Below are 144,179 nucleotides of genomic sequence, written 5' to 3' on the forward strand. Positions count from 1 at the left end.
ATGATTTTAGTATGATTATGGCATATGGGATTTAGAAATGTAAACTAGATGAACTGACAAGAAAGTATGCTACTGAAAATAAATTATTACAAAGAATCCATGTAACTGCTCTGGGTTGCAATTTCCCAGGACAATTATTTCTTTTTGGCCGAAAATTTTTAAAAAAATAAACAGGAAATTTTTTGACCACTCATGTCTTTTCTTTAGTCAAAAGTCTCCTGTGAAAGCAAGGCTTGTCTTGCAAAGTTATTCCTGAAGCAAATTGACTCAGAAGGCAGCATGACTTACGGTACTGTTACTTTGTATAAACAGTTCTGTCTTATGAGTAATGCTGGGCGAGGTCATGATTTTTAAGCACTTATGGTTTTTGTTGAATCCAATGAGTTTGACAAAAAATACTTTAGGAAGAAGTCAAACTAACATGCTACATTCAAAGGGCTTTACACTTCTTACATATTTACTAATGATGATTTTCACACTATGAATTTTCAAGAAACTTAGGGAATCTCTCAGGTAACAGGCATGGTGGCAGCATTCAGTAATATAGATGAGGGTTCAACAATTGTGTGATTTTGGTTTAGTCATTTCCTCCAGAGGTCAGTTTCTTGTATTATAAAATGAGGAAGTTGAGGTAGTTGATACATGAGGTCTCTTACAGGCCTATACATCTGAAATTCAAGTTGTTTTATCTATGAACACAAGTTTTAAGGCAATTTTAATAAACTTTTAATTTTAGAATAAATGTAGATTTACAGAAAAATTGTGAAGATAGTGTATCTTGTTACTCCTGCTGTTCATATCTTACATTTGGTATATTTGTCATAACTAATGAAATAATTAATACATTATTATTAACTGAAATCCATACTTTAATTATATTTCCTTTATTTTTACCTAATGGTCTTTTTATATTCCAGAATTCCATCCAGGATATCATATTATATTTAGTTGTCATATCTCCTTGGGCTCTCTTGGCTGTTACAATTTCTCAGACTTTGTTTTTTATTTTTTTTTAATTTTTAAACTTTTAATGTTTTAAAAAAATTTATGGATACATAGTAGGTGTGTACATTTTGCAGCACTGTTTACAATAGCTAAGATTTGGAAACAACCTAAGTGTCCATCAATAGACAAGTGAATAAATAAAATGTGGTACATTTACACAATGAAGTATTCAGTCATTAAAAAAAAATGAGATCCAGTCATTTGCAACAACATGGATGGAACTGGAGATCATTATGTTAAGTGAAATAACCCAATCACAGAAAGACTTCCTTATTTTTGATGACTGGCAGTTTTGAGAAGTATGGGCTAGGTATTTTGTTGAATTTTTCTCTATTGGAATTTGTCTGAGATATTTCTTATGCCTGGTTTGAGATTATAGGTTTTGGGAAAAAATTTTGCAGAGGTCAGGTGTTATTCTTATCACATCACATCAAAGGTACATACTGTCAACATGATTTATCACTGATGATGTTGGCTTTGATGACCTGGCTGAGATAGTGCTTTTTAGATTTCTCCACTGTAAAGTTACTCTTTTTTCTTCCCCCTTCCTATGTTCTGCTCTTTGGAGGAAATTTTTATGTGTAGCCCATACTTAAGAAGTAGAGAGTTCTGCTCTATCTTCTTGAGGGTTCAGTATCTACAGAAATTCTTTGCAATTCTAGTGATTATGATTAGTTCTCAGTTTTAGCTTGTGCCTCTGAAATGTGAACTTTATAAGTGCGTTTAGTCCTCTACCCCATGATGGAAGCATGAAGGGATTTTTCTGCACTGTGCACTGAGAGAACCACGTTGAACTCCTGGAGGTAAAACTCAAAAAAGTGTGGGGACTCCCTATCACTGCTCGCCATCCTGGAGTTTTGAACTCTCAGACTTATCTACAATGAGCCTCTAGCAATCAATTACAGTTTAGGTTTTTCTACTCTGGTTGTAGTTCCCATGGACGTTTCTGCTTCAATAAGCCATGACTCCTTGTATGCACCTGTCTGTCAATCCAAATTTGGGGTCAGTGATTTGCCCTGACACCTGAATTCTCTGACAGCTCTAGGACAAGTTGTTGATTTTTGAGCTTCTTCAGCTTTTTCCTTGTTAGGATAAAGTAACAACATTCAAGTTCCTTACATGATGGGCCCAAATTGAAAGTCTGAAAAACGTTGAACTTTCTTTTAGGCAAAAATCCCCTCAGTTTCATTCATCTGACAAGGTTTGTATTTCTCCTTAACTTTTGAGAGATAATTTCACTGGGTGTAGACTTATAAGTTGGTGGTTCTTATCTTTCTGTACTAAATATTTTGTCATACTCTCTTCTTCCTTGCATGTTTTTTTCTGAGAAGTGTACTGTTTTTCTTATCCCTGTTCCTCCAGAAATCAAGTACTTTATTTTCTCTTAGGCTTCTCTAAAGATGTATTTTTTGTCTTTGGTTTTCTACAGCTTGAATATGACATGTCTAAGTATATGTATCTGTGTTTTTGTGTGTTTTTTTTTTAATATTTATGCTTCTCTGAGAGTCCAAAATCTGTAATTTTTTGTTTGCTGTTAATTTTGGAAGGTTCTCAACTATTATTTCTTCAAATATTTCTTCTGCTCCATGTTTTGTTTTTCCTCCTTCTGATATTCCAATTATACCTATATTTTAACTTTTGATATTATCTTACAGTTGTTGGATAGTCTGTTCTTTTAAAATTCTTTTTCAGTTTATTTTAGTTTGGAAAGTTTCAGCTTTATTTCCCTGGCTGCGTTGAGTACACTGAAGAGCCCATCAAAGGCAGTATTCATTTATTTTACTATGTTTTTTACTTATAGCATTTCCTTTTGATTCTTTCTTAGGATTTCCATATCTCAACTTATTTTACCTATCTGTTCTTGAATATTATCTACTGTTTCATTAGAGCCCTTACCATAATAATTCCTATTATTTGAAACGCCCAGTCTGATAATTTCAATACCTATCTCAGCCATGAGTCTAATTATGATGATTCTCTGTTTCATCAGAGGGCATTTTTTATTGCCTTTTGACATTCTTTATAATTTTTTGGTGAAAGACAAGCATGTATCAGGTAATACAAATGAAAGTAAATAGGGCCTTCGTGTGAGGATTTATGGTAATCTGGCTAGGAATTGGGCTGTGTTTAGCACATGCTATAGTTATAGTTGCCAGATGCTTCATGTTCTTGTAGTGTCCTTGCATTTGTCTCTTTTTACCTTGAGTTTCTCTGAGTGCTTCTAGTCAGAGGGAGTCTGTGTTGCAGCCCTTTTAGATGTACTCTACTGTTATACTGGAATTGTATTTGTGTGGTGGTAAGGTGTGGGAGAGTAGGAGCATTATATAATTTTGCTATTAAATCTGTCCTTTTGTGGGTTTGTATCCCTGGGGTGTGACCTTCACAGCAGTTTCTCTGGTGGTATGGACTAATTTTCCTTAGATTCCCACTTCTTTCCCAAACTGCAGTGCTCCCAATTCATGTCCTTGAAGCCCTGGTCCTTGTTGACTCTGTATTTCTCCTCTTTGGTGAAATGGAAGGGTTAGCGTGGGCTGGAGCAAGAGGAATTTCCTTCTCCAAGCTGGGATAAGGTTCCGGCATAGCCTTTTCTACTGAAGAGTGTTCCTTTGTTATGGAGAATTCTCTGAGTGTATTTCACAATGATTCATTTTTCCCTCCACTTTACAGAGCCATAAGGGGACTTTTCTCAGGTCTTCACCATCAGAATCTGGTAGAGCTCCTGGAGGTAAAGCCTATTAAAGTGTGGGTCACTTCTAAGACTGTGTTTCTCACTCTTAAGATAGTCTACTCTCATGCAATTAATCAAAAATTACCATTTAAGTGTTTCTTTGCTTTTAGCACTTTAACAGCTTCTGCTTGAGATAAACAGATATTGGTCTCTGGTGCATCTGTTTTCCCAAATTTCAGGATGATAGTTTGCCTTGCAACTTCAGCTCTCTGACGGGTCTGAGAAAAGACATTGATTTTAAGTTTGTCCAATTTTCTTTTATTGTAATGACAACAGTGACAGCCTCTATGCTGTCAGAACTAAAACCAGAAGTCTAGCTTGCCATAATTATTAGACATGGAAGGAAAAGATTCTGTTAGTAATTTATAAAGAAAAACATTGTTTTAAAGTCAATAAAAAGGTACTGTTTAGTACTAAACTTAGAGACATCATGTTAAAATGACTAAACAGTAGTCTCTTATTTTAATCAGTAATGAAAACACATTGTTGAAAGAGAGAGAGAAACAGAGACAGGGACAAAGAAACATAGGGAGAGAGAGAGAGAGAGAGAGAGAGAGAAAGAATTTACCGCAGCAGTATTCCTCTCATCTAAACAAGAACTATTTTGTCTCTAGTCCTCTTTTCCTGTTACCTTTAAAATGACTGTATAATTATGTCACTTTTTGGACTCCTGAGAATAAAAATTTAATAAGCTTGAATACACTTGGCCATTTTGAATAAGAGCATATTCTAAAGTCCTAATTTGGAAGGCATTATATCAAATAGTATGTGAGCTTTAATTGTTAATTAGCTTTGACTACACCAAGCATATCTACTCCATAAAATAAAAGCCCCGGATATTAAAAATTTCAAATACATACTTCAAGGATTTCTGATGATGTAAATGAAGTCATTAGATAATTATATGAGTAAAAATTTTGTTTTTATTATTATGACAAATCATTCCAATTACACTGAATTTAATGAATATATGTTCTAACATTTCGGCAACCTGCATGATGTCACTGCTATAGCACTATGATTTTCTTTTTTTTTTTTTTGCTTATCTTTTCTTTTTTTTTTCCTTTATTATTATTATTATTATACTTTAGACTCTATGGTACATGTGCACAATGGGCAGGTAAGTTACATATGTATACATGTGCCATGCTGGTGCGCTGCACCCACCAACTCGTCATCTAGCATTAGGTATATCTCCCAATGCTATCCCTCCCCCCTCCCCCCACCCCACAACAGTCCCCGAAGTGTGATGTTCCCCTTCCTGTGTCCACGTGTTCTCATTGTTCAATTCCCACCTATGAGTGAGAATATGCGGTGTTTGGTTTTTTGTTCTTGCGATAGTTTACTGAGAATGATGATTTCCAATTTCATCCATGTCCCTACAAAGGACATGAACTCATCATTTTTTATGGCTGCATAGTATTCCATGGTGTATATGTGCCACATTTTCTTAATCCAGTCTATCATTGTTGGACATTTGGGTTGGTTCCAAGTCTTTGCTATTGTGAATAATGCTGCAATAAACATACTCTTGAGACACTTTCCAGAGTATATATGGCCATGTTATAGCATGGTAAGTATTACAATGTGTATGTCTTTGTGCCTATGTAATAATTTTTATGATGCTCTACTGGTCTTCAATGGAGTCTGGATGATTTCAGGTTTGTGAAAGGAGCATTAAAATTTTTCTCTGGATACTATGCTAATATATTTTATATATTTTTTCAACTTTATCATATTCTTTTTCTGAAATAAGAATCAGGAGGTACATGTGCAGATTTGTTACAAAGATATATTGCTTGAAGTTGAGGTTTGGAATAAACATGAATCAGCCAGATAGTGAGCATAGTGCCCAATAGGTAGTTTTTCAATCCTTTCCTCTTTCTTTGCCTCTTCTCTCTTGTATTCCCCAATGTCTATTGTTCCCATCTTTATGTCCATGGGTACCCAATGTTTTGCTCCCACTTATAAGTGAGGATGTGTGGTATTTGGTTTTCTGTTTCTGCATTAGTTCACTTAGGATAATGGCATCTAGCTGCAGCCATGTTGCTGCAAAGAACATAATTTCATTGTTTTATGGCTGCATAGTATTTCATGGTGTATATGTACCACATGTTCTTTATCCAGTCCACCGTTAATGGGCACCTGAGTTGATTCCATGTGTTTGCTATTGTAAATAGCACTGTGATGAACGTATTTTTGCATGTGTCTTTTTGGTAGAACAGTTTATTTTCCTTTGGGTATATCCAGTAATAGGATTGCTGGGTCAAATGATAGTTCAACTCTTAGTTCATCTAGAAATCTCCAAACTGCTCTCTACAGAGGCTGAACTGGTTTGCACTTCTACGAACAGTGTCTAAATGCCCCTTTTTTTCCACAGCCTTTCCAACATCTGTTATTTTTTGATTTTTTAACAAAAGCCATTCTGACTGGTGTGAAATGGTATTTCGTTGTGGTTTTGATTTGCATTTCTCTGATGAATAGTGATGATGAGTATTTCTTCCTATGTTTCTCGGCCACTTGCATAATTTCTTTTGAGATGTAGATACATCTCCTGTCCTTCCTGTCCTTGTCCACTTTTTAATGGGGTTATTTTATTCTGGCTTATGGATTTGTTTAAATGTCTTATATATTCTGGATATTAGAACTTTGTCAGATGTATAGTTTGCTAATATTTTCTCGAATTCTATAGATTGTTTGCTCTGTTGATAGTTTGTTTTTTGCTGCACAGAAGCTCTTTAGTTTAATTAGATCCCACTTGTCAATGTTTTTGTTGCAATTGCTTTTGAGGACTTAGCCATAAATTATTTGTCAAGGCTGATATTGAGAAGGATACTTCCTAGCTTTTCACCTGGAATTTTAATACTTTGTAGTCTTATATTTAAGTCTTTAATGCATATTGAGTTAATATCTGCATATGGTGATAGATTGGGGTCCAGTTTCATTCTTCTGCATATGGATAGGCAGTTATTCCAGCACCATTTATTAAATAGGAAGTCTTTTCCCCATTGTTCGTTTTTATTGGCCTTGTCTAAGATCAGATGGTTGTAGGTGTGTGGCTTTATTTCTGGGTTCTTTATTCTGTTTCATTAATCTATGTGTCTGTTTTTGTACCAGTACCATGCTGTTTTGGTTACTGTAGTCTTCTAGTATAGTTTGAAGTTGGGTGATGTGATGCTTCTGGCTTTGTTGTTTTTGCTTAGGATTGCTTTGGTGATTTGGCTCTTTTTTGGTTCCCTATACATTTAAGACAGTTTTTTCTAGTTCTGTGAAAAATTATGTTGGTAGTTTGATAGGAATACCATTGAATCTATAAATGGTTTTGGACAATATTGCCATTTTAACTATCTTGATTTTTCCAATCTGTGAGCATAAAGTGTTTTTCCACTTATTTTTGTCATCTCTCATTTCTTTCAGCAGTGCTTTGTAGTTCTCTTTGTAGAGCTCTTTCACCTCCTTCATTAGCTTTCTAGATATTTTACTCTTTTTGTGGCTATTGCAAATGATATTGCATTCCTGATTTGACTCTCCGCTTGAATGTTTTGATGTACACACATGCTACTGATTTTTGTATATTGATTTTTTTAGATACTTATTTTAATGGTATAATGATTTCAAATTCCCTCTATTTTATACACATTTTTTCAGCCAGTCTGCATTTTTTACTTTATCAAACCACAATTTAAAGAAAACTTTCATTCTTGCATTAAGAACAATTAAATACTGTTGATGAATAACATAGTTTGTAAGCAGAACAGAAACTGGTTTCATAAGTATTTTCCCTTAAGGTAGAGGTCATTATATAACCCACATCAATGAGTTCTCAAGAGTGTGGTCTCCTGACCAGCCACATCAGCAACACCGGGGAACCTATTAGAAATTCAAATTCTCAGTCCTCACTCTAGACCTGTTGAATCAGAAACTCTGGGAATGGGACCCAGCAGTACGTATTTAAACCGTTCAGGTAATTCTGATTATTTTTAAATTTGAGAACTCTCTTAAATTATAGAGATGCAAAAGGAAACAATTCCTAAGAATTCAAAAGAACAAAGGTGTATTAGTGTTAAGTCGATTGTTTATTAATCTTCTGAATTCTGTTTCTTTCCTTTCCTTTTACAAGTTTCTGTTATTTCAATAATATGGTTCTTTTTCCATTAGAAGTGGCCACTGCTAAAAGTTGAGTGCAACTGATTTAAGCACTCAGCAAATTCTTACTTCAAAAGTTATGTTTAAGAGCAGATTAGTAATTAGTATTCAATTACTTTAAAAAGTCTCAACTCAGCCCTGATTAAATCATTCCAAGTAGTATTTTACGATCAATAGAGGGAAAAGAAAGGATTTATATATATCTGCAGAGTTTAAGGTCCATTAAAATGTAAATGTTACAGCATGATGTTAAATATGGCATCAAATGTGTACTTACTTTAGCTTTTATTGTCCTGATTACTACTAAAAAGAGAAAATAACTAGTGTTGCTTCTTGTATTTCTCCTGTGCTAATTTGTAACATAAAAAGAAAGTAATAAAATTTTTTTAAGAAACAACATAAAAAGAAGCCTAAAGGGGATAAGGGAACATAGAAAGGAAAGCATTGTGAAAGAGGGGTGAAATTGTGTCAGATGACATTGTAGAGACTTTTTCAGGTAGAGCAATAAGAAGGAAATAAGGCCATATTTGTGAAAAGTCACTTGTCACTTGTCAAATAAAGGACATGGGCTAAAGAGATCTGACCTATTCCTATTTCCCCATTCATTAAATGATAGATATACATGTTCAAATCTCTTGCTCCCTCTGTGCTTTCATTTGTCTCCCTGAGGAAGAGGAGTCGCAATACCTGCCTACACCTATTGTGTGGAAAAGTATGAAGGCAAACAATAAGGCTTAAATGTAGATTTCTTTGGGGATGGAATTGGGGGAACTGAATGGGAGATGGAATTGGGATGGTATTGAAGGACTTGTCTAACTTCTTTTCCCTATGTTTTACTGGACTATATCTTAAACAAAATGACATGTGAGAAAATAAAAGATCTTTGGGCTTCAAGAGACATTAGACATTATCTAGACCAGTTTTACCATTTTAAAAATTCAGTGCAATTTAAGTCTCCAGAAGTTAGCCTAATGTCAAACAATAATTAGCAACAAACACTAGGCTCAACCCATGTCCTTGAATATCATTCTGTGTTTAGACATTTTCTAGAGGGCCGGAAGAAAAAGTGGCATTTATTTAGCTATAAACATATTTTTCTATTTGAGGTTATGAATAATATCATGGTAACAAAAGATGAAAAGCAACAACAATATCTCTAAAAATACATTTTGCTTTGCCTAGAATTCAGTAAAAAAATCATATCAAAAATGTTGTGCTCAACTACACTGCTCTGCCTCAGCAAAGTAGGAAGTTGTCCCAAAAGAATTTGTACCATAAAGCTTTGAAAAAGCCATTCAGTTCTGCTCAACTCAATTGAAAAAAAGATTTCTTAAGTGATTACTATTTTCTTCCAAGAAAAATCCTGTATTGTTGGTAAACAAAAGTGCATAAACTATGCCCTTTATCCATAAGGAGCTCAGTCTCATAAGAAAAACACATTTGTACAACTAACTATAATGCAAGTCAAATTATAATAGGTGCTAGAATTAAAATACAAAATTATACATATAAATATGTATACATACATTTTTAATTCCTATTTAAAATTTAACATATTGCCTAGCCCAAAAATATGTTAATCAGCAGTAGTGAGGAAAATTCCAAATCTTAATTCAACAACAATGCAATTTATGTATCATTAATGGCAGAGTATGATCAAGTAATAAAATTCTGGGTCATTTTCACTTGATGTTTTGATAAATGTTTCTTGGAACTGAGCAAAGTCTACATGATAAGTTCCAGACATATTCTACCAGTTCATTGTACAGACTGATAAAATATTTCAGGTAAATAGAAAATCTGGATAAAGACATACATATGGAATGGATACATTTTGCATAGGTTTGGGAGACAGAGAGAGAATCATAAAGTAAATTTCTGGCAGTCTGTCCACTTTCCACAGAAAATGTTAGGTTTTGCTAGTTCAATAAGTCAACCATGACCTCATAGATAAAAGCATAGATGAGAACAGCAGCTGTACCTGGATATGGTGCAAGTCCCTTATTTAATTATTTTTGTATGGTCATGACTGAAGTATAGTCACACATTCTCCCAGCGTGACTGCTGATGGAAAAGTCTTTGAAATTCTCTTGTGTAAGATAATTTTAAATGTCTGCTTCTTTCTCTATCACATGTTGGTGTTGTGTCTAGCTACCACAACAAAACTTATACGTCTGTAAGAAACTGAATTCCTTCCATATATGGTGATAACAGAAAAGGCATTCCATTTTCATTGCTTTGTACATGGAAAATGCCATTTTTAGAATTTTCTCAAAGTATGCCAAGAAGTTATACTATTTGGCCTGAGAAAATGCAATGGCATGCATCTGCCAACTCCTGCTACTGTTGCGAGGTCATTGCTAAGCAATTTATAAAGTAATTGTGTCAGGAGCTTTGCCATGCGAGTAATCAATAGGCTTTTTTTGAGAAGTAAATGTAATGTAGCTACTTCTTTACTTGATCTCAAATAAATTATACCTAGAAACATAAGTCAATATGTTCTTTTAACCAAGTGTGTATACTCTATTTGTTCTAGTTATCACATGAATGTAGGATTCAAACATACCTTGAAAAAATCACTTAGCACATCACCTTACCTTCATTCAATATAGTATTTAAAATTTATAATGAACAGTATCACCACAGTGCCATATGTTAGTCCTATAGTTGCTGGATTAGAGATAGTTCAGGGCCCTAGGTAGAAGCCGGGTGACCAAGGAAGTAGTGAGGCACTAAGGGGGTTAAGGAACCACTTTTTATCAACTTGAATACTTGACATAGTTAAATATAGCGCTATATTGTATCCATTGTTGAATATTGACTGAGCATAAGCCCTGGCAATATTCAGACAAAGCATGAAAAACTTTCCTTTTTCCTATGACCCCAATATATATCTCTAGTTGATCCTGGGACCATGTTCTCTGAGTTCATATGAAGTGTCAGATTCGATCCTAAATCTTCAGGTCCTCACTGTCAATCAAAGCAAGTTGTCCACTTTGAGAAAAAACCTTCTCTTCATCTGTAATCTGAAAGAATCGTAAAGAAATGAGAATTCAAAGCTTTTTAATGCTAATTTTCATAAGTATCCATGGTCAATTCTGTCAATAGTATATTTCTCATATTTTCCATGTGACACTCATATTTCCTTTCTCAAGTCATGGGCTCATGTCGATTTTCAAATACACCTTTCTCTGAAACATATTTTCTCAGAATCACACAAGTTAGCACTTGCATACTCAATAACATGCATTATGTTCTAGTTGCTTCAAGTAAGGAAGCCTTATACCCTTTTGTAAGGTAAACCATTGTTTAAAGTTTATATTTTGTATTTTTTATGGATTCACCATTGCACTGTGCAAGAAATATAGTGAATATTACTTTGCTTCTTTTGCTTATGTTTAGCATATTTATCAACCTATTGATCTATTATTTATTTATCAATCTATTTCATATATTTGCTGTTATTTATATTTCTTTTGCTGCTTTAGGAAATTATCACAAACTTAGTAATTTAAAACAATACAAATTTATTATTTACAGTTATGTAGGTCTGAAGTATAATATGCATCTCACTGGGCTTAAACTAAGGTGTGGGCAGGGCTGATTTCTTTCTGTGCACTCTAGGGAATACATTTCCTGCCATTTCTAGCTTCTAGAGCTACTTCCCTTTCTTGTCTCCTGGCCCCCTTCCTCCAGCTACAAAGTCAGCAACAGTGAATCAAACTCTTTTGATGCTGTATCTCTCTGACTTAGAACTCACATGGAGTTTATCTCCTATACATCTAATAATTATTGTTCATATAGTAGATATGTATTGGATGAACACATAGGCCTTCAAAACACTGCACATACTTGACATCCATATTTCTCATGAGTTTAAGTTATTATGGAGATCTTTAGGGGGCCGTTATTTTGCTTACCACAAAGTCTAATTTATTTAGCCAAGTTCATCTTGTTCTATTCTCAGGAAGAGTGAATAGCTGGTCAATAAATTAGATGTAATAAAAACTATCAAATTACTGTACAGAAGAAGGTAAAAGGCATCATGTCTCCCTACTCAGTAATAGTCTTTATTTTCTTTTTTAAAACATACTCTAGGAAAATTATAAATCAAAGTTAATAATCTAGCTGAACATTGATATCCCTAGATGTTAAAAATACCTCTTTCTTTTCCATACTTGTACTGCCCCTTAAGTGACCAACTCTATAGTAAAATCCTGTAATGACATTTCAACGCAGGTGTTTATCATGGCTTGCCAGTGCTGGGAAAGTTCCCAAAGTTATCTAAAGGTTCTTCATCCTTCTGCTCACCCATAATGTACTACATTATTGGCTGTCACAGTGTACAAAGGCCCCATAAAGAGGATTCAGAAAATTAGTATACAAATAGCCCAGTTTGACAAGGTTGGATATTTGAGAATCATATTCTGGTTCAATTTTATCATTCCAGTATATTAATTTTAATTAATTTTAATTCCTGCTCCATTGATTACTATTATTGTCACTGTGAACAATTATTTGACTTTTTAAATCTTAGTTTTGTAATATACAAAATAATTAAATGAGATAACATAATAATTAACATTCAGTAAATGTTTGCTCTTTTTCTCTCTTCTTTATATTTAAACTATTTTTAGTAGAAATGGCAAATTTTGTCATGCCTTATTATTTTTAATTAACACATGGTTAGTATTAATTTACTGCCTTACATATAAAACCCTTTGAGTTTAAAAATCCAACCTTTTCTTCCTGTCTTCTTATAACCAGTTGTATCAATGAATGGATAGCATATTGTTCATGAGGACAAATTATTTATAAATTTTTAAAAACATATTTTCTTCAAAATTTTCTACATTTTATTAAACAGAGGCCATGTCTAATTTATCATTTTATCTCATATGCAGCTAATAATTATTGTGAATATAGTAGGCATCTGTTGGATAAACACATAGGGATTCAAAGTACTGCACATACTTGATTTCCATATTTCTCATGGGTTCAAGTTATAATAATTTTATTTATAGATAATAAATCTGTCTCATGTATACCTTCCTCAGAAGTAGCTTAAATGACTTAATCTAAAAAGCTTCTTTTCCCACAACCCAATCAATTCAGATTCAATAATTCAGTATTTAAGCTGTCTCTTTTTTTTTTTACTTATAAAAAATGACTTTTTTAGAGATTGTGACTAAAGTACTTCGAAATTGCTTGAGAAAGCCGAAAGTAATTTTAGTAAAAGTGGTTTTGTGGGTAATTTCTGAAGAATCAGTTTCCGAACAATGAAGATAAGATGAAAATACAAGTCAGGCAGAAAGACATACAAAATTCAGGCAAGATATGAAAGTTATTCTGGGAAAATCTTTCAGCTATTAATTTCACTGAGCCTCAATTCACAGAAGTCAATAATAGCTTCATGCTTTACAGAGTAGCTGAATGAATTTCATTTGCAAAAGTGGATGAAAACAAAGATACCAAAGACTTGCAATCCAAGGCATATGGAAGGAATATTATTTGATATGCGACATTAATTAATTTCACATTTTTTAACCTTAAATACTTATTTATTCCTCCTGACCAACTGCAACTTAGTACCCTTTGATCAACATCTCCATATTCCCACATACCCCATACTTTTGGTAACCGCTATTCTACTCCCTGCTTCTAAGAGCTCAATTGTTTTGGATTCCAAATATAAGTGACAACATGCAGTCTTTGTCTTTCTCTGCCTGGCTTATTTCATTAAGCATAATGTCCTCCACGTTCATCCATATTGTTCTTAATGACAGAAAGTTCTTTCTTTTTTTAAGACTGTGTAGTACTCCATTATGCATATATACAGGATGATAATCCATACTCTGAAAATGTGAAAACTGAAATGCTGCAAAATTCAAAACTTTTGGCCGGTGATGTAATGCCACAAGTGGAAAATTCCACACCTGACCTCATGTGACAAATCACAGTCAAATTGCAGGCACACAAAACACAGTTTATTCAGCATCCCCAAGAGAAAAGATTTTCCCTGCCCCCTTCAGGTGTGAAATATCTTTTCCACATATGCACAGATTCCCCCATGCAAGCACACCCACAAAGGGTATTAAAATGGCATGTGTGTAGCCTCAACATGCCAACAACGGGTTCACCACCATGATACCTGACATAGGGCCAAGATCTCTGTGCATTACTCATTGTGATTTTTTTGTTGCTGTTTATTCTGTGCTCTGTGGTGTAAAGATATTGTTGAAAATGTTTACAAGGCCTGCAGAATCCCTTATGGGTAACAGTGGTAAGAAAAAGATAAAACACAAAAAATCAAGCTGCTGTTGAAACCTGATAGTTGCTTTAAGTGTGAAACGTCTTACAGAAGACTATGGTCATCATATATACCTGAAAAAACACAAGGATAAACTGTTAAAGTTCCATGATGAAAAAGATGAACAGAAGTTAATAAAAAAATAGAAAGGCACTGTATAAAGCTAAAAAGGAAGGTCTTATTTTATGATTAAGATCTGGATCATGTATTGAAAACTTAGATCTATCACCATTGTAATGAACACATCCCACTTAATAGTATGCCGATTATGAAACAAACAAGCAGAGATCTATCATGATAAACTGAAAGTTAAAGGGAGCTGTGAATACTCAAGAGTCTAGCTGCAGAATTAAAAACAACCCACAGCATTACTTGTTTGAGATTTGTGATGATAAAGCAGCTGCTGAACACAAAGCAGTGGGAATATCCATTGACAAGTTTGTCAAGATTATTGCTGGTGAAAATCTGATGCTAAGACAAGTCTATAGTGCTAATGAAACATCACCATTTTTGTGTTACTGCCCAAAAAGACACTGACTACTGCTGATGAGACAGCCCTTACAAGAATTAAGGATGCCAAAGAAAGAATAACTGTGCTAGACTGTGCTAATGCAGCAGGCATGCATAAGTAAAATTGTGATAGGCACAAGCGTGCATGCTTGTTGTTTCCAAGGAGCAAATCTCTGACCAGTCAATTATGATGCTAACAAAAAGGCATGAATCACCAGGGACATCTTTCATTATTGTTTTCACATATATTTTGTATCAGCAGCTCATGCTTATTGCAAGAAAACAGGACTGAAAGATGACTGCAAGATTTTGTTATTCTTCTTTTTTGTTTTGATATTTAAAAATTTTTTTATTATTATTATACTTTAAGTTTTAGGGTACATGTGCACAATGTGCAGGTTAGTTACATATGTATACATGTGCCATGCTGGTGTGCCGCACCCATTAATTCGTCATTTAGCATTAGGTATATCTCCCAATGCTATCCCTCCCCCCTCCCCCCACCCCACAACAGTCCCCAGAGTGTGATGTTCTTCAACAACTCTTCTGTTCATCCTACAGCTGAAATAGTCATAAAAAGTAATGTTTATGGCATGTACTTTCCCCAAATTTAACTTCAATTATTCAGCCATAAAAGAGGGTACCCTTAGATCAATAAATAGTAAATATGAAAGGATACCATACATATCGTTGCCAACACTTTGAACACAGTGACACAGTTGGGCATGCCTGGAACAACCTCTGGCCTGTGATTGTGTTCAGTGATGATGATGAACAAGGTGGTGACTTTGAAGGATTCCATATGTTAAGTGAGAAATAAATGATGTCTGACCTTCTTATCTATGCAAAAAAATATACATTCAGAGTCCTTCAGTAAGCCAGAAGAAGTGATACTGAAGTTTGTAACATTGAAAATTAGGCCGGGGGGTTGGGGGCGTTCCAAGATGACCGAATAGGAACAGCTCTGGTCTGCAGCTCCCAGCACGTTTGATGCAGAAGATGGGTGATTTCTGCGTTTCCAACTGAGGTACCTGGTTCATTTTATTGGGACTGGTTGGACAGTGGGTGCAGTCCAAGGAGGCCAAGCTGAAGCAGGCCAGGGTGTTGCCTCACCTGGGAAGTCCAAGGGGTCAGGGGATTTCCCTTTCCTAGTTAAGGGAAGTGGTGACAGACTACCTGGAAAAACAGGACATTCCCCATCCAAATACTGAGATTTTTCCCAAGGTCTTAACATCTGGCAGACAAGGTGATTCTCTCCCGTGCCTGGCTTGGCAGGTCCCATGACTACGAAGCCTTGCTCACTGCTAGTGCAGCAGTTTGAGATCATTCTGTGAGGCTGCAGCCTGGCAGGGGGAAGGGTGTCCGCCATTGCCAAAGCTTGAATAGATAAACGAAGCAGCCAGGAAGTTTGAACTGGGCAGAGCCCACTGCAGCTCAACAAGGCCTACTGCCTCTAGATCCCACCTCTGTGGGCAGGGCATAGCTGAACAAAAGGCAGCAGACAACTTGTGCAGACTTAAACGTCCCTGTCTGACAGCTCTGAAGAGAGCAGTGGTTCTCCCAGCATGGCGTTTGAGTTCTGAGAATGGACAGACTGTCTCCTGAAGTGGGTCCCTGACCCCCTTGTACCTTAACTGGGAGACACCTCCCAGTAGGGGCAGACAGACACCTCATATAGGCATCTGCCCCTCTGGGACGAAGTTCCAGAGGAAGGATCAGGCAGCAATATTTGCTGTCTGTAATATTTGCTGTTCTGCAGCCTCCACTAGTGATACCCAGGCAAACAGGGTCTAGAGTGGAACTCCAGCAAACTCCAACAGACCTGCAGCTGAGAGACCTGTTAGAAGGAAAACTAACAAGCAGAAAGGAATAGCATCAACATCAACAAAAAGGTCATCTACACCAAAACCCCATCTGTAGGTCACCAACATCAAAGACCAAAGGTAGATAAAACCACAAAGATGGGGAGACAACAAAGCAGAAAAGCTGAAAATTCTAAAAATCAGAATGCCTCTTCTCTTCCAAAGGATCACAGCTCCTCACCAGCAATGGAACAAAGCTGGATGGAGAATGACTTTGATGAGTTGACAGAAGTAGGCTTCAGAAGGTTGGTAATAACAAACTTCTCTGAGCTAAAGGAGGATATTCAAACCCATCTCAAGAAAGCTAAAAACCTTGAAAAAAAAATTAGACAAATGGCTAACTAGAATAAACAGTGTAGAGAAGACCTTAAATGATCTGATGGAGCTGAAAACCATGGCGTGAGAACTTCGTGATGCATGCATAAGCTTCAATAATGAATTTGATCAAGTGGAAGAAAGAGTATCAGTGATTGAAGATCAAATTAATGAAATAAAGTGAGAAGACAAGGTTAGAGAAAAAAGTCTAAAAAAAAAAATGAACAAAGCCTCCAAGAAATATGAGACTATGTGAAAAGACCAAATTTACATTTGATTGGTACCTGAAAGTGATGGGGAGAATGGAACCAAGTTGGAAAACACTCTTCAGGGTATTATTGAGGAGAACTTCCCCAACTTAGCAAGGCAGGCCAACATTCAAATTGAGGAAATACAGAGAACACCACAAAGATGCTCCTTGAGAAGAGCAACCCCAAGACACAGAATTGTCAGATTCACCAAGGTTGAAATGAAGGAAAAAGTGTTAAGGGCAGCCAGAGAGAAAGGTTGAGTTACCCACAAAGGGAAGCCCATCAGAGTAACAGTAGATCTCTCGGCAGAAACCCTACAAGCCAGAAGAGAGTGGGGGCCAATATTCAACATTCTTAAAGAAAAGAATTTTCAACCCAGAATTTCATATACAGCCAAACTAAGCTTCATAAGTGAAGGAGAAATAAACTCCTTTACAGACAAGCAAATGCTGAGAAATTTTGTCACCACCAGGCCTGCCTTATAAGAACTCCTGAAGGAAGCATTAAACATGGAAAGAAACAACTGGTACCAGCCACTGCAAAAACAGGCCAAATTGTAAAAACCATTGATGCTATGAAGAAACTACATCAATTAACAGGCAGAATAACTAGCAAACATCATAATGACAGGATCAAATTCACACATAAGAATATTGACCTTAAATGTAAATGGGCTAAATGCCCCAATTAAAAGACACAGACTGGCAAATTGGATAAAGAGTAAAGACCCATCGGTGTGCTGGATTCACGAGACCCATCTCACGTGCAAAGACACACATAGGCTCAAAATAAAGGGATGGAGGAATATTCACCAGGCAAATGGAAAGCAAAAAAAAAGCAAGGGTTGCAATCCTAGTCTCTGATAAAACAGACTTTAAACCAACGAAGATCAAAACAGACAAAGAAGGACATTACATGATGGTAAAGGGATCCATTCAACAAGAAGAGCTAACTATGCTAAATATATATGCACCCAATACTGGAGCACCCATTTTCATAAAGCAAGTCCCTAGAGACCTACAAACAGACTTAGACTCTCACACAATAATAATGGGAGACTTTAACACCCCACTGTCAATATTAGACAGATCAATGAGACAGAAGGTTAACAAGGATATCCAGGACCTGAACTCAGCTCTGCACCAAGCGGACCTAATAGGCATCTACAGAACTCTCCACCCCAAATCAACAGAATATACATTCTTCTCAGCACCATATCACATTTACTCTAAAATTGACCACATAATTGGAAGTAAAGCACTCCTCTGCTAATGTAAAATAACAGAAATCACAACAAACTGTCTCTCAGACCACGACGCAATCAAATTAAACTCAGGATTAAGAAACTCACTCAAAACCACTCAACTACATGGAAACTGAACAACTTGCTCCTGAACAACTACTGGGTAAATAACGAAATGAAGGCAGAATAAAAGATGTTCTTTGAAACCAATGAGAACAAAGACACAAAGTACCAGAATCTCTGGGACACATTTAAAGCAGTGTGTAGAGAGAGATTTATAGCACTAAATGCCCACAACAGAAAGCAGTAAAGATCTAAAATCGAAACCCTAACATCACAATTAGATGAACTAGAGAAGCAAGAGCAAACAGATTCAAAAGCTAGCAGAAGGAAATAAATAACTAAGATCAGAGCAGAACTGCAAGAGATAGAGACACAAAAAACCCTTCAAAAAATCAATGAAGCCAGGAAGTGGTTTTTTAAAAGATCAACAAAATTGATAGACTGCTAGCAAGAATAGTGAAGAAGAAATGAGAGAAAAATCAAATAGATGCAATACAAAATGATAAAGGGAATCTCACCACTAATCCCACAAAAATACAAACTACCATCAGAGAATATTATGAACACCTCTATGTAAATAAACTAGAAAATCTAGAAGAAATGGATACATTCCTGGACACAAACACCCTCCCAAGACTAAACCAGGAAGAAGTTGAATCTCTGAATAGACCAATAACAGGCTATGAAATTGAGGCAATAGTTAATAGGCTACCAACAAAAAAAGTCAAGGACCAGATGGATTCACAGCCGAATTCTACCAGAAGTACAAAGCAGAGCTGGCACCAGTCCTTCTGAAACTATTCCAATCAATAGAAAAAGAGGGAATCCTCCCTAACTGATTTTATGAGGCCAACAACATCCTGATACCAAAGCCTGCAGAGACACAACAAAAATAGAGAATTTTAGACCAATAGCCCTGATGAACATTGATGCAAACATCCTCAATAAAATACTAGCAAACTGAATCCAGTGGCACATCAAAAAGCTTATCCACCAAAATCAAGTGGGCTTCATCCCTGGGATGCAAGCCTGATTCAGCATACGCAAATCAATAAATGTAATCCATCACGTAAGCAGAACCAACGACAAAAACCACCTGACTATCTCAATAGATGCAGAAAAGGCCTTCGATAAAATTCAACAGCCCTTCATGCTAAAAAACTCTCAATGAACTAGATATTGATGGAACATATCTCAAAATAATAAGAGCTATTTATGACAAACCCACAGCCAATATCATACTGAATGGGCAAAAACTGGAAACATTCCCTTTCAAAACTGACACAAGACAAGGATGTCCTCTCTCACCACTCCTATTCAATATAGTGTTGCCAGGGCAATCACACAAGAGAAAGAAATAAAGTGTACTCAATTAGGAAATGAGGAAGTCAAATTGTCCCTATTTGCAGGTGACATGATTGTGTATTTAGAAAGTACCATCGTCCTCAGCCTAAAATCTCCTTAAGCTAATAAGCAACTTCAGCAAAATCTCAGGATCAAAAACAATGTGCAAAAATCACTAGCATTCCTATACAACATTAACAGACAAACAGAGAGCCAAATCATGAGTGAACTCACATTCACAATTGCTACAAATAGAATAAAATACCTAGAAATCCAACCACAAGGGATGTGAAAGACTTCTTCAAGAAGAACTACAAACCACTGCTCAATAAAATAAAAGAGGATGCAAACAAATGGAAGAATATTCCATGCTCATGGATAGGAAGAATCAATATCATAAAAGTGGCCATACTGCCAAGTAATTTATAGATTCAATGCTGTCCCCATCAAGCTGCTAATGACTTTCTTCACAGAATTGGAAAAAACTACTTTAAAGTTCATGTGGAACAACAAAAGAGCCCACATTGCCAAGACAATCCTAAGCAAAAAGAACAAAGGTGGAAGCATCATGCTACCTGACTTCAAACTATATTACAAGGCTACGGTAGTCAAAACAGCATGGTACTAGTACCAAAACAGATATGTAGATGAATGGAACAGAACAGAGGCCTCAGAAATAATGCTACACATCTACAATCATCTGATCTTTGACAAACCTGACAAAACCAAGCAATGGGGAAAGGATTCCCTATTTAATAAATGGTGCTGGGAAAACTGGCTAGCCATATGTAGAAAGCTGAAACTGGATCTCTTCCTTACAACTTATATAAAAATTAATTCAAGATGGATTAAAGACTTAACTGTTAGACCTAAAATGATAAAAACCCTAGAAGAAAACCTTAGCAATACCATTCAGGACATAGGTATGGGCAGGGACTTCATGACTAAAACACCAAAAACAAGGCAACAAAAGCCAAAATGGACAAATGGGATCTAAGTAAACTAAAGAGCTTCTGCACAGCCAAAGAAACCACGATCAGAGTGAACAGGCAACCTACAGAATGGGAGAAAATTTTTGCAATCTACCTGTCTGACAAAGCACTAATATCCAGAATCTACAAGGAACTCAAACAAATGTACAAGAAAAAAACAACCCCATCAAAAAGTGGGCAAATGATATGAGTAGACACTTCTCAAAATAAGACATCTGTGGAGCTAACAGACATATGAAAAAATACTCATAATCACTGGTCATCAGAGAAATGCAAATCGAAACCACAATGAGATACCATCTCACACCAGTTAGAATGGCAATCATTAAAGTCAGGAAACAACAGATGCTGGAGAGGATGTGGAGAAATAGGAACGCTTTTACAATGTTGGTGGGAGTGTAAATTGGTTCAACCATTGTGGCAGACAGTGTGGTAATTCCTCAAGGATGTGGAACTAGAAATACCATTTGACCCAGCAATCCCATTACTGGGTACGTGTCCAAAGGATTATAAATCATGCTACTATAAAGACACGTGCACACATATGTTTATTGTGACACTATTCACAGTAGCAAAGACTTGGAACCAACCCAAATGTCGAACAATGATAGACTGGAAAATGTGACACTTACACACCATGGAATACTATGCAGCCGTAAAAAAAGGATGAGTTCATGTCCTTTGTAGGGACATGGATGAAGCTGGAAACCATCATTCTAAGCAAACTACCACAAGGACAGAAAACCAAACACCACATGTTCTCACTCATAGGTGGGAATTGAACAGTGAGATCACTTGGACACAGAGCGGGGAAAATCACACACTGGGGCCTGTTGGGGGGTGGAGGCCTTGGAGAGGGATAGCATTAGGAGAAATACCTAATGTGAATGATGAGTTGATGGGTGCAGCAAACCAACATGGCACATGTATACCTATGTATCAAACCTGCACATTGTGCACATGTACCCTAGAACTTAAAGTGTAATAAAAATAAAAAGAAAAGAAAATTAGGCTCCACTTGTTCATTCATTGACTGATGGTGAAATAGCCAAAATGATCCTGAGTCAAAGTGATTGCAGTAATAATGATAATGAAGATGACATTTAACAATGATAACCACTGCAGAAGTGCCTGTAGGTTAATTACATGGTCAAATATATAATGAACTTATTGAAGGACTAGGGCAGTATGCATTCATAACAGAACAACAAATCATATTAGTTTATAAAATCAAAGAGAGACTTTGACAACAAATACCATTGTTAATAAGGCAGATGACTTTGGAGGAAACATTGTTAAATGCCTTCCGGCTGAATACCTCCTCAACTCTAGATGATCCACCTCCTTTTCTGTCAACTGCTTCTGATGTTTTTTCTCACCTAAAAAAATACATTGTATAGTATCTTGTTAATAAAAACACAGTATTATAGGTGGAGACTAAAATCCTGTTGTTGTTTGCAGTTGCTGTTATTTAACAGCTAATACAGGTATTCTGGTGATGCAACTGTGTTGCTTAGCTAACCTGAACACATTATTTTTTCACTGTATTAATGGTATGTCAACTTTTTGCTGTTAAGTACTTATGTGCAAATAAGTGTCAGAAAAATGACTGCTTATCAGTACCATATAAATTCAGAGTCAGCAATGATGGTGATGTGAATAACCACAGATTGTTTCCATGGATGGCTGAGATAGGGACGCTTTTGCTTTCTGATGGTTTAATGTACACAAATGTTGTTTTATGTATAGAATTATTTAAAATATTGTGCAAATTACTTTTAGGTATTTATAAAATGTTTATATGTAATATAAGTGAATTTTATGTTTAGACTTGTATCCCCTCCCAATATATCTCATTATGTATATGCAAATATTCCAAAATCCAAAAAAAATTCAAACTTGGAAGCACTTCTGGTCCTAAGCATTTCAGATGAGAGATACTCAACCTGCACCATGTTTTATTTATCCATTTATTTGTTGATGGATATGAAGAATTGTTTTCCTATTTTAACTGTTGTGAATATTGCAATGAACATGGGAGTGCACATATCTCTTTGACGTACTGATTTCAAGTCTTAAGATATAAACCCAGAAATAGGATAGCTGAATCATATTGTAATTGCATTTCTCCTTTTTTGAAGACCTCTATATTAGTCCATTTTCATGCTGCTGCTAAAGACATACCTGAGACTGGGAAGAAAAGGGTTTACTTGGACTTACAGTTCCACATGGCTGGGGAGGCCTCAGAATCATGGTGGGAGGCCAAAGGAACTTCCTCCATGGTGGTGGCAAGAGAAAATGAGACAGATGCAAAAATGGAAAGCCCTGATAAAACCATCAGATCTCGTGAGACTTATTCACTACCATGAGAACAGTATGGTAGAAACTGCCACCATCATTTAAATTATCTCCTACTGGGTCCCTCCCACAACACGTGGGAATTATGGGAGTACAATTCAAGATGAGATTTGGGTGGAGACACAGAGCCAAACCATATCAGCCTCCATACACTTTTCTATAGTGGCTGTTGATATGATTTGGCATTGTGTCTCCACCCAAATCTCAGCTCAAGTTATAATTTCCAGGGGTTGAGGGACAGACCTGGTGGGAGGTGACTGGATCATTAGGGTTGTTTTCCCCATGCTGTTCTTGTGATAGTGAGTGTGTTCTCATGAGACCTGAAGTTGTTATAAGGGGCTCTTGCCCCTCTGCTTCCTCTCATTTGCTGCCATGTAAGAAGTGCCTGCTTCTCCTTTCACCATGATTGTAAGTTTCCTGAGGCCCCCCTAGCCATGCAGAACTGTGAGCCAATTAAACCTCTTTTCTTATATTAATAAATTGCCCAGTCTCTGGTAGTTCTTTATAGCAGTATGATAATGGACTAATACAGCAGTACTGATTTACATTTATACCAAAAGTGTACAAGAGTTCCTTTTCCTTCATATTCTTGCAAACACTTGCTATTGTTTATCTTTTTGATACTAGCCATTCTGAAAAGTGTTATGTGATCCAATTGTAGTTTTAAGTTGTACTTCTCTAATGATTAGTGATATGGAGCATCTTTTTCATTTATCTTTTGAGAATTTATGTGTCTTCTTTTGAGAAATATCTATTCAGGTCCTTTGCTCAATTTTAATTTTTTTTTTTTTTTGCTATTGACATATTGTGTCTGAAATTGGTGGGTTCTTGGTCTCACTGACTTCAAGAATGAAGCCGCGGACCCTTGTGTTGAGTGTTACAGTTCTTAAAGATGGTGTGTCCGGAGTTTTTTCCTTCTGATGTTTGGACATGTTTGGAGTTTCTTCCTTCTGGTGGGTTCCTGGCCTCGCTGGCTTCAGGAGTGAAGCTGCAGACCTTCGTGGTGAGTGTTACAGCTCTTAAGGTGGTGCGTCTAGAGTTCTTCATTACTCCCAGTGGGTTTGTGGTCTCGCTGGCCTCAGGAGTGAAGCTGAAGACCTTTGCGGTGAGTGTTACAACTCATAAAAGGAAGTGTGGACCCAAACTGTGAGCAGCAGCAAGATTCCCTGCAAAGAGTGAAAGAACAAAGCTTCCACAGTGTGGAAGGGGACTGCAGCAGGTTGCCACTGCTGGCTAGGGCAGCCTGCTTTTATTCTCTTATCTGGCCCCACCCACATCCTGCTGATTGGTCCATTTTACAGAGAGCTGATTGGTGTGTTTTACAGAGAGCTGATTGGTCCGTTTTGACTGGGTGCTGATTTGTGCATTTACAATCCATGAGCTAGACACAAAAGTTCTCCAAGTCCTCACTAGATTAGCTAGACACAGAGCACTTACTGGTGCATTTACAAACCTTGAGCTAGACACAAGTTGCTGATTGGTGCATTTACAAACCTTGAGCTAGATACAGGGTGCTGATTGGTGTGTTTACAATCCTTTAGGTAGACATAAAGGTTCTCCAAGTCCCCACTAGATTAGCTAGACACAGAGCACTGATTGGTGCATTTACAAACCTTGAGCTAGACACAGGGTGCTGATTGGTGTATTTACAAAACTTTAGCTAGACATAAAAGTTCTCCAAGTCCCCACCCGACTCAGGAGCCCAGCTGGCTTCACTTAGTGGATCCCATGCCAGGGCCACAGGCGGAACTGCCTGCCAGTCCCACACCACGTGCCTGCACTCCTCAGCCCTTGAGCGGTCAATGGGACTGGGTGCTGCAGAGGTTTGGGCCTCGCGGGAGCCTTCGGCAGGGGGAGGCTTGGGCATGGTGGGCTGCAGGTCCTGACCCTGCCCCAGGGGGAGGCAGCTGAGGCCTGGTAAGAATTCAAGTGTGGCACTGGTGGGCACTGATGGGGGACCTGGTGCACCCTCCGCAGCTGCTGGCCCAGGTGCTAAGCCCCTCACTACCCGGGGCCGGCAGTGCCAGCCAGCCACTCTGAGTGCAGGGCCCACCAAGCCCATGCCCAACCGGAACTCATGCTGGCCCCTGAGCACTGCATGCAGCCCCAGTTCCTGCCCACACCTCTCCCTCCACACATCCCTGCAAACAGCGGGAACTGGCTCCGGCCTCCGCCAGCCCAGAGAGGGGCTCCCACAGTGCAGCAGTGGGCTGAAGGGCTCCTCAAGCGTGGCCAGAGCAGATGCTGAGGCTGAGGAGGTGCTGATAGCGAGTGAGGGCTGCTAGCACGTTGTCACCTCTCAATATAAATTTCTTATATATTTAGGATATTAATGCTTTATCATATATATGGTTTACAAGTATGTTCTCTCAATCTGTAGGTTGTCTTTTCACTCTTAATTATTTTCTTTACTGTATAGAGCCTTTTTAGTTTGATGTAATCTCATTTGTCCATTTTTGCTTTTGTTGCCTGAGCTTTTTGGAGTCAAATTTTTTAAAAAAATTATCACACAGACCAATGTTGTGTAGTTTTCCCTTATGTTTTCTGCTGGTATTATTACAGTTTCAGGTTTTATGTTTACATAGTCATCCCATTTGAGTTAATTTTTGTTATGATGTAGAAGAAGCATCCAATTCCATTTTTTCTCATGTATATATCTAGTTTTCTCAACAACCTTTATTGAAAATACTGTTCTTTTGATTGTGTGGTATTGGTACTTTTGTTGAGAATCTATTGACCATAAAAGCGTGGGTTTATTTCTGGGCTTTCTATTCTGTTCCACTGATCATTGTGTCAATTTTGATGACAGTACCATGCAATTTTAGTTATTATAGCTGTGCAGTATAGCTTGAAGCCAGGTAGTGTGATGTCTCCAGCTTTGTTTTTTTTAATCAAGATTGCTTTATTTGTTGATTTTATGGTTCCATATGAATTTTTGAATTGTTTATTCCTATTTTGGTGAAAAATGACCATTTGAATTTTTTTTTTTTTGAGAAAGAGTCGCCCTCCGTTTTCCAGGCTGGAGTACAGTGGTGTGAACATGACTCACTGCAGCCTCAGTGTCCTGGGCTCAAGGGAACCTCCTGCATAAGCATCTGGAGTAGCTGGGACTGCAGGCATGTGCCTCCATGCCCAGCTAATTTTCTTTTATTTTTTTCTTTTTGTAGAAATCGTGTTTTGCCATGTTGCCCAAGCTGGTCTCAGTCTTCTGGGATCAAGAAATCTTACCACCTTGGCCTCACAAAATACTGGTATTACAGACATGAGCCACTGCACCCATCTGACATTGGAGTTTTGGTAGGGATTGCATTGAATCTGTAGAATACTTTGGTTAGTAGGCACATTGAAACAATGTTAACTGTTCCAGTTCATAAACATGACATATCTTTCCCTTTATTTGTGTCTTCTTACGTTTCTTCCATCAAAGTTTTATGGAGGCCAGTGTGTAAATTTTTCACATCTGTGGCTAAATATATTCCTGAATATATTTCCTTGAGACTTTTTATCATGAAAGAATGCTGAATATGTCAAATGTTTTTCTGCTTCTAATGAGATGACCGTAAGACTTTTATCCTTCCGCCAGGCGTGGTGGCTCATGCCTGTAATCCCAGCACTTTGGGAAGCCAAGGTGGGCGGATCATGAGGTCAGGAGATCGAGGTCATCCTGGCTAACACGGTGAAACCCCGTTTCTACTAAAAATACAAGAAATTAGCCAGGCGTGGTGGTAGGCACCTGTAGTCCCAGCTACTTGGGAGGCTGAGGCAGGAGAATGGCAAGAACCCAGGAGGCAGAGTTTGCAGTGAGCTGAGATCGCGCCACTGCACTCCAGCCTGGGTGATGGAGTGAGACTCTGTCTCAAAAAAAAAAAAAAAAATTGCCCTTCATTCTGTTAATGTGGTGTATTGCAATTATAGATTGCACATGTTGCACCATATTTGCATCACTGGGATAAATTCTCATTGATCTTGGTGAATTATCCTTTTAATGAACTGTTGAATTCACTTTCCTGATTTTTTTAAAGATTTTTGCATCTATATTTATGAGAAATATTGGCCTGTAATTTCTTTTTCTTGAGTCTTTCTCTGGTTTTAGTATCAAGGTAATTCTGGCCTCATAAAAAAGAGCTCAGAAGTATTTCCTCTATTTCAAGTTTTTGGAATAGTTAGAGAAGGATTGGTATTAGTTTTTTTGCTTGTTAGTTTGTTGGTTTTTGAGACAGAGTCTCCCTCTGTCACCCAGGCTGGAGTGCAGTGGCATGATCTCAGCTTATTGCAACCTCCACCTCCTGGGTTCAAGCGATTCTCCTGTCTCAGCCTCACAAGTAGCTGGGATTACAGGCACCCACCGCCATGCCCAGCAAATTTTTGTATTTTTAGTAGAGATGGGGTTTCATCATGTTGGCCAGGCTGGTCTCAAACTCCTGACCTCAAGTGACCCACCTGCCTCAGCCTCCCAAAGTGTTGGAATTGCAGGTGTGAGCCACCACGCCCTGCCTAGTTCTTTAAATATTTGATAGGATTCACCTGTGAAGCCATCAGATGCTGGGCTTTTATTAGATGGAAGAGTTTTTTATTACCGACTCAACTTTACTTGTTAAAGTTCTGTTCAGATTTTTTATTTCTCCTTGATTCACTGTTGGTAGGCTCTATATATGTATATATTTAACTATTTCTTCCAGGTTATTCAGTTTGTTGGCTTATAATGGTTCATATTAATCTCAGTTTTTGTATTTCTGTGGTATCGGTTGTTATATCTTTTTCCTCATTTCTCATTTTATTAATTTGTTTCTCTCTTTTCTCTTAGTCTAGCTAAGTGTTGATTTTGTTTAAATTTTCAAAAGTCAGATCATGGGTTTGTTTTTTTCTATTGTTTACTTAATTTTTTCTTTTTTGATATAGGCATTTATTGCTATAAATTTTCCTTTTAGGTCTGCGTTTACTTTATCTTGTATATTTTGTTATGTTACTTTTTTTCATTTTCATTTGTCTCAATATATTTTTTATTTCCCATTTGGCTTCTTTTTGACCCATTGGTTATTTAGTAACATACTCTTTAATTTCTATGTATTTGTAAATTACGCAAGATTTCTCCTGTTACTGATTTCTAGTTCATATCATTATGAAAAAAATTTTGATATGATTTCAATCCTCTTAAATTTGATAAGACTTGTTTTGTGCCCTAACATATGGTCTATCCTAGAGAAAGTTCCATGTGCCCTTGAGAAAAATGTGTATTTTTTTTGCTATTGGATGGAATTTTTCGTACATGTCTTCTAGGTCCATTTGATCTAAAGTATATTCAAATCCAAAGTTTCCTTTTTAATTTTCTATCTGAATGATCTGTTCACTGTTGAAAGTGGAATATTGCAGTCCACTGCCATTATTTTATTATATAGTCTATCTCTCCCTTCAGTTCTGTTAATATTTGCTTTAAGTACTTAAGTACTCCAATGTTGGGTGCAAATTTATTACAATTGTTATATCCTTTTAATGAACTGACCCCTTTATCCTCACATAGTAACTCTCTTTGTCTTGTTTTATAGTTTTTGGCTTAATATCTATTTTGTCTGATATAAATACATCTCCCCCCACTCTCTGTTGATTTTCATTTGCATGAAATATCCTTTTTCATTCTTTCACTTTCAGTCTATGTGCATCTTTAAAGGTGAGGTAAGTCTCTTGCAGGCAACTTATAGTAGGGTATTTTAAACAAAATCCATTCAGCCACTCTATGCCTTTTAATTGGACAATTTAATCCATTTAACATTCAAAACTATTATTTTCAGGTAAAGACTTACTACTACCATTTCATGATTTGTTTTCTGGTTGTTTGGAATATAGTTTGTTTTTTTTCTTTCATGCTATCTTCCGTTGTGCTTTGATAGTTTTCTGGTTTGATGGTTTGATGGTTTTTGTCAGTATGCTTTGAATTCTTTCTATTTATATTTTGCACATCTATAGATGTACTATCATGAGGCTTACATAAAGTATCTCAGACTTAGGCTATTTCAAGCTAAACACCATTTGATCATATCTAACAACTCTTTCTTTTTATTTTCCCTTAATTTGATTTTTGATGTCAATATTACATAATTTTATTGTTTGTTTTTCATAATTTATTTTGCCATAGTTTTTAGCAGTTTTATCCTTTAACCAGTATATTAGAATTAAAATTCCTTTACATACCACCATTTCAGACATAGAGTATTTGACTATGAATATATGTTACTTGTATCATTGAGTTTTGTACTTTTGTACATTTTATGTTATTAATTAGTGAAATAATTTTTGTTTTTGTTTTTGTTTTTCAGCTTTGAGAACTATATTTAGTAAATCCTGCAAGGCAAACCAAGTAATGATGAGCTCTCTTAGCTTCTTTTTGTCTGATAAACTTTCTATTCTCCCTCATTTCTGAAGGAAAGCTTTGCCAGGTAAACTATTCTTGGTTTACAGATTTATTTTTCCTTTAGTAATTTGAATTATCATCCCAATTTCCCCTGGCCTGCAGTATTTCTGCTGAGAAATCTGCTGATAACTGCATTGGGAGTCCCTTTATATGGTATGTTCCTTATCTTTTGCTGCTTTCAGAATTATTCTTTGTCTCTCATTTTTGATAGTTTGATTACTATGCCTTGATAAACTCTTCCTTTTGTTTAATTTACTGGAGATGTCTATACTTCTTCTACCTGAATGATGGCATTTTCCCCTACATTTGAGAAGTTTTTAGCTATGATTTTGAAAAATATACTTTCTGGCTCTTTTTCTCTCCCTCTTCTCCTTCAGGTAATTCTATTAAGTGAATGTTAAGTCTCTGGGTGGTGTGCCATAAATTCATAGGCTTTCTGTTTTCTTTTTCATTCCTTTTTTTTTTGCTCCTCTGACTGAATAATTTCAAATGTCTCTGTCAAATTTCAGTCTTGAGCTCAATGACTTTTCCTTCTGCTTGATCAAACCTTCTGTTGAAGCTATTATATTTTTTAGTTCAGTCATTGTGTTCATCTCTAGGATTTCTATTTTTTACTGTTTCAATTTTTTTCAAATGCTTCATTTTATTTGTGACTGATTTCCAAGTTTTATTTACCTTTCCATATATTTTTATATCTTTTAAATTCATTGAACTCCCTAAAAGAACTGTTATTGTCATTTATTTTATAGATCTTAAAACTTCTTGTAATTTATTTTATAGATCTTCATTTCTTTAGAGGCCACCATCTTTTGAAGGTGGCATGATTCCATGATTCTTTATAATCTTTATGTTTTTACATTAGTATATGTGCATTTGAGGAGACATCCACCTCTTTCAGTCCTTACAGACATTTTTGGCAAGGCTATACCTTCACTATTAATTCTAGCCTTTGATTCTAGATGGGCCAACTGATAATGGCATCAGGTAGGCAGAGCTTGCTGTTGGGTTCTCTAGCTTGCTGAGCCACTACCTTTGCTCTGAGGTCAGATGTGGCTGCTAGCTGAGCTTTGCTGTCTCATGAGACCATTGACTACATTCTGCAATTAGAGCTACTGGTTAGACACTGAAATTGCCTCTAATAGTGCCAGAATGCATGACATATTTCTTAGTACAGTGGTACCGCCATTTGAGTTCTTAAATTTGAGCAGGAGGCAGATTAGATCCTAAAGTTAAGCAGAATTGCTGCTTGGTATAATTGAGACCAGCTGCTATGCTCAGTAGAAAGGCATGGTTGAGGTTTGCATTTTTGCCTGGGTAAAGCCTTTGAGTAGTATTTGAAAATGAGCTGAGCTGCTATTTGAAGGCCCAGGTGGCACAAGTCTAGCTCCTGTGCTTTACTGAAAAGTACTGTTTCAGGCCGTGGCATCTTGAGGTGGACTTCAATGCTGAACCAAGCCAGCATTTAAATCCCTGGATGGCACAAGTTTATATTCGGTGCTTTAGTGAAATACTCTGTGGCAGGCATCTCCTTCTCTGGGCCAGAACTTGGGATATGGTATGAGGCTAGGCATGGAAGCTAGTAGTCTAGAAATTCAAGCCAGATTGAACTTTTCACTATATTTCTGCAAGTGACCAGCTTGTCCTTGTGCATGGGCTATGTCACCATATTTCTGATTTGACACCTCTGCTAGCAGTAACATGGAGCTACCAGCAAAATGTGCATGCTAGTCACTGTGAGCAGTGCCTCCTTTCTTTGTTTTTATCTGACCACAGGCAGTTTAGCCAGGCTGTTACCCTCTGTGTTTCCTGTAAGGTGAGATTGAAGTGGGATTCCTGAGAGGCCCCTTGGAATGCTAGGGAAGTTGGATATCTGTTTCCAATTTTCTTTTACCCCTGTCTAAACCCTGGGCACTGGAGAATTTCCTTGTGAGGCACTGTGTCAACTTGAGGGAGTGGGAGGGGCAACAAAGTCGAAGTGAAACTGTTTTTCTTACTCTTCTAATGTGGTTTTTATTCAGTTCTGTGATCCATGTGGGCATCTCAGGCGTATTTCCAAGTTTTGGGGTTTTCACCAAAGAGTTCTTGTCTGTGTATGGTTGTTAGTTGAACTTTCTGTGGTGGAGAGAGAAACATGATGTTTCCTATCCCATCACTTTGCTGATGTTATTTCCCAGGTAATCTCTATTTTTAAATATTTATCTTATAATCTTAATTTAAATTGTTACCATCATTTTACAAATAGAAACACACTTCAAAGTATAATTTTAAAAATAATTTTTCTGAGTGTATTGAGGGTGACATGATTTATTTCTTGGAAATAGATTGGTAAGATACTGGCAGAGCAACAGATAAGGTACAGGCTGATAGGATAGGACCCATATGCACAGTCCATAAAGGAGAATTAGATGATTTCCTCAAGGTTTATGAACACGTACATTCTTATCCCAAAACCTATTGCCACCAGCTTCATTGTTAAGGTGTTGAGATAAAGACAGCATCATCTTCACTCTCTCTACCTTCTATTTCTAGTTGCCCTTAATACTTATTTTATATTTCTTAATTGTTTCTATTATGGAAACATACATAATAATAGGAGAAGTAGCCATAGAAATAGAAAAGCCATGTGATTTGTCTTGGTCACTGAACCCTCATTTTAATGATCCTGCCAGGAGCAGTGTCTCACACCTGTAATCCCGGAACTTTGGGAGGAATTCGAGACCAGCCTGGCCAACATGGTGAAACCCTGTCTCTACTAAAGATACAAAGAAATTAGCTGGGCATGATGGCATGCACCTATAGTTCCAGCTAAGGAGGCTGAGGCATGAGAATTGCTTGAACCTGGGAGTTGGAGGTTGCAATGAGCTGAGATTGCGCCACTGCACTGCAGCCTGGGTGACAAAGGGAGACTCTGTCAAAAAATAAGTTTATAAAAAATAAATAAAAGCTGCTTATTTTGATCACATAGAACTCTGTTTTGTGAGATTGTATGAGAATAATAGGGCTTGCTTTAAACACGTTGAGTTTATATTGCTTTAGCCAATGAATAAAAAAGTAGCAAAAGGGTTTAACAAAACCCTTTTTTATACACATTTACCAGCATAATATAAAATCTCTGTGTATTTTCCATGAAAATTAGATATTTGAGATTATTTATAATAATGTTCATAATAATTATTTAACTTGTTAAACTTATTTTGAATTTTTGTTAAACATAAAAGCCATTTACAAAAATATTGTACAATAACGTGTATGTGTCAGAAAGAAGTGACATATAAACAGAAGAACAGACTTTAGAATATTTGCACTTCTTATTCTTTGTCATCTTGGACTTTTGGGTAATGTACTACAGTTCTTGCATTCTCATTTTTATGTGGTATCTTAGAAAAGTATTAATCTGAGTAGTGTATTTCCATTGCTTTGGACCTAGAGGTGATTAGTCAAATGAAAAAGCCATTAGTTAACTATTGCAAAATTCTTTGGGAAAGGTTAACAATATAATATTGCCATTTCCTTAAATATTTGTTAACCATAAACAGAAATAATCCAACCACCTTACTTCAACTGTGAATGTATCCACAGAATGCTTTCATTGGGAGTTTTGGATGTTCTAAATTTTTCATATACCAAAACTTAGGTCTTTGCATGAAAATCAGGAATCTTTGCAGACCTGCGAATACTGGCTGATTGGCCTGATTTCATCCTCACTGTGAAGTATATATCCATAGCCACGAATTAAGCACTGTGAATATGACAAGCTGAGTTTCTATGGTAATTAAAAAGACCAGCATGACATTGTGTTACTATAATGCATGCTGACACCCAACCCATTAATGTTTCCTTTATTCTTCCCCCGTCCCAGGGTTTCATTCATTTTAAAGCTAACAGAAAAACAACAGATTTTTATAATTAAGTTCATGAGAAACCATGATAAATACAGCATTACACATACTGTTGATGATATTTTGGATTTTGTAAGACACCAGAGATCAAAACATGCCAAACTGGACTTCTTGTCATTGTCTATACAAACAAAACTCACAGGCATCAAAGCCACTATGACCATGCTGCTGATGCAAGGACTGGGTGTGTGCAAGAAAGTTTGTATTTGGAACCATCTCTATCTTACACTTTTCAAAGATAACCTAGGTACTTCCTACTTAAAACTCACATGTCAAGATGTTTTTGTGCTTCTCAAAATCTTCCTGGGCTGAGGCACATGGAGCAAATGTTAATTTGCTCAAGCGTATTGTCCTCTGCCTGTTTGTTACCATTATACTATGACATGGGCACCATGGCTTCTCCTAAAGTCATCGTTTATGCTTTCATCATATCATTCTCCCTTGCAAATGCTATTGTTCCTGAGTATAATAAATCACCGGATTTCCTCATCGCAAGCTTGTTTGCCTTTCTTGCTTGCTTTCTCTGTTATCTAATATTTTAGTAATAATAACAACTACTTTCCATTGAGTAGTTCCTTTGTGTCATGCCTTAATCTAAACACTTTATGTTCATAATGATATTGAAGCAACATTACAAACTTATAAATCCTATTAACAACCCTATATTTTAGATAAAGAAAAGAGGCTCAAAGAGGTTAAGTCACTTACTCCAAGTCACACAGCTAGAGAGAAACAGATCAAGCCGTGAGCTTTGAGGTTCTAACCCAATATGTCTAGTTCCCAAGTGTGTCCTCAAAACCATCAAATTTTCTTCTTCCTATTATATTCAGTTGGTCATAGAACTTTATTGCTATTTTTAAAAATATGAATATCTTCATTTCCATTCTTCCTTTCAACTATTTCAGCTTAAATGATTTTATTTATTTATTTCTGAGACAGAATCTCACTCTGTTGCCTAGGCTGGAGTGCAGTGGTGCTACCATAGCTACCTGCAGCCTCAACCTTCTGGGCTCAACTGACCCTCTCACCTCAGACTTCCAAGTAGCTGGGACTACAGCGTGTGCCACATCTGGCACACATCTGGCTAATTTTTGTACTCTTTTTTGGTAGAGATGGGGTTTTACCATGTTGGCCAGGCTGGTCTCAAACTCCTGACCTCAAGTGATTCTCCTTCGGCCTCACAGAGTGCTAGGATTACAGACGTGAGCCACCATCGTGCCTGGCCACAGCTTAAATGATTTTAAAATCTTGCAGTCATATCCTTAAATACTTGTTGTTGTCCTACAATATGACATTTAAACAGATTAGTTACTGTCACTAAATACTTCCAAAATGATAAATAAAATGTCAGATTAACCATGCAAAGTTTAGTTAGCTTAAGTAATTTTTAGTAAAGTGAGAAACGGCAGAATGGTATACCTTAATTCATGGGAAAAAATTAGCATCATGTTTTTAAATATAATGACAAATGTTTTTAAAATATCTATCTTGTTATTTGCAGCTAGTTTATAATATCTAAATATAGATCTCAAAATAGACATTTTAACTATTCAGTGTAACTGGTTCTCTTTGAAATCTGCTTTTCTGTGCATCATTTCACTCAAAGCAGAGAGCTCATTTTCAGTCAGGTATAATTTTATTACTATGCCCCTTTGGGGGGCACCAAAAAGATAATCAAGATAAATGATGTTTTTATCATTTTTAATATTTTTTTTAATCAAGTTGATATACCATAACCTGTGGGCCATCTACCTATTTTTATAAAGAGAGTTTCATTGGAACGAGAGTTTGGAGTAGGGTAAGTTGAGTAAATACATTCTGCAAGTATAGAATCAGATCTTGTCTTTATTTAAATCTGTAATATTTTGTTCATTACATTTCTAAAAATAATTTAGATTTACAATATTGCACTAAAATATTATTTATCTTGATTCCTGAATGTTTTCCTCCCCCAACTTTACCCACTTAAATTTTGTGCCTGAGTCTCAAAAGTGAGTCTCACTCACTTTATCTTAGTTTTAAGCCTGGTATACATGTGTGAAACTGTCAATGCAATCAAGATGTTAAGCATGTCTGTCACCCCAAAAAGTCTCCTCATGTCCCTTTGTAATCTCTTCCTTCTGCCACTCCCCACTTAGACCTCTCCCAGTAACCAGGTAACCACTAATCTGTTTTCTATCACCATATATTAGTTTGAATTCCCTAGAGCTTTATATAAATGACAATATAGAGTATCCTTTCTCTTTTATCTTCTTTCATCCAGCATAATTATTACCATGTTGTGATGTGTTCACTCTTTTTTAAATGCTAAGTAGTATTATGTCCTTCCACCTGTTGATGGACATTTGGGTTGTTTCCAGTTTTAAAGTATTACAAATAAAGCTGCTTGAACATTCATGTGTAAGTCTTTGTAGGTATATATGCTTTCTTTCTCTTATCTAAATATCTAGGAGTAGAATGCCTGGATCAAATGATAAATGTATGTCTAACTTTTTAAGACATTGCCAAACTATTTTCAAAATAAATGAATCATTTTATGTTCTCAGCAGCAATATGTGAGAATCCTAGGTCCACCACATCCTCATTGACATTTAGTTTGGAGAGGTGTGATGAGGAGATCTGACAGAAAATAAAAGTGAGAGAGGACTTGCAAACTGCCTTTACTTTGAATGTGTTCCCCAATCCACACAAAGATCCACTGGTTAAGTGTAGAAGGCTTATGAGTTCAAGTTGTTTATGTATAACCTCTAACAAATCATTAAGTGACCACTAAGATATGTTGACCAAGGTGCAATCCCTAAAAATCCAGCCTTAAAAATTAAATTAGTAATGAAAAAATAATAAATCAGAGCAGAAACATTAGCAACTGCACATTGTGTGCAAGAAAGACTATAGAATTGGCCGGGTGCTCACGCCTGTAATCCCAGCACATTGGGTGGCCACGGGGGGCGGATCACCTGAGGTCAGGAGTTCAAGAGCAGCCTGGCCAACATGGTGAAACCCCGTCTCTACTAAAACACAAAAATTAGCTAGGTGTGGTGGCACATGCCTGTAATCCCAGCTACTCAGGAGGCGAAGGAAAGAGAATCGCTTGAACCCGGGAGGCGGAGGATGCAGGGAGCCAAGATCGTGCCACTGCACACCAGCCTGGGCGACAGAGTGAAACTCAGTCTCAGAAAAAAAAAAAAAAAAAGAAAAAAGAAGACTATTTAATGTAGCAAAATAGTAAATAAAAATCCCCCCCCAAACACACACACACACACACACACACACACACACACACACACACACACAATCAGCGACAATTCTTTGGGGGAAGAAAGTATTAGTTTTCTTTGCTGTAATTGCTACAGCTTAGTGACTTAAAGCAACATAAATTATCATCTCAGTTTCCATGAGTCAGAAATCTGGGCATAGCTTAACTGATTCCTTTGCTCAGGGTCTCGCAAGGCAAGAGTTAAGCAGTCAGCTGGGGCTGAGGTCTCATCTGAGGCTTAGGTCTTCAGAACTTATATGACTGTTAGCAGAATGTATTTATCCTCTTACAGCCATGGAACTCATGGTGGCTTCCTTCCTTAGGATGAACGAGACAGAAAGAGAGAGACATCTGCTACTAGTCCCTATTTCCTAAATGTCTCTAAAGGGCTTCCCAATAGGTCACACTCACCTAAGATAATCTCACTTTTGATTAACTCTAAGTCAGTTGGGTAGAAACCTTTATTTCATTTGGAAAAATCCATTTACCTTTACTATATAATATAAACTAATTGTGGTAGTGACATCCATCAGGTTCATAGGTTCTGCTCAAACTCAAGGAGATTATTCAGGACATGTACACTAGAAAGTAGGAATTCTGAAGTTCATCTTATAATTCTGTAACAACAAAGGCTTGCTATATTCTCTAAAATGTAAATTTTCAACAAAAAATTATAATACTTGAAATGGAGAAGGGTTACCTGTACACAGGAAAAAAAAAAAACAGCCAATATATATTGTACTGAAAAGAGCCACGATGTTGTATTTAGCAAACAAAAATGTCAAAACAGTGGTCACAAGTGTGTTCAAAAACTAAATGAAATAATGTTTAAAGCATTAAAGATAAGTGTGATTACTTACTCATCAAAGAACAAATTGCTCATCAAATAAAGAATAAAAAAAGAGACAGAAATTATTTTTTCAAAAAATTTTTCTGAGCTTCAAAAGCACAGTAACAGAAATAAAACATATCAGAGAGGCTCCAAGCTACTTTAAACTGGTAGAAGAGAGAATCTGTGCATGATAATAGATCAGTAGAAATTGTCTAATTTGAAGAAACAAAGAAGGAGGAGTAAAGAGTGAAGAAAAATGAGCACAGCCTTAAAGACCTGCGGACATCACTGAGTGAACCCATACATATGTATATAATAGAAGTTCCAGAAGAAGAGGTGATAAAAGAGCAAATATATATATATAGGACTCTTCGCCAAAAACTTCCCAAACTTGATTGAGAACATTTAACTACACATCTAAGGGTCTCAAAAACTCCAAGTAGAACACACTCAGAGATATGTACCCAAATGTATTGTGGTCAAACTGTTGAAAGCCCAAAACAGAAAATGTTAAAAAAGAAAAAACTACACACACAAGAGAAATATGACTTAAAATATACAGGCTAACTACAATAAAATTCAAAGTACTTCAGACCCAGTGGAGGTCAGAGGCCAGAGAATGGCATATTTAAATTATTAAAAGAAAGAAATGCCAATCATAAATTCTATATTCAGCAAAACTACCCTTCATAAATGTAAGTGAAATAAAAACATTCCTAGCAGACCTGCTTTATGATAAATACTAAAGGAAGTCCTTAAGGCTGAACAAAATTATACTAAGTAGTAACTCACATATACCTGAAAAGATAATGTTTGTGGTAAAGGTAATATAAAAAAGTATATATATATATATATATTTACATGTATGTGTGTGTATATATATATATCTTTTTAAACAAATTTAAAAGACAACCATATAAAAATAAATGTTATCAAACTGTATCGTTGCTCTTACAATGTATAAACATATAGTATACATGACAACCATAGCACAACATAGGAAGGAGAAAATAGAGCTGTATCAGAAAAAAACTTCTATATTATTGCACAACTCTATAAACTGTACTTTAGAAATTATTGAATTGTACACGTAGGAGAGTGTATTAGTTCATGTTCATGCTGCTGATAAAGACATACCCAAGACCATGTAATTTATAAAGAAAAAGAGGTTTAGTGGACTCACAGTTCGCTGTGGCTTGGGAGGTCTCACAATCATGGTGGAAGGTGAAAGGCAAGTCTTACACAGCAGCAGACAAGAGAGAATGAGAACCAAGTGAAAGGGGCTCCCCCTTATAAAACCATCAGATCTCATGAGACTTATTCACTACCATGAGAACAGTATGGAAGAAACCACCCCCATAATTCAATTATCTCCCACTGGGTCCCTCCCACAGCAAGTGGGAATTAAGGCAGCTACAATTCAAGATGAGATTTGGGTGGGAACACAGCCAAACCATATCAGATAGGAAATTTTATGATATACAAAGTATATCTCAATAAAGTTGGTATAAAAAAATCAGGGCCAAATTTCTGCCAGGTATCGCTTTACACTTTTGAAAAATTAAATATTTTGTCTAGAGTTCCAGTGACTTCCTTACTGGTCTAAAGAGCACTACAAAAATAATGCATGTAAATTATGCTTTTTCATAACTATTTACACTTAAATTTGTTTCAATGAAATGAAGCCAAAACATAAAATTCCAAAGCAAAGTTAGATCATGAATTGGCAGTGGAAGTCTGTACAGTGATGTCTGAATAGAGAGGAAAAAATAAAGCTGGAAAATGGAATCCAAATAGGGATCCTAAAGCTTCTGATATTGCCCCAGGTATTGTGTACAATATAAGGAGGACTTACAATGTAAGGAAGATTTATAATTCAATTGAAGGCTTGCAGTGGGAGTCAGAATGGCTAGCTCTGTGTTCTGACTGACTTAGAGGAAGTTTTCTCCACAACATTGTGCTAAATATTCTCTTGGGATAGCATGCTATTTATCACTAGAAAAAAAAATTGTTTTGTAGCATGATGTGTTAGAATGTTGTTGCACTCTAAAGATGATGCTTTCTAGTGGGAGTTCAGCAGAAAATATAACGAAATTTGTACAAAATCCCACATAACCAAATCATAAGTTAGAACCATATTTTGGAGTTTTATAAAGTATTAATTCTAAAATATGTTCATGTAACGAGCATAAAACTAAGCTAAGTATAGCAAACAATGTAATCAGGAAATACCTGATTTAGGCTGCATTAGTAAATAGACATGAATATATATCAAAACTACACACAGATTTGCAGGAACTTCCTAATTCCAAATCATGGAAAACCATGTTTCTGAAATTCTTGGGTTGTTATTCATTATGAAAATGATGTGTATTGGAAAATAAGGGTTAGTAATTTTGAGTTACAGTTTTATAATATAAATAATGTATTTCAATATAATTATCTTGAGAGTTACACATTGGTTCAAAGAAATTTAGCACAATGGATTCCTCTGTTTCTGGGAAAAACAAGAATGAATCCATTACAAAGAATATAAAGATGAGAATATTCTATTAGTGTATTATTTGTTATTTGACAATGTCTTATTAATTACATAGCATCTTTTATATCTATAACCTCAGCTTTGAGCTCCTCATTCATTCCTTAATTCATTTACTTAATTCATAATTAACTTTTTAAGGAATGAAACTGGATGACAGATGAGTGAATAGTGTATCAATTCCAGGTTCAGACCTTGGTTTGTTCTTTATTTTTCATTCCTTTCTTCTCACTTCCTACCTCTCTACCTTCCCTTTTTGACTGTTTGGTAGAGAAAAGCATTTGAAACTGATAATAGAAAATAAGACAAAAGGACTATGGGAGTCTTGGCATTGGCAGCCATCTCACAATTTTTCCTTTGCTGTTTTCTTTTATCTTTTTCAGCAAGAGTTAATCTGTACAGAGTCATTGAATCTATATTGGTAAGACAACATGTTGCATGGTTCCGAAAGGATATTCTATATTCCTTACTGCCTGCAGAAAAAGGGGACAATAAACAGCAGAAACAAATACTATTTACACTAGACAAAATGACAACACCACTCACTGGCGGATGCGCTGGACTGCTTACCTAATCCTATACATGCTGTGAGGTTAGCCACCCTCCACAAGGGATCATCTTCTCTCAGCTGTTGGTTAGTGACCCAGGGGTCAGAGGGTGGAGAGGTACCTGGAACGGCATAATTGCGTTGGACTTAGATCATTTTCTCCATATCTGTTTCCCCCTCTACTCTAGGCTGGACCTTATACTGAAAGGTAGTGGTGGTAAGGCATCATCCTAGAAGCAGTCCCTTCTCCTGGCTGATTGTTGTTGACTGATTGCTCATCAGAGCAGCTTTGCATATATTACCTTTACTCTTCTCAGGAACATTTGCATTTGTAGGAGGAGACTCTATTCCAACTTTCCTTATCCGTTGGAGATAGAAATGAGTACAATAATTCAGTAGTTACTGCAAGACTCATGGATCTTATTGGGGCACAGAAACTAATATAGTATGGATATTTGTCCCCTTCAAATCTCATGTTGAAATGTGATTTCCAATATATTAGAGGTGGGACTTGGTAAGAGGTGTTTGGGTCATAGGGGCAGATCCCTCATGAATGGCTTTGTGCCCTACCCAGTATAATGAGTGAGTTATTGCTCTGTTAGTTCACTCAAGAGCAGGAGGCTGGCACCTCCCCCACTCTCTTTTTCCCTCCCTCACCACGTGACATGCCTGCGAGCACACCTGCTCTGCCTTTACCTTCTGCCAAGAGTAAAAGCTTTCTCAGGCCTCAATAGAAACCAAGCAGATACTGGTGCAATGCTTGTATAGCCTGCAGAACCATGAGCCAAATACACCTTTTTTCTTTATAAATTACTCGGTCTCAGGTATTCCTTTACAGCACTGCACAACAGACTAATACAGCAGTTGATAGCCCAAAATGTGGCATTTTGACATGCTGAACTGAAGAAGCTTCAAGCTGTCTCTGGCCTTCCCCTTCCCTTTGATTCTCCCAAAGCCTTTATCTACCTAAGATCAGACCCAACAAAAGAAAAAAATGTTTTTCTTCCTCTCCCTATAATAGCAAAAGTGTAACCACACCTGAACAGAACCTTTCACAAGATAATGTACAAGTTAATTTCTGTTTCCTGATCTATTTATCCTTCCTAGTAATCCACTTGACAGAATTTCTCTTCTCCTGAACCATGCTGTGGGATAGGAAATCACTCAGTGATTTTCCTATGTATACACATTCAATAGATTTGTACACTTTTCTCCTGTTAATCTGCTTCATGTCAGTAATTTTTAATGAACCTTCAGAAGCCCACGGGGAACTTTCAAGTTTCAAGTTTTCTATCTCCACAAAGCTTAACAAAGGCAAGAAAATATAGATATATCTAGAAGTTCCTCTCCTTGTAGGCAAAGAATACCTAAAATCACAAAAAGGAGAGGCAGGCTAACTGTCTAACTTATAATTCAGACCACTCTCCTCTCACAGATAATGTCCGAGTTCAGCTTTCATGATTCTAGATTGCCATCTAGTACTGGATTCAGAAGTAGGAGAACTGATGTTCATTCTAATGTCTTCAAACAATATTACTTTGCTTCCTGTGTGTTCCAGCTCCCAAAAAACTCCACCAAGTTATGCCTCTCAATACCCTCCAATGAAACTGATAGAACTGAAATAATAAATGAATTAATTAAAGTAGCAGGAAAAACGTTAACACACAAAATCAATGGTCTACAAGTACATGAACAATAATGAGATGATGTTAAAAAAAACACTTGTAATTGCTACAAAATAAAAGATAAAATATTTATGAATAAATATAACAAATATGCAAAGCCTACATTGAAGAAAACTTTAAAACACTCATGAAATACAGAAAAGTAAGCCTCACTAAATTGGAAGACATCAGTTGCAATACAACATTACAAAAGCATCATGCATAATTATCTCCTTTAGATAATTTATAAACTTAATATGATGTCAGTAAAAATATAACCTTTTTTCCCCTGGAGGTAGAAAAGTTGATTCTAAAGTTCTTATGAAATAAAAAAGATAAAATCATAAAACAGAAGATCAATTGCAGGTGACTAGTTTAACAGTTACTTAAAATACTACAAAGCTCCCATACTTAAACAGTATGTTACTGGTAAGTTAATAAAGAGAAGGCTAATGAAAGGGAATAGTAAAATCAGAAATAGACCATGTTCATATAAAAATTTAGTATATATTAAACTGGCAAAATGATGGAATTTTAATAAAAGATGTTGGAACAAATGATAATCAGTGGAAAAAACCACAAAATGTAAAGCATACTTCACAAAATCCAAATAATAAACTCAAAATAAAAAATCAATTATTCTGTAGATTACCTGTTTACTCTGTTTATTGTTTCTTTTTCTGTGCAGAAGCTCTTTAGTTTAATTTGGTCCCACTTGTCAATTTTTTGTTTTTATTGCAATTGCTTTTGAAGACTTAGTCATAAATTCTTTCCCAAGACTGGTATCCAGAAAGAATGGTGTTTCCTAGGTTTTCTTCTAGGATTCTTATGGTTTGAGGTCTTACATTTAAATATTTACTACATCTTGAGTTAATTTTTATATATGATGATAAGTAGTGGTCCAGTTTTATTCTTCTGTATATGTCTAACCAGCCATCCTAACACCATTTATTGAATAGAGAGTCCTTCTCCCATCACTTATTTTTGTTGACTTTGTTGAAGATGAAATGGTTGTAGGTGTGTGGCTTTATTTATGGGTTCTCTATTCTGTTCCACTGGTTGATGTGTCGGTTTTTGTAGCAGTATCACGCTGTTTTGGTTACTGTAGCCTTATAATACAGTTTAAAGTCTGGTAATGTGGTATCTCCAGCTTTGCTCTTTTTCCTTAGGATTGCTTTGGTAATTGGGGTCTATTTTGGTTCCATATGAATTTTAGAATAGTTTTTTTTAGTTCGGTGAAAAATGACACTTGTAGTTTAATAAGAATTTCATTGAGTCTGTAGATTGCGTTGGGCAGTATGGCCATTTCAACAATATTGATTATTCTGATCCCTGAGCTTGAAATATTTCTCCTTTTATTTATGTCACCTATGATTTATTTTAGCAGTGTTTTGTAGCTCTCCTTGTAGATATCTTTTACCTCCTTGGCTAGATGTATTCCAAGTATTTTATTTTTTATACAGTCAACCTACAGAATGGGAGAGAATATTTACAAACTACATAGCCAGAAAAGGTCTAATATTCAGAATCTATAAGAAACTTAAACAATTCATTATGCAAAAAACAAATAACTTCATTTAAAAGTAGGCAAAAAAATAAACAGACACTTCTCAAAAGAAATCATACAAGCAGCCAACAAGCATATGAAAAAAGGCTCCACATCACTAATCATAAGAAAAATGCAAAGCAAAACTACCGTGAGATGCCCTCTCACACCTGTCAGAATGGCTACTACCAAAAAGTCAAAAAACAACAGATGCTGGTGAAGCTGCAGAGAAAAGGGAATGCTTATAACTGCTGGTGGGAATGTACCTTAGTTCAGTCACTGTGGAAAGCAGTTTGAAGATTTCTCAAAGAACTTGAAATAGAACTACCATTCAAGACAGCAATCCTGCTGTTGGCTGTATACTGAAATGAAAGTAAATCATTTCACCAAAAAGACACACACAGTAACATGTTCATTGCATCACTACTTATAATAACAAAGACATGGAATGCAATCAAGATAGGCACCCAGCAGTGGTGGACTGGATAAAGAACATGTGGTACAGTCCAGGAGCGGTGGCTCACGCCTGTAATCCCAGCACTTTGGAGGCCGAGGCAGGTGGATCACGAGATCAGGAGATCGAGACCATCCTGGCTAACATGGTGAAACCCCGTCTCTACTAAAAATACAAAAAATTAGCTGGGCATGGTGGCGGGCGCCTGTAGTCCCAGCTACTAGAGAGGCTGAGGCAGGAGAATGGCATGAACCTGGGAGGCAGAGCTTGCAGTGAGCTGAGATGGCACCACTGCACTCAAGCCTGGGCGACAGAGCGAGACTCTGTCTCAAAAAAAAAAAAAAAAGAAAAAGAAAGAAAAAGAAAAAGAGCATGTGGTACATATACAGCATGGAATACTATGCAGCCATTAAAAAAATTAAAATAATATCTTTACAGCAGCATGGATGCAGCTGGAGGCCATTATCCAGAACAAACTAACATGTGAACAGAAAACCACTTATAAGTGAAGCATTCAGACAGCTAAACATTTACTACTCAGGAACATAAAGATGATAATAATGGACACTAGAGATTACTAGAGTGAAGAAGTACGTGGGGCGGGGTTTGAAAAGCTAACTATTGGGTACTATGCTTAGTACCTTGGTGACAGTATCAATTTTATCCCTAACCCCAGCATCATGCAATATACCCAGGTAACAAACCTGTACATGAGCCCCCTGAATATAAAATAAATTAAAAAAAAGTAAATAAAATAAATACAAAACTAAGTGCAAAAAAAGAAAATCATAGAAGTACTAGAAGGAAACGTATAAATTCCTTTATATTCTCAAGATGGGAACATCTTTCTAACTATTGTTCAAAATCAGAAACAAAAAAGAAATACAAGTTCAACTACTTTAAAAAATTTCTACATGCCAGAAAACAACTCAGCAACAAAAACAAACTCAAAAGATAAATGATAAACTGGGAGGAAATACAGGCAAAAAGTATCATAAAAGGGCTAATATTGTTAATAAATAGACAACTTTTAAAAACTGGTGCTAAAAAGACTAAATAAAAACCCACTAGAAAAATGATTAAAGGACTCAGTTTACAGAAATGAAAAAGCCTAGCATATGTGTAATCTGATTTCCTAAAGACAGAACCTAAATGTATATGAAACAAAAATGGCAAAATATTTTCTGAACTTAAAACAAATTGTTAGTTCATAGATCAAAGAAACACAACAAAGTCCAAACAGGATAAATACAAAGAAAACCACACCAAAACCCATCATGCAAATTTCTGAAAATTAGTGATAAGGAGAAAATCTAAAAGCAACCAGGAGGTGGGGGTGGAGGAGGGCGCACATCACAGATTCATATTTTGATGTCTTAACCCCAGTACCTCAGAATGTGACTATATTTAGAGATAAGGCTTTTAAATAGGTAATTAAGGGTAACTGAGGTCACGTAAGTGCACCCTAATTCAATCTGATTGCTGTCCTTATCAAAAGGGGAAATTTGGAAGCATAGAGAGCTATCATGGGAATACACATGCAGAGAAAAGGCTGGTGACAAGATGGCCAGCCATCTGCAAGTCCAGGAGAGAGCCCTTCAAAGAAATTACTTGCTGATACCTTAATATTGGAATTCTATTCTACAGAACTGTGAGAAAATAAATTTCTGTTGTTTGAGCCATCCAGTCTGAGGTATTTTGTTATGGTAGCTGTAGCAAACTAATGTACACATTAAGAACAGAGAAATAAAGAGTGACCCCAGAATGAGCTTTTTGTATCTATAATGTATAGAAAGGGATAATTCCAGGGCTGTGTTGCTATTAATAGCATAGGGCATTAGGAGAGTACAGAAGGAAATGGATATAAATTATTAGTGGACTTTTCATGCCATATAGAAGAATATCGATAGTAACCTTGTAGCTATAACTTACCCAGCATTTTTTAACATTTGATCCTAAGAATTAGTTCTATAGAATGTTAATAAGTTTTCTTTGGAAAATAAGAGGGGCTTTAGAAAATTTTGTAATTTGCTATAAACCAAATAATTTTCTTGATTCAGGAAAATGCATCTACCAAACAGCATAAGGTAATACGTGATGGCTTTTTCTAAATACTTTAAAAACAAAAATTTAATTCATTTATTTGGACCCTGATAAATGTTCACTGATTATATCTGAAAGCTGAAGAAAGGAAATGTATTTTTCCCCTAAGCATGTTTGTATGATGTTGATCTTAAAGATACTATGATCTCAAATTAAATATTTGAAATATCTTTTGTAACTCTTGATTGACTGTCTAAATCTTTGCTTAATTGAGATCATGGGTACAAAATATCAGCAAGACAAGACAGCATTTCTGATTTAATTAGATTTTCCTATTTGATTTAATTGGTTTTCAACTACATTTGAGAACAAGAGAAGACAAGTTCCAAGAAGATTTTGTACTTCCAGTCTGGCCTTTTAAGACATATCAAGGCTTTTCTGGTAAGTATTTTACTGATTATCTCATAAAATCATTTCATGACAAATTCACAGTACAGTGGTTTTATGGTAAATGGAGATAACAGAATGCACATAAAAATTTCTTCTAAAATCAAATCCAACTGCCTGCTATTTAGTATCCACTATACCTTCATTATGATTAGGAAGAGTCAGCTGTATTTCTATTTTCTTAAATTATTATTTGATGAAGTATTTTTTTAAAAAACCTGTTAATTCTAAATTCCATGGATTTTGCTTTAGTTGTAGTTGTTTGCCAATTCCTTTGAGTTCAACATGCTCCAAGTTCACTCTGGTTTTAATGAATCAGAAGACTCCCACCTGGCACAGACTATCATTTGTTTGTTTAAAGTGACTTTCATTATCTTGGGAAAGAATATTGTACAGATGACATAGTTATTCTAGGTTTCCACGCTACTAGTTGTTAAAGGAAAAAAAAAAACTCAGACTGGCATATTTACTTTTTGAAGCCGAGAAAATGTAAACAGTTTTATGAGATTTAGTTTCATAAGAGTTGCACTCACCATCTCAATTATCTAAATATGAATAAAAGTGAATTCCTTCAAGACTGGTACAAAGCCAATGCTTGATTTAATAAACAGACATATGAACAGAATTCTTTATAAGGAAACTAAATAGCTGAGAGAGGAGAAGGACAGAGCTGACATAAACCAAAAAGGTCTCCATAAAATTACAGAACATTAGAACTTTCAGTTCTCATAGAAACAATCTTCAGATAAATGGATCAAAAACTAAAGAGTGTTAGTGATTTTCCAAAGATGGTACAAGTAGGAGATTCTGTGGGATTGTCTTTGAGTGTGAATAATTAGTGTGCCAAATAAACACCATTACAAAAATGGTTCCATTTGAAGTATATCTCAGGAGTTTGAGCTGAAAACTTTGCATTAACATTTCCTATCACTTGTTCCTCAAGACTAAGTGTGGTAAATCTCTACTAATGCCAATATCTGGCTTAACAAGACCATTTATTTATAAACTGTCACCCTAGCCAAAAACTTGTTCTCTCTATGCAACAGCTGCCTTTTGAACAATTTCCTTCTGGTCACCGTTAGGATTTTTCATTTCATTTCATTTCATTTCTGTTCTTCTCCAGGCTCCCCAACATGCTGCTGCTAAATTTCCGTAACCCTCCTTCCTCATTTGTAAAATGGGAAACAAAATCATAGAACTTTTATCCACATAGCTGTTATTAAAGCAAATTATGATCTTGTAAGCAAAGCATTTGTCATGTTATCTGAAACATAGTAAGTTTTCAGTGTGTTTGTTCTTAATTCTAAGGAGTGATAATATTTTAAAAAGCAAGTTAATTCTGTTAAGAGTCTCTCATTTAAAGTTTTTTTCCATTTTTGCATTTGAGGGAAGTAAGAAATAATAGGTGATCAAGCATGCAGAATCTTGTCATTTTGCTTTGTTATAACAGCATATTCCAGTCATAGACTGTCATATCTCTCTATTTAATTGGACATGTATCATAGGACAGAAGAGAGAGGAAAAATAACATTTTTGTGAATATTGTTCTTTTAGTGGCATTGCAGCATATAAAACATTAGAGTTACATATCTTATTTCAAATGTAAATATTTCTTGTCTACTACTTTCTGTTTGTTCTTTACTCTGGAAACACTATTAATGCATGTGTAAAAATCTAGTTACCATGGTGATTAGTCTGGTTTTGCGCTTAGTTGTTACCTTTTTTCTTTTCTTTATAAATTTATCTCATAACATTTTTCTAAATTTCAAATTACAATTGTTTGGTAAAATAATTACTCTAAATAATAAAATAAAAATTTATATAATTTCAGGGCAAAATTATTTAGAGCTTTAAGAATTAATAACATTATTATAAATGACTCTCATCCTCTTGATTTTATCTAATGTACTTGATTTTTGAAAAGATGAGATCAATATTCAAGGTTGTGTTTATTAATCTTTAATTGTAGTATAAATTCTGGCACTAGGTTAGGTCAATTCTGGAATAGTCATTGTGGCCTTTTCATTTGGTTATCATTTGTTTAAAAACAAATTATAGGCTGGGCACAGTGGCTCACACTTGTAATTCCAGCACTTTGGGAGGCCAAGGTGGGAGGATTCCCTGAGGCAAGGAGTTCAAGACCTGCCTGGGCAACAAAGTGAGACTCTGTCTCTACAGAACAATTTTTAAAATGCTTTTTAAAAAGAAATGATCAAGCACAATAAGAGGCTATCCCATACATTCCTTCCCTTCACTAGGAAATTCTCACCACCAGCAATGCCTGATGTACAGCTGAGTCCAACTAGCTTCACAAGTAGCATGTGACCACAGTCCAACTATAACAATGCAATGAATGATCAGTGACCAATCAGAACTTCTGTGAGAATTTGAAATATGGCTTTCGAAGAATGTAGATTCACAAGTCATGCAAATTTTTGTCAGGAATGACAGTTCTTTTTGTAGCAAGAAGTAGGAGACTTACCAAGAAAACAGTGAGAAATAATTTGACTCTAGAGAGATGGAAAAAGTAGTTGCTCTGATGGCTCCACAATTCATGACTTCAACAAGGCTCAATTGTGCTTTTCCCTCATATCCCTTCAAAACATTTCCTCTTTATTTGAATGGATTCCTGTTCCTTGTCACCAAAGAAACATCAATACTAATACTCTTGGCGATGCATTTACAAGGAGATCTAATGAAGCCCATGTATGCAGGATCATTTTAAAAAGACACTGTAGTTCTATATTGTTGGCACATAGATCCAATTTAAGTTCAGTGGATCAAATTACACTGTTTAATTGCTTGAAAATCAGCAGAATTTGGTGGTACTTTCTTAGAGATTAACTCTTGGAGTTGAGTAGTATCCTCAAGACTTGTCAAAATATTACCAATAAGGTATTAAGATACTTTCATAAGATAACAAGGCGGCTCTAATGATAATTTCCCATTCGCAGTTGGCTTACATATTAAATACCAAAAGATAATTCTGAACTCATGCACTTCTATTGCTCACGCAGTCTTTTAAACTGAAAGCAATGTCCAATTAAGGACATAAACGTTTAATAAAAGTTGAGATACATGTTTTTAATACTGAATTTAATAAAAATATGTCACATCTTTCATTACATAAAGATCCTCATTGCCTACAGAGTAAAATCTAGAGGTAACATAAATGCAGGCACAGGTAACATAAGTGGCATAAGTGAAATAAATGCGGTCTGGCATAAGTAACAAAAGTACAGCTTCAGCATACTTTTTAGACTCAGCATCCCAACGCTGGCCACCCTCTAAGTTACAATCATGCAGAATCACTTGCTACTTGCACAAAACACCACGATTTGGACATTCTAATGCTATCAAAATAACATCCAAGCCAATCTCAATTCCTACTTTCTCAATCTCAAGTATGGAGCTTCACGGGGGACAGCATTTGGAAGTAAATTGCTGTATAAGGATATCAAAGATTTGGGGAAATATGACAGCTGGTATTTGTTGTTTGGAAAAATGATCCAGCTATAGAGCAGGCTTATTTGGGACCTTAAAGTGAGTAAACAGGGATCACATCATGGCCAGAGATAAATATTTTCTTTTTCTTTTTCAGGAGCCCTGGAGGCAAGGAGAAGGAATTGTTCTTGCTAGCAACTGAGCAACTGGTTACGTTCACCACAAAAAACATAAAAAAAAAAAAAAATTTATTTAACATTTTTTCTTACACAAGCCTGCCAGAGCCAGAGAAATCTCAAACAGAGATTAAGTGTAAAAAGACTTTTGGCATCTGTATTGTTAGTTCCTGGAATGGGTATGTGGCATAAAATTGGAAATCTCAGAGTCTATAGCTTTTTATTTTATTTTTGGTGTTTATATGTGGGTTTCTTTTTCTTTTTCTCTTTTTCCTTTCCTCTATTTTCTTTGTTGAGTCTAAGAAAATTATTTGATTCTTTGTTGAAAGTCAAGTCAGGCTACAGTCTGAAATAAGGAGAGAACAAGGACTTTATGATGTCTCAAGAAAAAGTATCTTAAAGAAAAGGATAGGTTATGTTCGACTAATATAAGACAAAATTTATTGCTTCAAATTTAGCCTCTAACATGTGGATTTGAGAAATGCCAACAACAGCAGCACAATAGCACTAGCTACCATGAGATTTGTGAGAAAAACACATGAGAGAAGTTATATGGATTCCTACTGGGATACTGGAGGCAGAGATTATGAAGGTTTCACAGCAAAAGCAGAGGACTAAACAAACAGCAAACAAACAAACAAAAAACCCTTGAATTCTAGAGAGCACAGTGAAAAGTATGTGACAGTAAAATTAATTGTTCAACAAAATTTTCCCCACAAAACCATTTAAATTATGAACTCTGGACAACTGGTATGCACAGATTATACTCTGGACAATGTTAAAACAAGATTTTCTTTTTATCTTTTCTCTGTCCTTCCATTTTCCCAGAAAACATCATGTATCTGATCTGATCTCTGATGTGTATATGATATTAGGATACGTCAGTCCAATGAGACTAAATCCTAGGATTTTATTTTATTTCATTTTGAACTCAGGCAGAGCATATATCTTTCTGCTGGAATTGCCACTCTGGAGAATTATGTAAACTTCAAGTTGTTGGGGACCACTATTTTGAAAGGCTTGTCTGTGAATGAAGTCTGCAGAGAAGAATGCAGAGCCCAAGAGAAGGCAAAAGGAGAGAGAGAAAGAGGCTTGATGATATCGTTTGGGCCCCTAGAGCCACAAGCATTATAAGTTGCTTTGCTACACAGGACAGTACAGTACATACTTTGCTATAAAAAAGTCAGTGTTGAAGTCCTGTCTGATACCATCATCTTGTTTGGAATCATTTTTTATAAGAACTTGCATTTTTCTTATGAATTTCTTGGGTAGAGGACTAGTTTTGTGATAGTCTTGTAGTTCAAGTGATTCTCCTGCCTCAGCCTCCCGATAGCTGGGATTACAGGTGCATGCCACCATGCCTGGCTAATTTTTGTATATTTAGTAGAGATGGGGTTTCACCATGTCGGCCAGCCTCGTCTCGAACTCCTGACCTAGAGTGATCCTCCTGCCTTGGCCTACCAAAGTTCTGGGATTACAGGCATGAGCCACTGCGCCCAGCCTAGTCTGTGTTAACCATTTCAAATATTGAAAAATGAGACTACTTAAGGCTTGGGATTGAATCAATCCAACCTTGAAAATGTTACAGTGCTGGCTATTGACTCTAGTTAGGTTGTCTGAGAAAAATACTAAAATTCTACCAAGCCCCCTAGTTAAATCCATTTGCAGAGAATGAGAAAACTTGGAAGTGGAATACTTTTAAAGTTTAATTTCTTTTTATTAAAATCTGCAAAAGGAATTAATTTTAAATTTAATTTTTCTGTGAAACCTTAGTAAGAAGGAGAGTTACAAATTGGAGGCATTTTTCTTAACTGACATTATTGTTGAGCTAAGCCACGAAGTGGTACTAATTGAAAAACCTCTCCTAATGAACATGATTGAAAAGTGTGGATAGGCATACTTTGTAATTCATAATAAATTAGGGAGTGATATTTTAATCTAGTATATGCTGAAACCTTGGAGATAGCCTAATTAATGTCTGTTCTGATGCATTTTTTTTTGGCATAGACTAAATTGTCTGCCTCTCTTTACCCAGGAAGGTACAAAGTAATCAGTTGTATGCATTGACAACTAGATGTAAGATGAAAAGAACAGAATTATCTTGATACACTTCAGGATGTCATATTCCAAAAACCGATCCTCACAAAAGCCTCAGAAAAGCCCCACGAAATGGGTAATTTTATTATCCTAAGCTTATGCATGAGGAAAGAGCATAGAAAGCCTAAATAATTTGTCCAAACACACCCAGCTAGGATTTGAACATAAGAGGTAGAGCTGAGGTTTGGGAACATAGGTAATCTGGTCTCCAAATTGCTTGTTCCTCTACAGGAAAAGGAGGTATTAATATGATGGAGTAGAGTGTAAAGCATTCATTTGAGCATTCGTGGTATATTTTACCATGAAGTAGGATACTGTGTCTTAGTTGTCTCTGATACACTGTAGCTGTGTCAGGAAATGGACACAGGGTCTGTCTCTCACTTGGAGATATCTGGGTTTCACACAGCCTCTCATGTATTTTCTCTCCCTCTCTCTTGGAGCTGAGTAATATTCTCAAGACTTTTGCTCTCTCTCTCTCTCTCTCTCATGTATTTTCTCTCCCTCTCTCATGTATTTTCTCTCCCTTTCTCTTGCAGCTGAGTAATATTCTCAAGACTTTCTCTCTCTCTCTCTCTCTCTGTCCACACCATCCATCTTTTTATTTCTTTTTTTTTTGCCACTGAGACACATATGGACATGCTTGTCTCATCCCAATATTAATATTTAAGAGCAAGGCAGGATCCCTTGCAAGCTTTAAGCTTAGAACCTGTGTAGACTCTGTGTATCAAGCCTTTACCAGCAATCTGCACTAATACCTGTTCAGATATGAATCAAAAGGTTATTTGATCTCCGTTTTGCTTGTGTTCTTTGTGTATAATCATTTGGAAACCAGGTGGTATGTCGTGAGTGATTTGGCAAAGCATGAATTAGGCACTCTATATTGTTTGGAGTTAATACTGTTACAGGTAGTTAGATAGTTAGGCATGAGCAGGGAAGGAGAGGGCTCTCCCCCACCCACTAGGAATGTCAGGTGATGGTTTGGCAGTTATCACATTTCCTCTCTAAAAGCGTTAAATTGGCAGCCAGCACCAGGGAGAGGCCATTTCCTGGTGGTCCACACCTGTTGCACTAAAGTGTTACATGAATCCAGACACCAGGGAGAAGTAACTTCCCAGGCATGTGCATTAAGATACAAAAACGGCAGAGTATGACCTTCTGGGGACACACCACTGGAAAAGGGAAGAAGGCCTCAGATGGGCATGTGTACAACTTCTGAAACACACTGCGCGTGCACCTCCCAAGGGTAAGAAGGGCACTGCGCAGGCGAGCAGCCCATCCTAAGTGGAAATTCTCTGGAAGGGGGCCAGCGTATAAAGTCCTAGGATCAAGGTTAAACACCGCACTTGTCCAAAACAGTACTATTCACTGGCAAATACTCAGAATATATTTTTTGATTCGGTTAGAAGTGGTCTGGGTGGTTGAATGAAATTTGTTTCTATTTCTACCCTCATCTCCAACAAATTCAGATGACTGTATATTAAATTTTATCTTATTAAACTTCAAATATTTTCCTGATTTGAAAGTAATTTTTGTCATCTCGTCATTTGAAGTCAAATATAATTCATGATTAACTGAACAAGTTTGAATTTGAATACTTTCCAGTCCCTTCTTTGGAGCACTTTTGAATGCAACCCTCTTGATCACTGCAGCTGCAATTGTAAATATATACTGAGCTACCAGAATCACAGATAGCACAAACTCTTTATTTTTTAAGAAACTTAAAATTCATTATAATTTGCAGGTAAAATAATAGACTTAAGAGTAGAAATAAAGATAGTAAGCCATTTCTATTAGATTTTAGAATAGAAATTAGAGTATGGTCTATTTATGTCAAATAGATTATGTTGTTTATTGATTCATTACTGTTAACTAATTCTCCCCAAATATGCAAAAAAAAAATTATCTTTAGAAATTTCTTGAAATAATTAAGGTGTATTCATTACGAATGAACGCTCTTGCTATAACATTACCATTAAATTTTTACCAATGAAAAGGATTTATTGCAATGACATGTTTTCTCATAAGTAATATTAGTAGGGGCCAAGATAACAGAGGAAGTGGGGACATGCATTCCAGTGTATAACAGAAGAGATTAAATGTTTAAAATATAGTTCTGTAGTAATGAAATAGAGTAATAAAAAATAAAATGTATTGGAAAATATGGGTGGATTACCAGAGAAAGTGTGAAATATTCATAAGTATTGAACAGGAAATAATATATGGGTAGTAAGTAAGGAGAAGATGTAAAGAGGTTTGGACTGGCATGGACGTGTAGGTTTGGTTTTACGTTAGTGCAGAACAGCATTAAAAGAACATTTTATCCCCGTCAGCTACTTGAAACAGACTTCTATCTGCTGCAGTCCAGCCAATCCCTAATTTATTTTCCTGGTGTAATGGGAAGTTGGCTTCCTGCTTATATAGTCTAGCCTCCACTATGCTCAGGGCCACCTGAACTCCACCTACAGGTACAGCAATAACCCAAATATCTGGTGATTTTGATTAAGGCGCATACAAAATACGAATATCCTGGATTCATTGTTTGACAGTTTAACATCAAATTGGCTTTATTGCTTTGTTGCTAGGACTCGGCTCATCTTGGAACCTAGTTCTGTTCAATAGATATGTTTGCCTTGTTCTTCATGACTTAGCTTAACCTTGTAACCTGTGTCCATGGATTGGTTTTTGTCTTATTCTTCATAAAATTACCTTTCAGCTAAAAACAGAAAATCCAACTCACACTATTTAAACAGTAATAGAGATTTATTTGTTCCCATTACTGGGAGATTTGGGTTGAGTTTCAGAGATTGTTTGGTTCAACAGCTCAACAGTATCACTGGGGACATGGTGGCTTTTTCTTTTCTTTCCTTTTTTTCTTTTCTTTTTATTTTTTATTATACTTTAAGTTCTAGGATACATGTGCAGAACGTGCAGGTTTGTTACATAGGTATACATGTGCCATGGTGGTTTGCTGCACCCATCAACCTGTCATCTACATTAGATATTTCTCCTAATGCTACACCTCCCCTATCCCCCCAACCTCTGACAGGCCCTGGTGTGTGATGTTCCCCTCCCTGTGTCCATGTGTTCTCATTGTTCAACTCCCACATATGAGTGAGAACATGTGGTGTTTGGTTTTCTGTTCCTGTGTTAGTTTGCTGAGAATGATGGTGTCCAGCTTCATCTGTGTCCCTGCAAAGGACATGAACTCATCCTTTCTTATGGCTGCATAGTATTCCATGATGTATATGTGCCATATTTTCTTTACCCAGTCTATCATTCCACACATATGTTTATTGCAGCACTATTCACAATAGCAGCAAAGACTTGGAACCAACCCAAATGCCTGTCAAAGATAGACTGGATTAAGAAAATGTAGCATGGTTGCTTTTCTATCTCTATCCTATCTTCCCTGTGTGAGGTTAATTCTGGTTTAGCTAACTGCTAGCAATAGATATATCTTGAATTATTAGAGGATTTAAACAACAAAAATTAACTTCCGATTCACATCATCATCCAATGTGAATATTTCTGGTGGTAACAGCCTTCTAGGTCATCATTTAGGAATGCGGGCTCTTCCTAACATGTAGTTACACTCTCTTATAAGTGCTCAGAGTTCTCTTCATTCAGCTGGTGTATAGCAAAAGAGAGCATAGGGGAGGCATACCTTCTTGTTTTCACTTTGCCCAGAAGTGACAAAAACAGAATTTAGTTATATGGATATGTGCTATCCCTAGGTACAAAATGCATAGAAAATATCTTATAATGCCAGGCACAACAGGAAACAGGTTTTGGTAAGTGTATAGCATTCTCTGTTACAGTTGACTTCCCAGTAAAGGGAAAAATGGCATAGTACTTCCAGGATTCACATCTTATACCACATCTTTCTGAACTGGAGAGTGGGATTGTTTCTGGCAACAAAGCAAATGCAAATGAGAAAACCTCTTTCCCCAAATCCCCAGCATGCCTTCACTTGTCTCTTATTAGCACAAATGGAGTCTTAAGTCAATTACTGGGCCAGATTCTTAAGGAAGGCCACAAAATTCTGTGTGTTGCTTCATTGGCACCAATCAATATAAAAATGGTCTGGACCACCCTTTGCTCAATCAACCCTCTTCCTGTAACTAGGGGTGTGTCAGCTTCACTTGAAGAACATTTACTGCATGCGGAAAGATATATTCCCATATTGTGTGTTGTTTAGCAAAGGAGAAGAAGGAACATATATTTAGTTGGAAACCGATAGTGTCCATGACAATGCATAGGTCTCTGTTTCTCTCTAGACTGAATTGTCTCTTAATCCCCAATCTCCTACCCTTGTGAATCTCCAAGCCTCATGTGATTTGAAATCAATCCCCAAATTTCCAGTGTGAGCTGCTACATTTCAAAAATTGTCTAAATTTCAGTGTGCTTTCAACTTCAAATTCTATCAATGCTATGCCCTACTGCCTGGGAAAATGTCTCTTGTGTTCTGATAGCATCTTCAGTCCAAGCTCTCACTCCCCTAACTCTGCAAAACCAAATTATTCTTTATCTTAATAGCATAGGCATTTTCTGGGTTTATTTTTTTATGCCTAGTTTGGCCTGTCAGACCATCCTCTAGACTCCAGGACTGATATTCCACAGAAGCCAGGACTGTTGAGTGACAACCTTGTCTTATAACTTAAATAACTGAGATCTGATTATCTCCAATTTTGACAGGAAGTAGAGAGCAAGAAAAAAGAAGGTGGGAAAAGGAATAAAGGAATGGAATTGCTATGTAATAAAAGTACTTTCAATCATTTTTGAGTTCTTGCATATAGTGGGAGAGGCAATGATATAAGCCTTATTTTATTGATTTCTCATAAGAGCCCTATATCATAGGTAATAAGTATTTGCTATTTCACAGATGAGGAAATGAAAGTTGGAGAGGCTAAATATCTTTCTCAACATATTTAGACCATAAGTGTTGAGACCAGAATATAGGCCTGGACTGTATAACTATGACACAAAGCAAAGAAAAGGTAGATTGAGACTGCAAAGTAAAATATGCCAACTTCTCAATTTTGTCTATGACTGGACCTTTTTACTTATTTAAAATCAAAGCTCTGTTTATTCATTTACTATTAATATTTCAGATGCTTAATATTGCAAGGCACTGTACTAAGATGTGTGAGTGGATGCAAAGATGAATAATATATGGGGTGACCTCAAGAACTTCTTATCTAATATAGCAAGAGTGATAAATGGGATATTCCTATATTAAAAGACACTAAATTGAATAAACAAAATATATTATTGATTACATATATAATTATATTAAAATATCTAAATAATGCCATGTGTATGCCAGTGGATCGATGGCCCACTTACAATGAGTATTGAGGAGCTAAAAAGTAGGGAATCAGAGCATAGGGCATAGACTGCTTTACTAAGAATTTTTGCCAAGAAGAGACTAGACCTAGGGATGGCATAAAGTCAAGGAGGAGTTATTGCATATTTTGTTATTACTATTATTTACAATTTGAGAAATTTAACAAGTGTAAGTTCAGGTGAAAGAACAAGGAAAGGGAAAGGCTGGAGATTAAACAGAAAAGAAAACCATGCTATTACTTTTCAATAGTTTTATGTAGACTTTCAGTAACCTATGGTTACTGGTTTCTAAATGTGTGCTTTCCATGTGTTTTTCTTGGCTGTTTGCTTTAATCTCTTTTGAATCTCAGGCTCAGAGGGCTGGGTGAATTAAACTTCTCAGTTCATGCCACAGCATCATTATCATTGGGTCTACGCAAGGCTGTGTTCTTGCTTCATTTACTGATGCACTTATTTCTAATTTCATATCCCACTTCCAGTTCCGCACCTCTCCAATATTGCAATAGGCAACCATTAATCAATTTAATGTATTCATTTTTGTTTTATTGTGTTACTGCAAGTTTTTATTATTGTTTTGTGTTTATATTTTGAAGTTATTAAAATAATGTTGTCTTGCCTATTTCATTTTATCTCTTATTGTCTTTGTCTCTTATTTTCCTTTCAGTATTATATCTTTAAAGTCATTCATGTTTCTATGTGCTCTCCATTGATTCTACCTGTGGCATTATACCCCCTGGCATGGACTCCTCCCATTTTACCTTCCACTCTCCTAGTGATGGAACCACGGAATGCCTCCAACACTCCACCACCACAAATAATGCTGCAAAGGACGTCGTCTTACATATCCCCTATCATTCACTGTGAGGATTTTCTTGTGATACATAAATGTAGAGAAAAGTTTCTTGATTTCCTCAAGCAAATCTACTGGGACTGAGAAAACACTGAATATATAAATTAATTTGTGGATGATTGATATTTTATAATATTAGAACATCTCAGCCAAGAGCATGCGAATTCTCCACCTAACAAGATGAAAATTTTCTCTAAAATATTTTTAAAGGGGAATATTTTGATTAACATTGCAATTGTTTAATACTAATTGCATATTTGAATTCCATGTTTTTCTTGATCCAATTTTTGGTTGTTTTTATTTTTGGAGGAATTAATTCATGTTATTCAGTTTTCAGATTTGTTAGTGAATAGTAATTTCCATAGTCTTTTGCTATTCTTTTAATCTTTGCTGTCTCAGTGATTTTCTGTTTTCATTCTGTATTTTGTTTACTTGCATCTTTTTTTCTTTTTACCTCTTTCTCTTTTTTCTCTCTTAATCGGATTTTCCAGCCATCTTATTAACCTTTTTTAAAATTTAATTTGAAATTATGAATACTTTCTACTATTTCATCTTTTCTGCCCTCTTATCTTTTATTTTCCACCTTCTTCTTTCTTTGAGTTCACTTTCTTCTTCTATTTCCAACTTCTTGAGTCGAATATTGAGCTCATTAATCTTTTCTCACTTCTGATAAAAGTGTTTAAAGCTATCAAAATTTTTCCTTGTATAGTTTTATCTGTTTCCCGCAAATCCTGACTTTGTATATTTTTTGGAAGTCAATTACGTATCTGTTTATATCTATCTAATTATGTGTCTATTATTTTTCATTATCAAGTTATAAATATCTGTACATTTCCTTTATAATTTTCTAGGTTTGCCAAAGATTATTTAGTAATATGTTATTTCATTTTCAAAATATATGAGTTCTTCTTTGCTGTTATTTTTTATTTGTTCAAATTTCACTATGTTTTGGTGGCAGAGAAAAAAAGCCTATGAAATACTGATACTTAAGAATTTATTTATTCTTCCTTTATGATCTCATGTATGACCTAGTTTTAAAAACATTTTGTGTATTCTGGAAAAGAATGTATATTTAATGTTTGTTAAGTCAAGGAGAATAGGTAGGTAGGTAGATATAGATAGACATAATAGCTCAATGTTTTTCATTGTATTCTTCAAATCTTCAATATCTGTATTTTTGGTCTACTTGTTCTACATGTTTCTGAGCAAAGTACTCTGGAAATGAATAACTATAATTGGTGATTTATCTCTTTCTTCCTGCTGTTTAGTTTGTTGTTTCCTTGATATATTTGGAATTCATATTGTTAAATAGGCATATGATTATGATAGATATATTATTCTGCTCTGTTGTGTCTTTTATAAGAGAAATGTTGTTATGATATCTTTTTTTATTATACTTTAAGTTTTAGGGTACATGTGCACAACGTGCAGGTTTGTTACATATGTATACATGTGCCATGTTGGTGTGCTGCACCCATTAACTCGTCATTTAACATTAGGTATATCTCCTAATGCTATCCTTCCCCCCTCCCCCCCACCCCACAACAGGCCCCAGTGTGTGATGTTCCCCTTCCTGTGTCCATGTGTTCTCATTGTTCAATTCCCACCTGTGAGTGAGAACATGCGGTGTTTGTTTTTTTATCCTTGCAATAGTTTGCTGAGAATGATGGTTTCCGGCTTCATCCACGTCCCTACAAAGGACATGAACTCATCGTTTTTTATGGTTGCATAGTATTCCATGGTGTATGTGTGCCACTTTTTTTACATGAAAATCTATTTTTGTCAGATATTGATACTGTTTCCCCAGCTTTCTTTTAAGTTTATATTTACCTGGCATATTTCTCTCCATTCTTTCATTTTCATCATGTTTAGATGTTTTTAAATGGATCCCTAGTAAAAAAATATTAATGGATTCTATTTCTGAATCTAGTCTGAAGGCCTAAATTACTACATCTTATTTTTCATCAGTATCAGGCAAATTTTCTGATGAAAGTTTTATTTTTAAACTCTTAGGGAGAAATAAATCACAACCCTGACATCTGGAAGGGGAAGTGGTACAAAAGCAAAAGGTTGGACAATCTCTACATGTTTTCATCACTTTAGTGGGGATGTTTTTTTCTTTCTGGTGGTCATTCCACCAGTACCATTATCCAATCTGAGATGTTGTTGCCAATTGCTAGTAATAAAGAGCAGGAAATATTCATCCTAAGGTTAAAAAAAAAGATAATCAAAAGCAGAAAGTTAAAAAGATTTATCTTAATTCATTTTCTCATCAAAATATTTAGTAGCAATTTTCAGGCACTCACCATCCAAACACCAACCAATTTAAGGTAGTCATAAATCTCCTCGGTGGCTTCCCACACTGTTGTTAATTCTTAGAGTCCATGTTTCTTTCTTGCTTTTATAATCCTTTCAGGACTGACTGTACAAGAGAGAACCAAGAATCATGCTTGTTCACATTTTGGCAGACTCTAATGATTCATTTTAACGGTCTTAGACAGAAAACTAGGTCAATAGATCTTGGTGTTTTCTAGAATCTGGCATTGCATAGGTATTGGCTGTAGGTAATTGCTAATTCCATAGCATTGACTGTATATTGTTATACAACTATTTGTCTTATATCTGCCTTTCTTCTAGCCTGGTGCCATTGTTTTTATCATGTCTATTGTGTCTACCATAATTTTATCAGATACTGTGTGCAACATAAAGTGCTTGACTCAGCAGTTTGTCATAGAAGGTAAATCAATACAGGCTGTTTAAATGCTTCAAATCTTTTGAGTTAGTTTATATAATTCAAATATTGCAATTTAATGTTTTTATTAAAGTTAATATGGCTACAAAAAAAGGGATGTACAATAGAGAGGCCTTTAAGTTAAGTGACTTAAGAGAAATTATCTAGAAACAGTGAAATATTTTCTTTGCAGTAAAAAAGAAAGGGTATAGCAATGGAGAAAAGAAAATAACCATGACAAGGGAAAAATAATGAAAGTTGTTTTTACTCATGAAAGCTGGGAAAGTATATATGAGCTACATGTTTTTGAAGAATAGGAAAAAACATTCAGTGAATATTGTATAGCCCTAAATATAGAAATAAAATTGAAGAACCACCTCCTCTTCTGCCATTCTAAAGTGGAAAAAATGTTCATAAGGTAGGAACTTGGCAGAGTATAGATAGTAAAGAAATAGGAATTGCCAACCACAAATATCAATCACTGAATTAATGTCGAATTTTGAATTGTGTTTATTACATATGCTAATATACTTCTGTAACATTAATGATACAGAAGTATGTGTGCAAAAATCACTAGGTTGAAAGTTATAGACATTGTAATAGATTGTTTCAAATAGTCCCAAATAAATCATACCCTTATAGTTCCTTCCCACACTGATTCTGGGCTGGTCTTATGACTTGTGCAGGCCAGTAGAATACTTCCTTGGCCAGAAGTAACATTGTATAAATTACAGGCTTAAATCTTAAAAGGACTTTCAGCTCTTATTTTCACCCTCATGCTGTCTGAGACTCTGCATCAGGGAGCCTGGGCAAGCCTCTTGAGGATAAGATAGAATTCCTGGAGATGAAAGACTATGAGGAGAAAGAGAAGTCCAGCCAATCCCCATTTATTCTAGCCTCAGCTAAGGCACTGGACATGTGAGTGAGGCCATTTTGGACCCTCCAGCCCAGTCAAGACACCAGCTGATTGCCAACTCGAGAGTGAGCCCAGTTGACACCAGGAGGAAGCAGAGACAAGCAGCATGGCTGAGCCCAGTCTTGATCACAGGAAGAAACAAATATTCATGATGTTGAGTTTTGTTTGTATGTTTGTTTTACAGCTTTATTGAGGTATAACGGACGTAAGGTACATTTCTCCCAGGTCAAAGGTATAATTTATATTTTAATATGAGGACACAATCATGAAATCCTTACCACAATTAAAATAATAAGCATAGCCATCACCCATAAAAGTTTCCTTATGCCCCTTTGTACTCTTTTCTTCTTGCCCCTCCCCACATCATACCCTATCCTGGGTAAACCACTGATCTGTTTTCTGCTACTATAGACACATTTAACATTTTCTAAAGTTTTATATAAGTGAAATCATATAGTGTGTGTTTGGCCTGACTTTTTTATTTTATTTTATTTTAAGTTCTGGGATACATGTGCAGAATGTGCGGGTTTGTTACATAGGTATACACATGCCGTGGTGGTTTGCTGCACCCATCAGCCAGTCATCTACATGAGGTATTTCTCCTAATGCTATCCCTCCCCTATCGCCCCCACCCCCCAACAGGCCCCGGTGTGTGATGTTCCCCTCCCTGTGTCCATGTGTTCTCACTGTTCAACTCCCACTTATGAGTGAGAGCAAACAGTGTTTGGTTTTCTGTTCTTGTGTTAGTTTGCTGAGAATGATGGTTTCCAGCTTCATCCATGTCCCTGCAAAGGACATGAACTCATTCTTTTTATGGCTGCATAGTATTCCATGGTGTATATGTGCCACATTTTCTTTATCCAGTCTATCATTGATGCATTGATGGGCATTCGGGTTGGTTCCAAGTCTTTGCTGTTGTGAACAGTGCTGCAATAAACATACCTGTTCATGTGTCTTTATATTAGAATGATTGATAATCCTTTGGGTATATACCCAGTAATGGGATTGTTGGGCCATATGTTATTTCTGGTTCTAGATCCCTGAGGAATCGCCACACTGTCTTCCACAATGGTTGAACTAATTTACACTTCCACTAACAGTGTAAAAGCGTTCCTATTTCTCCGCATCCAGCATCTGTTGTTTCCTGACTTGAATATGAACAGACACTTCTCAAAAGAAGACATTTATGCAGCCAACAAGTGTATGAAAAAAAGCTCATCATCACTGATCATTAGAGACTTTTTTTCACTTAGCATGATCATTTTTAAACTTGTCCATATTGGGTATATCAGTAGATTACTTATTTGTATTACTGACTAGGATTCCGTAATATGGATATACCACAATTTATTTATGCATTTACCTGTTAATGGACACTTGTTTACAATTTTTGACTATTACAATTAAAGCTGTTCTGAACATTCATGTACAACTTTTGTATAGACATATGTTTCATTTCTCTTAAATAAATACCTGACGATAAAATGTCTGGGTTATGTGCTAGATATATATTTGACTTGAACATTTTAAGAACTGCCAAACTGTTTTTAAGAGAGACTGTGCCATTTTACATTCCCACCAATCATGTATAAGAATTCCAGTTGTTCTATATCCTTGCCCACTACTGAGAGTCAGTCTTTTTAATTTTCCATATTCTAATATGTGTGTAGTAGTGTCTCACTATGGCTTTAATTGGCAATACCATAAAGACTAATAATATAATTAATTATTTAACCTGGGTTGTTAATTTCCTTATCATCGAGTTTTGAGGAGTCTTTATACCATTTGTGCATATTTTCTTCCACTGTGTGATTTGTCTTTTTCATTTTTTAACAATGTCATTCAAAGAGTTCTTCATTTGGGTAAAGTTCAATCTATCATTTCTTTTCTTTCATAGATTATGCTCTTACAGTTGAATCTTTAAGAAATAGCCTAAACCAAGGTCGCAAATATTTTTCCTTTGTTTGCTTCTAAGAACTTTATTTTTTTTTTAACTTTTATGTTTAGGTTGTTCGCTCATTTTGAATACATTTGTATTAGTTGTAATAAGATATGAATCAAGGTTCCTATTTTTACATATGGCTAACCAATTGTCCTAACACAATTTTTGAGAAAGGTTATCCTTTCCCCATTCAATTTCCTTGTCACCTTTCTCAAAAATCAATTAGGCCTATACGTGTGAGTCTATTTATTGACCAATTGATTTATTTTGCCATCTTTGTGCCAGTAGTACGCTGTCTTTATTAGTTTCCTCATGATAAATCTCAAAATTAGGTTTTAAGCCTCCAAATTTATTTTTTAAGGTCCTTATGGATTTTATAAATTAAATTTATTTCTGTAAGAATTTTTAATCAGAATGTTGATTTCTATAAAAATAAAAGCATTTCATATTTTTAAAAGGTGGCTGGAGATCACATTTAACCTATAGATTCAAAATCCTGAACAAGAATTTATGTACTTGTATTGTTTTAAACTTTTGCAATGAACTGAATATTTGTGCTACTTCAAAATCCATATATTGAAGTCCTAATCCTCAATATAATGGTATCTGGAAGTAGGATCAGGCCTTCGAGAGGTCATTAGGTTTAGAAGAGGTCATGGAGGCTGAGCCATCGTGATGGATTAATGACCTTATAAGAAAAGGAACAGACCAGAGCCCTCTTTCTCTTCCCAGTGTGAGAATACAGCAAGAATGTGGCTGTCTGCAAATCATAGAGGGTCAGCAAACCAGGAACCAAATCAACTAACATCTTGATCTTGGACTTCACAGCCTCCAGAACTGTAATAAATAGCTGCCTAGTCTATGATATTTGTTATAGTAGCCTGAACTGACTAAGGCATCTCTCTCTCTCTCAGTAATGTTTTATGGTTTTCAATTTACAGGTCTTGCATATTTTTGACAAGTTTATCATTAATAATTTCATAATTTGATGCTATTTTAAATAGTACTTAAAATTTTAATTTCAGATTACTTATTATAGCATATAGAGAAATATTTTTAAAATATATTAACCTTGTATCATGCAACCTTGCTAATCTCACTACTATTTTTATAGATTCATTAGTATTTTCTACATAAACAATCAGATTATCTATAAATATAGCTTTACTTGGTCATTTCCAATATGGATGTTTTTACATATTTTTATTGCCTTATGGCCCCAAATAAAATCTCTGGTACAATGTTGAATAGAAATAGTAATAGACATTTTTGTTTTGTTCCTGGTAAAGTTTTCAGTCTTTTCTCATTAAGGTTGAGACAGTTTCTTAGATTTCTTGTTTGTGGAAAGAGAGGCGTGTCAAATGTGTTTTCTGTCTCAAATGAGATGATTGTATTTTGAGGGGGATTGAGGTTTGTGAACACAGTGAATTACAGTGGTTAATTATTAAATAGTAAATAAAATTTGTATTCCTGTAATAAGTCCCACCCAATCATCATGTTTTATCCTTTTTATAAACCATTGTGATAGATTTGTAAAATATTAAGACCTTTAGTATCTGTTTTTGTGAGGTGTGTGGGTCCATGGCTTTCTTTCATTGTAATGTCTTTTTTTGATATCAGAGAAATGCTGAGCTCATGGAATGAGCTATGAAGTATTCTCTCTTCATAAATTTTCTGGAACAATTGGTATAGAGTTGGTATTATTTCTTCCTTAAATATTTGGTAGAATTAATAAATGAAGCCATCCAGACTTTTAGTTTCCTTTGTGATAAAGTTTTTAAATACAAATTCAATATCTAAATGTAAGGTCGTTTAGCTTAACTATTTAATCCTGATAAGCTTTGATAGTGCATGTCTATCAATGAATTTCATCTAAGTAGTCAAATTTATTGTCATTAAGTTGTTTATAATGTTTCCTTATTACTATTTAATCATCTGTAAGATCTATAGTTATGTCACCTCTGACATTCCTGATATTGATTTTTACTTTATTTCTGACCTTTCTGGCTGGACATTTATCGACTTCATTGATGTTCTTAAAGGACCAGCTTTTTGTTTCATTGATTTTCTCTATTGTTTTACTGTGCTCTATTTTATTGATTTGTCCTATTTATTATTTACTGTCATGCTTACTTTGGATTTACTTTGATCTTCTTTTTCTGTTATTTTAAAATGAAAGCTGAATTCATTGATTTCAAATCTTCCTTCTTTTGTAATATAGGCATTTAGTTCTATAAATTTCTCTTTAAGAAGTGCTTTATCTGCATCCTACAAATTATTATATATTGTATTTTCATATTCATCTAGATTACTTTCTAATTTCTGTTCCAATTTCTTCCTTGACTCATGTATTATTTGGAAGTGCCTTCTTTCCTTTCCAAATATTTAGAAATTCTCTATACATCTTTTAAATTGATTTTTAGTTAAATTTTATTGTTGTTGTTTTAAGTCACTAAGTTTTTGGTGTTTTATGTAGCAATTAGATAATTGATGGTAAATTGTCAGAAATATCTGAGTAAAGTGAGATACTGTATCAATCTGGGATTTGCAAAGAAGATAGGAAGACATTTAATACAATAAATTACATACATACTAAAACATTAGAAAGACTAGGAAAACAAAGGTCAGAAAAGGCATCACTAACTTCCAGGAAATCTGGAAGTGGCAGGCAATGGCAAAGGAAATTATAAGAGTTTCAGAACACCACTGAAGACATGTCAGCTGCTTGCAGCACTGAAACAAGTGATTCACAAAACATGTGAAGGCACTGGAAAAACATCAGGTCTGTCTTTTGCCTGTACATTGGGTTACTGCTTCCAGAGCAAAATGGCTTTGATTCTATTTCACCTTCCAAATATTGTATGGTACCTTTCAGGGGTAGAATCTAAACAGAAAATAAATTCTTGGAAAAGTATCTTCCAGGCTTTCTGGATTCTGGAAAGACAGAAGGATAAGATAATTATTAAGCCCCCGTTGGCTAAATCCTAAAGCAAGATAAAGATTCGCTATCTCTTGTCTTGTCAGAAATTTTCCTCCTGAGCCATTCTAGGGTGGTGCCCATCACTGCTGAGAATGACCAGACCACAGCTGATAGAACATTTACAAACCACAGTGTTGTCTTCTCATGTCCCCCAGAGTACATCAGAGCATGTGTCCCAATCGAATTCCCTTCCTGGTGAATGTGTATGCAAACCACATGCTGCGCAAGGACATACAGCATTCCATATTTCAGAAAACAATAATACAATCAATGATAAGGCACTTCCATACATGGCACTTCCTTTGATTCTTACAATATTTATCATGTTTGGTAAAAAAAGCATTATTACTCCGAATTTGGAAACAGAGACTCAGAGATTAAGTAACATTCTAAAAGTCATGCGGCTAATGATTATCAGGAGGACAGATAGATATCAGATCTAATGCTAATCCACTGCACATGTTATTTTCAACTTTCTGATTGCTTATGTAAGGGAGTAGGATTAAATGGTAAAAGGTCAACTTCTAGTATTATATAATTTCATAATTTCCAGCAATAAGGCAACTGAGTGATACTGCTGAATAGGCGGTAATTGCCAGTCCGAGTGAATTGTGTTATTAGGTTACATGAGAGCTGCTCCCGTAACCAACATCATATAATTTAACTATTAAAGATTGTTTATACAAATATTAGCCAGGCATTGTGGCTCACGCCTGTACTCCCGGCTACATGGGAGGCTGAGGCAGAAGAATTGCTTGAAACTGGGAAGTGGAGATCGCGCCACTGCACTCCCGCCTGGGTGACGGAGCGAGACACTGTCTCAAATAAATAAATAAATAAATAAATAAATAAATAAATAAATAAAAGATTTGTATCATTTTTTACAGTGATATGTCAGAAATATTTTACCACTCCCACAGTAGGCAATAATTTAGGCAGCACATTGATTTCAATGAAATTTTAACTTTTTCTTACCTTTACCATATTAGTATTGAGTTATATGTCTCCCATTGATAAAATGAATGCTTCTATTACTTTTTTTTGAAGATTTAAAATGTCAGCAGATTATAGCTTTCAATGTATTTTTCCTTAGAGATGACTAACATAGCTGATTACTCTCTAAAAATACAGTGAATCTAAGTCATACTTTACAGCTGATAAAGTAAAAAGAAAAAAGTAATCAAGTGAAGCACTCTGAATTTAAGAGCAGTTTTAATGCAGTTCTGGTAATTCTGGGAGCTAAATTTACTTCCGAAATTGTTAGCTTAAAAAAGTCTTTACTTAGCCCAGGTTATCTAGAAAAGAATATCATTATAGTATTAAGAGTTAGGTTAAACACTCCCTATTGAAGGATTTTTTCTTATGGTAACAAATACTATGTTGTATTCTAAATGAAAAATAAAATGTGATGCCTTTGATAAATGACTTGGTATCTGAAAATGAGTTTGAAATTAAATAATAAAAGATAAGCAGAATGATAATCTGTAATAATTAGATTCTTTTATAGAAACACACATTTTAAAGATTTCGCTATTAAAAATGGCCTCATATGTTAAGGCATAAAAAGATTAGCTTTATAAGACAACAATATCAAATCTTTCAACCAATTCTTTTTAGAAATTTAACATGGAAGTAATTATAAATAGTTATTCAGACTTTTTATTCTTATATTCTGTGCAGTTAGGCTTGTGGCACATGCTACTTTTGGCAAAGTTTTTGGTCCTGAACCTTGGATTTGGGCCCTTAAATTTGTAATGACAGATAATGATCAAGTTAGGGGGCATAAATCTAGGTTTTAGAGATGATGCCAGCTCCTGTCATTACAAGAATTTCTACAAATTCTCAAGATGTCTGTAATTGAAGTTATTAATAGCTTCAAGCTGAAGTTGAGCTGACCTTCCAGGAGCCACCTCTTCTTTGTAAAAGGTACAAGAACAAGCTCCTATGACTTTTTAACTACAAAGATCTGCTTTTCATTTATAATATAAAGGCATTGTTCTTTAAGTATTTGTAAGAGTTCTTAATCTCAGTCAATGCTACAAAATATCTGTATTATGGTAAGAATAATGAGATTTTATAGGGGATTTTCGCATAGAATTTCTTATAATACTGTGAAACAAAAAGAAATTTTGCAAAGTTTTTACTCTGCTTCCTACATTTGTTTGATTTTTAGTTTTCTAAAAGGAAGTAGTTTGAATGCCCAAGACAATCACATATAGACACTCACATACAAAATATTGCACAATTTCAAGGATTCATAGACCTCCCTTGAAAGTTAAGATTGGCCTCTGGATTCCAGTTAATGACTCTACTAGAGGTACTTCCAAATATACTGCTACCTATCAGAGCTGAACACAGGAACATTTTTGGTTTCCCAGAAATTTATCTTTTTATATTTATCCTTGTTTTTCCCTTGCCATACTTTTCTCAATACTAATTTGGGTTACGGCACTGTATATGTGAACAATATCCTAAATCCTTTTTAAAAATAATTTTCTTAAATTTCATTTTAAATTAGGAGTTTCTTTGGTACAGTTAAGGAAAATAAGTCAATTGACTAATTTTTTTGAAGTAGCAAATGTAGTGGTGGCATGTAGCAGTAGAAAATATATAGGTTTTAGCATAAATCAGATCTGATTTCAAATACTGTCTCTGTTACTTTCAAACATCTTTAGAAAATGTAGTAATCTCTGTAATAATTATGTCCTTAACTTATAGTTGGTGGACACAGATGTTAGCTTTTTTTTTTTTAATTATTATTATACTTTAAGTTTTAGGGTACATGTGCACAATGTGCAGGTTAGTTGCATATGTATACATGTGCTATGCTGGTGTGCTGCACCCATTATTACAGAATTTAGGCTAGAAAATGGTTATATGGAAGTAATCATACAGAGATTCAAATAAAATTTTTGCTGACTGTAAAAAAAAAAAAGAAAAAAAGAAAATGTAGTAATCTCTGAAGTCAGTTTCTTAACCTCTAAATTGTGAAAATGACTTTACTAAATGTCTCTTATTTGCCATACATCATGCTAAGTTATTTGTATAAGATATGCATTGTCTAGTTCCTTTGAAAATCTATGAAAAGTTATTATTTACATCTTGCAACTGTGAATATTGAAGCACAGAATCATTAGTAAGCTTGTCCAAGATTAATACAGCTAATACATAGTAGAGTAGAGATGGAAATCCAGGTCCAATTTAACTACAAAACTTCAAAATATACTGACTTGTGAATATTAAACATGTGAAAATCCAACTAGAGTAATAGAATATATTAAAAATAATGAGCAAAACCCATAGCTAAGAAATTTAAGTCATAAGTTCATAGAATCTCTGCTTTTAAGATCAACCCTTTCTGATATTATTGCCACCACCACACTGCATTGATATAAGATGAAGATTAAGAGACATTGTAGAAAATGTTACGAAAAAGGAAAACACACACACACACACACACACACACACACACACACACACACCCCACATTCCATCTGCCGGTCTCCCTTTTTGGTAGGTGGCATGCTTTTCTTCTGAAAACCAGTGTAGGAAGCCCAAGGAGAATGCCTTATAAGTGTGGAGTGCCTGTTAAATGAAGAAATTAAATTTGTTTCTTGGTTGGATGTCTATTTAGCCATCAGACTTCCTGCTCTCTGTGCTACCAAAGCTTTGGTAAAGAAAATTAGGGATGGAGGTTTTGTTATGATTTTCAGGCTGAGAGAAGAAAGAGATAAAGACAGTACCCTCTCAATGTTTGTTCCTGCAGCATCTGCTCTGGGACCTCACCGAATGGCTGGATAATAGGCAGAGCCATGGTTTTACAGGGGACCATAGGAGTGTGGGTCACAGATGTACATTTTTCAGAGGAATGCAATACAAGGCTGCCGGATAGGCTGAAGTGTGTGGTTTTATTTCACTAGGGAGCACCAATGTGCAGGTGAGCTGTGTGTGAGTGAGCCTTTCACGTACAGAGCCCTATAAGTCAATATCAAGTCCATAGAAAGTAGGCAGGTTGAGAAGTGTGCACCAATTAAAGAGAGGACAAGTTTTGCCATGGGCCATCATCTAAGAAGCCTGTTTCCCATACCCCTCCACCCAACTCCCACTTTTCTAGAAAGACACACACTAGGGAAAATGTAAGGTACTGATTTGGAAACCAGAACATTCACCCTTTCATCCCCTACCCCCACCACATACACATTTTCAAACCTCCACGCCACTAGAGTTTAACTTCCTGGAGGCTGAGGGGGTAGGAAAACAATAGTGATTGTCTTAATAATAAATAGTGTTTTAATAATAAAAAGTGATAATAAAAAGCTCCATAAGGCTTCAGCCATGGGGTAGGAGTTTTACACAATTATTTTAGTTTCAGTCATGGGGTAGGACTTCCAGATAGATGTGTTCCCCAAGTTTTTCAGTGATAAACCTGTAAACAGTCAAAAGAATACACAATTAGTGCAGTCTTTGGAAAAAATAAAACCATTATATATTTATGTATTAGTGTTGATGCTCCTCAATAAATTAACTACAAATTAGTTGATGTATATGAAGTGTTTGGGTGGTTGTTGTAATTAAATCTGAGTTGGTAACTAGCCACATATTCTTATTCCATTTCAATTTCTACTTAGGTCTCAGAATATAATTTGTTATGGAAACAAATCATTCTTCACGTACAGAGTATGTGGAAAGTAATGAATTGACCTGTGGGTCAAGGTCCTGACTTGTTTAAAATTCATTCAAAATGGTTGGTTGATCAGAATCAAAAGTCCTGACTTACAGGTATAGGTTCTGTAGTGGTCCCTCAACCATTTACAAAGGCGGAGAAGGTTTAGTAAAATATTTTTCTTTGGCATAGGCTGATCTCAAAAGACCATTTAAAAAAAGAAGTTATCAATCCTTTGATAAACTGCTGCATAGCTGAGCCAGAGGAATAAAAGTTGTTAGTATTTGATGATCTGAAAGGAGCTTGAGGGTGGGAAAATATTTCTAGCCTGGCAATATTAAAAAAACACTCAGTAATTTGAAAATTTCTATCACTGCCTCAAGCAACTTTAGACTCTCAAATGTATAATAAATATGTTTATTTCTGGGTTTAGAACAGATTATACAATAAATATTGGTAAGAACAACGTATAAAAATCTCATTTGTAACTGAATATTTATAGACCCAATTTATGTGTCTTGGGTGAAAGTACATCTAAAGAAACATCCTACTCTTTCACATGTCAAATTGTAATGTTATTTTAGAATCACGGAGGTAATAAATACAGTACATGAAGTAGTCTTTTGTATTTGGGGATTAGGACTATCCTAATGTTTTTGAAATCTTTATAGCATAAAAAGTAGACATTTTACATTTGCTTATTCAAGTAAGAAAAGTCTTACTCTCAGCAGTGGATTTTTTTTCTTGCAATGGCACATTCTGCCATGTATGCATTTTTAATTTTTTTTTACAGAAACGTAGTTTACAATGCTTAAAAAGTATTATATCTAATATAAACAATTATCGGATATCGTATTTAAATATAAATGTTGAAGAGGGATTTGGAAGCATAAAGGAAGAGAAAGATAAACAGGCCTATTAGTTGCCATATTGTAAAAAATCTCATATAGCTATTGTAACAGATTTTTAGGCTTAATATTTTTCCTTTAGTATGATGAACTTCTCTTTAACGTGTATCTTACCTTTTTTTTTTTAGCTTGAGTGGAGACAAGGCCTTTGTGGGCACAGTGTTAACTGCAGAAACTACTTTGCCCAATGTGTACAATCTGGAGCATGGGGAAGAAAAAACAGGAAAACTAATACTGTTTTGTGAATCTTCATGTAAAACTCTGACTTTTAAATTATTATCATAAGATGAAATATTTGAATGGTCAGGAGGCAAAGAGGTTAAAAGATTAATTGTGAGGTGACTATGAGCTAGGACATATTCCCAGCTGAAACCAAGAAAGACATAAAAACAAATAGTAAAACATTGCTTTTGCTGTCAAAAATAAAGCAGAAGTTTCTTTCACAGATTCATTATATTGTGGGGCCCTAAACACACTCATAAAGTTGATCTATAATTGAATATTCAAACAGTTTCTTAACTGCTATCCTACCATCTGGAAATTAATAAGAAATGAATAAAGTAATATATTATTAAAATTAAAAGCAACATCAGGAATGGCATGCTGGCAGGTAAAACAGCACCCAAGGAATATTTCAGAGTCAGCTCTGTACCGATAAAAGTATAGTATTTGGTAAGAATTCTGATGATTAACCATATTATGGCACACATTTTCTTTCTCTTATAACCTTCTAATTTTTACTACTTTATTTTTTTATTTTTATTTATTTTTTATTTTTATTTATTATTTTATTTATTTTTATTTTATTTATTTTTATTTAATTTTTCACTTTATCTAGAGATAAAGTGAAAGCTACTAGAGTAATAATACTGACAAACTAAGACTGAATCCCATCAGGCAAATAATAAGTAATAGTTGATGGAGACACTGATGGGAACATAAAGAAAGCTTTTAGCAGAATAACGATGAACACTGGTTTTTTGTTTTAGAAATTATAATAAGAACCATTTGACCATGATGATTCCACATGTACCCAAGCTTCATTAAAACACTCTGTGAAAATGAGGTGATTTTAAAGACAAATAAGATTGTGATTAATAATTGTTCACATCCTTTTATTTTTTACATGGCTATTTCAACCCAAAACATTTGTTGTAATGCCCAGGTGGCATTAACTTGTATGGAACACCGTGTAATTCATTTATACATCCTTTCAATTAATATTTGTCATAAGCCTAAATGTGCAAGTCACTAGGGTGCAAAGTGAACTAGATAAATTATTTGTTTAGTGAAGTTTACATTCTAGTGGAGGTAAAGATCTCAAAACAAATTTTAAGAAATATATAACATATCAAATAATAAGTACAATCAAAGAAATAACAAAGCAGGATAAGGCTTCGAGATTGGTGGCAGTGGAGGGGTGCTATTTCATATAGAATGATCTGGGAAGTTCTCTTTGATATTATGACATTTGAGAAGAGACCCAAAGGAAGTGAGGACCTAAGCCAGTGGATATTTGGGGTACAGCATGATGGACAGAGAGGAAGAGGAAGTTCAAGGTCTTGAGACAAGAGCATACTTGGCCTGTTGGAGTGACAAGAGGCCAGTGTAGCTGGAGCTGAGTAAGGGGGCAATGTAGAAAATGAACTCAGAGCAGTGAGGAGGGAAGAGCCTATTAAGAGGGAACGTGTAAGCCTTGCAGGGGACTTGGCTTTTCCTATTGAAGAGACAGTAAGCATTGGATGGTTTTGCAGAGAAGAGTGATGGGATCTACCGCTTCTTAGAAGGATTACTCTAGCTGCTGGGCTGAGAATAAACAATATTTGCTCAAAGATAAAAGTTAAAAGACCCATGAATAGACTATTGCAACGGTCTCAGCAAGAGAAGACGGTGATTTGTTCATGGTGTGTAGTTGTAGCAGTGGAGGTAGAGAGAAGTGATAAAATATTGAATAGGTTTCCAAGGGTGAGCTGACAAAAATATGCTGATAGATTAAGTCAGCATATTTAATGCTAGCATGTAAATGGCACAGAAGATCAAGGATGAGTCTGAGACTTTTTGCCCAAAAACTGGAAGGATGAAATAGCCTTTCACTAAGATAGAAAAAGAGGATTGGCCTTTAGGGGTGGAACTGGAGATCAAACAGAATTTGGGCTTATTAGGTTTGACATGCCTATTTAACATCCAAGACAAAATGTAAATTAGACAGTGAAGTATAATGTAGAAACTAGCAATAATGTAGAACACATTGTCAATTGATTATAGTTTACTTGAGAAGTTAAAAGTAAAAGCACAGTAAAGAATTCAGAAACACTACAATGCAATTAAAATGTATAATGAAATTAAATATGTAAGTGTCCAAAGAACTCTCTTAACTTCAAGGTATCTTCAAAATACCCCCCAAAAAATTAACCCTTAATTTGTATTTACAAAAAGAGCTCCATGGCTTGTAAGAGAAATCTGTATTACAAAAATGTGAAAATTAGCCTCCCAAAATTATGGAGGTTAAAGATTTCTGCTTAAAAATAAAAATGAAAATCCTATACCTTGCCTTGAAATCATTAGTTCACCAGCTTTTCTAACTTCTTATTTTCTTAAAAAGACCTTACTTAAATGAATATGCTGCTTTGTAAGTTAATAGGGCATAAACCAAATTAAATCACCATGTCGGAAATTGTTCCCCTGTTTTAGCACACGCATAGGATTTTACCTGAAAATTTCCAGAATGTCAGATAGTCAGCTCTACAAAATCCAACTGAGGGCAATTAAAGGAAAATATTTTTCTTTCCAACTTGAAAGAAACTAGTGTTAGAACAACCATGAAAGCCTGTTCAAAGTAATATTGAGCAATATTTGTAGAAAAGGGATACCAATTTTTTCCTTAAAATAAATATGGTAAAATAATTATGAGGATATCTGAGATGACTTTGCTACTGAAAAGGAAGAGGAATTTAAGAAATAAGTATCAAGTTGCTGGGCCTTCGGACAAATAATCAGTTACAACAGAAAGGGCCAAGAACGTGGAAACATGATTTTTTTAAATGAAGGATTGTATTTGGAGATAGGGTTAGAAAAAATAGATTAAAAATGGGGGTTAACTGCCTCCCAATGACTCTTCAAGGAGACAACCACCATCCCCAGCTACACGGCTTTCAGAGAGATTCTATTTATATAAGCAAATACATACTTTTTTTAAAAAAAAGTAGAAGTAAGTCCTGGTGCAGTGGCTCACAAAAGAAAATGGGGGCTAATAATACTTTAACACGTAAAATAAATGCCCTAAATTACCTGTTAGAGTTATGACTAAGCCTTGATCCTTTAGCATCAACTAAAATCAATACAGAGGGAAATGAACCATCTCTTTTTCTTGATATAGATATCTTCTCTTAAATAGTCCAGTGCAATTGCAAATACTGGTTTAACTACAGAAACGAATGTAAGTAATTGTCTGTAAGTGTGGTTCTCATTCACACTTGTATATATACATATGTTCCTTTTAGAGCTGCCTATGACTTACTTTCAGAAAGTCTTAGAAAGCAGGATAACACTAACTGGAAACAAATCTGTATTTATGGACATAATATGTGACTCACCCTCTGCTCAGAGAAGCAAATCCCAACATGTTATACATAATGATTCATTTTAGGGCTCCCTTTACATAAATATCACCATATACTACTGGAACATGAGCATCTATTGAATCAGATGAACATAAATCTAAAATTATTTTGAATAGCCTAGTAAAATCTGTTTTATAGTCTATAAATGTCCCATTAATTACCAGGAAGGAATAGATGTATCTTTATGTATCTAGTAGATGAATATAATTAGCAAATTCTTGAGACCTACAAAAAATGCTCTTGGAAAAATCTTCAAAAGTTACAGTTATGAGGGAATAAATGCCTGTACCCTTCCCATCACATCTTTATCAGGAACTAATCTAAGCAGAGTTGGGTACAATTTCAGTTGAAAATGGGAATATATATGATTTCTTATAATTATTTTATTACTTTACCTTGAGTTTGAGACATTTTTTCTTGGCCCATTTTTATTTTTAATTTCTTAATTTTTAACTTTTGTTGGTACATAATAGGTGTATTATTTATGGGACACATAAGATATTTTGATACAAGTATACAATTCATCAATAATAAGATTAGGGTAAATAGGGTATCTATCATCTCAGGCATTTATCCTTTTGTGTTATGAACAATCCAGTTATACTCTTTTAGTTATTTTTAAATGCACATAAATTATTGTTGACTGTAGTCACCCTGCTGAGCTATCAAATACTAGATCTTATTTATTCTATCTGTATATTTGTACCCATGAACTATCCCCCACTTTTCCCCATCCCTGCCCCCACTATCCTTCCCAGCCTCTGATAACCATCATTCTACTCTCTATCTCCATGAATTCAATTTTGTAAAATTTTAGCTACCACAGATAAGCGAGAATATGCAAAGTTTATCCTTCTATGCCTGGCTTATTTCACTTAAGAAAATGACTTCTATTTACATCTATGTTGTTGAAAATCACAGGATCTTATTCTTTTTTTGTGGCTGAATAGTACTCAATTGCATATATGTATCAATTTCCTTTATCCATTCTTCAATTGATGGACATGTGGGTTGCTTTCAAATGTTGGCTATTGTGAATAGTGCTACAATAAACACGAGACTGAAGATATCTCTTTGATACACTGATTTCGTTTCTTTTGTGTATATATCTCTCAGTGAGATTGCTCGATCATATGGTAACTCTACTTTTAGTTTTTAGGGGAATCTCCAAACAGTTCTCCATAGTGGTTGTAATAATTTGTATTCCCACCAACAGTGTATGAGGGTTCCCTTTTCTCTGCATCATCGCTAGCATTCATTATTGCCTATCTTCTAGATAAAATCCATTTTAACTGGGGTGGGATGATATCTTACTGTAGTTTTAATTTGCATTTCTCTGATGGTCAGTGATGTTGGGCACCTGTTTGTCATTTGTATGTCTTCTTTTGAGAAATGTCTATTCAGGTTTTTGCCTATTTTAAAATCATATTATTACATTTTTTTCCTTTAGAGTTGTTTGAGCTGCTATATATTTTGGTTAGTAAGCCCTTGTCAGATGAGTAGTTTGCAAATATTTCCCCCTAGTCTGTAGGTTGTGTCTTCACTTTGTTTATTGTTTCCTTTGCAGTGCAGAAGCTTTTCAACTCAATGTGATTCCATTTGTCCATTTTTGCTTTGTTTGCCTGTGTTGTGGGATATTAGTCAAGAAATTTTTGCAGAGTCCAATATCCTAGAGAATTTACCTAATGTTTTCTTTAAGTAGTTTCATAATTTGAGATATTATATTTCAGTCTTGAATTTATTTTTATTTAAATTTTTGTATATGGTGCAAGATAGGGGTCTAGTTTTTTTCTTCTGCATATGCATAGCCAGTTTTCCCAGCATTTTAACCATTTATCGAACAGACTGTCCTTTCACCAATGTATGTTCTTGGCACCTTTGTTGAAAATGAGTTTACTGTACATGTATGGATTTGTTTCTGCGTTCTCAATTATGTTCCATTGGTCTGTGTGTCGATTTTTGTGCCAGTACCATGCTGCTTTGGTTACTATAGCTCTGCAGTATAATTTGAAGTCAGATAATGTGATTACTCCAGTTTTTGTTCGTTTGTTTCTTTTTTGTTTTTACTTAGAATAGCTCTGGCTATTCTGGGCCTTTTGTGGCTCAGTACAAATTTTAGAATTATTTTTTTCTATTTCAGTGAAGACTGCCATTGGTATTTTTATAGGGATTGCATTGAATTTGTAGATTGCTTTGAGTAGTATGAACATTTTAAAAAATATTGATTCTTCCAATGCACAAACATGAAATATTCTTGCATTTTTTTGTGAACTCTTCAATTTCTTGCACCAATGTTTTATATTGTTATTATAGAGATCTCTCTTCTTTGGTTAAGTTAATTTTTAGGTATTTAATTTTATTTGTAGCTATTATAAATGGGATCACTTTTTTATTTCTTTTTCAGATTGTTCACTGTTGGCATATAGAAAATGCTACTGGTTTGTGTATCTTGATTGTGTATCCTGCAAATTTTTTGAAATGTGTTTATCAGGTCTAATAGTTTTCTTGTGGAGTATTTAGGTTTTTCCAAATATAAAATCATATTGTCTGCAAAGAAGGATAATTTTACTTCTTCCTTTCCAATTTGGACATCCTTTATTTATTTCTTTTGTCTGATTACTCTAACTAGAAGAACTATGTTGAATAACAGTGGGGAAAGTGAAAAATTTTTCTTGGGGTCCAGATCTTAGAAGAAAGGCTTTCAGTGGGTCCCCAGTTAGTATGATACCAGTTGTGAATCTGTCATATATGGCTCTTGTTATACTGAGGTAGGTTCCTTCTATACCCAGATTTTGGTGATTTTATCATGAAGGAGTGTTGAATTTTATCAATTTTTTTTTTCATAATCAATTGAAATGATCATATGGTTTTAGGCCTTCACTCTATTAGTTATTGATTGACTTGCATATATTAAACCATCCTTGTAACACAGGTATAAATCTCACTTGGTTATAATAAATAGTCTTTTTAGTTTATTGTTGAATTTAGTTTGCTAGTATTTTGTTGTGGATTTTGCATCAATATTCATCAGAAATATTGGCTTGTAATTTTCTTTCTTTTTTTTTTTTGATGTGTCTGGTTTTGGTATCAGAGTTATACCGGTATTGTAGAGTTTGGAAATATTTCTTCCTCTTCTATTTCTCAGAAGAGTTTGAGTAGGATTGGTATTAGTTCTTCTTCAAATGTTTGGCAAATTTCAGGAGTGAAGCCATCGGGTCTTGGGCTTTTCTATGCTGGGAGAGCTTTTATTATGGCTTTGATCTCATTAATTGTTATTGGTCTGTTCAGGTTTTGGATTTCTTCATGTTCTATTTTGGTAAATTATATGTGTCTAGAAATGCATCCATTTTTTCTAGATTAATCAATTTATTGGAATATATCTGCCCATAGTAGACTCTAATATTTGCATTTCTGTGGTAATGGTTATAATATTTCTCTGTCATCTCAAATTTTAAATATTTGGGTCTTTCTTTTTTTTAGCAGTTAGTCTGGCTAAAGATTTTCCAGGTTTGTTTAACTTTTCAAAAAAACAACTTTTCATTTTGTTGATCTTTTGTATTGTTTTCTTAATTTTAAATTAATTTATTTCTGCTCTGATCTTAATTATTTCTTTTCTTCTACTAATTTGGGGTTTGTTTGCTCTGGGTTTTCTAGTTCTTTAAGATGCATCATCAGGTTGTGTATTTGTTTTTTTTCTTTTCATATGTAAGATTAGAGCTATGAACTTTCATCTTACTACTGCTTTTGCTGTATCACATAGGTTTTTGTATGTTGGGTTTCCATTATCATTTGTCTCAATAAATTTTTAAATTTCCTTTAAATTTCTTTATTAACCCACTGATCATTCAGGAGTATATTGTTGTATTAGTTCATATTCACGCTGCTGATAAACATATACCTGAGACTCGGAAGAAAAGATGTTTAATTGGACTTACAGTTCCATATGGCTGGGGAGGCCTCAGAATCATGGTTGGAGGTGAAAGGCACTTCTTACATGGTGGTGGCAAGAGAAAAATGAGGAAGAAGCAAAAGCAGAAACCCCTGATAAACCCATCAGATCTCATGAGACTTATTCACTATCACATGAATACCATGGGAAAGACCCACTCCCGTGATTCAATTACCTCCTGCTGGGTCCCTCCCACAATAATGGGAATTCTGGGAGATACAATTCAAGATGAGATTTGAATCCCAAACCATATCATTCCACCCCTGGCTGCTCCAAATCTCATGTCTTCACCTTTCAAAACCAATCATGCCTTCCAAACAGTCCCCCAAAGTCTTAACTCATTTCAGCATTAACCCAAAAGTGCACAGTCCAAAGTTTCATCTGAGACAAGGCAAGTCCCTTCCACCTATGAGCCTGTAAAATCAAAAGCAAGCTAGTTACTTCCTAGATACAATGAGAGTACAGGAATTGGGTAAACACAGCCATTGAAAATGGGAGAAATTGGCCAAAACAAAGGGGTTACAGGGCCCATGCAAGTCCAAAATCCAGCAGGGCCATCAAATTTTAAAGCTCCAAGATGATCTTTGACTTCAGGTCTCATATCCAGGTCACACTGATGCAACAGGTGGGTTCCCATGGTCTTGGGCAGCTCCATCCCTGTGCCTTTGCAGGGTACAGCCTCCCTCCTAGCTGCTTTCACAGGCTGGTGTTGAGTGTCTGTGGCTTTTCCAGACACATGGTGCAAGCTGACAGTGGATCTATCATTCTGGGGTCTGGAGGACAGTAGTCTAATTCTCAAAGCCCCACTAGGCAGTGCCCCAGTAGGGACTCTGTGTGGGAGCGCCAACCCCACATTTCCCTCCTGCAGTTCCCTAGCAGAGGTTCTCCATGAGGGCCCTGCCCCTATAGCAAACTTTTGCCTGGGCATCCAGGCATTTCAATACATCTTCCGAAATCTAGGCGGAGGTTCCCAAACCTCAATTCTTGACTTCTGTGCACTGCAGGCTTAACACTACATGGAAGCTTCCAAAGTTTGGGCTTCCACCTTCTGAAGCCACAGCCCAAGCTCTATGTTGGCCACTTACAGCCATGGCTGGAGTGGCTGGGACACAGGGCACCAAGTCCCTAGGCTGCATGGACCTGGGGCCCAGTACACAACACCACTTTTTCCTCCTGGGTTTTGGGCCTGTGATGGAAGGGGCTGCCATGAATGTCTCTGACATGGCCTGGAGACATTTTTCCTGTGGTCTTGGGGATTAACATTAGGTACCTTACTACTTATGCAAATTTCTACAGCCAGCTTGAATTTCTCCTCAGAAAATGGGTTTTTCTTTTCTATCGCAGTCAGGCTGCAAATTTTCCAAACTTTCATGCTCTGCTTTTCTTATAAAACAGAATGCCTTTAACAGCACCCAAATTACCTCTTGAATGCTTTGTGGCTTAGAAATTTATTCCACCAGATACCCTAAATAATCTTTCTCAAGTTCAAAGTTTCACAAATCTCTAGGGCAGGGGAAAAATGCCTCCAGTCTCTTTGCTAAAATATAAAAAGAGTCACCTTTGCTCCAGTTCCCAACAAGTTCCTCATCTCCATCTGAGATCATGTCAGCCTGGACCTTATTGTCTACACTGCTATCAGCATTTTGGGCAAAGCCATTCAACAAGTCTCTAGGAAGTTCCAAGCTTTCCCACATTTTCCTCTTTTAAGCCATCCAAACTCTTCCAACCTCTGCCTGTTACCCAGTTCCAAAGTCATTTCCATATTTGGGGGTATCTTTTCAGCAACAACCCAATCTACTGGTACCAATTTACTGTATTAGTTTGTTTTCACGCTGCTGATAAAGACATAACTGAGACTGAGAAGAAACTGGACTTAACAGTTCCACATGGCTGGAGAGGCCTCAGAATCATGATGGAAGGTAAAAGGCACTTCTTACATGGCAGTGGCAAGAGAAAAATGTGGAAGAAGCAAAAGCAGAAACTCCTGATAAATCTATGAGCTCTCATGAGACTTATTCGCTATCATGAGAATAGCATGGAAAAGACCGGCCCCTATGATTCAATTACCTCCCCCTAGGTCCCTCCCACAACACATGAGAATTCTGGAAAATACAATTCAAGTTGAGATTTGAATGGAGACACAGCCAAACCGTATCAATTGTTTAATATCTATGTGTTTGTATAGTTTCCAAAATTCCTCTTGTTATTGATTCATGGTCTTACTCCATTATGGTCAGAGGAGGTACTTAATTTAATTTCAGTTCTTAAATTTTCCTAAGACTTGTTTTGTGGCCTAACATATGCTCTATCCTTGAGAATGATCTGTGTGTTATGATGACAAGATTGTGTATTCTGCAGCCTTTGGATGTAATTACATATTAGGTCCATTTGCTCTAAAGTACAGATTAAGTTCGATGTTTCTTTGTTGATTCTCTGTCTGGAAGATCTGTCCAATGTTGAAAGTGGGATGTTGTATTTATAAGCGGAATGCTGTTATTGTATTGGGGCCTATCTCTCCCTTTACCTCTAATAATATTTGCTTTATATATCTGGATACTCCAGTGTTGAGTGCATATATATTACAATGGTTATGTACTCCTGCTGAGTTGCCATCTTTATTATTATATAATGAAATTTGTCTCTTTTTGTAGCTTTTTTCTTGAGATCTATTTTGTCAGATATAAGTATAGCTACTCCTGCTCTTTGTTTGATTTCCATTGACATGGAATATCTTTTTCCGTTTTTTTTACTTTTTGTCTATCTGTGTCTTTATAAATGAAGTGTGTTTCTTGTTGGAAACAGATTGTTGAGTCTTGTTTTTTTTTTTTTTTTTCAATAAATTCAGTCACCCTATGTCTTTTGATTGAAGAGTTTAGTCTATTTATATTCAATGGTATTAATGATAAGTAAGAACTTACTCCTGCCATTTTACTGTTTTTGGAAGGTTGTTTTGTGGTCTTCTCTTCCTTCTTTACTTCCTTCCTGTCTTCTTTTTTGCAAAGGTGATTTTCTCTGGTTGTAAGTTTTGATTTCTTGCTTTTTATTTTTTTGTATCTCTTGTGTGTTTTTTGATTTGAGGTTACTATAAGGCTTTCAAATCATATCTTATAACCTATTATTTAAAACTTCTGACAACACTGATTACATAAATTAACAAAGAGAAAACTAATGAAAACCCTACACTTTAATTCCTCCCCCCGCTTTTTAATTTTTTGTTGTTTCTATTTGTTGTATTGTACTTTCTATGTCTTGGAAAGTTGTTGTAGCTATTATTTTTGATCGGTTTATCTGTTAGTCTTTCTATTCAAGACATGAATAGTTTACATACCACAATTACAGTGTTACAATATTCTATGGGTTTTGGTGTACTTACTATTACCAGTGACTTTTTTTACCTTCAGATGACACTGTATTGCTCATTAATGTTATTTTCTTTCAGATCGAGGTACTCCCTTTAGCACTTTTTGTAAGGCAGGTCTTGCATTGATGAAATCCCACAGCTTTTGTTTGTCTGGGAAAGACATTTTTTCTCATTCATGTTTGAAGAATATTTTCTCCAAATATACTATTCTAGGATAAAAACTTTTTTCCTTCAGCACTTTAAATGTGGCATTCTACTCTCTCCTGGAATGTAAGGTTTCCACTGAGAATTCTGCGGCCAGATGTATTAAAGCTCCATTGTATGTTATTTATGCCTTTTCAATTGCTGCTTTTAGGATACTTTCTTTATCCTTAACCTTTAGGAGTTTAATTATTAAATATCTTCAGGTAGTCTTGTGTGTATTAAATCTTCTTGGTGTCCTATAAACTCCTTATACTTAAATATTGATATCTTCCTCTAGGTTTGGGGAGTTCTGTGTTATTATCTTTTTCTATGAACTTTATACCCTAGACTCTCTCAACCTCCTCCAATAACTTTCAGGTTTGGCTTTTTGAGGCTATTTTCTAAATCTCGTATGTATGCATGCTTCATTCTTCTTTATTCTTTTTTTCTTTTGTCTCTTCTGTGTATTTTTTAAATAGCCTGTATTCAAACCTAATGATTGTTTTACCAAATCTGTAATTAAGAGACTCTGATGCATTCTTCAATATGTCAATTGCAATTTTCAACTCCAAAATTTCTGCTTGATTATTACTAAATTTTTTAATTTCTTGGTTAAATATATCTGATAGGATTCTGAATTTCTTCTCTGTGTTATCTTGACTTAATCTAAGTTTCCTCAACACAGCTATTTTAGACTGGGCACAGTAGCTCACGCGTATAATCCCAACACTTTGGGAGGCCGAGGTGGGCAAATAACCTGAGGTCAGGAGTTCGAGACCAGCCTGACCATCATGGAGAAACCCCATCTCTACCAAAAATATAAAATTATCCGGGTGTGGTGGCGGGCGTCTGTAATCCCAGCTACCTGGGAGGCTGAGGCAGGAGAATTGCTTGAACCCGGTAGGCAGAAGTTGCAATGAGCTGGGATCACGTCATTGCACTCCAGCCTGGGCAACAAGAGCAAAACTCTATCTCAGAACAAAAACGAAAACAGATATCTTGAATTATCTGTCTGAAAGGATCGGTCCCTGGTTTCTTATTTCATTTGGCAAGGTCATGTTTTCTGGATGGTCTTGATGCTTGTTTTTCAGTGTCTGGGCATTGAAGAATTGGGTGTTTATTGTAGTTTTGCAGTCTGGCCTTATTTGTACTGGTCCTTCTTAGGAAGGCTTTTTGGCTGTTTAAAGAGACTTGAGTGTTATGATCTAACTTTTAGATCACTGCAGCCTTATCTTCTTTAAGGGACACCCCAAGGCCAGTAACACTGTGGCTGTTGCAGACTTGTAGAGGTACCACCTTTGTAATCTTAAATAAGATCCAGAAGAATTATCCAGTTACCAGACAGACACAAGCACCCTTGTGGCAAACACCACTGGGACTGTGCTGGGTCAGACCTGAAGCCAGCACAGCACTTAGTCTTGCCCAAGGCCTGCACGAAACACTGCTTGGCTACTGCCTATGTTTCCTCAAGGCCCTAGAGCTCTACAAACAGCAAGGGGGAAGCTAGCAAGGACTGCATCCTTCCCTTCAGGGTGACAAGTTCCCTCAGGTCTGAGCAGGTCCAGAGATGCCATCCAGGAGCTAAGGCCGTGAATCAGAAACCTTAGAAATCTACATGGTGCCCCATCTACTGTGGCTGAGCTGGCATCCAAATCACAAGACTAAGTCCTTCTCACTCTTCCCTCATTTTTTCCCAAGCAAAGTGGTATCTCCCTGTGTCCACCACGAACACAGTCCTATGGTGGGTACTACCTGGCTACCGCAACATTCATTCAAGGCCCAAGGGCTCTTTAGTCAGCTTGTCATGAATGCTGCTAGGCCTGCCGCTCTTCCTTCAGGGCAGTGGGCTTCCCTCTGATCCAGAGCAGGTTCAGCAATGCTGTCCAAAACCCAAGGCCTGGGACCCAGGATCCTAAGAGCCCACTTGGTAATCTACCCAACTGTGGCTGAGCTGGTACCTGGGCTGGAAGACAAAGTCCCTCTTACTCTTCCCTCTCCCTTTCTCAAGCAGAAAGAATCCCTCCTCCTAGCTGGGAATCTGATGGGTTACACCTGAAGCCAGAATGTCTCTGATTCTCACCCAAGGCCCAGGGTGAGTACTGCCTGGGAACCACTGCTAATTATTCAGGGGCCAGGGGCTCTTTAGTCAGCAGGTAATAAATTCTGCCAGGACTGCTTTATTCCCTTCAAGTCAGTAGGTTCCCTCCTGGACAAGGGTGTGTCTAGAAGCATTGTCCAGGAGTGAGGGACTGGAATGGGGCCTTAGGCGTCTGCCTTCAGCTCAATCGTACTGTGGTTAAGCTGTTGGCCAAGTTGCAAGACAAAGTCCTCTTTACTCTTCCCTCTTCTCTCCTCAAGTGGAGGGAAGGAATCTCTTCAAGAGCTGTGAGCTACTCTGCTTGGGTTTGGGGTAGGGATGGCACAAGGATTCCCTTGGCCACCCAGGCTGGTGCCTCACTTATTCACATGCTCCCCAAATACACAGGCTCTCAGTCTAGCACAGCACCAGGACTTGCCCAGGGATTGCATTCCTTGTTCCTTCAATTCCCTTTTAAGTTTATTTAGAACTCCAGAGCTCTTTATCCCATGATGGCAAGGCTTGCCAGATCTCAGGTTCCAACGACTGAGATGAGTAATTTTCCTCTGGCTATGGATGGTCTAAATGCTTCGTTCATAGGCACTGCCTGAATTCTGCCCACTGTTGCTTTCCACTGTGATAGGAAGCACTGAATTTCAATATAAAGTCCGGCAGTCTCTGTGCTCTCCCTTTCCCAAGCATACAGATTTTTTCTCCATGTCATGTGGCAATGCTGGGGAATGGGGGGGTGGCACTGGTAAATCAAGACTGTCTTTTCTATCCTCTTCAGGGCCTCTTTTAATGATAAGAGGTTGAAACATTGTACTGTAAGTCCTCACCTGATTTTTACATCTCATATGCTTTTTTGTGTGTGGATAGTTGCTCATTTGGGCGTTCCTGTAGGAAGGATGATCAATGAAAGCTATTTGGTCATTTTGCTCCATCTCCCAAAAAAAATGAGACATTTTTGCTAACTCATAATATACTCTGAGTGTGCTGTCTTGATCTCTGCCTTAACTGAGTAGCATCATTAAAATCACTCTAGATGAAAATAGTATTTGTAGTTGAACCAGGATAGATAATCATTTTCATGTGTAAACATTTGGAAGCATTCCCACAATGTATTATAATCTGAAGATTGTTGCATATAGAAGTGTGATGCATGGAACATCACTAGGTGGTAAATAATAACACTGTTGAATATTTCCAGAATGGCTGGATTTGAAGAGTTGGCTTCAAATTGAGGGAAATGCTTATCTTTTCCAAATGGCAATTTGATAGTGGAAAACTAAAAGGAGAGTAAGTGGGGAGCAGAAATAAAAACAGGCATCTCCTACCTCTATCATTGCCCACAATAAACCTTTCACTGTAAGTGTAATGGTGAACTCAAAAAATTTTCCAATACTTCAGTAACTGATCCAGTCATTTGAAGTGGCTGTGAATTATTTCAAGAAAAGAATGGTGTGTTAATCTGATCATGAGACATTATTCTTCTTGCATTGACGTACTTAAAAAGCATATTGGAAACAAACTTCTCTGCTTCAATAACAGCAGGCAGTAAAAAGAGAAAAAAACTTAACACACTTGAAAAGGCTACCTTTTGAAACCACACATGGCTTGCATAAGGATAAAAAATCACTCTGAACATATCATATCCTGTCATCCCAGGTGAACACCCATCTTCTCTTTTCCGTTCTTTTCTATTGTTTACCTTAACTTGGTAGCCTCTAAATCTTTTAATTTTGAAACTCAAAACAAACAACACGTGGAGTTATTTTGTTGTGTAATGAGTAAGAGGAGAGCAAGAACTCTCCTGCTGATTAAAGTGAAAGCAAAAGGATCACGGAGAAAAGAATAGAAGCCTAGTGTTGTATCGGGGTGGTTTCAGTGACCAGGAGTCTTGAACAAGGGTGGAGAAATGAGTTAATATCTGGCAGAGAAAATTGAGTGGTCTGGGAGAAATAAATATATAGAGATATTAAGATGAGGTAAACCCTCCAGTTCTGGGAAACAATCAGTGTTGTTGAGGATAAACCCATCACTCTTGGCTCTGTACAAAAACCTGAACTTGTTCTCTATCAATTGTCAGCTTTTTTTTTTTAATTTACAGAACAAAACCCTATGTCCCATCTTTGTCTTCTCCTCTATTGCCCCCACTTCCCACCCACAAGCTGGGCTCAAGCATAAATGTTTTCCTTTTTCTTTTTATTTTTTATTAATAGTGAAGATTTTGAGGGATATACTCCACATACTTTACAGAAGAGTGGCAAAAACAAAAGAAGCAACAGCAATGCCTCCCAGTGAGCTATTGCTTCATAACTATGTATAATACCTTTTTGGAAAAAAATGGTAATGCTGATTTCTCTGGAATGCATTTTTGTCGGTATGTCTTCTTCATGGAGGAAAAAACTGAGAGGTAAGCTGGTTTTACAACAACTTCTATTTCTTGAATAAAGCATTCACTTCTTCCAATTTTCTGAAGGAAATTATGATTTTCATTGTGTTTGTATGGAGTGTTATGATGTCTCAACAGTTGAATATAACAACTCAAATATCATTAAATAGAACACATGATCCAAAGTTAACCTTTCAGTGTCCCTTGTCACAAACAAAAGTAAACGACAGCATTAAACCCACACTACAGAGAACAATACTTACGGAAAATTCAGTATATGCCAGGTACTGTGCCAAGTGCTTTAAATGGATGCTCTCATTTAGTCCTGGCAATGACTACTGGAAGAGTACACCTTTACTTCCATTTTAAAGGTAGGGAGACAAAAACCCAGAGAGGCTAAGGAATTTGTCAAAAGTTAACCACCAGCAAGTAGTGGAATTGAGATTTGAATAAAGGTATTATTTCAAAACCTTTGCTTTAAACCACTGCATTAAATTATTTTCAGTAAAGAAGTTGGCAAGATTTTGAATGTCAAGGAATTTTATGAAATTATACAAAATAAAACATTCAGAAGGAAGAATGTTATCTGCCTAGCTTGAATCTCCAGCTTCTACTTTAAAAAGGGTGCTTTTCATTCATTTTGGTATTTCAGACACTAAAACTACCCTCCAACTATAATAATGAATATTTACTTACAGTTCAGTATTGACCTTATATTACCTTTGGATTTGGAAAAATTGTCAGTTTTAGTCTACCATTTCTGACTTTTTGTCAGTCACTTCATCCCAGATTGAAGACTTAATTACTTTATCTTAACTTCTGAATGCTATTTCTGTGATAATTTAAATTATTGTTATTTAAAGTTTCTGCAATTTAATTACAAAAGAAATGCTTGATTTACAAATTGATTTTGTTCCAAAAGGTTTATCTGTAGGTCAATTAGAAATTTGGAACATAGTCATTCTTATAAGCGAAGTTTCAAATGAGACTTTGAGTCCCAGGCCAGTCATAAAAACCTTAAAAATTCATAATGAAAGCTGAACTACAGTACTTGTGTTATTACCCTAAGTTCCAAGTCATCAGAGCAGATCAGCAATTGTTCAAAAAAAGTTAGAGTACAGGAGAAAGACAGATTTAATTAAATGCAAATATTTAATAGAAGTTCTTTATTTATAATAAAAAACAACACATAATAAACAACCTAAAGAATATTTTAGATGTTCACATTATAAAACTGTTCAGTAAGTGTGATTGACTGAGTCAATAAATGGAGACATCTGCATCCAATATATTACCCCTGAGGGAGTGGGATAAGAGAGGAGCATTTGCAATAACATGAATCGAGGAATAAACTTTGTGAGAAGATCAGCCACAGTGGCCAGTATGGTATGCATACTTAATTCCACAGGTTCCTTATATACACCAGTGGTCTCCAAAATGTGGTATGCACTTTCCAGCAAGTGTGTAATGCAATACAAATGCAATACACTGGAGTAAAAGAGGAAATCTTTATATATTTTATTTACATATATATTTAATATAAGATAGAAAGGAATTAAGCCCACTTGATATTTAATACTCTGAACCTGAAATCCACATTTGGTCCAGATGGTTTTCTGCCGTGTATTATGTTTGAGATATTGAGGGAAGAGTGGGAGCTACCAGTGGTGTTCTTTTAAAAAATAAATTAAAAAATAAATTATTTTTATTAAAATATACTCAGAGGGCACAAGTCATCAGCATAGATCTTGGTGATTAGTACAAAGTGAGCACATCCAGAATAAAAGGAATCTCACCAGCAGCTCTGCAGCCTCCTCAGGTGCCTTCCCACTGCTGGGTCTCTCCTCTCCCAACAAAGGTAAACATTCTTCTGACTTCTGTCACTACAGCTTAGTTTTGCCTGTTTTTAAACTTGATATATATAAATGGAAGCCTACAGTCCAAACTCATTCATATCTAATTCCTTTTGCTCAACATTATGCTTGTGAGACATCTTTCAAGTCGATGTAAGTATTTTGTTCATTTTAATGACAATATATTATTCCATGGTGGAAATATGTCACAATTTATTTGTTTGTTGTAATACTACTAGAAATTTATACTGTTTCCAATTTGGAGGTTTTAGAAATAATGCTATTCTCAACATTTTTTATACATGTCTTTGATTAATATATGCATGTATTCCTGCTAAGTATATATTTTAGGTGGGATTACTAGGTTCTGGGGAACATACATGTTCTGTTTTCCAAAATGATTATTCCAATTTACATTCCTACCGGCAGTTCATGAGTGCTCCACTTGATTCATATACTCGCCAAAATTTATTATTATTATCTTGTTTTAGCTATTCTGGTGAATATGCTATAATATGTACTGGTGGTTTCAATTTGCATTTTCCAATGAGGTTGATTATCTTTTCACATATTTATTGGCCATTTGGAAATCCTTTTCTATGAAACATTTTTAAGATCTTTTGCTCATTTATAAATGGATTATCTATTTTCATATTGATTTGTAATCATTCTTTACATATTCTGGATATAAGTCCTTTGTCAGTCTTTTTTTTTTCAGATAAATGTATTACAAATACCTTTTTCTACTTGATGGCTTGCCTTTTTCATTTTCTTGTTGGTATGTTTTGATAAAAAGATGTTCTTAATATTAATTAACAACATCTTATTTTATGATTAGTGATTGTTTTACATGCTCTGTTTAACAAATTTTTGTCTACTCTCATGATGGTGAAGATATTCTCTCTTTATATTATCAAAAAGCCTTCTGGTTTTCATTTCACATTTATATCTACCTGAGATTTTTATTTTGTATAGTCAAGCTTTGTTTTTTCTATAAGACTGCTTAGTAAACCCAGTACCATTTCTTGAAAAAACCATTTGTATTCCCTTATTGTGTGTCCTTTTTTGTGTGTATTTGCTTCTATCATTTTTGAACACATTACACTTTATATGTGCCCAATCAAAAGGACTTATGGATTCATTTACTTAAAGAGTAAAATACTATAATATTTCACAAGATGTAGATGATCAGAAAAATCTTTGTTTATTAGTCATTTCATGGCAAAATTCTTAAAGATAAATCAAAAATTTATTTTACGAAAAAAAGTTGTTTCAATTTGCCTACATTTTCCTGTGATGGCCACTGGCTGCCAGTGGTATACTCCAAGAAAGTATTTTTAATAAAATAACCAAACAATATTACTCTTCAAAATGAAGTTGAATTTTAACAAAAATTAAGTAAGTAAATGCTTTTCAAACAAAAACACAGGGATAGTAAATGGATATACATAGAAGGAAATACTTCACTTGTTATATAATTTTTCTGCTGAAATATGTCACAAAAATTCTTTAAAAAATTAAGAATGTAAAACAGCTGGTAAAATAATTTTCTTTGTTTAAAAGTCTTATAAACAAAGAATTTTAGTAATTTTTTATTTCCATAGGTTTTGGGGGAACAGGTGGTACTTGGTTATATGAGTAAGTTATTTAGTAGTGACTTGCGAGATTTTGGTGTACCCATCATTCAAGCACTATACACTGTACCCAGTTTGTAGTCTTTTATCCCTTACCCCCTTTCCACTCTTTCCCCTTGAGTCCCCAAAGTCCACTATGTCATTCTTATGCCTTTGCATCCTCATAGCTTAGCTCCTGCTTATGAGTGAGAACATATGATGTTTGGTTTTCCATTCCTTAGTTGCTTCACTTAGAATAATACTCTCCAATTCCACCTAGGTTGCTGTGAAAGCCATTAATTCATTCCTTTTTATGGCTGAGTAGTATCTCACCATGTATATATACCACAGTTTCTTTATCAACTCATTGACTGATGGGCATTTGGGTTGGTTCCACATTTTTGCAATTGCAAATAAATTTTGAACCACTTGTTTTAATTTGCAACAAGTGGTTCAAAATGTATTTGCAATTGCAAAAATGTGGAACACCTGTCTACTTTCTTTATATATATATATTTTATTATACTTTAAGTTCTAGGGTACATGTTCACAACGTGCAGGTTTGTTACATATGTATACATGTGCCATGTTGGTGTGCTGCACCCATTAACTCGTCATTTACATTAGGTATATCTCCTAATGCTATCCCTCCCCCGGCCTCCCACCCCACAACAGTCCCCAGTGTGTGATGTTCCCCTTCCCGTGTCCAAGTGTTCTCATTGTTCAATTCCCACCTATGAGTGAGAACATGTGGTGTTTGGTTTTTTGTCCTTGTGATAGTTTGCTGAGAATGATGGTTTCCAGCTTCATCCATGTCCCTACAAAGAACATGAACTCATCATTTTCTATGACTGCATTATATTCCATGGTGTATATGTACCACATTTTCTTAATCCAGTCTATCATTGTTGGACATTTGGGTTGGTTCCAAGTCTTTGCTATTGTGAGTAGTGCCTCAATAAACATACGTGTGCATGTATCTTGAAAGCTGAAACTGGATCCCTTCCTTACACCTTATACAAAAATTAATTCCAGGTGGATTAAAGACTTAAATTTTAGACCTAAAACCATAAAAACTCTAGAAGAAAACCTAGGCAATACCATTCAGGACATAGGCATGGACAAGGACTTCATGTCTAAAACACCAAAAGCAATGGCAACAAAAGCCAAAATTGACAAATGGGATCTAATTAAACTAAAGAGCTTCTGCACAGCAACAGAAACTACCATCAGAGTGAACAGGCAACCTACAGAATGGGAGAACATTTTTGCGATCTACTCATCTGACAAAGGGCTAATATCCATCATCTAAAAAGAACACAAGCAAATTTACAAGAAAAAAATTGACTACTTTCATGAATAACTGAGTAACATCAGAAAATACAAAACGTGTTATATAGTGGCTTAAAACAACACTCATTTATTAACTCACAGTTCTGTAAGTCAGAAGTTCAGCACAATATGCCTGGGATATCACAAAGCTGAAGATGTTGAATGGACTGATTCTTATCTGGATGCTCTGGGGGAAAATCTGCTTCCAAGTTCATTCTGTTGGTGGTGTTTATAGGACTGAGGTCCCTGTTTCTTTGTTGAATGTGACCTGGGGGTTGTACTCAGCTCCAGAGATAGCCTGAATTCCTTTCATATGGTCTCATCCCTCTTGAAGCCAGCAATGGTGCCATGAATTCTTTTCATGCTTTGAGTCTCGGACTTCCTCTTCAACCAGCCAGAGAAATTTCTGTGCTTCTTAAAGTGATGACGTGATCAAGTCTTTCCCTCAAAATAATTTTCTTACTTTAAGATCAACTGATTTGGAATCTTATTACATTTGAAAAATTTCTTTACAGCAATGCCTAAACTAGTGTTGAATTGTATGGATTAGCTAGGAGTGCGAGGTACACTAAGGGCTAAGAATCTTAGGGGGCCATCTTCAAATCCTGCCTACCACAGGGGCAACAAGTTACCACAAAATGTTGATTATTAGAGAATAGTGACTTCCTGTATGTAAGACAAGAAATAAATTTGATAGGGTAAATATAAAATGACTTATAAATTGTGAATGTTTCATTTATTACTCATCCAAATATTGCTGCTGCATCAATATAATATCAATAGGTGGGCAATTTAGTTGTCTTTGATTTTTGTGCCAATGTTTAATATTATAAAAATAATAATTTTATACATATGTTTAATTTTGTAATCATGAAGATACATTTGTCCAGAGAAGGATATTCGACTTAATAATTTGTTTTTCTAATTTATAACTTTTACATGTTTAAATTATGGTATAAGGGGAATCCTGGAAATTGACCTGCTCTTCTCCCAATAAATAAGTCATGCTTTTTTTTTAAGGCTAAGTGATTAAGGTGCTTAAATGTGGGACATTTATAGAACAAGACAATTTGTTCCCTGCTATCCTTTGATTCCCTTAGCTTACTTAAGTGTCTCCAAGCCTGCTAAATAACAGATTTCTTATACACAAAGCATTCCTACAGCAACTCCTGGTGAATTTCTTCTAAGTGATACCCCGGAACCTACCTGTTCTGAACTACAGAATAAATAAAATGCTCCTGCTGAAAAATAGTTTTCCAACTAACTTCTCACTCTTTATATTCAACAATTCCATTGCTGCCACAGTAAGATATGGTCAAGATCTTTGTACAGAACTATCTAGTTGAAGTAATTTTTTACTAGTTTATTGTACTGGCCCTTTTTTCTTCTAAGATTTCCTATTATTATTTTTTCCCAATGAAGCTTTACGTAGCAACATCTCAAGCATTGTCATGAAGTGATATGAACATGTTAAACAGTCTAAGAGAGAGAGTTTCTGCCACAAATTTACCTGAGGTAGCTTCCTTAAGCTATCTCTTTTTTTCCTCCCCCATTACCTATCAGCAGCAGCAGTAATTGTGAGTTGCAGGGATGGGTTCCCTATATGTTCTTTACCACATACAAGTAACTCATCCATATAAGCCTTATAAACCATATATTAAATATTAAATGCACAGTATTTAAGGTTATTTGTCAATGATAGTCCTATTTCCTCTATTTGAGACATTAAAGTTATGATATTTTGGTTAATTAAACTTCCAAAAATTATTAAGGAAGCATGATCTGACCATTATAGATTCGTATACGGCAGCAGAGGACTGAGTCAGGAAATCAAGAATGCATGTTTACCATAAAATTCAATAGCTTGGCCACTGCCTCTGATACATGCCTGTAATTCCACTTAGTGATTATCACATGGCACTGTTTCCAAATATTGTCAGAAATCTTAAACTTCTAATTGCTGATTAGTTGCACACAAGGTCCAAGTCACAACTAATCCATAGCTAAACCTCTGGTATGTTTATCTTTTTCAACCACTCTAAAATTCTGCAAAGTGTTGGTGGTATTTTGCTTACTGTGAGACTTCAAAAACATCTCAACTCCCCTGTGACTGGAATAGGTTGGCACTCAAACTAGAACCTTTTATGTCCAGTGTCCATTATATTAATAATGTTGCCTCAGATCAGTTAGATTTATTGTCTTCAGATACCCAGACCATGTCTTAAATAATTGTACTAAGTAAGATTTTCTATTTAACTAAGTCACATTTCTGCCCAAATGAAGGCCAAGTCCTAATCTTGATTACATTTTTAAAGTGTGATTACCTGGGAAAGAGAAAAGAAATAATAACAGAGATGTTATGTTTGTCCTGATGGCCACATGATGAGAAGTTGGGAGGTATTTAAATTTAATATCCATTGGGAATTCACCAAGAAGGCCTGAACTTAGTGCAAGGATGTCTAATTTATGAAACTATTTTGAGGCTTCTGTGAGCAAATGTAGGTCTCTGTGCTCTCCTATCTCCTGGCAAGGGAGGGGTATGCACTTTTGTTTCATTATGTGTTACTTCCTAAATTGTAAGTTATCATTCTGTAAAAGTCTGTAACAAGAAGAAATAATATCCCAGCACACGGAGAGAATAAGCAATTGGATTTCCTTTTCTCACAGGTATGGTCATGACTTAGGTACACGTGGGGACTGAATTAAGATTGAATGTGTTGTATTTTAAGTCGGAGATACAAGATGAAAACAAAAAGCATGCAGTTGTGTCACTAAATTATCTTTCATTTTGGTTAGTAAAGGAAAAAAATATTGAAGATTGTTATGTTAAAGAGACTGAAAACAAAGGGCAAGACTCTGCCTCAGCTCTCTCTGCCTGATGACAGGACATCAGTCCTTGCTTACTGGTGACAGCACTTGCTTATCAGCCCAGAGAAGGCACCAGCAGACACCAGGGGAACTTGGGAATGGATTTTACTATCTCACCACATTTTCCTACCATTTAAAAGACTGAAACTTCTCTCTCTTTTTTCTTGTCACTACATAGGATTTATGGCTCTTTGTTAAAATACCATTAAATTTAAGCAAGGTCCCTGAGTCACTGCTTTGAGAGAGAAATACTTTTGAACTGAGGCCTCTCCTGTGTGATAGAACAGCACACGTTAATAAGCTTATGCTTATTTTTCTTTTGTTAATCTGACTTTTGTTTTCAGGAACATGTCTGAACTAAGAACCTTAATAGGAAAGGAAATGAAATTGTTTCCTTCCCTATACTAGCTAAATATTGGGATATGCCATTACCAAATGTTACAATAATGGCTTACATTTCACTGTGTACCTTAGCAATAGAGGAAAAAGAAGAGAAAAGGAAAATCATAGTTTTTTGTTATTGTTGTTGTTGTTGTTGTTTGTTTTTTAATGGCATCTCCCTCTGTTGCCCAGGCTGGAGTATAGTGGCGTAATCTCAGCTCACAGCAACCTCCGCCTCCCGCGTTCAAGCGATTCTCCTGCCTCAGTCTCCCAAGTGTCTTGGACTACAGATGTGCCCCACCACTTTTGGCTAATTTTTGTATTTTTAATAGAGACGAAGTTTCATCTTGTTGGCCAGGCTGTTCTCAAACTCCTGACCTCAAGTGATCCACCCACCTTTGCCTCCCAAAATGCTGAGATTACAGGCATGAGCCACCGCGCCCAGCTGGAAAATCATACTATCCATCAACATAATTCAATGCAACTTTCTGAGATGATGAAAATGTTTTATATCTACACTGTCCGATATGTTAGTCACTAGCCATGTGTAACTGTTCGGCGCTTGAATTGTGGCTAACTTGATTGAGAAATAAATTTGCAATAAATTTAAATTTATGTTTTTAAAATAGTTTTTATTGTGTGTATTGTGTGTATTCTATAACATGATGTTATAGAATACATATAGATAGTAAAAGTTACTGTAGTGAAGCAAATTAATATGTCCTTCACCTCACAGTAACCCTTTTGCGTGTGGGTGTAGCAAGAGCAGCTAAAACCTACTCATTTATCATGAGTCCCATATACAGTACAATTGTATTACCTATAGTCTTCATATTGTATGTTAGATGGCCACATACAGATAGTGGCTACTGTATTTAGACAGCAGAACTATAGACACAGAAACAGCAACACTCTATTTTGAAATTGAGTTCAGAAGAATACATACTCAGAAATGCCAAAACTTTGGGGTTGATTAATTTCAAACTCTTACCCTATTTTCTGATTCCCAGTAGATAACTAACACTTGTGTTGCCACTTCAAAATTGTCCTTCGATTTATTCTAGTTAATGACTAATAGTACCCTAGCTGTACTTCCCTAATGGATTTTAAAAGCTCCCAGAGAGAAATATGATCTTAAAATGTACCCTTAATGTATGGTGGCCCCTTAGACATTTAAATATTTATTACTACAATTTTCTTGGGAAGAGCATGCTGTATATCTTTAATAGATAAGGATAACTTAGACCAGAAAAGTATCTAAAAGATACTTTTATATCTTTATAAAAGATAGGAAAATGGTTTACAGTACAGGCTGCACATTCTCTCACTCCGAAGGCCTTGTGTGTATATGCATGTGTATATGGTTAATAACTGTGTGAATCTCAGGCAGGAGACACTTTTCAGGGAACCACAAATCTTTGTCTTTTATGTAGCTTTGGCAAAACTAGGTGACTATACTGGTGCTTAAAGTGACCACTAAAAAATCAAGAGCTTTATGGCAACCTAGGACTCCTGAAATGATATGAACAACTCAGAAAATCACAATAAATATAATTAATAAAATAGTAGATAACATCTATTTATTTTAATTTGAATTGTAACTCATCACCTCTCCTACTAAGGCTCATCTTTCTGTGCAGTTAGGTTAAAAAAAAATTGTGTTTTATTTTGCTCAGTTAAACCAAGTGGCAGGTACTTCTCTGCACTGCCTCTTCTCTCTGCAGCTCTCGGTGCTGCCTGGGGCTGCCATTCACTCTGTGATTACCCCCAGAATCCCAATGCCACTGTTGTTTCATAATCGTGTTGCAATTGTCATAGAGGGAAAGTCTCACTTCTCTATTCCATAATTTCCTATGCCACCACCCAAAAACAAAGGGTTATGGAGTCAGTGAAGGTTTCAAGATAATTAGAGAAATTTCAGGCTGAAATAATAGCGTGGGAGATGATCAGGAAACCGAAGACTAAATGCTAATGTTCGAGAAAAAGAGGAAAAACTTCAGAAAAATCCTGCATGGACTGCTTCGAGTTGCTACCCAGTTTTCATCTGGAATACAATCCCATAAATCCTTTCTAGAGAAGGTGTCCCATTTCAATTTTTTGTCCCTAACCTTGAGGTTGGTGTCAGGTTCCAAATCTTGCTTTCCCTCCCCAAATAGGGGAACTCTCAGGTGCAAATAACCTATAAGGTCACATTGATTTCCTAAAGCCAAAACATTCAGAAAAATCTAGGCTGGCTTTTCATGCCCCAAATCAGATTTTCTTTGTGATTCTACCTTTGCTGTCTTGGGATGCACCCCGTTATTTTACTGGGTTGCTCCTGCCACTAGTTTCTCAAGTGAAAACAAAAAGCAAGTCTCTGCATTAGACATCTGTTCTGGTAGCTCTAAAGCTTGATTGTCTGTGATCATCTGAAACCCTCAGATCAATGGAGAATGATAAAGAGCTATGGGACAACAAAGAAACAAATGGTCAGACAACAATAAAAAGTGACACATCACACAAGAAAAACAAATAGGAACAATTAGAACAACATAGATGTCTGGTACAATTTGGTAAAAAAGCAAGATATACCTTACACAAATGTTAAATGAAGGATGGGGTTAGGAGGAGAAGAGATTTTTCCATATTATACTCCACAAATGATGTAAAGTAATGACCTGTATCATCAAGTAGAAGTTTCATTATTATATTTAATATTTTTTATTAAATCAGGGAAAGATAATAAACTAAGAAGCTACTTATATATTTTTAAATATTTGTGAAAAGGTGCTCTAAATTATATTCTTATCTTTCATTTAACTTCTGGTTAATTTCATTGTTTCTGCATCAACTTAATTTATGTGATTATATTACAATATCAGCTAAGTAACTCCAGAACTAAGATGTTGTCTTTTTCCTTACTCTGGCTTATGCTGACATTCAACTATGTAATAGTATAAAAGCGAACCTTTTGAGAAGAAAGAGTCACTTATTTTTCTTGAGACATATTTAACTAATAAACTACTGTTTAGTAATTATTAAACACCTCCCTAAATAATTAAATGATTAAACTATTGTTATATTGATTACTATTATATTAATAATTATTATTATTGTTTATTGTTATAAATTACTAAGTACTGTTTCATTGGGGGCACCTTTGGTAGTTTAATATATTTTTATCAAGTCGATTTTAGTTTAATTTTGTGGTTAGGTCCTCCAGTTCTGGACTTCACCGGCATCACAGACCTATCATCTCGTTTATCACTCTCTCAGCCTGCTCTAGACTAGACATATCATTGAAATGGAAAACAGCTATTGACTCTAAAGTCTTCTGGTTTATTAAGAAACAGACTACTATTTGTATCTTAATCCTGTCCGTAATTATCTGAGATGGAAACCACAGTTAGCCTTTGAACAACATGGGTTTGAACTGCTTGGGGCCACTTATACACAGATTTTCTTCTGCCCCTAGTAACCCTGAGACAGCAAGACCAACCCAACCCCTCTCCTTCCTCCTCCTCCTCCTCCTTCTCTGTCTACTCAATCTGAAGATACAAGGATGAAGATTTTCATGATGATCCACTTCCACTTAATAAATATATTTTTTCTTCCTTGTGGTTTTCTTACAACATTTTCTTTTCTCTAGCTTATTTTAGTGTAAGAATACAGTATATAATACACTACACATAACATATAAAATTGGTGTTAATCTTCTGCTTATGTTATTGGTAAGGCTTCCAGTCAGCAATAAACTAGTAATATTTAAGGTGTGGTGCAATCAAAAATTATATGTGGAGCTGGTGACTAACATCTGTCATCTCAGCAATTGGGGTGGCCAAGGGCAGGAGGATTGCTTGAAGCCAAGAGTTCGAAACCAGCCTGGGCAACATAGTAAGCTCCCCATCTCTACCAAAAATTTGAAAATAAAAATTAGCTAGGTGTGGTGGCCTATAGTCCTGGCTGAGTGGCTACAGACAGGAGGATCACTTGAGGGAGTTCGAGGCTGCAGTGAGATATGATCACGCCACTGCACTCCAGCCTGAGCGACAAAGTAAGACCCAAGTTATATGTGAATTTTCAATTGCCCAAGGAGTCGTTGTTCCTAATCTCCACATTATTCAAGGGTCAACTGTATTTAGTTTCTCTCCGTCCTCATTTGCTCAACAGGAAAAATAGAAAAATTTTCTCTCTTAATTTCAATGTTGATGTGAAAATGTATTTTAAAGAGCAGAATTTGAAACTGATTAAAGCCAGATAATTGTTATTACTTTGAATACTTATAAGAATTTGGCTGTTGCCTAGTGAGAAAAAATTTTTTATTATTTTCTTACACAACTCTTTTCTCATAATAGGACAAAAATATGGTTTCAGAATCCCGATTGATGGCTTAGAATTTATTATCTTATAAAAATACTGAGGTAACCTATATTGATGTTATCAGAATTTCTTAACCCATATGAACTCTAGTGGAAAAAAATAATTTCTCACCTACATCACACAGATACGTTTTCCTGATTCTGCTTTCTGGCATACATGCTCGAAAAGGGGCATAGTAAAAATCTCGAGCGATAGAGAATTAAGATTCGATGATGATTCTATCACACATAATAACCAATTCAACAGTTTCATTGAGTGCCAGATATTGCTAAATGCTCTGGAGGATACTATGATGAGTGAGGCAAGACATACTGATGTGAAACTAACATTAGGATAATGTTAAACAGTAACCTGGGACATGGTGCAGTGGCTCATGCCTGTAATCCCAGCAATTTGGGAGCCCAATGCCAGAGGATTGCTTGAGCCCAGGAGTTTAAGGCCGGCCTGGGCTCCATAGGGAGACCCCATATCTACAAAAATAAAAAATTAGTCGGGTGTGGTGGTGTATGCCTGTGATCCTAGCTACTTGGAAGTCTGAGGCAGTAGAATCGTTTGGGTGAGGTCGAGGCTGCAATGAGCCATGATGGTGCCACTGCACTCCAGCCTGGGTGACAGAGCAAAAGCCTGTCTCAAAACAACAAAACAGGTGAAAGGGATTGAGTTGTTAATTCTTCTGGAGAGTATTGAGGAAGACTTTGAATTAAAAGAATGTGAGATCTGAGTCTTGAAGATGAGTTGAATTTTGAAAAAAGAGTAATAATAAAGGGTTTTCTAGTTCTATATATTATATATAATATGTGTATATAACATGTATATATTTTTGTTGCTTATATATATGCAAAGGAATGAAAATAGCATCTTCATGGAACAATGAGAAATGTAGTGGTTTGAAAATTCAGCAGGTTTATGAAAAACATTTGTGGGGAATAGATTGAAAAAGTAGACTTAGGGTTCAGATTGTGGAATTATTCTGAATGTCATATTACTTTTGGACTTTATTTTATGGGTCATGAAAAAATACTGACATTTTTTAAGTATGAGGACAAGATTTATGGGTGACAAGCAGTTTGTAGTTTAGCAGTTCAGTTAATGCCTGACTGGGTAAGGATGGGGTAGGGAGAGCGAGGATAATCTAAAAGGAGACAGACTGAGCTGATCACTCTGTTAATAAGGAGAAGAAGAAGCATAATTAAGAGGGTTTCAGAGAAATGATCAGTACAACTTGTTGAAATACTGTACATAAGAGAAAAAAGAATCATAGATAACTATGGGACATGATAGATTAGATAGCTTGGGTAAATGGTGATGTCATTTAGTGAGATAAGAAACTAGCAGGAGGAACACATTGGCAAGAGTTCTTAAGTAGTGTTCAGGTGTAGTTATCTAGTAGAAAGTGACTTTTTAAAAATGGAACTGTTCTGGGTGCTGAAAAATCTATGGTATAGCTCTATGACTGGATTTCTGAAGCATAGTACAGACGTAGGTTTCAGAGTAAAGATATAAATAGTAAATTCATTAATTTTTATAAGGTAATATCAAGGTGTTAGCTGGAAATAAAGTAACATTTTTTTCCTGGACAACGATTTTTAAAAATTTCACCTTCAAATCACACCCTCTAAATTGGTGGTTCTCACAGCATGGTCATTAGAGCAGCAGCAATTTGGAAGTTGTTAAAAATATAACATATTATACCCCAACCATTACCTAATACATTAGAAACTGGACATTGAGGGCCCAAATCTGTGTTTTCACAAGCTCATCAAGTGATTCTGATTCATACTTGGTGGCACATTGTAATCACCTGGGAACTTTAAAAATACGGTGATGGCTGGATTCACCTCCAATAATTCTGATGTAATCAGATGTATGGCCTAGGCATCAGGACTGGAAATTTCAGAAGTTTTCCAAGGTAATTGTAATGTGCAAGTAGGGCTGGAACCACTGCATTAAAGATTAACAACAAAAAAACAAAATCAAGAGGACTATTTCTCAAACGTTAAAGTGAAAAACCAACGGGACATTTCTGTTTGTCAAATAAGTTTTATTTTGTTTTTAATTGGCATGTAATAATTGTAGGACTTATGGGTACACTGTGATGTTTATATATATGTGTATGTGTATATATATAAACATATATATACATTGTATCAGGGTAGTAAGCATATCCGTCACCTCAGCCTCTTGTCATTTCTGTATTGTGAGAACACTCAAAGTCATCTCTTTTAGCTATTTTAAAGTATACAATACATTACTTTTTTATTATTATCACTCTACTGTGCAATAGAACTTATTCCTTCTATCTAACTGTAATCTTGTTTTAACTAATTTATTTCCATACCCTCACCCTGCACTCTCCGCAGTCTCTGGTAACCGCTATTCTACTCTCTGCTTCTATGACATCAAGTGTTTTAGCTTCCACATATGAATGAGATCATGCAGTATTTGTCCTTCTGTGTTTGCCTTATTTCACTTAACATAATGTCCTCTAGGTCTGCCGTGTTTTTGTAAATGACAGGATTTTGTTATTTTTATGGCTGAATAGTATCCCATCATGTATCACATTTATTTAACGGATTCATCTGTTGATAAACACTTAGGTTGATTCCATATCTTGGGATTGTGAATAGCGGTGCAATAAACATGAAAATTCAGATATATCTTTGACATACTAATTCCATTTCCATTGGCTATATACCCAGTGGTAAAATTGTTGGATCATATGGTAGCTCCATTTTACATTTTTTGAGGAAATTTATACTGTTATCCATAATGGCTGTACTCCTTTACACCTCCATCAACAGTGTGTAGGAGTTCTCCTTTCTCCACACCCTCACCAGAATTTGTTATTTTCTTGTCTTTGTTCATAGTAGCCATTCTAACTGGGTTGAAGTAATAGCTCATTGTGGTTTTGATTTGCATTTCTCTGATAATCAAAGATGCTGAGCATTTTTATATACCTGTTGGCCACTTGTATGACTTCTTTTGAGAAATGTCTATTTGGATCTCATGCTCATTTTTAAATCAGATTATTTGGTTTTTCACTATTGAGTTGTTTGAATTCCTTATATATTCTGGATATTAGCCCTTGTCAGGTGCATATTTTGTAAATATTTTCTCCCATTCTGCATGTTGTCTCTTCACGCTGTTGATTATTTCCTTTGCTGTGTAGGAGCTTTTTATTTTGATATAATCCCATTTGTGTATTTTTGCATTTGTGTCCCTATGATTTTGAGGTCTTATTAGCACTTTTATCCAAAGCAATGTCATGAAGTATTTTCCCTATGTTTTCTTTGAGTAGTTTTATAGTTTTGTGTCTTATATTTAAGTCTTTAATCAATTTTGAGTTGATTTTTGTGGTGAGAGATAGATGTCTAGCTTTGTTCTTTTAGATATGGATATACAGTTTTCTCAGCATCATTTGTTGAGAAGACCATCCTTTCCCCAATGTGTGTTTTTTGCACCTATGTTGAAAATCAGTTTGCTATAAATGCACAAATCAGTAGTGTTTCTACATGCCAACAGCAGGCTATCTGAAAAGGAATTCAAGACAGCAATGCAACTAGCAATGGCTACAAAACAAGAAATGGCTAGGGATAAATTTAACCACGAGGGTAAAAGAGCTCCACAAAGAAAATTATAAAGTGTTGATGAAATAAATTGAAAAGAACACAAATTAATTGAAAGATAAATTTCATGTTCGTGCACTGGAATAATTAATATTGTTAAAATGTTCATATTACCAAAAGTAATCTACAGATTCAGTGCAATCCCCATTAAAATATCAATGATATTTTTCGCAGAAATTGAAAAAGAAATCTAATGTATATATGGAATCACAAAGACCTGAAATAGCCAAAACAAACTTGAACAACAACAACAAAAAAGAACAAAACTGGAGGCAGCACACTACTGACTTTAAAATATTAAATAATTATTATTAATATCACTTTATTATATTATGTATTAATATTACCTTAAAACATTATTAAAATATTATTATCATTACTACACAGCAAAAGTAACCAAAATAGTATGGTATTGGTATAAAAACAGAGACCAACAGAACAGAATAGAGGACCCAGAAATAAATCCATCCTATTTTTATTAAGATAAAAATACATATTCTGATACAGAATGTCAGAGGTGTGGCTTAAGAGTCTGCATTCCTAGTCAGCAACTCTTGATCATAGACCACATTTTAAACAGCAAAGCTCTAGGGCACTCTAGTCAGGCATGTATGTCGTATCTTCCATAGATGTGAAGAAACAACAGACTGGCTGGGGGATGACTTTTCTGGGATTTTAATTAGCTGCTCAAGAGAAAAAATCAGAGGTAAGAGTGGGAGCCAAACAAACTTACAAACATACTCAACTTTTAGAAAAGTTTTTGGATTAAAATTGTATCCCAAAAGAGTGCTTCAAAAAATTCATCCTTTGAAATAAAATACTGGACTAAACTTATCTGCAGTGTTCAGAGTTAAATTTTTGCAGGTAGGTCCCAAGGGAATCTGGTTTACTTTATGCCTGATTACGTTTTACTGGAGAGGTCATGGGTCTAAGGTTTGAATGTGTCCTACAAAGTTCATGTGTTGGAAACTTAATCCCCAATGCAACAATGTTGAGTGAGATGGGGCACCTTTAAGAGGTGATTAAGTAATGAGGTCTCTGCCTTCATGAATAGATTAATGCAGTTATTAAGGGAATGAGTTTGTTATGTTGGGAATGGGTTCCTGATTTTTTAAAAAATGAGTTCAGCACCATTCCTTTCTCTGTCTTTCTCTCTCTCACACACACACACATACACACACACACACACACACGCCTTCTTGCTCTTCTGCATTCTACCATGAGATGATGCCACATCACAAGATGATGAAGGCCCCTTGACCTTGGACTTTCCAGCCTTTAGAACTATAAGTGATAAATTTCAATTTTTTTTTTTTTTTTGAGATGGAGTCTCGCTCTGTCACCCAGGCTGGAGTGCAGTGGCGCAATCTCAGCTCACTGCAACCTCCGCCTCCTGAGTTCAAGCAATTCTCTGCCTCAGCCTCTCGAGTAGCTGGGATTACAGGCATCCATCACCATGTCCGGCTAATTTTTGTATTTTTAGTAGAGACAAGGTTTCACCATCTCGGCCAGGCTGGTCTTGAACTCCTGACCTCGTGATCCACCCGCTTTGGCCTCCCAAAGTGCTGGGATTACAGGCGTGAGCCACCATGCCCGGCCTCTATTCTTTATAAATTACCCAGCTTCAAGTGTTCTGTTATAGCAACATAAAATGGATTAAGACACCAGTGTAACTTTGACAGCCCTATTAGGCATTATTCCGGAAGGAATAACCCACATGAGTTCATATTAATCTACTCATTGGTCAATGGGAAAGTATTTTCTATTTGTATGTCTTTACTTATTAGTGAAAGGCAACCTATACATTCAGAACTTTAAAACTTTTTTGGGAGAAAGTATCCCCTAAAGAGATTTTCTAGTTTTTTAAATCCTTTTTTTTAAATCATTTTCAAAGAAATGTCCCTTTGTGGTTTTAATGAAGGTTCAGTTTAAAATGTGGTAGTCAAAAGAAACCAATTTAGCTGCTTTCTTTGACCAATGACAGCAGTCAAATCATCGCTTGCTTAATTGGCTCTGCAATTTCCTAATTAGCATAGGATTGGCCAGAGCCTGTTGTGATAGCTTAACCTTTGGCTCTTAAACTCTAGCTTTTTCTTTGTTAATCAAAAGGAAAATCATCACGCTTGTTAAAATCATTAAAGAAGAACTTTTATCAAACCTTTAGGCTTCTGAAGTTAGGAGACATCTCTTGTAAATTACATTCTAGACTTGTTAATTTTTAAGTGAGTGAACTAATCTTTGGTGGAAAATAGGTGAGGGATTAATTAATAGAAGGTGGTAAATATTAAAGGAATATGGTTCAGAATGGAGTTAGGTACCATGCATTCCTGCTGAGTTAACCTAAAACATAGTCATCTTTTATTTTCCCAAGGAAAAGATCCAGAAAGAAGTTTTTTTCACTAACTTTACCATATTCACATCTAATTTTGTATATATAATCGTAAATACTATTTAAAAGGTAAACTGAAACACAATACTATTTTTAAAAATTTATTGCAGCTAACAATGATTCATTAACTGGGCGGCTCCAAACCAGAAGTGATCTGAGAGCTCCACCAAGGAAATGCAACAGGGAAGCTTTTACAATACCATATTGAGGTAAAAGAAAATAAGACATTTGATTGATTACAGTTATACAGTTGCCTTATTTGGTTTCTTTTCTTAGAAAGTTGCTAATCATAATATGTTAATTGGCTGCTTCTGATTGGTTGAGATTAAGTTCTGTTTTTCGTTAATATAGGCATTTACAAGAAACACCTCAAGTTGTTTCACTTATGTTTGCAAATCGAGCAAGGTTGGGGTAACTTATGAGCTCTAATTGGGTTTGTCAGCTCAGGGATTTTTTTCAGGCATGGTCTCCATCTTAACTTCAACAATATCAACTTTTAATATGTACTTTATAAAATAAGTTAACATATTTATAATCACATATTATTATGTAATCACTTTACTACTATAAAAATATACTTTTTCACATTCCTTGAACTATTTTATTTAAGCTTTCTATATGTATTTTCTAAAGTAGTCTTCATCATTAACAGAGCTGCCTGTTGAATCTAATGGCTTTGTCCAGAGCACATTATTTTCTTACTGGTCCACACTTTTTTGAGATAAAGCACTTTCTGGGTCTGTATACAACGTTTTCACTGGAAAATTTATCCTGAGTGTATACATTCACAAAACATTAACCCGTTTGTTTTTATATTTTCCTATGAATATAAATCCACTATCTCCTCAACCTGACCATTTGCTGCATTGCTTTTTAAATAAATTTTAAACTTGTTTATAACCCAGCACTTGCAATTGTGAAGTCATGTTCATGACAGGAATAAATAAATCTGTATTATAGTTTTAGGGTTTCTTTTCTTTCTCACCAATTCAGTCGATCTCAGTCACTCACTTGATACTAGTATTGACAGATTTTTAGGCTAATGTGTCTTCACTGAACAACAACAATTTGGTTTGGTTAGTCAAAATTAAATAAACTGAGAGAGGATCAGCAATAAGTAAGATTTTGTAAGGATTTGGATATAAAGTAACTATCCCCCTCTTATCTGAGAACAACAACAAACAAACAAACAAATAAACAGAAAACAACTTTGCCTTATTCAAACATGCCCAGCAATCTTAGACTTTAGTTCACATAAATTTTAGCATTGTTTTGAAGTAGTTTGTACTAATTTTAATCACTTCTGAATTTTATATTCAATTTTTCTTATATCAAAAACTGATTATGATTAACAAGAACTGTTATAACATGGAACCCAGGAAATGATCTGAAGATGTTCATGTATTATATAAAAAGTGATATATATATATATATGTATCTATCTCTCTAGATAGATACATAGATAGATAGATCTATATATACATGGATACGTGGAGTTATATATATATATATTTTTATATATATATATATTTTTATATATATATATATTTTTATATATATATATATATATATATACATGGATACGTGGAGTTATATATATATATATCTCCACACACTCTGTTTTACTACAACAAGGTCCCTGTACAATAGACCCCTCTTCTTTTGCAATAAGGTATTTTTTTGTCAGGATAAATAAATTTACAGTTATGGTATCTGAAAGTAAAATTAATTCAAAAAGCAGCATTTAATCTTAGGAATTTTCCATTGCCACTGATTCCTAATCCAGTAACTTCTAAATTTGACCATACTTTAAACTATTGTGCTTCCCTGTATATTAACTGGCTTTTGCCATGACAACAAACAAACCCAAAATTTCCGTGGCTCTGTCAATACACACTTTTTATTGTGTGTATTGGGTTAAATCCAGTGGGGGCTACACACCCCACTGGATTTAACCCAGCTCCATGAGTTCTCTCACTCCTGGAATTTTTCTGAGGGAGTCATCATCTGAGACATGATATTCTCTTGGCAGAGGACAACTGTTCAGATGGGACAGAGTCAACCCAGACAAGTCAATTAAAGCTTCTGTTTGAACAGGTGTATGTTACTCCACTCACACTCCATTGGACAAATCGAATGACATGGCTAAGCCCAACACCAGCATCAGTGGGGCAGAGGGTTTATTTCCTGCTTATGAGAAAGTATAGCAAAGGTAAGGAGAAAACAAGTAATTGTAAGTGAATAATTTAGCCTATTCTACCCTGTTAATTGACAACTTAATTGATCACCTTTCTGGGTGTCTTGTAATTTGTTGAATTTGTTTAAACATCATTAGAACTAAAATTAATGTCAGTATGTGTGAAGGACACATATTTCTTTTGACTACCTACAATGACCCTGAACTTGGTTGAAGATCACATTTAAAAGTTGAAAGCAGATATTGAATATGTTTTCTGATGTACTTGCAATTTCTTATAATACCATTTATAATGCTTTCTTTTATTCTTTTTAACTTCTCAGAATAATTTTATGAGTAAAGCTTAGTTTGGAGTTTTTTCTTCCTGAACTATTTCTGTCAGTGCAGCATCCAACTCTCGTTCTTCAGCTCTCCTAGAGATCTAGGAGATATTTAATTTCCTTTATTATTTCTGTGAAACTAGCTAGACTAAACTCTTTTCTATATATATTCTATGGAATGCATATGTATCTTCAAGGAAATTAATGTATAAGAAGGTACCTAGCATATGGTATGCACTAAAAAAGTGACATCTTTTTTCAAATTCTGTGATTTCACTCTGAAAATGTTGATATATTAGATTCCTTTAAGAAATACGTTGCTTATTTATTTGGTATGATGCCCTCAATTTCTTAAGAATTCTTTACCCTATTTTTTCTCATTGTTTCTGCAAGATGGGGGGTGGTAGTGAGAAGGAAAGCAATTTTTCTACCACTCTCTGAAGATGTCTCTAAGCCAATTGTTATCTCAGATAATCTAAGCTAACTCCAACTTAAAACATGGTACTTCATTTTTCCTTTAAGTATACTTTTATATATAACATACATGTTTTATGTTTTGGTTCATAAACATGAATCTTTTAATATATTATAATATCCTTAAATATAACTACTTCATTTGAATATGAGGGGACTCTAACCGAAATCTGTCAACCTGTTATTGTCTGGATTGAGATGGCATTTGGTCTGCCTGGTTGACATTGTGTGTGTCTTCTCTGAAGCTGCATGTTGAAAAAGGTCACGAACCCAAACACTGAAGAGCTGTGCAGCCAGGGTACAGAAATAACTGTCCTCCCTGCTAGAGCCTCCAGAGTGTGTGGGTTTTGTGAGGGAGGGAAGGGAAATGGAGCACCTGACAGTACATGGACTACAATGTTAGAGATTTACAGAGTCCGCAATCCTCAGATATTCTCTTTAAAATAGATATAACATTTATTTTTACAATTAAAAACTCATTTTATCTAATGAGTTTAAAAGATTTTTACATATTTTAAAAGATTTTACATATTTTTAAAAATATTTTACATATTTTAAAAGATTTTTACATTAGAAAAGAAAGATCGATCATGATTCCATCTCCTAGAAAAAAACCACCATTAGCATTTGGGGGTTTATGTGTCCTATTTATGTACATTAATTTTATTTCAAAATGATTTTATACTGTACACTTAATGTTTTTTCCATTTTCCTTTGAGTCACTTGCTTACTGAACTGCAAGCATCCCTCATGTAGTTTAAACACCAATCCATTAAACCTATTGCAAACATACTTTCTCAGTTGGAGTTTTCTTTTTTAACTTGCTTAAGGATACTTAACAAGCATCTTTTCTTTCTATTGTTCATATTTTTAACCAAATAATGAGATACTGAAAATAGATTTTAAGGAAAATTTATCTAGCAGTGTTAGGCAGGCTTGTTTAAACAGGGAATGCTCAGTTAGAAAAATATTCCAATAATCAAAAAATAACACAAGGGTTTGTAATCAGAAGCCAGAGAAGAAAACAAAGCACAATGAATTAATGTCAGCTGCCTTTGAAGGGAAAAATTACAGCAATTGGTTCAATGTAGGATTTAAAGGGATGTAAGAGTCATAGATGTGCTCAAAGTTTGAAACTGAGAAACATGTACAAGTTCTAGAAGTAGAAGTGTTTGCAGGCTGAACATTTGCTTTTCTCAAAGTTTGTTTTACCTGATTTGAAATAAATTAAGTTCAATGTGACAATAACCTATATATCTGAACACTGAAGAGTTCTGAGAAATGCTTTTACCTACCACCTCTTTGATAAGCATTTTGAAACAATGAAACCTACGTTTTGTTCTATTTCATTATTTAACCATTATTTGTGATGTCAGCTAGAGGCCACTAAGTAAAGAGCATTTTCTCAGTCTTTCTTCTAATTTCCTTCTAAGGTTGTGTTACTCATTGCGTCCTACATTGGTCCAGGATCATAGGTGAGTGGTTGCAGTTATCTGCTGTGACATGAGATTATGGTATTCAATCTGCTTCTGTCCTTGCCCCAGTGTTTTAGAGTCACCACTCACTGCCATATCTAAGCTCAAACCTAGTACAGAGCTGAAATCATAAGCAGTAGTAAATGGCTTGGCTGATCAGAGTCCTGAAAGAGAAATGTTGAAAGATCAGTTTCAAGAAGGTGTGAGGTGGAGGCATTAGGTCACTCACTGTGGAGATATGTGGCTTCATATTGCATGTTAAAGTATACTAGAGACCTTCTGCCATGGAAGAGGCACTGACCATCAGGGTAAACAAAACTGACTGGCCAGTTAACATGAGCCAGCTTCTGCCATCAGCCACCTTCGTGTAGGCACAAGGAACTCATGAAAGAAGCACCAGTGATGGCAGAGATGAAGACTATGCAAGAGGCAACAGCTAGGACCTATAAAACATAAGGTCCATCACCACAAAATTCCACGTAGTATCATGTCAGACCGAAGAACCTACTTTATAGCAAGGGAAGTGTATAGCTGGTCCATGACACATGATCCACTGGTCACATTACCTACTGTGCCACTCAGAAGCTGCTGGCCAGAAAACGCAATGGAATGGCCTGCTGAAGGCAAAGCTGAAGTGGCAGTTCAGAGGAGATGTGCATACCATTCCTCCAGGACAGAGTGTCCACTTGTTTCCAAGGCTTTATTTGTGATTCTGTGTCCCCAGTAAGTATTATGCATGAGTCTTGGAGCCAAAGTGTAGAAGCAGGATTAACCCCCTTTATTATCACTATTAATGATTCACTTACTTAGTGATTCTGTGCTTCTTTTCCTTGAAACTCTAAGTTGTCTTATTCCAAGAGAACATTTTCACCAGGACACACGAGAAAAGCCCTGCTGAACTATAAGTTAATGGTTGCCTCTTGGATGCTTTATGCTCTTCTTGCAAGTGAATAGAAGACAAGAAGTGGAGTTAGCATATTGGTAGGAATCGACTCTTTTCACCAGGAGAAAGGTGACACAAAAGGACGAGGAGGAATATGTTTCCTACTCTGCTAATCACTTGGACATCTCCTAGTATCCTCTTGCCAAGTTTTGGGTGGTCAATGGACAAATTTAGTAACCTTTTCCTGAGAAGGGCTTGAAGACATGAAGCTCAGAAACCTCAAAGATAGTGGTCCAAGTCACACAGCAGGAATGAAAGATTTAGTCCCTTAGCTGCTGGGAGGGATGCCAGAACAAGGCCTCCTTTTATTCAGCAGCAGCCTGAATCCAGTGACTCATTGCAGGGGGGTATGAAGGCTCATCTTCCTCACTCTAGTTCAGGAAAATGTGAAAGGACTGTATCAAATTGAGATCTTCCCATGAAGTTACCTGAAGCTAAGAGTACATCCTAATAAACATCTTCTCTGAATCTCTATTTCAGAGTCTGATTCTTGTGGAATCTAACCTTCAACAACATGAATGGGTGCTAGCTCAGACATTGCTGAGAATGTTATGTACTGCTATATATGATATAAATACTGTATTCCTCTTTTAACATCTGAACATTTCTTAATTCTAACGCATATTGGCCCCCAGATTTTGAGACAAAGGATTGGAGACCTGAGTTTACCAAACGTAATCATTCTAATAGTTTGTAAGGATTAGAGAACGAATTTATGTTTGCCTGTGACCAACATTTCCACCTTTTGTCTGTCCTTTCTTCCTTGCAAAAATCAGTCTTTCTCTACCACTGCTTGACTCAGGAATTCTGTGATAGGCCTTGTTCTACAGGAATGCTCACTTTTCCTTCTCATAATATCCACACATAAATATCTAGAAGACCTGATAACTATTCTTCAAATTTTAATATATTATATTTTCCCAATATGTAAGTATTTCCCAAGGAATATCCTCCTCAAATTATCTATATGAAAAATAAAAATAAGCAAATTGTCTTCCATTAACAGCCCAAGATTGTGTAAAGATTTCTCTTTGACATGTTACAGAAATTGCTTGGTAAGGGTGCAGAGTAATCATTAAAACACTTCCAAATAGTGATTAAAATTATGCATTTTATCTACATTTCTCAAAAAAAAAATTGCTTCCATAAAATCAGAACAGGTTTTAAGGGTTATCTGGCACTGTAGCTCCACCAAGTGGTAAAACTGACATGAATCGTTAGGATTATATTCTTAAAATGCATTCAGTCCCAAAGTCAGTTTAATTTCCATACTAGAATTTCTATCAAAGCTGCATTTATAATTAAATGTCTTTTTGTTTCCTAGTACAACTTAAACTATTTTTAATTTGGAAATTCTAATGATTTTCTTTATAGGAAGAGACAGACTAGTTTTTGTTTTTTTTTTTTTAGCGTCTGGAAACTGAAGAAATCACATTTTCCCACTATTTACATTTTGATTCTTTGAATATTTTTAAATTACCATTTGCTAATGGAAAAGGCTATTGCTAGGCCTCAGGTCTTCACTGACTTTTGGCCAGAGACATCATCAGTTCCTTTCCACATTGGCCTCTCCATACAACTGTCCACATCATGGCATTTTGCTTCTCTCAGAGCAAGGATACAAGAGAGAAAGAAAAATAAGGGAGGAAGAGCAACATGGAAGTCAGTCTTTTTATAGCTCCTCACAGAGGTGACATCTCATCACTTTCGTCGTTTGTTCTGTTCATTAGAAATGAGTCACTAGGTCTAGGCCGCACTCAAGGGGAGAAGAACATACTGCAGCGTGAACACAAGGAGGAACTCAGGGCCATCTGAGAAGCTGCCTACTACATGTTGCTTTCCTGAGATAAATATAACCTCTGAAATTATCATTGCTTTATAAAACCTCAAACAAATTAGTATTCATTCTCAAAAACTAATAATTTCATTATTAATAATAGCGTTTATTATGCTCCAGATACTATTCTAAACATAACCAACATATTTACTCAGTCATTATTAACTTTCTAGTACTTGAAATACTCCTATAAGCTAATTACTAATAATATTCCCATCTTACAGATGAGGGAACTGAGACACAAAAAGCTAAGTAATTTGTTATGATTTGAAACTAGGTCATCTGGCTCCAAGGTGAGTAAAGGTTTAACATGATTTCTGTTTGCCATACAACAGAAAATTGTAAATAGAAGATGAGAACTGCCATTGAAAGTAGAAGTAAAAACAGAATTTGTTCAGTTTTCCATACTCTATTGAATACATTTTGTAATAAAATTATGTTGATTCGACTTCCGCTTTGCCTACGGTAGCCCCAATTTAGGCCAGTACCATGGCATAAGTAATTCTTAGTAATAATTATTATTTAATAATGACTCTTTCACACTCAAAAGTGTCCTGATTTAGGTGATAGATTAGGTAGTCATTAAGTATAAGGCTATCAAAGGGTCTCAGTGTGTCTGGAGAACATCACACGTGTTGCTATTGGAGAAAATTTACTCTTCCCACTACATCCCCAAGTGATCTTCATGTGGTCCTAAGGGTTGATAATCACTGTTGTAAATGGAGACATTAGGCAAAATCATTAAATTACCTCCCCAAATCACAGTTATTTGGTTAAAACCAAATAGACTCATTATTATTCTTGGCTTTATATTTCATTTCTAAATCCCTTTATGATCAAATATATAATATAGAATGGAAATACTTGGGCAAAAACTATAATAACAAGAATGGGAAAATAATATCACAGTGTGGTTTATCCTAGTTAGAGGGGAACGGAAATGATTTAGTTAACTCCCATACATATGTAGAGGCAGAAACTGAAATATTAATTATAAATATACTGTGTTGTTGTAGAACGTGTTTATCACTGTCTTTTTAAAAATTCAATGTAAATGTAGCAATCTGGTTAATTTTATCAGTAAAAATACCCCAACTGGATTATAGTCTAAAATTTTGCTGGGGAAAAAAAAAAAAAAACCTTGTAGATTACCTGTGTTTATTAAACTAAGTTGCTAAGTAGGTGAATGCGTACAACATCAATAAAACACAATGATTATTAAAACTGATAACAATTAAACATTAAGAATTATTGAAACAGATAGCACAAAGTAAATGTGTAGAAAAGATGTAAAATAACCTGCAAATATCCAGATAATGTCATAGCACAGAGAAAAGTTGTGGTTTGATCTTTAGCCAGAAGAGGGCACTATGCGACTGCCAGATGTTGGTATGCTATTATTTATTTTTCGTTTTTTTCACCTTTATAAGGGCGTACTATATATGTATATTAATCCAGAAGGAATAGATCTATGGAGGTGGAAGGGAGTGGTTTACGGTCATAAATTATAACATCCAAAAACTATACACTGAAATATTTTAATGAAAATAATTTTTTATGTAAGTTTTTAAAGTATTCAGTGTTCATTCCACCTGAGAATTTAACAAACTTACAATTTCGTTGTACATATGTTACTGTGTTTTTATTACAGCCAAGGCTGTATTATAGAGAAGGGTTATCTATTGTTAAAACCCGAAGAACCCTAAAAGTTCCCTGGTGAATTTCTTCATTCTACAGAGGATATAACTGAAGTTCAGAGATGTTATGTAATATGTCCGAGATGCCAGGGCTGTTATATCATCTGAGGCTCTTACTAGGTTGAGTTCTCCTCTAACCGTCTGGGATTAGCCCTTCTATATTCTCCATCCAGCTCACCTCATACCAGAGCATCACTCTGGGCACTGAGGTGGGGCTTACTGACCCATGTCAAAACTTTCGGCAGAACTGGCACCACCAAAAGAAGTAGCAACTCACTCCTAAATACTGAAGTTTCATACAATGAAATATAAGTATTTTCATTGTGACTATACTTAAGAAATGTTTCTGGCAAAACACAATTTTCTATTTTTCCAAATGAAATCTAAATACTCCCCAGTGAAAGGGGATGGGCACAAGAGAAGATAGCAAAACCCCGCACCATTCTTCCTGTTAGCCCAAGTAATGTAGGTCTCAGATGACAAAATGGTAGAATTATAGAACTAGAACATTAGCAATCAGTATGCCTAGCCCTCTTATTTATAAATGTTTTATAAATGAAGAATCTAAGGTCTTTGACGGTTAAATGATTAGCTCGAGGACACAAACATGGCTAGCGCCAGAAGTGTTGGATCACTTTAGGCCTGTGGAAGACAGAATTCTATCTACAATGACCTTCTTCCCCAGCATTACTCCCATGATTATATTACCTTAGGAGGCAAAAGAGATTTTGCAGATGTAATTGATGTTACTAATCAGTGGAGATTATCCAGGTGGGTTTAACTTAAACACATAAGCTCTTTGAAGAATAATTTCCTCCAGCTGTGGACAGAAGAGGACATCAGAGATTTTCAAAGAGTGAGAAGGATTCCATGTGAGGAATATTCTCCATTGTTAAAAAGTCCACGTGGCAAGGGAAACAGACCACCTTTAGGGACTGAGAGCAGCCCTCAGCTGACAGCCAGCAAGAAAACACCTATAGCTGCAAATAATGGAATTCTGCCTTCAACCTCAATAAATTAAGTAGATTCTTTTCCAGAGTATCAAGATTCCAGCCCTAGCTGGCACCATAATTGTGTGCTTGTGAGACCCTAACCAGGGAACCCAGTTGAGTCCTCATGGAATTTTGACCTACAGAACTGTGAGATAATAAATGGGTGTACTTTTAAGCTGCTTATTTTGAGTAATTTGGTACACAGCAGTAAAAAACTAATACTAGGTCTAACTTGAAAACACAAAGCATTGGAGATTTTAAGATACGGGGACTTCAACTTAAGAATTTTGTTCTATAGATGATGGAAAAGCAGAGAAGCTGAGTGGAAGGTGGCAAGGCAACTCTGAGTAGCAGCTGCAGGAAGAATTATAGAACTAGAACTAGCTTCATCTACGCTCTGGTCGGAGGGAAACTTGAGATCACGGGAAGTGAATTTTACCAGAATCCAGGAGCTGGAGTCACACAGCAGAAGTTGGAAACACAAAAGCCTATCCATGGGCATTGAAACCACTGGGTGTGCTAGCAGCTGCCAGACACACAAGCTGAGATACTGGTGCACCTCTCTTCTTTTCACCTTCCAATCGTCTACTAGTGCCTCCTGCCATTGACCAGCCCCAGCTGAAAGCCAGCTGTTACAGGAGCCTAAGAAACACAACCTGCAGGAGTCAGCATCTTTTCACATAGAGAAAATCAGGGAAAGGACAAGGAATAGGTCATAAGGCAAACAGACCTTCAGAATCAACAAGAAGACAAGGGAGTCAGAGTTAGGCACTGCACTAGATAATTTATTTGTGTTATCTCGGTTCATAGTTGGTATTAATAACATTTTTTTTGTATTTCTATTTTACAGAATAGGAAATCAGGGCTTAGGGAGGTTAAGAAATTTGCCCCAAATTATAATGCCTTAAATAATAGACCTGATTTTAAATGTAAGTTTATATAATAATCATAAACCAACTTACATGGGCTTACTACAAAGCTCTACGAATCCTTACCAATTGAAGCAGTAGAAAACACCAAAAAAAAGGCAAAATAAATTACATGCTATCATGCCAAGGGTCGGGGTCCAGCCCAAGATGAGGTCTGAGGGGAGTAGTAGGACAGGTGGCACGTAGCTCAAAGAACACTTGGGGCCCATAGGCAGGTGAAATGTGGCTTTATTATGCTCTATCTCTCCATCAGTCTATCTTGGCTGCCCGCTCCGGCTGCAGCCCCTCTCAGCAGCTGGCTCCATGGCTCCTGCCACCTCTATGCCTGCAGCTGCACTCTCTGACACACACGCCATTTCTTGGCTCCCCACTGTCTGCCTGCAAGGCAATCAGCTCTTTCTCTCCATCCACCTGCACAGCAGATGACTTTCTCTCTTTGTCCACCTGCAAAGTGGCCGGCTCTCTGTCTGCCTGCAAGGCGGCTAGCTGTCTTATGTGCGTATGCACTCACAGTGTTAGCAGCTTTGTTCTCTTTCCCTCCTCCTGCATGACAGGGGTGGCGGGGCAGTTATACTACTTACAGATAATAGTGGCTCAAAGACAAGCACTAGCTCACAGGAATGGTTATACAATAAGCAGTATTGTGCACCTGCACTCCAAACTCACTGAGTCATGTTGGACCAGATGTCTGCCTCAGCCTACTCTTGACTGTAGCTCATCCATTTTCCTTACACATGCCATTTTAAATATTTTACTTTATTAAAGAATTTTCTTTACTGAAAATAAAATATATTTTAGACCCTTATTTTCAAATGTTCTACAGTTCAATTTCTTGGCCACCCCCTAGGGTTAAGTTTATAATTTCTTCAGCCATAATATAAGAAGTTTCCTATTGTAAACACAGAATCAAATCTGCATGAAGCCTCACAAGATTAATTTCTATACATATTTCTAAAGTTATTTTCTGTGGAGTTGGGTGTGGTGGTTTGCACCTGTAATCCCAGGTATTTTGGAGGCTGACTGAGGCAGTAGGATGTTTTCAGCCCAAGATTTTGAGATCAGCCTGGGCAACATATACAGACCCCATCTCAAATAAATAAATAAATAAAAGTTATTTTCTGAGATTTACATTTTGAAAATCTATGTTATAGTAATCTTAGTGTGTAAGAACTACTTGCTTTTTGAATGTTAATTTAAAATACAATAATAAAATATGCACTGATATAAACATGCTAAGAAAAATATATGTGCATATTAGAACAATGGTAAGTTGAGTATAAAAAACATTGACTAAGGTATGGAAAATGTTGGAATTTCTATCCATATTTAATTTTTCCTAAAATGAGGAATAAATTAGTGTTTTCTACTCTTTGACATATGGATCAATCCTGAGGACCTTCATCAAATCTGCAATTCAGATCCTCAAAGATGTGTGACATCCCTAATACATCCTGATACCCCTAATGCATCCAGGGCATCCTGGTCTAATGAAGGCACCATTCTTACTTTCTTTTGGTCTTTTGTAGGCTCTTGCTAAGTATTAAAGCCTTTGCCCTCCCAGTTAAATGTATTTACAGATAATATAATATTATGCAAATTGTACTCACATTTACTGAATAATATCTAAGTGCTAAGCACTCTTATAGGTGCAGGGAAAATAGCAAAGATCAAAATAGATAAAATCTCTAGTCTCAAGTAACTTATTTTCTAATATAGGCCACTAACATTTACCATGGTAGGCAAGATAAGAAAAAATAAACATAAATACGGATGTTCATTTTTTTAATTTAGGCACTATAATTCACCCTGCAGAAAAAAGCCTTAAGCAGAGTTGCAAAAGAAGAGCTATTTTCATAATTTTCATTCACTTCTCCTTGGGCAAATTTTCTTCTCTCATTTGCTGCAATCACCACTCAAGGGATGCTCGCGCCCCTGATCCTAGGGGCTGCCAAGCGCACTCATCATGTCACTCCATTCTCCATCTCTTTCCTTGGCGGTACCAAATGCTCATTGTGATTCTTGATTCTTTCTTGGTTTTAAAATATACCTCTCCTATTCTCTTAAGACAACTCTAGATAACTCCCTAATTTAACACACTGTTTTGATCAGGATGTCGTAAAATAAAAATAAATTAATAATGAATTACTAAGGAGCATAGAATAACCATTCTAGTAAATAAATGTATCTGAAAATTTTTGATACATATTAGAATATAATACTAAAATCTACTTATGCTTATTCATAATTTATAGCCTTTTCTATGAACAACAAATCTGTCCTAGCATTCTCAAGGTAATCAATCTCTTGGAAACCAAAGACAAGAACAGATTGAATAAGCAAAAGTAGGTCATCACTATTTGTGACAGACTTACCCACAAAGAGCTGCTCTTGAATGGAGATCAGGGATGCACTTCCATCATTGCAACAGGCAATAGTCAATGTTATACAAAACACTAACATCAAAACAAGGCTAGGGTAAAAATAATGGCTTTTCATATTGCAACACAGTGTGGGAAAGTTGTTTTAGCAGAAATCTATATATTAAATGTTCATGCAGGATTTAATCTTGCCAGTATAAAAGGTCTGACTGCCTTTTACATATAGACCCTTAGGACAGATCCTCATGAGGCTTTCTCTGTTTCCCCTGCTCCACCACAGTATGTAATTATCTCCCTCATTGTCATCCCTGCTTCCCCCAACACAACCACACACACACACACACACACACTTTGACCACTGTCCAACAAAAGAAAGACAAAAATGGCTAATTAACACCCAAACCAAGTATAAAACCTATCAGGAAGAAGCAAAGTGATTAAAAGGATGAGGAGCTGTAGAAGACAATCTATAGTGGAAGTGACTGCTGATCATTAGTGGGTGGCCGTGGAGGTGCTCCAAGCATTTAAAACTGAAACCACATACATTTTGGATAGACTTTAATGAAATAATAATAATAAAAAACACTCCCATATTTCTACCCCTTTGTAGACACAAAAGCAAAGTAACAGTCTGTTATTTCAGTTTCCCTGGCTAACTTGATCATATGATCATGAACTTTTATTCTCTCCTTTCCTCAACAGGGGCAATAATGCTATTAATAGACTAATATGGGACAGAAAAGTGGATGCTACTATCCAAAATGTTTGAATATAGTTTGTATCTATATCTAATCAAAATATTCATTATTCTAAAAGAAATAATACTTCACCATACCATCTAAATGGTTAACAGAATGGTGCCAATGAGAAAAAAAATGTACTTAGCACAAATTATAATTTAGTTAGAAAATGCTTTCAAGTAAAGAATTGCACAGTATGCATAGCAATGATTTCACAGCTAGACCTATTTTGTGAGAACAACATTTGAGATAAATACTTTAACCAGAGTATCAGAATTATGTTATGCTGGAAGTTTACTTTGTTGGTTTCCTTCCAAAGCCCCCACATGAGATGTCACCTGTGCAAGGTGTTTTGGAAGTTCAAGTTGTTTGGCAAGGATTGTTAAAACATTCTTAAAGAAAGATAAATTGCTTCTGGGAAAAACAAAAGTGATATTCCTGAGTGTGTCTAAGCAAATGAGGTTAGGAGGCTACCATTTTGGACACAAAGCAGATCATTTGAAATATCCTGTCTATAAATCCATCGAACTCCTGCATTGTTTGTTATCCCAGACACTAAAAGCTAAAGTATTTTTATATTTCTGAGGAGAGGCAGAACTCTGGGGATGACAATGGTAAACCAAGAAAACTATATTAGGAAAATTATTGAATTATAAAAATTGAGAAAGAAAACATAGGTTCTAAATCGTTTCCAGGACATTTCTCTTAATAAAGTGTGTGAGTTGTAAGTTGAGAGTGTTTCCATTTTAGTGCATGAGTGTTTACTGGTTTTAGAGCAAGTCTTTGAAAGAGTGGAATGTGCTGAAGATACCTGTGCTAAGTTCTTCATCATCCATTCTGGTAGTGGGCTTTAAGATTTTCAGTTAAGTAATGGAATTTAACAAAAGTGTGCACAATGCAGAAGGGAACATGGAAATTTATCAGGAAAACCGGTGTACTTCATATCAGTATTTGTGAAGAAGCATTAGCTTCCAGAATCCGTAAATCAAAATCAGGGACAAAATGTGTTCTTAATGTTCTCACCAAATGCAATTAACTCCACTTGAGTGGAAGAGAAGCTGAGAAGACAGAAAATGTTTGAGGCCAAATAGGTTGACAGGAGAAGTGACTAGCACCAAGTGTGTGTGTTAGTGAGTGAGTGCAGACAAATCAATGGGACTCCAGAAACCTATCAAGAGGAAGGACTCAGTCCCAATTCCAGGCAAAGATTGCCCAGCTCTTCTTAATAATATGTGCACACTCATGTAATCTCTAAGTGCACATTCCCAGATCATAACTCCTTTGTGTTGGGAAATATAAGGAATGCTTAGAGCAATCTTCAAAAGGGCTCACAGCCCTCACCTGGTGACAGGTGGATCTTGCCGATTACTGAGTTTAGTGTCACATCTCACATCTCTGTGAGCTCATACTACCTGCACCCTACCCTCAAGTTTCCTTCTGTATGAATTGTTCAAAGGTGCTTATTCAGATAAAGGAAGATCCTTATAAATTTGTGCGGACATACCAAGACACTTGAAATTTTTCGGTGATTATCAGTCTGTCTCACCAATATTTCCTGAAAGACATACTATGGTTTAGCCTCTGTGGCTTGAATACAAAGATAAAAGTTTAAGAATTGATTGTGGTTAGCCTAGAATTTCCAGAGAAGATTTTGAGGGTGGCTGAATGAATGCTGAATACTTTTGTGTGGGTGTGGCCTTGAAAATATTATTAAAGTAGATCCAATACATATTCAGCACCAGTATCAGCTTCTTGTTAAGTATTTGCTTACTACTATCACAAGCAGGTTATAAGAATAATTTAGCCACACTCCAAAAGCGTTCCAGAAATGCTAAGACATACCATATCTAAATGCAAGAAAACAAAGGAAGGCCATTTACAACTCAAAACAGCTTACAGTTTGTACCAATCCATACTCCCTAGGAGCCCAGGAAACTGAGTTTGAACAACTTTAACTTCAATGGTGCACCAGCTCCTGAGCTGTGAAAGAGTTCACTCTCCACGAGAGGACATGTGCTATGCAAGATGAGAGTACTGTCCAATAAGGCAAAATCTTTCATTCATACAGGTAAGTTTCAGAGGATTTTCCACTAAGAGATCAGTAATTTGAGTTTTTTTTAAATAGATGTCTACAGCAGCTAATTCTTCAAGTTCATATTTTTGTTCATTCTTGATGGAGGAACCAAATCTAGAAATCCAGAGAAGGAGGGATAGTTGTGTTATATATTTCAAAATAAAAGAACAAATAAAGATCAAACTAATACAAATGGAAAGGCTACTCAGGGCACCCTAAGAGAATAAAAACTAGTGGCTTATGTCTTACAGAAGTTCCTAATTTGCAAAGCCTCAGATGAGAATTCTCATTCAAATAATTTGCTAAGAAGTTGGTCTCAAGGGAGAGGGAGTTAGAAATGCAAATTCGAGTTAAAAAAAAAAAAAAGCCAAGAAATAAAATGGTCTCAGTGGCAGACTAGCTTTAGTTAGATTCGATAGGGAACTTCTGAAACAGCTCTTGAGATTATAATCTCATAATCATATTTTGAGGGAGTAGAGAGTTAATAAGGGCATATACAACTGGTAAAGGTGGTTCCTATTTAACCAAGGGCAATTCTCTGGAGAACGGGGCACCTGTTAATTATTATCCCCCAAACCTCACATCACCCAGAGGGTGCATACACTAACTGGTACTAAGGAACTAGGCAGAGCACCAGTTCCATCCACTATAGTCCACTCTTCATCTACATGCTTCTCTCATTAAGTTCAGTCCATCCAGACACAGCTTCTCCAGGATTCTGATCAGTCACAGTTCTTAGGGAAACTTTTAAGAGGCAAGTTAGTAGGTCTTACTATAGTTTTTTATCTTTTAGTTGGTCCTAAGAGCATATCCGATATTCAACATCTCCCTCTTCCATGACACATTCTGGATTCCCTTCTGCTTTGGCTAGTACTTTTGCTGATCTATGTGACTTTTTGTTGGGTGAACCCAGACCTTCATAACTCACCATGAGGCCCTGGTTTTCACATCCTTATCAAGCTGTGGTTGCTGAACTTACCTATTTACAGTTTGTACTGGACATATCAAGACATCCTAATAGATCATTTTAATACTTAAAATATTTCTATTTGTTGTCATTATTTAGTAGTAGCTCTACCTCCTACTGATGACTAGGTCTAATGTCATGCCAGTATGAGAACTCTTTTTTTTTTTTGGCTTACTTTTCTACTGGCATGAGAAGTCCAAAGTGATCAGGCAGAAGAAAAAGCATTAAATTCAGTAAGACTCTTATTATGTCCCCAGGTAGAAGCATCCCTGCTCTGAGAATTGGGGCCTCTGGACCCACTGAATCTAAAAATATGAGAGTGAAGCACAAGTTCTGCAAATGGATTATAGAGACCTGTGGTTGATGGAACTATTCTTACTTTTGCCTCTTGTATGAAGAATAGTCTTTAAAGTGGTCCCCTATGATCCCTGCCTATTACGTGTCTTTGTGTAATCTCCTCTCCTTGGGTGTGATGGGACCTATGACTTGCTCTTAACCAATAAAATATAGCAAAGTGATGAAATTTGTTTTTATTTCCTAGGGCTGATGCAACAAATTACCACAAACTGTGTAGCTTAGAACAACAGAAATTTATTGTTTCACAGTTATGAAGGCTAGGAGTCTGAAGCCAGGATGTGAGCAGGGTCATGCTCCCTCTAAAACCTATAGAAGAGAGTCTCTCTTTGCCTCTTTCAGCTTCTGGTAGTTGCTGTTAATCTTTCACATTTCTTGTCTTGTAGCTAAATCACTCCTCAATCTCTTCCTCCTTGTTCACATGGCCACCTTTTCTGTGTCTCTGTGAATTCGCATGGCCTTCTTATAAGGACACAAGTAATTGGATTTAGGAACCCCTTCCCTTATCCATTATGGCCTTATCTTAATTAATTGCAGCTGCAAAGCACCCATTTCCAAATAAATTTATATTCTGAGGTTCTAGATGGACGTGAATTTGGGGGGAGTGCTATTAAACCCAGTACAGATGTCATTTCCGTGATTACATTAAGGAGATATTCTTGATGTCTTGATGCAGTAAACAGCCACTTTTGGGAATGCCCAAATAGCAAGAAAGTGTGAGCAACCTCTAGAAACTCTGGAAGACTTCTAAAAGCTAAAGGCAGCCTCCAACTGATAGCCAGCAAGAAGCTGGAGCCTGAGTCCTACAACCATAAGGAAATAAATCCTGACAACAACTTGAGTGAGTGTTATGAGTTGAATTGTGTCCCTTGGAAAATATATCTGAAGTCTTAACCCCCTGTACCTCAGACCGTGATGTTATTTGGAAATAGGTCATTGCAGATGTAATTAGTTAAGATAATGTTCTACTAGAGTAGAGTGGGCTCTGAATCCAATATGACTAATGTCCTTGTAAAAAGAGAGACACAAAGGGAAAAGATGGCCATGTGATAACAGAAGCAGAAATTGAAGTAATGCATCTATAAGCCAAGAAATGCCAAAATTGTCAACAACCATCAGACATTAGAAGACATCAAGAAAGATTTTCTGCTATAAAGGAAACATAGTTCTGTTGATATCTTCATTTTAGACTTATAGTTTTAAGAGCTGTATAAAACAATACATTTCTGTTGTTTCAAGCTACCCAGTTTGTAGTATTTTTATGGCATCCCTATAAGATAATACAGAAAGCTTTGAAACAGATTCTTTCCCAATCAAACTTCCAGATGAAGACGTAACACAGCCAATACCTTGATTGAAGTCTTGTGAGACTTTAAGCAGAGAAAAGCTATGCTATGCTCAGAGTTTTGACCACAAAAACTGTGTTGTTTGAAGCTGGTAAGTTTGTGGTATTGTTTGAAGCTGGTAAGTTTGTGGTAACTCATTACACAGAAATTTTGGACCTATATTTTCACAAGATCAAGACATGACATTGGGGAGATAAAATGGCTATTTTTTTAAATGTGGCAAATTTGTTGTAAGGTAGTGTAGATTCCCTGCTACATGTAGATGTTTTACTTCAATTTCTGACTCTGTCTTCACATGCAGCTCTTCTCCCTGTGTTTCTCTCTTCTTATATTAGTAATATTTGAATAAGAACCCACCCTACTCCAGCATAACATTATCTTAATTAATTTCATCTGCATTCTGAAGGTTGAAATACCATTATCAAGGCATGTTATCTGCAGGCTGGTGCCTCCATTGTGTTTTCAAGAGGTTGGCAACTTCTAGATGGTGTGGTTTATGGTAGAACCAGTAGATCTCATGGGTCACCTTTGTTTTAAGGTGTTCTCGTGGTCCACAACAATGTTTTACAGAATCTCTTCTTTGTAGATTAGATATTGGGAACACTTAGATACTGGTGCTGGATGAGAAACTGAGCAGGAAGTCAAATTCATATGCAGAATATGTTTCACACTTGGTCAGCATAACCTTTCCAGAATAGAATAGATCTGATACAGTCAACTTGCAAACAACTAACTGGTTGGTCTCCTTGGGTATGATACAATTCGGGGGCATCAGTGTTGCTCTCTGTTTCTGGTGTATTGGACACTCAACAGTAATAGTACAAGAATCAACCCTGGTAAGACAGAGCCCATGTTGTTGGGCCTATGCATGGCATCTGTCCCTGCCTCCATGTCTCCCTATTTATGAACCCTCGTAAGCAGTACTGTGGCCCCCGACAGAGTCTGGCTAGCATTAATGGGCTGAATCATCCAATCTACTTCAATCTTCCACAGTGACTACTAAAATATAGGCTCAGTTTTGTTTGTTTGTTTGTTTTTATTTGTTAACCTAGATTCCTAAGATTTCTTCTGTGTTTTTGTGGCTTCATAGTTAATGATTTGAGCCCTAAGTCTTGCAACCTCTGCCAATTCATTTGTCTGAGTAATGAACACATTCAAAGTTGAAGTCTCTTACAAGTTCCTTTGAAGAACATGAACAGATAATGTATTTTCCATCTTTGTCTTGCAGACTCATTCATACAGACCCTTCCTTGAGCCTTTAGATTTCTTCTTCTACAGCTTTCCTACAGCAGTCTGGTATCTCTCCTTTATTTCCTACAGGCCATTGCATTCAAGAGCCATCTCTGCAGCATTTTAGAATCAATTCCTGAAGCTCTGTCCAAAATGTTAACTCCTCATAATGAAAGATTTTGCACTATCTGGTTCCCACTTTGATCCAACAGCCAAAATACCTACTCCAAGGCATTCTCTTTTCATTCATGCCAATACACGCCGCCTGACTTTTCCTACTGTACTGTCAGTTAATAATTGTCTATGACCCACAGCAAGACTGAAGATAGCTTGCAGAACTCTATGGCTTCCACTTGGCTGAGGTTAATTCCTTCCAGAAGAGGGAAGCTGACATCACTTTCAACACTGAGTGATAAACAGCTGGGAAAGGGGCCCTGGGCAGGCACAAACAGCATTCATTTTACTCTGTATCCGCTAGAGAAGGTAACAGTTACATGCATAAAGTAAGACACTCCCCAATCTCCATTCTTCTGTATACTCTGTTGCAAAACTATTACTAGAAATAAAAGTTTTAAACTTTCATACATTCTGAATTTCATGTCTCTGATGCTATATATTCTAAGGCTATATTAATACAAACTGCAGCACATCCCTTAGCAATAGTGTCATACTGTAAGAGTTATCTTTTGTGATACCCTTTTATTTATCCCATTTAATGCCAGGAAATTCCTACTTAACAGTTCTCTCTGACTTGCAGAGTAGAAGCCATCTTACCTGACACTTAGGATAAAATAATTGATTGGTTATTTGAAATTGTTATTTGAAGTAACACAATAGAAATGAAGTAGGATTATTTCCCTGACCCCTTTGGAGGACTTGCAACAGAGGTGCCTTATTTACTCAGCTCACTGCTCTCAAACCCTTGCAGGAGGGAGCACGTGAGTGAACAAGGCAGGAAGTGGAATGCATGCGTACTGGACCTGCTGACCACTTTGGCACCAGCAGGAGCAAACTCCCTGCGGGCCCCACAACAGCATCCAGGTAGGGGGTGCCTGCAAGCACCGAAACACCAGAGGGCATGTTACAGTGCTCTTTTAGCTCTGCTGTCCGTGGATGGCTTAAGTGTTAACAGCTCAGTGAGCCCTTTGCCTTGTCACATGGGGTGGCTGCCCTCCACTACGAGGGCAAAGGCCAATGTGACAGGCTTTTGTATCTACACTTGTGGCTCCTGAACTCTTGTCCAGCATTTAGAAAAAATAAGGTCATGTGAACAAGTTGAAGGATGGTAAATGTGGGGGATTTTATTGCTGGTGTAAGTGATTCTCAGCAGGAAGGGGAGCTGAAAAGGGGATGGGGTAGGAGGTAGGTAATCTTCCCCTGAAGTCCAGCCATCCCTGGCTGGATTCTTTGAAGTTACACAGTAAAGCTGTCCCTCTGAAGTCAAGCTGCTTTTCTCTGATGTCCAGCTGTAGTCCCCAGTGTCCAGCTGCTTCTCCTCTCTGTTGATTGAGTCTGGGGGTCTTTATAGGCACAGGATGGGGTGGGGTGGGGCATGGGTGGTTTAGGAAAGGCAACATTCAAGCAGGAAAACAGAGATATAAGTTCCCACTTAAGACCACAGTTTCAGGCTTTTCGGCAAGAGGATGGGGTTTTTGCCAGGGACCTGGCCCTTTCTGACCAGAATTTCTTTGCCCTCTGTCCCTATCAGTAAGAATGTATAAATCTCTTAAACATTTTATTTTATTTTATTTTATTTTGAGTTGGGGTCTTTCTCTGTTACCAAGCCTGGAGTGTGGTGGCCCAATCATGGTTAACTGCAGCCTCAAACTCTTGGGCTTAAGCAAACCTTCTACCTCAGCTGCCTGAGTAGCTGAAACTGCAGATGTGGAGCACCATGCTCAGCTATTTATTTACTTATTTTAGAAATGAGGTCTCACTATGTTGTCCAGGTCTATCTCAACCTCCTGGCTCCAAGTAATTCTCCCACCTCAGCCTCCCTTGGCACTGGGATTGCAGATGTGAGCCGCTACACCTGGCCTCCTAAACATTTTATTTTTATTAAAACATATAATGTACATTTAGTCAATTTAGGGAGAAGGCATTTTCTATGAGTGTGAGGTCTGTGTCAGTCTCTACTAAATGCATCCAGTTTTATTTTCTCAAAAGTGAAGCAAAAAAGGGTCTAATTCAGAAATTTATTTATTTTATAAATTTTCCAATCTTTTAGGATTGTCTTATTCACCTTAAATGAGCAGCAACATTTTTAGCAATTCACTATTACCAAATATTTCCAAAGCATTCATAGAAACAACTATCTTTTTTTATATACTCATTCGTTTATGCAACATTTAATTAAGTTACATAATTACAGTGGCAATTACAATAAAGTAATGGGTCTTGGGACAAGTATGACTAGCTCTTAGTAAGTATATGATTCAGCTGGTAAAAGCAATAGAGCAGAGCATAACAGCAATTAGCCCTCTAGCCAAATGCGTTTAACAAGTCAGTATACTTTATATTATCTGTTCATCTGTAGAGGAAGTTATTTGAAGGTTAAGAGGGCATCTTTTAAGAATACTCTTGTTTTTATCACATTGGAAAATGAAAGTAGTGTTCTGGCTTTCCCCGACTAAGTCAAACTTTTATATCCGCAGGTCCCATGTACACTAACAGAAAAGTGTCCTAGGTTCTTTTTAACTTTACTTTATTGTACAGTTAAAATTTAAAACTTATTATTTATTTACTAATTTATTTATCTACTTTAGTCCTGAAAACTTTTTTCTTTCAAAATCTTATAAGCAATCACAATATATTAAACCGAAAATTCTTTTTTATAAAAGGAGTCCTCAAGTCTAATTTATTTTAATTTTCATTTGCCAAAGAAAGTGACCAATAAGGTGGGGTTGAAAGGAATTCAGTTTGACTCTCATAACTCTAAAGAGTAGTCTTCTTTCTTTCTCTCTCTCTCTTTTTTTAGTTAGAGACAGGGTCTCACTATGTTGCCTAGGCTGGTCTCGAACTCCTGGGCTCACCTAGGGCTCCCAATGTGCTGGGATTACAGGCATGAGCCAGCATGCTCAGCCAAGTCTTCTTTTTCATTTCTTCAATTTGTGTTATATTGTTGTCTTTAGAATACTATGCCTTTTATAGGTTCAGCTCTTTTATACCAATTTTTTTTTTCTTTAATAAACAGTGGTGTTAAAAGCTGCATGGCTGCTAGAAATCTTCTTTGAGTAATTTCTCACTACCTTCACTTCTAAACTGAACACAAAAATAACCAGAGAAGAATGACCAATCACTTTAAGTGTGGACTTTATACTGCTGTCTACAGCAGCTTTCCTTCTAAATTAAGTGTTCCTCTTTTAACTCTGGCCTTGAAAGCTCAATCTAAATATCATAAAACACAGTGGCATCAAGGGTTGGAATCTGTGCACTCTAGATCTTCAATGTCCTTTAGGTCTAAGACAAAGAGTATTTTATAGCTTTACACTCAGATGGCCACAATTCTGACTTTAGCAAAATTGGATTATTGCACCATGTAATGAGTATAATAAGGAAGGAATAGCTATGAATTGCTGTTCAAAATTTTTTGGAGGAGACAGCACCCAAGAAAGGCTCCTGGCTTTAGAATCATAGAATTTTCAGACTACAAAAGACCTTAGAAATCACTGATTTCCCAGAGGTAGCAAGTGACCTAACCATATCGCTAGTAAAATGCACAAACTGTAAATTTCCTTAGATCTTATTTTAGTCCTCCTTCCTCAATGCAAATGGACCACATCTTTTTATTGTCATTGTCATTCTTGGATTCCTCTGTGAACATAAAGAAAATCATGAGTCCACTTCTTGAAAAAATACACATATACCAACATATAACATCATCTTATTAGAATCTCAATTTACTTGTCTATGGATTCCAGCCTGAGGATGAGAGAAGACTTTGCTTCCTTAAGGTGCCTATGAAAGAGCAGATTATAAATTTAATCTATTTTTAGTAAGATATATAGTGCTAAGATGTTTAAGGACACTAATTTTTCTGCATTACAGAAAAGTAAGGTATACAGAAAAGTAAGCTCACATTTCCACAGGGATCAGCTTAGCAGTGCTATAAATTACATCAGCATTCCAGGAACAAATAACAGAGTTAGTTACTTGTATTATGACCAAGATTAACACTTTCTTAGGTATATTTTTTTAAAATTCTACCAATAAAGATACTTTTAGGAAAAATAAAACATGAAGCATATGCTAACAGATGAGTTTTTAAAAAGGTAGTTACAAAGCAGTTCAAGATTGAAACATAACTTTGCAACCTAAATTTGTCAATTCTTTAATGAAATAATCACAGCTATGAAGAAATTCATCAAATCAGAAAACAGTAAGTCTGGTAAAAGATGGTCAGTGATGACGACATAATATTAGGAAGAAAAAAACACAAAATAATGGAGGATATCAAATAATTAAAACTGAAAAAATATTTAAAAGTATAATCCAGAAATTTTTCAGAAATAAAAGAAAGTTTCTATCTATAAAGTGAAAAGGCACACCATATCCCTGGGAATACTAAAATTTGTAACACTGAAATACAGTCCAGTAAAATTGGACTTAAGAGTTAAGGAAAGAATCATTGAACAAACAAGTGAAAAGAACAAATCACGTACAAAAGATAATAAATCAGGTAAGCATTAAACTTCTCCCAATCAACTATCAATATAAAAAGACTGAGGAGTGCTTGAACCCGGGAGGCATAGGTTGCAGTGAGCTGAGATCGCACCACTGCACTCCAGCCTGGGCGACAGAGTGAGACTCAGTCTCAAAAAAAAAAAAGAAAAGACTGAAGAATAATACTTACAGGCTATTTTCTCTATTTCAGAGAAAAAAGTATGAGTCAAGGGTGTTATATTCAGCCAACTTATTACATATAAACACTGTACACAGTTTTGAATAGAAAAGAGCTCAGAGAATATTATTCACAGGAGCCTGTTCTGAGAAAACTGGAGGACAAGCTCTTGCAATACTTGAAAGACATCACTCCACTCTCTTTTTGATTACATGATTTCTAAAAGTAGGTTTGAGATCATTTTTATCCTTGCTCCTCTATCAGTAAGGTTTTATTCGGTTTGGATTTTGTTTTCCTCTGGTTTCTTTAAAGAGTGTTGTCTTTGTCAATTTGTTTGAGTTCATTGTAGATTCTGGATATTAGCCCTTCGTCACAAATTTACAAGAAAAAAACAAACAACCCCATCAAAAAGTGGGCAAAGGATATGAACAAACACTTCTCAAAAGAAGACATTTATGCAGCCAAAAGACACATGAAAAAATGCTCACCATCACTGGCCATCAGAGAAATGCAAATCAAAACCACAGTGAGATACCATCTCACCCAGTTAGAATGGCGATCATGAAAAAGTCAGGAAACAACAGGTGCTGGAGAGGATGTGGAGAAATAGGAACACTTTTACACTGTTGGTGGGACGGTAAACTAGTTCAACCATTGTGGAAGTCAGTGTGGTGATTCCTCAGGGATCTAGAACTAGAAATACCATTTGACCCAGCCATCCCATTACTGGGTATATACCCAAAGGATTATAAATCATGCTGCTATAAAGACACGTGCACACATATGTTTACTGCGGCACTATTGACAATAGCAAAGACTTGGAACCAACCCAAATGTCCAACAACGATAGACTGGATTAAGAAAATGTGGCACATATACACCATGGAATACTATGCAACCATAAAAAAGGATGAGTTCATGTCCTTTATAGGGACATGGATGAAACTGGAAACCATCATTCTCAGCAAACTATCTCAAGGACAAAAAACCAAACACTGCATGTTCTCACTCATAGGTGGAAATTGAACAATGAGAATACGTGGACACAGGAAGGGAAACATCACATACCGGGGACTGTTGTGGGGTGGGGGGAGGGGGGAGGGATAGCACTGGGAGATATACCTAATGCTAAATGACGAGTTGATGGGTGCAGCACACCAACATGGCACATGTATACATATGTTACAAGCCTGCACATTGTGCACATGTACCCTAAAACTTAAAGTATAATAATAATAAAATGTTTTAAAAAAAGAGTGTTGTCTTTGTCTTGCATTTTCTGCAGTTTGCATGTGATATTCTTAGGTATAGATTTTTTTAGTATTTGTCCTCTTTGGTGTTCTTTGAGCTTCTGGGATCTGTGTTTTGGTGTCTATCATTAACTTTGGAATATTCTCAGTCATTACTGCTTCAAACATTCATTCTGTTGCTTTTTCTCTTCTGGTATTCTCATTAAACATATATCACACCTTTTGTAATTCTCCCACAGTTCATAGATATTCTGTTTTATTTATTTATTTTTTCTCTTTGCCTTTTAGTTTTAGAGATTTCTATTGACATCACTTAAAGATGATTGATGAGTTGATGAGAATTGAGAGAATTGATGAGAATTGTTGATGAGAATTATTCATTTGTGTTAGAGTTTTTCATTTCTGCCATTGCCTTTTGATTTTTAGAGCTTCCATCTCTCTGCTTACATTACCCATCTGTTCTTGCATGTCACCAACTTTTTCTAGTAGAGCACTTAGCATATTGCGTTTGTTTTAAATTCTCAATCTCATAATTCCAACATCTGAGTTTGGTTCTGATGCTTGCTCAGTCTCATCAAACTGTATTTTCTTCCTCTTTTAGTTCACTTTGTAATTTCTTGCTGAAAGACAGACATGACGCACTAGATAAAAGGAACTGAGATTTAAAAAGAAAGCCTTCAGTGGGAGGCTTTGTGTTTATATGGCTAGGAGTTAAGCTGTTTTTATTCTTTCCTGAAGTCATACATTTCAGAAACTAAAATTTCCTCTGGTTGTTTATGTCTTCACTGTTGTCTGTTGGTTTCCCTAAAGACTGTTTCCCTGAGACAAGCAGTTCTTTTTGTTGTATTCTATTGTTCTTAGACATAAGCCTTTGGAACTGGTTCCACCAGAGGTTGCTGCTCATGGGCTTTTGCTCTATTAAGCTGTGACTGTATCCACCTGTCTCTCTAGTTTTTGGGGCAGTGGTTTGCTGGCAGCAGGGTAGAAAAAAAGTTTTTTCAAAACAATGGATAACTTGGGAAATTTTTACAAAGGAATGATAGTGATCATTGAATATATTTATCCAGATTCTAAGAATAATATAGGAATGATACAAAAATTGAAGCCAAGAGAAGAACGAGAGATAAGGTAGAAAATAAAATAAGCATAACAATTGCTTCATACATAGTAAGTTAAAGACAGAGGTTACTATTTAAAGCTGAAGTATCTTTTAGCATGAGCATAAACATACTTAACAACAGAAAAATATCAAGAAAGATAATACAATGGGCTAAAATTAGGTGGAAGTGGAGAAAGTAGTAGATATCTTTATTATTGCTTATTATAAAGAAAAATAGGTATTGTACAAAGGAAGAGGACTGGAATAAACTTATTACAAAAATATAGGATTATAGCTAAAGATAATCACCAGAATTAAAATAAAGATCTTTCTAAATATCAAAAATTACATTTTAAAAAGATAATTTAAGGCTTCAAAATTTCTCTGAAAAATGGCACTTAACCTACATCTCACAGGTTTTTCTGGTTAGCATTTCCATTATCATGTTCTAATATTTTAAAATTCCTATTACATTATATATGTGTGTGTATATATATACACACACACACACTTTTATATATATATATATATACACATAGTTTATATATATTATATTTTTTACTTTGGGTTATTTAGAATGAAAGAGTTTTGCTAAATTTAAACTACATTGGAATAAATTTATTCATTATTTTGTAGTTTAATTCTAACTTCAGTGTGTTGTGATCAGAAGCATGGTCTGAAAATTTATTATTTAAAATCTGAGACCCACTTTAACATGGTTCATTTTTACGTGTTCTGTATATGCATTTAGATCATATGGGCCATCTCCAACTGATGGGTCCAAGTTGATTAAATTAGCTTTTTAAATTGTGCATCTACACCTCTTCTATTTTTTCTAAAATTTCTTTTTGAAATGTTAATAATTGTGAAAAGTATGTGACATTTCCTAAAATAATGTGATTTTGCCAATTGTTCTGTTTAGCTCTCTTGAATATGCTCTCTAGATATCAAAATTATTCTATTGGTTTTATATTACATAAAGTCATTAAATCTTTCTGGTAAATTAAACTTTTACCTTTTCCATAATAATGCCATCTCTTTCAAGTCTATTTTTCCTGACACAATACACCCCCCTGCTTTGTTTTGGTTTGTATTTGCCAAGATTATTTTATTTCATCTTTTATTTTCAACGTTTCAATGAAATGTTGGTGTTGTTTGTTATTGTGTTTTGTCTGTTTGGTGGGATGGCTAATTAGTTTGGTTAATTCTTCTTTAAGAGCAGAGGGGCTTTAATCACGCCTGTAATCCTAGCATTTTGGGAGGCCGAGACAGGCAGATTGCCTGGGTGCAGGAATTCGAGACCAGCCTGGCCAACATGGTGAAAACCCATCTCTACTAAAAATAAAAAAAATTAGCCAGGCCTGGTGGCTCCCATTTGTAGACTCAGCTACTGAAGAGGCTGAGACACAAGAATCACTTAAACCCGGGAAACAGAGGTTGCAGTGAGCTGAGATTGTACCACTGCATTCCAGCCTGGGCAACAGAGTGACACTATCTCATAAAAAAAAAAAAAAAAAAAAAAAAAAAAAAAAAAAAAAAAAAAATGAGACCAGGATAACAGATTCCTCTTCTCCTAGAATTTCTTTACACTATTTAATTTTCATCAAATCTATCCCCCAATTCAATTTCTCACAATTATCTATCTCTTCTTCATTCTTACAATTTTGCCTTTTCCAGATTTTATATTAGTGTCATCATATAGTATGTAACATTCTGACTTAGGTTACTTTCATGTAGCATAATGCATTCAAAAGCCATCCAAATTATTGCATGTATCAATAATTCTTTTTACTGATGAGTTATAGTCTATTGTATGGATGTAATAGTGGTTTATCCGTTCATCAGTTGAAGAATTTAGGGGTTATTTTTAGTTTGGGGCCATTATGAGTACAGTTGATATAAACATATGTATTTTGTGTAAATACAGTTTTCTTTCTCCAGGGTTAATACATAGGAGTGAGATTGCTAAATCTAATGATAATTTTTTTTTTAATTTTTAAGAAACTATCAAACTCTTTCTCAGAGTGGCTGTACTATTTTGCATCCCCACCAGTATCTCCAAGTAATCCAATCTTAAGCATTTTTTTCTCAACATAATATTACAAATTAAACTATAACAATTATTCTTCTTGCATACTTACAACATTCATACTGCACGCAGAAAGAACATACTAGACAAAGAATTGAGCCATTCTGGTAAATGATAAATCAACTGTGGTGTTTCAGCTACTTTTTGCTTTTTATTTTAATTTCATCATTATGAGGGTGCCATGTTTCTCAATTCCAAATGGCACCATTCACATCTTACTCTACAGATTTTTGTCCTGATCGTTGTTTTTACATCTTCAATGAATGTACACAATGAGCAGAACCATCATGCGGTGTGTTAGTAATTTCCATTAACCTTTTATCACAGTATAGTATCAAAGCAAATAAGAAAATCAAAAATAATTTCTAAAACCAAGTTAGAGCCTTTTCAATGTGTGTATAAAACAAATTTTCACAGCAGCATAAAATTATTTTTCAAAGCATGGCTACAAAAAAATCAGTAGTATATGATGTTAATATCTTTAATTTGGGATGTTCAGTGAAAGGGAGAATCTTTAGTTAAATAAGTTTGGAATAATGTATTTAACCATATCTTGCTCCACTTCTTGTACTACTCAAATATTTTAGTATGTTATATTAAAGAGAGAGCTAGCTAACGGATCGTTTTTCAAGCCTATTTTATCATTGGATTCTGCTTAAGAATTTCATAGAAACTTTTGAGCTTGCTACTATAAGGAAATCAGAGAGAACAATTAAAGGAAAACTTATAGTAGCATTTGTTCCAGGTGAGCAGTTATTATCTGGCTCAATTTAATGTAGATCATCTGAGAATGGCATTACAAATTGAATGTAAAATAGAAAGTACCTACAGGAAGAAAATGGGTTAGTTAGAACATTTTTATAAAGAGAGGGCATTTGTAGATAGCACCGATGCATAACAGGTCATAACCAAGTGTCTGAAACCATTTACAGAATAGTTAGCATCTTAAGAGCTCTGGCTTTAAATGACATTTCTGTTGACACTTTCTATTATCTATAAGATTTCTATAGGCCGACAAGAGATAACTCTTACTTAGAAAAGCAAGGATTCTCTATCCCTTCCCCACTAACTCACACACCCAGAGTATCTGAGGTGTTAAACCTATTATGTTCAATTCAAGTGGTAGTTTTTTTTTAAGTATTGTAGAGTGTTGCCATGGGAGGCATCACTCCACTCTTAAGATAAGACCTAAAGCCTCATTTGTGGAAGAGTGAAATGGAAAAAGAAAAATTAGATGTCTCCATGGATAACCTAGTGCTTTTAACTATACTCCTTCTTAGGTGCTTTGAGCATTTAAAAAAAGGGAAAAAAAGGTTTCTGCATGGTATTGTTTGTTTGGTTGGTTGGTTTTGGCCAAGAGCTTGGTAGAGAGCAGCATAGAAATTTGACAATATTTTCTGCCTACAGAAATGTACCACTTTGTATTATGCACTTGTATTACGGATTTGGGGTTATTTTCAGTTTGGGGCCATTACGAATACAGCTGTTTTGGGGCCATTATGAATACAGCTGCTATAAATATAATGTTCTTTCTATATCTGAATATCATTTTGTAGTTTCTGCATTCTACAAGACTTGATGTGTCTATCTATCTATCTATCCATCTATCAGTCTTTCTATCAATCTATTGATCCATCCATCCTCTCTGTATCTCGGCTTTTTATTATAAACCACGATTTCTGAAATCAGAAGAGGCAGAAAAACAGGGCAACGTATTGTCACACACTTACAAATCTCTCTCTCTCTCACAATAGTATGTATGTTAGCAGCAGCAAATCCATATATAACTGCAGCAACCTCAATTCCTGCTTCCTCAGAAGAAGGAATCTGACTGAAGGGCATAAGGCAGGAGAGACCCAGGCTAGCTTGAGAGCAGGAGTAAGTTTATTAAAAAGCTTTAGAGCAGGAATTAAAGGAAATAAAGTACACTTGGAAGAGGGCCAAGCAGGTGACGTGAAAGATCATGTGCATGGTGCACCGTTTGAACTTTGACTTAGGATTTTATATGTTGGCATATTTCCAGGGTCTTGCATCCCTTCTCTGATTGTTTCCTTGGGGTGCAGCAGCCTGCAAGTTCTTGGGAGAAACTGCGTGCTCCGTGTGTTTACTAGAGTTGTACACCTGCTCATTTGAGGAGTTTTTCCCTTACCGTACAGTGTTCCTAGAGAAAGGTCATCTGCCATTTTGCCTCTTAGTGAGCATGCTTTAGCCCACTCTCTCAACTCCTGAGATCTTATTGGGAAGCTACCGATCACCAGTTTCAGGTGTTTCTATTGATTGGGAGACTGCCTTTCCCTGGTGTTGGCTGTGACCAATTATTAATTTAGAGAAACAGTGTAACAACTGCCTGACCATCACCTGATGGTTGCCTGGCATTCCTGGTGGAAAGGGGAGCTCTCTCCTGCCCTGTCCGTGACTGACTAGCTACCTACTGTAACATATTCATCATTAAAATTATAATTAGTAATAAGTTAAAAATAAGTTGAAGTTGGGGAAGGGAGGCAGCAAATGTGCCTTTAATTTTTAATATTTTTCTTATATTGAATTGCCAGGTGTGAAGAATATATTTCTTTCTAGCATCAGTTATTTAAAAAGACAATTAAAATAGGTAAACTACTGGCAAGATCATCCAAATAAAAAAAAAGAGCAGGCACAAATAACCAAAATTAGGAATGAAGAAAGAGAAATGATTCTACCACAACAGACATTTGAAAAGCAGTAAAATAATATTATGAATTTTTATGCCACGAAGTTTGGAAACTTGGTAAAACAGCAATTTCCCAGAAAAACAATTTGTAGAAATTAGCTAAACAAGCAATATAAAACTAAATAAGCCTGAATTTATATGGGTCAGAAAAATGCTCCACAAGATCTCTATTTCCCAGCAACACTTTGAAGATAGTAGTGTCTGTGTGACACTTTTCTGGCTAATGAGTTAAAAGCAGATGTTTGGTGAGTCACCTGAGATATTTCCAAAAAAAAAAATAAAATAAAAATAAAATGGGGCAGATTCTTTTCAGATGTACCTTTTCTTCTTTGTCTTTTTATGCCCAGAATGGGGACATAAGACTGGGGTAGAGCAGCTATCCAGGAACCAGTAAGTGACAAAAATAAGGATGACTGACTAGAAAACAGTGGGAGCCTGGAGCCCACATGACTTTATGATGCTTCTTCAGCTCTGCACTTCTTACCTCTTCTGAGGTTCCCATTGAGAAGAATTAGGCATCTCATAGGTTTGAGTCACTTTCTTGTTGGTTTCCTCCTCATCAAACACAATTCCTAACTAATACATGTAGCACCCATTAGCATCCTTAATGTCCCTAATTTTTTATAGATTTTTTTTGTGTTTTAATAGTTTTTGGTTTTGTTTTGTTTTGGTGTTTGTTTTGTTTGTTTGTTTGACTGGCTTTTGTTTTTCTTTTTTATATGATGTTAAAATAGCTATATGATCATTGTTTTGTTTCAAAATCATGCCAAACACACACACACACACGCTTTTGTTCTGTGACTTTTGACTTTCCTCTGTGCATTTCTTTTAAGTGTATCTTGTAGACAGCATTACAGGTGTAGCCTAGAAGAATCTCCCATGTATGGCACTTCCCAGGGCAACTTTGCAATCAGAATGCTGAAGAAACAATGCATCCCTAAGCATTTCTCTAAATAATGGTATGGAACACATGACACCTCCATCACACATCAAGTGCCATCCCTCAACTGACCTGACATTGTATTGTTATGTTATAGATGTCTATTGTTCGAACTACCATACTTTTGGGGGTTTGTTTTGCAAATGATTTCTTACATTAAATAATATGATGTTTTAATTCTTAGAAATATTATTTATAGTTTTTAATTCTGCAGCCTGTTTAGTAATGTCTTATCCATTTCTCATATTTTAATTATTTTGCTTTTAAATGAACTTATTGAAGTAAAATAATATTGAGGGAAAATAAAATATTTGCATTTTAATTTTCCAGTCTGATGAACATTAAAAAGTTGTACACTTGTGTAACTATCACTCCAATAAAAAAAAAACAGATTAAGTCAACCATAACTTACTGATTACTAATACTGAGGATTATGAGCAGATTCAGCTTAACTCAAATACTGTTGAAGTAAAATTTGCAATACGATTTAATAGCTATTCATTGATTTACTAGGAATTAAGATAATAATAGAGATAATATGTGAATTGCCTGAAAAGAATGAACAGAGTTGGTTGCAATATATAAAAATAAACATATTGTATTTATGTCACAACGCAGAAAATCTTTCAATCTTTGGTTTTCAAACTGGACTCCACAACACCCTGGGAGTCTTTTAAGATGATTCAGGGATTTTCTGATGAGGTTAAGGCAAAGGGAAGGCTGAGTCTTTGGGTATAATTCAGAGGAAGAATTTGAACTAAAATAATTAATTTTTATTACATAAAAAGGAGAGAATTTTGATAACTATCAAATAGCTAATGAATAAAAAAAATTGTATGGGGGGACAGCAAAGACTCTGGATAAAGAAGAATTTGAAAAATGTCAAGATAGGGAAAATACACCCCCATCGATGCAGCAGCAGACTGGTCTAATAGGGGAAAGAGGGCCAGTGAGAAATTAACTGTGCTGGGACCAGATGTGGTGGTTAACGCCTGTCATCCTAACATTTTGGGAGGCCAAGGCAGGTGGATCACCTGAGGTCAGGAGTTTGAGACCAGCCTGGCCAACATGATGAAAGCTCGTCTCTATTAAAAATAGAAAAATTAGCTGGGCATCGTGGTGCACGCCTGTAATCCCAGCTACTCGGGAAGCTGAGGCTGGAGAATCACTTGAACCTGGGAGGCAGCGGCTGCAGTAAGCCAAGATCGTGTCACTGTACTCCAGCCTGGGCGACAGAGCAAGACTCCATCTCAAAACAAAACAAAACAAAACAGAAATTAACAGTTCTGGGGCCATGCAAGGGATTTTAAGAATGCTGACATATATTATTAAGATGTTTCTGTTCTGTGTTTTTTTATATCCCCTTGTCCTTTTGCCCCAGATGGTTAGTAAAATAATTTCACATGAGAGTATGATGCTTTGGTACATAAAAGAGAAAGTAAGTGCATTCATCTTAGGGAATAAATTGTTGTGGAAGAGTTCAGAAGTCACAAGAAGAAACATAGTAAGAGGAGCCGATAATTGAGATCTGAGAGCAGGGATTTGCAACAAGAATTAAAGAATAAATTCCATGGCCTACATCTTCAGAAGTTTGAGCAAGCATTAAACTTCCCATAGGAAGCACATGGGGACAGAAAAATATACTCAGCTGTTAAAAGGCTAGGAGCTTATAGAAGGCCATCAAATGGAAGATGTTTGGGTATTTATGATTTCAAAATTAGTAGGTTTGTTGGATAAGCCATAATTTTAAAAGGGCAGAATATTTTTCTTTAACTTGTTACATGAATTTGAAATTTGACTTAAAATTACACATACAGCTAAATTACACGTACAGCTAAATTATCTTTCTATATGGCTTCTCTGGCCTGGTAAACAAAAGCCTTCTATATGGCTTCTCTGGCCTGGTAAACAAAAAAAGTTGGTCAGTCTGATTCTGCATGAACTTTGTGACTCGGGCTGTCATTTCTTATTTTTGCAAAATGTAGCAAGTTTTTTTACTTCCCTTATGGGGAAGTTTATAAAGGAGGTTATAGAGGTTATGGAAAAGCTTACAAATGATCACATTTCCTAATCCTCTCTACGCAATATTTTATGAAACCTCTTTTATTTTCATCTGAGTTCTGAGTTTCTAAAGAGTAATATAGCTTTTTAAAAAGATTAATTGTAATATCTAAATGTCAAGCACTGTAAAGCCCAGTTAACTATGGATTTCTTGAATTGAAGAACGGTGTTTTTCTCTGATCCCAACATCTGAAGCAGGGTCTGGTATGTGTCCAATTGATCTTTTAAACAGGATAACAGTAATACAGAAACAGGACACATTTAGGTTTTTTTAAACATAAAGCCTATTCAGCTTTGGGAGGCCATCTGCTATGGTTTGGCTGTGTCATCACCCAAATCTCATCTTGAATTGTAGCTCGCACAATTCAGATGTGTCATTGGAAGAACCCGGTGGGAGATAGTTGAATCATGGGGGTGGGTCTTTCCCGTGCTATTCTCATGGTAGTGAATAACTCTCATGAGATCTGATGGTTTTATAAATGGGAGTTTCCCTACACAAGCTCTTTCTTTGCCGGCTGCCATCTATGTAAGACATGACTTGCTCCTCCTTCCTCAGTGATTGTGAGGCTTCCCCAGCCATGTGGAACTGTAAGGCCATTAAACTTCTTTCTTTTCTAAATTGCCCAGTCTCAGTTATGTCTTTATCAGCAGTGTGAAAATGGACTGACACAGTAAATTGATACCAGTAGAATGGGGTGCTGCTGAAGAGATACCCGAAAATATGGAAGCAACTTTGGAACTGGGTAACAGGCCAAGGTTGGAACAGTCTGGAGGGCTCAGAAGAAGATAGGAAAATGTGGGAAAGTTTGGAACTCCTTAGAGACTTGTTGAATGGCTTTGACCAAAATGCTGATAATGATATGGACAATGAAATCCAAGCTGAGGTGGTCTCAGAAAGATGATGAGGAACTTGTTAGGAACTGGAGTGAAGGTGACTCTTGTTATGCTTTAGCAAGGAGACTGGTGGTCTTTTGCCCCTGCCCTAGAGATTTGTGGAACTTTGAACTTGAGAGAGATAATTTAGGGTTTCTGGTGGAAGAAATTTCTAAGCGGCAAAGCATTCAAGAGGTAGTTTGGGTGCTTTTAAAGGCATTCAGTTTTAAAAGAAAAAAACAGAGCATAAATGTTTGGAAAATGTGCAGCCTGACAATGCAATAGAAAAGAAAATCCCATTTTCTGAGGAGAAATTCAAGCCAGCTGCAAAAATTTGCATAAGTAACAAGGAGCCAAATGTTCATCACCAAGACAATGGTGAAAATGTCTGCAGAACATGTCAGAGACCTTTGCAGCAGCCCCTCCCATCACAGGCCTGGAGGTTTAGAAGGAAAAAATGGTTTCATGGGCCCAGCCCAGGGTCCCTCTGCTGTGGGCACTCTAGGGACTTGGTGCCCTGTGTCCCAGCCACTCCAGCCGTGGCTGAAAGGTGCCAAGGTACAGCTCAGGCTGTTGCTTCAAAGGGTGGAAGCCCCAAGCCTTGGCAACTTCCATGTGGTGTTGAGCCTGTGGGTGCACAGAAGTCAAGAATTGAGGTTTGGGAATCTCCGCCTAGATTTCAGAGGATGTATGGAAATGCCTGGATGCCCAGGCAGAAGTTTGCTGCAGAGGAGGGGCCATCATGGAGAACCCCTGCTAGGGCAGTGCAGAAGGGAAATGTGGGGTCAGAGCCCCACACAGAGTCCCTACTGGGGCATTGCCTAGTGGAGCAGTGAGAAGAGGGCTACCGTCCTCCAGGCCCCAGAATGGTAGATGCACTTGCAGCTTGCACTGTGCACCTGGAAAAGCCACAGACACTCAACCCCAGCCCATGAAAGCAGCCAGGAGGGGGGCTATACCCTGCAAAGATGCAGGGGTGGAGCTGCCCAAGCCCATGGGAGCCCACCTCTTGCATCAGTGTGACCTGGATATGAGACATGGAGTCAAAGGAGATCATTCTGGAGCTTCAAGATTTGACTGCCCCGCTGGATTTTGGAGTTGCATGGGGCCTGTAGCCCCTTTGTTTTGACCAATCTCTCCCATTTGGAATGGCTGTATTTACCCAGTGCCTGTACCCCCATTGTATCTGGGAATGCTTTTGATTTTACAGACTTATAGGAGGAAGGGGCTTGCCTTGTCTCAGATGAGACTTTGGATTGTGGACCTTTGAGTTGATGCTGAAATGGGTTAAGACTTTGGGAGACTGTTGGGAAGGTATGATTGGTTTTGAAATGTGAGGACATGAGATTTGGGAGGGGCCAGGGGCTGAATAATATGTTTTGGCTATGTCCCCACTCAAAGCTCATCTTGAATTGTAATTCCCACAATTCCCACATGTTGTGGGAGGAACCCAGTGGGAGGTAATTGAATCATGAAGGAGGGTCTTTCTCATGCTGCTCCCATGATAGTGAATAAGTTTCATGAGATCTGATGGTTTTATTTTATTAT

At 36.0% G+C, this 144,179-nt stretch overlaps 1 long non-coding RNA gene across 1 annotated transcript; it reads right to left on the bottom strand.

Moving 5' to 3' along the window:
* Nucleotides 1-7,786: 7,786 nt before the first annotated feature.
* Nucleotides 7,787-93,461, bottom strand: LOC134761356 (uncharacterized). The gene is made up of 4 exons (XR_010139881.1): nt 93,297-93,461; nt 60,980-61,095; nt 40,630-40,728; nt 7,787-10,905 (listed from the first exon to the last, which is right to left on the bottom strand). It is a non-coding gene; the product is annotated as an uncharacterized LOC134761356 (long non-coding RNA).
* Nucleotides 93,462-144,179: the final 50,718 nt, after the last annotated feature.

This window comes from Pongo abelii, chromosome 3 (assembly GCF_028885655.2).
Source record: "Pongo abelii isolate AG06213 chromosome 3, NHGRI_mPonAbe1-v2.0_pri, whole genome shotgun sequence".
Classification (NCBI taxonomy): domain Eukaryota; kingdom Metazoa; phylum Chordata; class Mammalia; order Primates; family Hominidae; genus Pongo; species Pongo abelii.